We start from the raw sequence: 109473 nt of genomic DNA, 5'->3' as shown, positions 1-109473 counted from the left end.
TGTTGTAAAAAAAGATTTTTTTAAATAAATAAATAAGTTAATTAATTAATTAAAAGGTTAATTAACTTAATTAACTAGGGTTTAATTAGCTAATCACTAGTTTAATTGTAGCTGAGAATTAATTAACTAGACCTAGTCTATGACAGGGGGCCCCACCCCGTGTTAACCAGTCAAACGTTGACTGGTCAACTGGGTCCCCCTGGCCCACATGTCATCCTCTGCGTACACTTTTGTGTACACAGATCTGGGTACACATAGCAATTTGTTATTTATTTTCAAATTAAATTAAATTCCAGAATATTGCTAAAACTTTAGTAAATCATAGAAAATAACCAGTAGCTCGGATGAAAAAGTTTTCTACATGAAAGTTGCTCAAAACGTCGAGACGAATCCGAATACGCAGTCCGTTCGTCTGCCACATGTCCCTAGCACAGCAAACATGCAATCGTCCCCCTCTGTTTCATCTTTCCGAAAATGCCAAACTCCGGGAAAACTTTCCCGGATGTTATCCCACTTCACCGGTATCTTGTAGCACCGCGTTAAAACACCCCTAGCCCTGCGTGTTACCCCGTCATACCTCTGTGTTGCATCTGTTGCATTATATTTACTGTTTCTTCCCCCTCTTCTCTTCGGTAGACCCCGAGACCGATGTTGATGTCCCTGTGATCGACTACGTCACCGGCGACCCTCTTCCCTTTCAGCGGAGCTTCCACGCAAGCCCCCCTTTGATCATCCCGATATCGCCCATTCCATTCTCTCATGCTTGCATTAGATTTTGCTACTATTATTGTTTGCTCCTATTCTGATGCATAGCCTACTTTTGTAACCTGCTCATTGTACCTTACCTGCTTATCCTAAACTGCTTAGTATAGGTTGGTTAGTTATCCATCAGTGACCCCCACCTTGTCCTTGTTGCCCCTGCTTCATCTTCGACGACTCAATCAACGTGATCGAGGATCAGAGCCTGACACCTCACATCACATCACGCCCCTTTAGTTGCTCGACTCTGCAGAGCTACTATCAAGTGCCGAGGGTGATCCCTCATAGCGCACTCCTGATGATAATTCTATAGTGTAGCTCTTCGGTCGTGGTCATTGAGAGTGGTTCCTCTTTCACCATTCCCGATACGGCTCGGTCGTGCAACACCTCAAGTGTGAACTTCGAGGGTGGATCCTCTTACGTTCACCTTGATGGTTACATCGAGTGGAATCCTCTGTGGGTGATTCCTCGGGTTTTCCCCTTGATGTTTGGATACACGGTTACCTTGACTTTACTTGAGACCATTGTTGAAGTCGGGTCGTCCCTGAGGGGTACCCGCGAGTTGATGTGAAAGTCGAGCGGGCCCGTTGAGCACCCGCGAGTTTTCCACATGGCACGGCCGGGCGGTCTGGGCCCTTGCCGTAAGTCCATGAGACGGGGCGACGGGGTCACATTATCGTGAGTCTATGCTCGTCTCTGCGAGCCCCCAATGCACTAACAGGTTTGGGTATTTGTTTTGAGTTGGCCACCGGCCTTTCCGCACTAACCACCACGCGATAATAGTTATGGGCCTCGATGTCGCAGTATCAGTCGAAGCTTTGTCAGACGTCCAGTTCAGCATTGTGGCCGGGCCGGAACGTGCCATCCACTTCACGGGTGGTGCTGGTATCCCCTTGCCCACAACGACCCGAAGTGCAATGGGCGATGGGCCCAGACCCCGGAGTGCTTAGGATGTAGACCGGCGGGGACCTCTCTGCGGAGCCTAGGTAGGGCTGCGACGTGTTGATCTTCCGAGGCCAAGCATTGACCCCAGAAAGGTGTGTCCGGCCAGAGTGATCGAGCGTGTTGGGTAACGTGGTGCACCCCTGCAGGGAAGATATATATTCGAATACCGTGTCCACGGTAATGGACGTTCAGACTTGTATCCGGATCTTATATAACTAGAAATGGATACTTGAGATATGTGATGGATATGTGGCTCCGAGATTACTTTCCCGCAGGGAGTCGGGGAAGGATTTCTGGGCGTTGATGTTACAACATGCTTGTTAAATATTAAAATGCTACTCTTTACTCTTCTACATACTGCAAGATGCTTGGAGCTGCTTGAAGATGCTAGTCTTTGATAGGCTAGGCCTTCCCCTCTATTCTAGCATTCTACAGTTCAGTCCAGAGATACAACCCTTCCGTTTGATACCAATGCATACTTAGTATAGATCAGATGCTTGCGAGTACTTTGGATGAGTACTCACGGTTGCTTTGTTACCCCTTTTCCCCCTTCTTTCTTCTTTCTGGTTGGTGCAACCAGATGGTGGATCCCTGGAGCCAGATGCCACCGCCGATGGATGCTGCTACATGGAGACCGCCGATGATGAGGACATCAATACAATTGTTACACCCACAGCCCCTGCTGCTATACATACTGGACCAATTACTAGAGCTCGTGCACGCCAACTAAATTACCAGGTACTTTCGTTTCTTGGTAATGATTCTAATGTTCATGAGAATATGATGCTGCCTAAATTGGATACATTTGTTTTGCTTACAAATGAAGGGCCTAGTTTGGAGAAGGATGAACATTGGAGCAAGAACAAGCATGGAGACGATGGCATGCGCAAGGGGAACAAGAACGGAGTTACAAGTGATGATTTCAGGACTTTGAAGCCACCATAATGGGTGCATGAAGCCTTGGACGAAATATACAAGATGCCACTTCATAAATTTCGTCCCGAGGCTATTTTAGGTGCTGCGTCACCTTATTATTGGGCCAGGCCCATGTAATTTCGAAATACATAAGTATAGGCTATTTTTAGAGTCCGTATGTGTGGGGAAACAAGAGATAGGGTTGATTTCGGACCCCTCCACCAAGGGCCACGAAATTCCCCCCCTCTTCCTCCATATATACAACCCTTAGGGCATCGTTTAGACTTTGGGTTTTGTTTAGATTAAAAGTTCGCCATAGCTGCAACTTCGCGTACTTCGTTTGTGCTCAACGACCAGACAAAGGCGTCACAGAACCCCACCTTGATCAATAAAGCTTTCATCTTATATTCGCAATATCCAGATTGCAATCTCAGTTTCTTGCTTGTTCTTCGTTTGCTCGCAGGAAACAGACCCTCGTGGTCAGGTTGATCGTGCTCCGGCGTGGTCAATAACCTCTCGGAGTTGGTTTAGCGATTGCTAAGGCGCGACGTCCTCGCACGTTCGTAGTCGGATCGTCAAAGTCGACTTCCACCAAAGCGATATCCATCATCTCATCGAAAGACGGGACACCTTTGCCTCTATCAAGTGGTATCAGATTTCCAGGTTGCTCGGTGAGATTTTACAGTTTTTCGTAGTTTAGATCGAGTCTGTTCTTCATACCTACAGTCCACGAAAAAGCCACACACACAAAAATTAGGGTTAGTTCATCATATCCGAACCAATCCGAGCCTTTGCATAATCTTTTTAGGGTTTTGCTTTGTTGAATTTGCGGTTGCATCGTCGGTCTAGTTGCTGGTCTTAGAGTCTAGTCTTTTAGAGTTTCGAGTTCTGGTCATAAGTTGTCACGCCGCCGCCACACCATCATCATCGCCCCTGCCATCTACCACCACCGCTCCGAATTCGTATCCATATACCACCACCAATCCGTGCCCATATACCACCACCGATCCATATCCATATACTACCACCGCTACCACCACCGCTGCCATATACCACCACCATATATCCACCACCAATCCGAGTTCCTTGCTTATTAGGTTTGTTTTCGGGATCCATCTAGATTCCGATTCGTGTTTCCTTGCCGGAGTAGGTTTCGGAAAAAAAAAAGAGTCGGGTAGCCACGCTCCGTTTAGGCCCAAAATTTTTCGAAAACGTATTTTTCGAAAAAAATTTTGGCTATCCTATTTTTAGGTGTTTCTGAGTGTTTTGAGACAGGTGCCATTATAGGAAGTTTTTTTTGACCCGTTTCCAGTTTTTGGGTCCGGGCAGTCGAAAAAAAAAATTGGTCGAAAAATTTCGTGCCCATCCTGTCAGTTTGAGCTAGGAAGAGTTTTGAGATACTCGCCATTATAGTGATTTTTCGCAAAAAAAAAAGCAGCGCAAAAAAAAGAGCGAAAAAAAAATTCAGAGTGTGCTTTTCCCTTGTTTACGTGCCGCACCGTGATTTTGTTGGTGTTCTAGGCTCGCGTCTCTAGCACAGTCTAGCCTAGGACCAGCACAGTACCGTCGTTGAGCGTTTATTCAACTTTGCATCTCTGAATTGATTATTGCTGACCCTTGTTGCTACCATAGTATAAGCCTTCCCAGCTCCACATACATCTACGTCGTGCGTTTGACTCTCCCTGGTAATCGCTCTATCCAAGCTTTGAGAGTTGTGACTACAACGGTTGCCGATCACCGCCTGTTGCTGGGTAAGAACTGGTAAGAATTTGAGTTTTGCTTGACGGATTTGTGACACCCACCACCACCACTTGTTCGTAGTCTGTAGGATCATATTCTTGTGTGTTTCTATTGCTGCTAACCATGCCAGGATCACAAGCCGACGAGATTGACTGGGAGAATTTATCGAACAAGGAGCTTCATGATAAGTTTCAGCAAATGATGACTGAACAGGTGCAAGATGTGCTGAACAATTTTGAAGAGGCCATGGAGAAGATCACTGGCCTTGAGAAGACGTTCGAAACAAAGCTCGATAACAGATTTAATGAATTGCTCGCGCGTCTTCCACCACCACCACCCGCTGCACCTAACGCACCTCTCCAACAACAACAACAACGACTACCTCCACGTCGTGAAATAGACCTTCGCCGAGCGAGCCGTGTTCCTCTTGCGTTTGGCCAAACTGTTGGTGCTGCTGTTGATACTTCTGTGGCTCCTGCTACTGCTGTTGCTGGTACCCAGGAGGATGATGAGTATGCGGGCAATTATGAGGATGAGGTTGATCAAAATCAGATCTACGAGCAGCCACCAGCACCACCACCAGCAGGTCGACCTCAGGTATATATTCGTAATGGTAGGCCTGCACCACCACCTCAGGTACGAGATGATGTCCATATTCCTAAACTGAAATTGAATATTCCACCATTTGAGGGTAGATATGTTCCTGATATATATCTTACTTGGGAGTTAGAAACTGAACAACGATTTACATGTTTACAATATCCTGAGGAGAGACGAGTTGCTGCTGCTGTTTGTGCTTTCACTAGTTTTGCATGTGTATGGTGGTCTGAACATTGTAGATTATATCCTATTCCAACTACTTGGGCTGCTTTGAAAACTGCTATGCGTACACGTTGGGTTCCACCATATTATCAACGTGAATTGCTTCAAAAATTGCAGCGTTTAAGACAAGGAAAAAATTCTGTAGAAGAATATTATTAGGAATTACAAACTGGCATGATTAGATGTGGTATTGTTGAGGAGAATGAAGCTATGCTTGCACGTTTTCTGGGTGGATTAAATAGAGAGATTCAGACCATTCTAGACTATAAGGAGTATACTAATATCACTCGTTTATTCCATCTTGCTTGTAAAGCTGAACATGAAGTGCAGGATCGACAGGCATTGGGGCGAACTAACTTTTCTGCAGGCCGACCTTCATCATGGACACCACGTGCATCTTCTACTTCAACTGCACCAGCACCTCCATCAGGTGCCACCTCCAGCCGTGATACAAGAAAACAGGCACAACCACCATTATCTGCCAAGAGCGCACCTGCGGGGCCTACACAGTGTTCTTCTTCTTCCATAGCATCAACAGGGCACACAAGTGATATTATTTGTCGTCGTTGTAAGGGAGGAGGTCATTATGCGAGAGAATGCAAATCTCCGCGTGTGATGATTGCTACCGCGGATGGTGGATATGAGTCCGCTAGTGACTATGATGAGGAGACTTTGGCTCTTATTACACGTGAAGAACATGGTGGAGATGATTCTGATAATGAGACGCAATACATGGCTCCTGAAGACGCTGACAGGTATGAATGTTTAGTTGCTCAACGTGTTTTGAGTGTGCAGATCACACAAGCTGAGCAAAATCAGAGGCACAATTTGTTCCATACCAAGGGAGTTGTGAAGGAACGTTCTGTGCGCGTCATCATAGACGGAGGGAGCTGCAACAACTTGGCTAGCATGGAGATGGTCAAGAAGCTTTCTCTCACCACAAGACCACATCCACATCCTTACTACATCCAATGGTTCAACAACAGCGGCAAGGTTAAGGTAACACGTACTGTTCGTGTGCATTTTAGTATATCTACATATGCTGATTATGTTGATTGTGATGTGGTACCTATGCAAGCATGTTCCTTATTACTTGGTAGACCATGGCAATTTGATAAAAATTCTGTACACCATGGTAGAAACAATCACTATACTCTTGTTCATAAGGATAAAAATATTACTTTGCTTCCTATGACTCCTGATTCCATTTTGAAAGATGATATTAATAGAGCTAATAAAGCAAAACAGGAGACGAATAAGAGTGAAAATCAGATTGTGGCAAAAGAATTTGAGCAACAAATGAAGCCTAATAATAAACCATCTAGTGTTGCTTCTGAAATTAAATTGAAAAGTGCATGTTTATTTGCCACCAAATCTGATATTGATGAGCTAGATTTCAGCAAATCTGTTTGCTATGCTTTTATGTGCAAAGAGGCATTATTTTCATTCGAGGGCGTGCCTTCCTCTTTGCCTCCTGCTGTCACTAACATTTTGCAGGAGTTCGCTGACGTCTTTCCACAAGACGTGCCACCGGGATTACCGCCTATTCGAGGGATTGAGCATCAGATTGACTTAATTTCCGGTGCTTCACTGCCAAACCGTGCACCATACCGTACCAATCCAAAGGAGACGAAGGAGATTATGCGTCAAGTACAAGAGCTTCTCGACAAAGGTTATATACGTGAATCCCTTAGTCCTTGTGCTGTTCCTATTATTCTTGTGCCGAAAAAGGATGGTACATCATGTATGTGTGTTGATTGTAGAGGCATTAATAATATTACTATTCGTTATCGTCATCCTATTCCTAGGCTAGATGATATGCTTGATGAATTGAGTGGCTCTACAATATTCTCCAAAGTTGATTTGCGTAGTGGATACCATCAAATTCGTATGAAATTGGGAGATGAATTGAAAACAGCATTCAAAACTAAGTTTGGATTATATGAGTGGTTAGTCATGCCTTTTGGGTTAACTAATGCACCTAGTACTTTCATGAGATTAATGAACGAAGTTTTACGTGCTTTCATTGGATGATTTGTGGTAGTTTACTTTGATGACATATTGATTTATAGCAGATCTTTGGAAGAACATTTGGAACATTTACGTGCTGTTTTTATTGCTCTACGTGATGCACGTTTGTTTGGTAACCTTGGGAAGTGCACCTTTTGCACCGACCGAGTATCTTTTCTTGAAAGATAAGTTGACACATGCTCCTTTACTCCAACTTCCTGATTTTAATAAGACTTTTGAGCTTGAATGTGATGCTAGTGGAATTGGATTAGGAGGTGTGTTATTACAAGATGGCAAACCTGTTGCATACTTTTCTGAAAAATTGAGTGGGCCTAGTCTGAATTATTCTACTTATGATAAAGAATTATATGCTCTTGTTCGGACTTTAGAAACATGGCAACATTATTTATGGCCCAAAGAATTTGTTATACATTCCGATCATGAATCTTTGAAACATATTAAAAGTCAAGCTAAACTGAATCGTAGACATGCTAAATGGGTTGAATTCATTGAGACTTTCCCTTATGTCATTAAACACAAGAAGGGAAAAGAAAATGTTATTGCTGATGCATTGTCTCGTCGCTATACTATGCTTTCACAACTTGACTTCAAAATATTTGGTTTGGAGACCATCAAAGATCAATATGTGCATGATGCTGATTTTAAAGATGTAATGCAGAATTGTAAAGAAGGAAGAATGTGGAACAAGTTTGTCGTTAACAATGGATTTGTGTTTCGTGCTAACAAGCTATGCATTCCAGCTAGCTCCGTTCGTCTTTTGTTGTTGCAGGAGGCGCATGGAGGAGGATTAATGGGACACTTTGGCGTGAAGAAGACGGAGGACGTACTTGCTACACATTTCTTTTGGCCAAAGATGAGACGGGATGTTGAGCGTTTTATTGCTCGATCATGGTTTATATATGCCTTTGCCTGTACCTAGTGTTCCTTGGGAGGATATATCTATGGACTTTGTTTTAGGTTTACCTCGAACAAAGAAGGGGAGGGATAGCATATTTGTTGTCGTGGATAGATTCTCGAAAATGGCACACTTTATACCATGTCATAAAAGCGATGATGCTGTTAATGTTGCTGATTTGTTCTTTCGTGAAATTATTCGCTTGCATGGTGTGCCAAATACTATTGTTTCAGATCGTGATACTAAATTTCTTAGCCACTTTTGGAGATGTTTATGGGCTAAGTTGGGGACTAAACTGCTTTTTAGTACAACTTGTCACCCCCAAACTGATGGACAAACTGAAGTAGTCAATAGAACGTTGTCTACTATGCTTAAGGCTGTTTTGAAGAATAATAAGAAAATGTGGGAGGAATGCTTGCCTCATATTGAATTTGCTTATAATCGTTCATTGCATTCTACTACTAAGATGTGCCCTTTTGAAGTTGTGTATGGTTTCCTACCTCGTGCACCTATTGATTTGTTGCCTCTTCCATCTTCGGAGAAGGTTAATTTTGATGCTAAACAACGTGCTGAATTGATTTTAAAAATGCATGAGTTAACTAAGGAAAACATTGAGCGCATGAATGCTAAATATAAACTTGCTGGAGATAAGGGTAGAAAACATGTTGTGTTTGCACCTGGAGATCTTGTTTGGTTACATTTGCGTAAGGATAGATTTCCTGATTTGCGCAAATCAAAGTTAATGCCACGTGCTGATGGTCCCTTTAAGGTGTTAGAGAAAATAAATGATAATGCATATAAACTTGAGCTGCCTGCAGATTTTGGGGTTAGTCCCACTTTTAACATTGTAGATTTGAAGCCTTATTGGGGTGAGGAAGACGAACTTCCGTCGAGGACGACTTCATTTCAAGAAGGGGAGGATGATGAGGACATCAATACAATTGTTACACCCACAGCCCCTGCTGCTATACATACTGGACCAATTACTAGAGCTCGTGCACGCCAACTAAATTACCAGGTACTTTCGTTTCTTGGTAATGATTCTAATGTTCATGAGAATATGATGCTGCCTAAATTGGATACATTTGTTTTGCTTACAAATGAAGGGCCTAGCTTGGAGAAGGATGAACATTGGAGCAAGAACAAGCATGGAGATGATGGTATGCGCAAGGGAAACAAGAACGGAGTTACAAGTGATGATTTCAGGACTTTGAAGCCACCATAATGGGTGCATGAAGCCTTGGACGAAATATACAAGATGCCACTTCATAAATTTCGTCCCGAGGCTATTTTAGGTGCTGCGTCACCTTATTATTGGGCCAGGCCCATGTAATTTCGAAATACATAAGTATAGGCTATTTTTAGAGTCCGTATGTGTGGGGAAACAAGAGATAGGGTTGATTTCGGACCCCTCCACCAAGGGCCACGAAATTCCCCCCCTCTTCCTCCATATATACAGCCCTTAGGGCATCGTTTAGACTTTGGGTTTTGTTTAGATTAAAAGTTCGCCATAGCTGCAACTTCGCGTACTTCGTTTGTGTTCAACGACCAGACAAAGGTGTCACAGAACCCCACCTTGATCAATAAAGCTTTCATCTTATATTCGCAATATCCAGATTGCAATCTCAGTTTCTTGCTTGTTCTTCGTTTGCTCGCAGGAAACAGACCCTCGTGGTCAGGTTGATCGTGCTCCGGCGTGGTCAATAACCTCTCGGAGTTGGTTTAGCGATTGCTAAGGCGCGACGTCCTCGCACGTTCGTAGTCGGATCGTCAAAGTCGACTTCCACCAAAGCGATATCCATCATCTCATCGAAAGACGGGACACCTTTGCCTCTATCAGCCGAAGAACAGGAGTAGTTAGGAGGTCCCAGGCAGGAGGCCTTGCCACTTCGATCGTTGTTGCTTTTGTGTTAGCCTTCTTAAGGCATCCTTGTTTAACTTATGTCTGTACTCAGATATTGTTGCTTCCGCTGACTCTCTTGTGTATCAAGCTTGTATTCGAGCCCTCGAGGCCCCTGGCTTGTAATATGAAGCTTGTATTATTTCGTTTTGTGTCTAGAGTTGTGTTGTGATATCTTCCCGTGAGTCCCTGATCTTGATCGTACACATTTGCGTGTATTTTTAGTGTACGATTGAATCGGGGGTGTCACAAGTTGGTATCAAAGCCGACTACCTGTAGGAACCCCCTTTCCAACTCCTTGGTCGAAGTTGAGTCTAGTGTTTGACAAACTGATTTACTAACATGGATGTGTGGCTTACGGGGCCCACGTCGCCATTGGGTGGTATCATGATCTTTTATTCCTCGTCTATACTCCGGGACTCTGAACTCTCTTCTATTTGGGTTAAATGATTTTGCTAACTCTATCCTAGGTTCTCGTGATCACATCCATCCGGAGATTTGTATTACGCCTTTCTTGAATTGGGAGCCAGGATCTGCTTCACATGGTTCACGGGCCGCAGGATCCTTTTATTGAGGGCACCCTGCGTCGTCCCCTGCAGATTCCTCGCTCTAGTGGTTTTCTCCGACGATGATGTAGCCTTTGCTATGTCTCGTTGTTGTATCCTTCCATCGCATGCATGCTTGTCGCCTAGTATGTCTAGGATGATCCTCTTGTCCGAACTCGTACTAACAATGTGTAATTGGCTCTGTATATGTATCTGTATGTCTTTAATGACTACTGCTTTGTACATACTGCGCCTTTGCTCGTTGTTCAAGTTACATCATGAATGACTCCATACACCTGCTCCACCCCCCTGTTAAATTGCTTCCTGATGTTTTTAGCAGGATGGCTGACGATCCTCCTCCTCCAGCCTGACGCAACCATGAGGCGCAACCATGAGCATCGATAGGTCATCGTGGTGATGCATCATCCATTTGGCATCAAGTTTGGGTGAGGCACCTATGAAGTTCGACAAATCCTCACTGTGGTCTGTTTCTTATCAGTAATCAAGCTTGAGTAAGGAAGAACCACGTGGCAGAGGACAGTGAGGCGGAACAACAATGGCCATCCAATTTTGTGCAGTTCCACTAAAATTGAGGAAGACATGCCCGGGTATGGAGATACGCATCGCTATTTCCAAAAATATAAAAAAGGGATATAGTGTTGTTACTTTGTTTTACAAGATTAGCAACGACATCTCAATTGTCAACAAGAATTAATGAAAAGTACAGCAACAAACAGAAGCATCATAATTATCTTGATGGGAACTAAACCAGGATACCCGAGAAAAAAAGCATTTCTTCATTTAACCAGTGATAGTACTACCACCATATGGACAATGACCGCACAATCATCTTGTACTTTTTGTCGAAACAACATGTATACCTCCACCGAGGCATAAATCAGGACAACTTTTCGAGTGGCATTTCCTCTATAATAGTACTAGTAGGTGATGTTGGACCAGCCGACGAACCCTAGCTACTATACATGGAGAGCTGGGGAGTAGTCGCATAAAAGAAAACCCGCACGCAGCAACCTAGGAAGCTGGACCAGTACAAGAAGCTATACCTCAGGTGGGCGATATGTTGTTTAGGCGGGCGGGCGGGATCTTCCCACACGACGGCAGCGAACAAGGGCGTGGAGGATCTTCGTCCGCACCAGCGCCGGCTCCGAGAGGACAGTGCGCATCGGCTTCCTCCGTCGCCGATGGGGACAACGTCAACGCTGCACATCCACACCTCCCACAGCGGACGAGATTCGGTCAGATCTGTGACCACCGGTGAGGAGAGAGATAGAGTGGACACTCTCATCTTGTTTTGGTATGGAGAGGGTGAGAGAGCGAGACGCGAGAAACTCTATCAAACAAGAGGCTATAATGGAGAAAAAAATCTCTCCATAGCAGTGGTTTTAAATAGAATATGCGCATTCCCGGAAAAAAGAAACGAAAACTGGCCGACAATTTTTTAACGTACCAAGAAAGAAAACTTGATAAAAAACACGCCCCTGCTTCCAGGTCGCGAGAGTCGTCGCGCACACACACATAGACATAGACATGCATATCCGTGTTTACGTAAAATTCCATTTCCATCTACATCTCCAATCATATTTGTCCAACTGGCACATTATTTACGTTGTAAATTATATACTGATACGTCTCCAACGTATCTATAATTTATGAAGCATTCATGCTATATTATTATCTGTTTTGGATGTTTATGGGCCTTATTATACACTTTTATATTACTTTTGGGACTAACCTATTAACCGGAGGCCCAACCCATATTGCCGTTTTATTGCCTATTTCAGTGTTTCGAAGAAAAGGAATATCAAATGGAGTCCAAACGGAATGAAACCTTTAGGAGCATGATTTTTGGAACGCACATGATCCGGGAGACTTGGAGTACAAGCCAGGGAAGCTTCAAGGGGGCCTGGAGATAGGAGGGCGCGCCCTCCCCCATGGGCGCGCCCCCTGTCTCGTGGGCCCCTCGAGCCTCCCCCGACCGAATTATTTCACCTATATATTCCCATATACCCTAAAACCATCGAATACGAAGATAGATCGGGAGTTCTGCCGCCGCAAGCCTCTGTAGCCACCAAAAACCTCTTGGGAGCCTGTTCTGGCACCCTACCGGAGGGGGGATCCCTCACCGGTGGCCATCTTCATCATCCCGGCACTCTCCGTGGCGAGGAGGGAGTAGTTCACCCTCGGGGCTGAGGGTATGTACCAATAGCTATGTGTTTGATCTCTCTCTCTCTCGTGTTCTCTCTATGGCACGATCTTGATGTATTGTGAGCTTTGCTATTATAGTTGGATCTTATGATGTTTCTTCCCCTCTACTCTCTTGTGATGAATTGAGTTTTCCTCTTGAAGTTATCTTATCGGATTGAGTCTTTAATGATTTGAGAACACTTGATGTATGTCTTGTCGTGCTTATCTGTGGTGACAATGGGATATCACGTGATCCACTTGATGTATGTTTTGGTGATCAACTTGCGGGTTCCGCCCATGAACCTATGCGTAGGGGTTGGCACATGTTTTCGTCTTGACTCTCCGGTAGAAACTTTGGGGCACACTTTGAAGTACTTTGTGTTGGTTGAACAGATGAATCTGAGATTGTGTGATGCATATCGTATAATCATGCCCACGGATACTTGAGGTGACAATGGAGTATCTAGGTGACATTAGGGTTTTGGTTGATTTGTGTCTTAAGGTGTTATTCTAGTATGAACTCTATGATAGATTGAACAGAAAGAATAGCTTCATGTTATTTTACTACGGACTCTTGAATAGATAGAACAGAAAGGATAACTTTGAGGTGGTTTCATACCCTACCATAATCTCTTCGTTTGTTTTCCGCTATTAATGGCTTTGGAGTGACTCTTTGTTGCATGTCAAGGGATTATTATATGATCTATCTATGTTATTATTGTTGAGAGAACTTGCACTAGTGAAAGTATGAACCCTATGCCTTGTTTCCTAGCATTGCAATACCGTTTACGCTCACTTTTATCATTAGTTACCTTGCTGTTTTTATATTTTCAGATTGCAAATACCTATATCTACCATCCATATTGCACTTGTATCACCATCTCTTCTCCGAACTAGTGCACCTATACAATTTACCATTGTATTGGGTGTGTTGGGGACACAAGAGACTCTTTGTTATTTGGTTGCAGGGTTGTTTGAGAGAGACCATCTTCATCCTACGCCTCCTACGGATTGATAAACCTTAAGTCATCCACTTGAGGGGAATTTGCTACTGTCCTACAAACCTCTGCACTTGGAGGCCCAACAACGTCTACAAGAAGAAGGTTGTGTAGTAGACATCAAGCTCTTTTCTGGCGCCGTTGCCGGGGAGGCTAGGTAGGCGGCACTCACACCCCGTCAACCAAGCTCTTTTCTGGCGCCGTTGCTGGGGAGGTGAGTTCTTGAAGGTATATCTTTAGATCTTGCAATCGAATCTTTTTGTTTCTTTTTTTATCACTAGTTTAGTTTCTAAAGGAAAACTATAAAAAATGTAATTGAGTTTGCCTCCTACGCTTCATCTTTTTAATATCTTTCATGAGAATGATGGAAAGGAAAATTGTGCTCAAGTGCTAGAAGAAGAATGCATTAAAATGTTTGGTACTAGATCTTTGTATGATGAGCATGATTGCAATGTTGTTAGTATGAATTCCTTGAATATCCATGATGCTAATGATATGCAAAGCTACAAGCTTGGGGAAGCTATGTTTGATAAAGATGATATGTTTAGTCCCCCAAGTTTTGATGAGAATATTTATTATGATGAAAGCATGCCTCCTATTTATGATGATTATATTGATGAAAGTGGGTTTGGAAGAGTGTCAACTTTAGGAAGTAGTGATCTCATTATTTTGGAGGATGTTGAATCTTATTGTGATGAACATGAAAGTGGATTTGGAAGAGTGTCAACTTTATTTAGTGATGATTCCACTATTTCGGAAGAGGTTCCAATTGATTATGAGAACAAAGTTGCTATCTATGATGATTATTGTGATGACTTGTATGCTATTAGGAATAATGATAACCATGAAACTTGTCATCATGATTTTAGTTTTCAACTGGATTATGCCTCACATGATAATTATTTTTGTTGAGTTTGCTCCCACTACTATTCATGAGAACAAATTTGCTTATGTGGAGAGTAGTAAATTTTCTATGCAAGTAGATCACAAAAACAATGCTTTAGGTGCTGGTTATATTGTTGAATTCATTCATGATGCTATTGAAAATTATTATGAGGGAGTAACATATGCTTGTAGGAATTGCAATAATATCAAGTTTCCTCTCTATGTGCTTAAAATCTTGAAGTTATGCTTGTTTTACCTTCCTATGCTAGTTGATTATTGTTCCCATAAGTTGTTTGCTCACAAAATCCCTATGCATAGGAAGTGGGTTAGGCTTAAATGTGCTAGTCATATGCTTCATGATGCTCCCGTTATGTTTCAATTCTTATCTTTTATGTGGGCATCATTGTCATCATCGTGCCTAGCTAGAAAGGCATTAAAGAAAAGCGCTTGTTGGGAGACAACCCAGTATTTACCCTTACTGTTTTTGTGTGTTCACATGATTATGTTGCTGTAGCAATCATGTTTTATAGCTTTTGTTTCAATAAAGTGCCAAGTAAGACCTTTAGGATAGCTTACGGTGATAGTTGTGTTGATCCTGCTGAAAATCAGAAACTTTTGCACCCAGTAAATTAGTTTTGTTAATTCACAGAAACATGATTTTTATCTGATTCTTTTTGATATGGATTGGTAAACTAATTGCTTGGGACTTCCTAATTTTTTAGGAATTTTGGAGTTCTAGAAGTATACGTTTGATACAGATTACTACAGACTGTTCTATTTTTGACAGATTCTGTTTTCTATGTGTTATTTGCTTATTTTGATGAATCTATGAGTAGTATCAGAGGGTATGAACCATAGAGAAGTTGGAATACAGTAGATATTACACCAATATGAATTTAGAATGAGTCCATTACAGTACCTAAGTGGTGGTTTTATTTTTTTATACTAACGGAGCTTACAAGTTTTCTGTTGAGTTTTGTGTTGTGAAGTTTTCAAGTTTTGGGTAAAGATTAGATGGACTATGGAATAAGGAGTGACAAGAGCCTAAGCTTGGGAATGCCCAAGGCACCCCAAGGTAATATTCAAGTACAACCAAGAGCCTAAGCTTGGGGATGCCCCGGAAGGCATCCCCTCCTTCGTCTTTGTTCATCGGTAACTTTACTTGGAGCTATATTTTTATTCACCACATGATATGTGTTTTGCTTGGAGCATCATTTTCTTTTGTTAGTATTTGTTTGATGTTTTTTATAATAATGTTTTGCATCTTTATTTTCAATAAAAATGTCAAGGATAGCCTTTACCATGCTTATTTTGCTAGTATACACGTTGCTGTTTGAAAACAGAAAGTTTACCGTTGTTGCAAAAATTACCTAGAAAAGTCAGAGAATGATATAATGTTGAAACTTTTGGCATATTGAGATCTGATAAATCTTCTACAGTGAGGTATTTTTATAATAATTTTTGGAGTTAGGGAAGTATGATGAATCTTACATTCTTTACAGACTATACTGTTTTGGCAGATTGTTGTTATGTTTGCATTGTTTGCTTGTTTAGTGATTTTATTTGAGGATAGGAGTATTAAATATGCAGAGACATTTAGTATGCAATGTTGAATAATAATTTTAGTGATTTGTTATAGTAGAAAATGATAAGGTTTTGCATTGGTTTATACTAACCTATCTCACGAGTTCTTGTTGAGTTTGGTGTGGGTGAAGCTTTTGATAAAAAGAGAAACCATGATATGAGAGGAATTAAGGAGACACAAAAGTTCAAGCTCGGGGATGCCCAAGGCACCCCAAGATAATATTTCAAGAAGTCTCAAGCATCTAAGCTTGGGGATGCCCCGGTAGGCATCCCACCTTTCTTCTTCAACAATTATCAGTTAGTATCGGTTGAGCCTAAGTTTTTGCTTCTTCACATGAGTTGTGCTATTCTTGCAATGTCATTTTATTTTGTTTTGCTTGCCGTTTGAATACAATGCCAAGATCTGAAATTCTTAAATGAGAGAGATTCTTCACGTAGTTACATAATTATTTAGCTACTCATTGATCTTCACTTATATCTTGTTGGAGTAGTTTGTCATTTACTCGTGTGTTTCACTTATATCCTATGAGTAAATGGTTGAATGAGTTGAATGTCATAAATCTGAAATTATATATGTTTCATTTGCTTATCCCATGGGGAGTAATGACTTCACATCTAAGAAGTAGAGGTTGTAAATTTATTGAAGGTTAGCAAGCATTGTATTGGTCATTTGAACAATTCATGAAAGAATATTGAAGGAAGAGAGATTTCACATATAAATATACTATCCTAGACATCTTTTATAAAGAGTTGATGTTGGACAAGAAAGACAACGTAATGGGTTATGTTTTCTCACATCTCAGTTAAAGTATATTGTCATGGATCATTCAAACATGTTGAGCTTGCCTTTCCCCCTCGTGCTAGCCAAAATTCCTCGCACCAAGTAGAGATACTACTTGTGCTTCCAAATATCCTTAAACCCAGTTTTTGCCATGAGAGTCCACCATACCTACCTATGGATTGAGTAAGATCCTTCAAGTAAGTTGTCATCGATGCAAGCAATAAAAATTGCTCTCTAAATATGTATGATCTATTAGTGTGAAGAAAATAAGCTTTATACGATCTTGTTATGGAAGCAATAAAAGCGACGGACTACATAATAAAGGTCCATATACAAGTGGCAATATAAAGTGACGTTCTTTTGCATTAAGATTTTGTGCATCCAACCATAAAAGCGCATGACAACCTCTGCTTCCCTCTGCGAAGGGTCTATCTTTTACTTTATGCCTTTTACTTTATGCAAGAGTCAAGGTGATCTTCACCTTTCCCTTTTTCATTTTATCCTTTGGCAAGCACCTCATGTTGGAAAGATCCTGATATATATATCCAATTGGATGTAAGTTAGCATGAACTATTATTGTTGACATCACCCAAAGGTGAATACGTTGGGAGGCAACACTATAAGCCCCTATCTTTCTCAGTGTTCGATTAAAACTACATAACCATAAGTATTGCGTGAGTGTTAGCAATTGTAGAAGACTATATGATAGTTGAGTATGTGGAGTTTGCTAAATCAAATCTCTGACATAGACCCTTCCTGAAAATAAGATGAATTGAAATTGTTTGATGACTGAGAATGAAGTTTGCTAGTTTTCAAGAAAGTTTATGGTCTATGCTTTAACATGTGAATTGCTTGTTACTTGTTCGTGAGAAGTTTTATGAGATGAACTACTGTTATGACATATAATCATGCTAGAAAAGGTTATTAAAATTATCATTGATCAAACTTGTGCACCTTCTAGCATTCACACTTCATAAATTCTTTCTTTTATCATTTACCTACTCGAGGACGAGCAGGAATTAAGCTTGGGGATGCTGATACGTCTCCAACGTATCTATAATTTATGAAGCATTCATGCTATATTATTATCTATTTTGGATGTTTATGGGCCTTATTATACACTTCTATATTACTTTTGGGACTAGCCTATTAACCGGAGGCCCAGCCCATATTGCTGTTTTATAGCCTATTTCAGTGTTTCGAAGAAAAGGAATATCAAACGGAGTCCAAAGGGAATGAAACCTAGGGAGCGTGATTTTTGGAACGAACATGATCCGGGAGACTTGGAGTACAAGCCAGGGAAGCTTCGAGGAGGCGAGGAGATAGGAGGGCACGCCCTCCCCCTGGGTGCACCCCCCTATCTCGTGGGCCCCTCAAGCCTCCCCCGACCGACTTCTTTCGCCTATATATTCCCATATACCCTAAAACCATCGAATACGAAGATAGATCAGGAGTTCCGCCGCCGCAAGCCTCTATAGCCACCAAAAACCTCTCGGGAGCCCGTTCCGGCACCCTGCAGGAGGGGGGATCCCTCACCGGTGGTCATCTTCATCATCCTGGCGCTCTCCATGACGAAGAGGGAGTAGTTCACCCTCGGGGCTGAGGGTATGTACCAGTAGTTATGTGTTTGATCTCTCTCTCTCTCGTGTTCTCTCTATGGCACGATCTTGATGTATCGCGAGCTTTGCTATTATAGTTGGATCTTATGATGTTTCTCCCCCTCTACTCTCTTGTGATAAATTGAGTTTTCCTCTTGAAATTATCTTATCGGATTGAGTCTTTAATGATTTGAGAACACTTGATGTATGTCTTGCCGTGCTTATCTGTGGTGACAATGGGATATCACGTGATCCACTTGATGTATCTTTTAGTGATCAACTTGCGGGTTCCGCCCATGAACCTATGCATAGGGGTTGGCACATGTTTTCGTCTTGACTCTCCGGTAGAAACTTTGGGGCACTCTTTGAAGTACTTTGTGTTGGTTGAATAGATGAACCTGAGATTGTGTGATGCATATCGTATAATCATGCCCACGGATACTTGAGGTGACAATGGAGTATCTAGGTGACATTAGGGTTTTGGTTGACTTGTGTCTTAAGGTGTTATTCTAGTATGAAATCTATGATAGATTGAACGGAAAGAATAGCTTCATGTTATTTTACACGGACTCTTGAATAGATAGAACAGAAAGGATAACTTTGAGGTGGTTTCGTACCCTACCATAATCTCTTCATTTGTTCTCCGCTATTAGTGGCTTTGGAGTGACTCTTTGTTGCATGTTGAGGGATTATTATATGATCTATCTATGTTATTATTGTTGAGAGAACTTCACTAGTGAAAGTATGAACCCTATGCCTTGTTTCCTAGCATTGGAATACCGTTTATGCTCACTTTTATCATTAGTTACCTTGTTGTTTTTATATTTTCAGATTCAAATACCTATATCTACCATCCATATTGCACTTGTATCACCATCTCTTCGCCGAACTAGTGCACCTATACAATTTACCATTGTATTGGGTGTGTTGCGGACACAAGAGACTCTTTGTTATTTGGTTGCAGGGTTGTTTGAGAGAGACCATCTTCATCCTACCCCTCCTATAGATTGATAAACCTTAGGTCATCCACTTGAGGGAAATTTGCTATTGTCCTATAAACCTCTGCACTTGGAGGCCCAACAACATCTACAAGTAGAAGGTTGTGTAGTAGACATCATATACACAGCAATATTAACGTACAGCATCTCTTGTTTGCAGACGTCCGGACCGCTACCACGGCCGGTCCTAACCAACCCGAACCCTCTTCATCACCTGCGCATGCTTCCCGCCCGAAAAGGTCAGTGCCTCATTCATGCCCGGCCAGAGCGAACGCGACCTCTCACTGGCGTCGGCATTGAAGTGGCGCACCGGCCGAGAGAGCATCGCCCGCGCCTCTTCCGGGTGCACGTGACTACTCCACGTTCAAAGTTCGCAATAGCCGGCTACAACATGCATGTAAAAAGTTCTTGGGAGTCCGTGCTACAGCTAGCTGTCCTCCCCCAGCTCGTCAATTTCTTCCAGTAGTGCTAGTACTCCATGGCGCGATCCATCGACAAGCATGCGGGAAAGTTATCGTATACTCGGTTTGCGGTGAGTGGCATGCTGAGCAACCGTGTGGGGTCGAGCCGTGGAGGAGGGTGAGACACAAACACGACAGACGTGATTTAAACGTTGGTTTTGCTCGATGGCGCGATCCAACAAAATGAAATGTTGGTTTCTCTCCGTTTCCATTCTTTCTTCGGAAAAACGGAAACTTTCCACTCCATTTTCATTCCTATTCCAAGGTTGCCCCGTTACAACATTCCATCAAATACAAGGTTGCAAATATTTACTTCACAACTAAAGACAAAAGTTGTGAGAGCGTGTATGAAAGAAAAACTACTGATGGGGTCACTACGACTTAAACCCTAAACCCTAAACATGATTTAATTTCCTGGCCAGGTAGAAACTGTCAAAGGAAAGACGGCTGGCACCCTCGGATCATACGATGCTTTTGTGCAGTTCCACTAAAATCGACCTAAGCGTCCCTGATGGCAAAGATATTGAAGAAGTGTGATTAGAATAATAGTACTGGCACTAGTTCATGAGACATAAACTCATCACAAGTAGAAGCCGGTAGAATTAGAGAAAGATCGACATGAAGATGGAGCTACGGCAGTGGAGCAAGCCGGCTCCAAAAGGAAGATGGACTACCTGGGACGTCGGGCTATAGCTAGAAGGGCGGTTGGGACGCGGCATTGGCCCATACCACGGTGACCCCCGATTGGGACGCACCGACTGTGGGTTTTCTCCCTCGCCGATGTCGACCACGTCTACGCAGAACATTGTTCCCTTCCCTCAGCTGCGGGATCAGGCCCGTCGTTCTATGCTTGTGAAGAGAGCAACCTAAGTAAGCAGGCTTGTAGCTTAGGCTCCTGCTAGTGTATATATAGTGGTTTTCTTTTTCTCTCCATATCAACCATTTTATATTGCGTACGCGTCATTGAAGAGTGAAATGATGGTTGCTTCTTCCGACTAACTTACTGTGTGATTTGACTGCTCCTTAGGCCCTCCACTATGTAGTGGTGCCAAAACTCTGCAAAAATATACCACACCCATGTCGATGCCAGATGAAGAAGTTTTAGCACCGCCCACACTATGTGAAAGAATTTGGCATTCAATGAAGCTAGGGCCCATGTACATAAACTACTATATATTAGCGCATCTCACCCTACTAGCAGCGTCCTGGCTCCTAGCTCGTTGCCAGCTCTTTGCGTTAGAAGGACGGCCGGCGCTTAATTTACTCTGCAGATGGATTTGGCATCGGAGCAACTAGATGCTCCGGTTCCCTAAAATTTTGTTATGGCACCTGCTAGGCAATGGAAGGCACCGGTGCCAAATGAAGTAAAAGTGATTTTGGCACCGATTTTGGCCTACATAGTGGAAGGCCTTAGTGGCCCCTACACGTACTCCCCCTATGTGTATGCAACAGTCACACGTACACATGGACGCAAAAACGTGCGCAACGCCCTAATGCATGCATGTCCGAGCACACGACGAAACACACACGGTCACGCTCAAGTGCTCAACCTACACGTGCATGCACACACATACTCAGTCAGGGTGAGCTAGTGACCGTATAAACACCGGAAAATATATATATTGAGCGCGATGAGCGTATTATGAAGTCCACTGACCTTATTTTTACAAATATACAGTGACAGACAGTGTATTTATCTCGTTTGAAATTAAGCCATATTAACCGGAGAGGAGGCAGTATGGACTAGCATTACTTTGTTGTGTCCCGTCAACTTGCCGAACCAGGAGAAGGTTGGAGGACGGGAGAAGCTTGCGCGTGGTGGCTCACAGGACAAGGAGAAACTTTTGACTAATGCAAGCTCTCCCTCGCTCATGCGGTGGACGTGCAACAGTTAATTCGGCGTCAGATTGCCAGAAGCGTACACCATACTACTAGTGCTATTATTGTTTGACTTCCTGAATAGGCGAACAGCCAAGCACAAAGTTTACTAGTAGTACTAGTACTACTAGTATAGTCTATAGAGGTATGTACTATACTAGTACTAGGAACCGGATGGAGGTGCGCCTGCACTCTTATTATGATTTTAAAATGTGATAAAGCAATCTTCAACACATTTGGTTCTCTTCGAGGGTTCTCGCATGTGATAATGGAAGTTGATTGCATGGAACACTCGCCACAATTCTCGCTTAATTCTGGCTCACATCCTGTTACAAATAGGAGCGCTCGGTAATATTTCCTATTTTTTTGTTATTCAGCATGTAAACAGGTCAGCAAACCTTGCGGCGCATCTTCGTGTGAACCGTGCTTGCTGCACTTTGAATGTGGCCAAGAGCTGGCTTGATGAAACACCTCACTTCCTACTTCTTTTTTTGCGGGGTACCTCGCTTCCTAGTGACCAGTGTCTTGGCTGATCGTCCTAAGAATGCTTATATATGAATAAAGCTCTCTCATTTACCCGCAAAAAAGATTAAGCCATATTAACCGGAAAGGAGGGAGTATGGACTAGCACTACTTTTTGGTGTGTCCTGTCAACTCGTAGAACGAGGAGAAGCTCGCTTACGCCTTTTGACTAATGCAACCTACCCTTGGTGGACATGCATCAGTCCATTCGGTGTCAGATTGTCAGAGGCATACACTGTAGTACCCAACATGCGGAGTACCATCATTGTTCGACTTCACGAAGAGACGAAGAGCCAAGCGCAGTAGTACGAGTAGTACTACTACTAGAACCGCATGGTGGAGCGTCTGTACTCTTATTTTTTTATCTCTGATAAAGTACACATTTTTCCGGAGAAGGGCGGAAAACGGCAGCCCAACATGTAATGATGATATTGATCAACCAACCATGCTCGGATATATCTTGGCCTCTGTGTGAGCCCGTCTGTGTGTTGTCGCTCCTCGTCTCTCTCAAGGAACGGCGGATTGGCTCTTTGCCGTCAATTGAGATTGGTTTGCTCACTCTCCTGTCCCACATGTCAGTGATATGCCAAGAGGAGGTGCGTTGACCGACTGGCCATACGCGTACTTGGTTTTGCACCTTCATACTCCTCCTCCCTTCGTCATAGTTTACAGGGTGCGCTTCATTATGATGCATTTATCTCAATGCATTTCCACCACCAGAGAGACTTTAGACGCGTTTGGTTTAATACTCAATTAATTAGGGCGTGGTAACCGCAATCAAGTCCACAATTTTCTCTCGATGTACTCCCTCCTTTCCGGTTTATAGGGCTTATCTTAAAATTTTAGTTTTTCCATTTTATAAGGATCAATTTGGTTGTTTTCCATCACCTGTTCAGATTCCAAGGTACATTAAATCATTGCATGCAAGTATTAAGAGAAAATTGACCAATGCATGTACTTTATGCATGCATGCATTGCAATTAATGCATTGTTAAACATAATTTTTTGAGGAAAACAAGAGCATTAATTAGGTGCTTTTGCAAAACTACAAAAAATATTCCACCACTCGCCATCTACCTTGATTTGTGAGTTTTTTGAATTGAGCACTATAACCGGAAAGGAGGGAGTACTACTACGGAGTGGAGTAAGTGCATGCATGTGTGTACCCGGGGTGGAAGCACTGCATGCATGTGTGTACGCATTATTCCCTCTAGTAATAGACGTCGTGCTATAACTACCAATGCTATTTTCCAGGCCGATCGCTAGTCCCCTTGGTCCCACATGTTTTTTTCCTTTTTTCTGGAGCGCGCTCTATAAACAGTGATGGATGGAGTAGTATGAGCGGATTCAAAGAAGTGCGTATTGATGGTTGCTTCTTCTGAGCAACTTATAGTGGGAAAGGTGGGGCTTATGATTTGACTGCTCATTACTCACTATTAATGCGGCGCAACAACAGGCCTGAGTCTCCCGTGCGGTTGTGCACTACCCCCTCGGTTCTTAAATATACTCCGGAGTATTTGTCTTTCTAGAGATTTCAACGAGTGACTACTCAAATATTTGTCTTTTCAGATATTCAAATCGACTACTACATAGGGATGTATATAGACATATTTTAGAGTGTAGATTCACTCATTGTGCTCCGTATGTAGTCACTTGTTGAAATCTCTAGAAAGACGAATAGAGTATTTAGGAACGGAGGGAGTACACATACGAAGCAAAATGAGTGAATCTACACTCTAAAATATGCCCATTTGAAATTTGTAAAAAGACAAATATTTAGGAATGAAGGAGTATAATTTTGTGCATGGCACATGGACCCGGATGCTGAAGAGGCTTCTGGCAATGCTATCAAGCTTCCATCATTTGTTTACATAATTGACGTACTATACAAATAATTTTCCAACGACATGAAATTGTACAATGGTGTGAGCTTTCAGCTTTTGTTTCGTGTGTCTTGCCATCGATGCTATTTTGGAAACAATAAAAAACTAACTTCCTTGCTGATGCATGTCAATTATTAGCAGATTAGAGCTAATAATTACATCACAATTGAAGACAGAGTTGTGATAAGGTGTTAAATTAAAATTGATGCATGCTTTCATTCGCAGCAACGTCCCCCCAGCTCTGTCTAAATCAACAAGGCATGTTGGGAAAAAAGTAGCTGTCTGGAGCATGCAACATTCCGATCATTTTGTGCAGTTCCACTAAAATAGAGCTGAGCGTCCCTGTTCCAAAGATATTAAGTGTGATTACGATAATAGAGGACTGCTGATGAAACAATAAACACACAAATAGAAGTCGGTCACCTTTGCAGTATCTCTTAAGACTAACTAGTTAGAGAAGATTAGGCTCGGAGTTGGATGAGGAGGATAGAGCAAAACCAATCTCCCTTTGTGCAGTCGCACTAAAATGTAGAGACATTGCCCGTGTGACATTTTAGTACAACTGCACAAAACACTCTTAAGAAAAAAGTGATTTGTGCAGTTCACCAAAAGGTCGCAATAGTAACGAGGTGAATGGATAGCCCTGTTTGAAAAAAATAGGTAGAAAGGAAACAATTACTGGCCAATAACAGTTGATGACACATGCGACGACAAAAAAGAAGCATATTCCTTGTCCTAAGGGAAGATAACAACACGGTTGTGTTTGTCTAAAACGGTGTGAGGACGAGATTGCAATATGGAAAGTACGCTGACGAGCTACGTTTTGGCAAAGAACTATGGAAGATCCACATGCAGCGACGTGGGAAGACGGGCAGTGGAGCAAGGCCAGAGGGGATACCTGGAGGTCGTCGGGATGTAACTAGGTGAGCGACGGCGAGCGGAATCTACGAGCAGGTGGCGTAGGCCCTGCCGTGCCGGAGCTTGGTCAGAGAGAACGGCGTGTACCGAAGATCGGGACGTGCTGCCTCGGCGCCGTCGAACGGAGAAACAATGCACTTCCTCCCTTTCCCCCGGCGGACGGGATGCGGCCGGATCAGTGACCAACGGTGAGAGAGAGAGAGAGGCCACCGCACTCCCTTTCCCCCAGCGGACGGGATGCGGCCGGATCAGTGACCAACGGTGAGAGAGAGAGAGGCCACCGCAGCCTTGTGTGAGATACTCTGAAGAGCGACAAACCAGGCAGGCAGGCTCCATTGTATATAGTTGAGCGGACTACCTTTTTGTCCATAAAAATCGTTTTATATTCTGTGTACATGCCATTGAGCGTTATAACTTTATTTAAAAATAACGCGGCAACGTGTCAAGTCGAACTTTGTTTCGTGCACGCGTGGTACATGACCTCCCTAGGTAAACAACCGCTACAGGCGTTCAAATTAGCACGTGGACTGCCATTTCGTAAAGGAATAAGCTCCACCGTGTACCCGCGCGGGTGTGGCTAGGCACGAAGCGTGAGTACATGCACGGTGCACCTATTCTCTTCTTGTATACGTACACCACCTACGTGGGGTTGTGTGAGAGAGATATAAACGTAGAGAGATATAGTGTGTGGGTTCGTGAGAGTTTTTTTGGGGGGGGGGGTCAATAAAAAAATGTAACATATGCAATGTGTGTGAAATAGAGTCCTGGATATAACATATATATAGAGGGGGCGATCCACGAGAAGAGAGTGGAGGTATCATCGGCTTCAGGTGTCCATAGAATCGAAGAGAGGGATGATGTGTGTGTGTGCGTGTGCGCGATCGATAAAGAGTGCCATCGAATTTGTGTGTGCCCACGTCAAAGATATAGAGTGGCTGGCCTACTGGAACATGAGAGGGGACATGTGCAGTTTGTCTCTATGGCATGGATACCTACCTGCAGCGCTCGACTATCGGTGTGTGGTGGGGGAAGAGGGAGGCCCGATTAACTATAGAGGTACAATGGCTGGTATATGTGTGGAGGAGGAGAGAGGCCTACCTCATGTATTAAGGAGATAGATCTGCCTCATGTATTAAGGGAGATCGATCGACATCCATGCATATGTGCAGGAGAGGAATAAGGTTGGGAGAGAGACAGAGCTAGAGTGTTGGAGGGGGTGGTAGTGGAGTTGCTTCTAACAAATGGTGGGATAGGCTTGCTAGACAAACGGAGGGCACGCCCGCAATATCAATAAGAGAGGAGATGGCTGCTTGTTGTTTTCTGTGCACGCGCGTGTGAGAGACGGGTCAGGAGGCATGCACGAATGATGAGGGGGGACGATATGGCTATGGTAAGCACACGTAACTACATAGGAAGATCAATCGCCCTTTGTTAGAGAAAGGAGAGACATAACTTGTGAGGTATGTCGATCGATGGGGGGATAGTTAAAGTCGATCTAGGTATATGTTGGGAGACCGATCGGTATACATGCATGTGTGTGTTAGAAGCAAATGAGGCATGAGGAGAAGGATAGAGAGAGAGAGAGAGGGATGCATCTAGGAGGTGGTACAAGAGGCATACTATATCGAGGGGGAAGGAGTGTGCGAGTACGAGATCGATGAAAAGAGTGGTGGGAGTGAGGCATGGACGGTGACAAGAGAAGAGGGGAAACTTGTGTTTGTGCTAGGCACACCTGGCTAGAGAGGCATATCGATCGATGTGTGCCGTAAAGAAGGAGCTGGGGGCCTACACACACCATGGGTGAACGATCTAAAGTGAAAAGATAAATTTGCCCGATGGAGCTAGAGAATGTTGAGGGAGGGTGATAGGGATGCAGGCGTGTGCATGCACGAGAGAAAGTTAGCGCTAGCTACAAAGATAAGAGGATTGTGTGGGTGTAAAAGACGAATAGAGATCATACTTCATTATAAAAAGCGAATTCAGATATTTGAAGAATTTATCATAGTGTTTTAAACCGACGCATGTGTGAATATATATAATGGTGATACACATGGTGTGGTTATGAACATGTTATACTACATATAATATATTTTATCTCTACTCTTATAAAAAGCGGAGTTGTTGATGATGGTGTGCCTGTCATCCTGCAATATAGGTCGTCCGATTTATATCTGGCGGATAGGAAGGAAACTATGGCAAGTTTGAAAAAAGATACCCACACCCCTCTCCATATTTGCAAATTAGGCCCATTGATCATGTTGATGTTCCGTGGAACGCATGGGCATCTTGCTAGTACTACGTATAATACATAGAACATTGATTATAATTTGGGCTAATATGTGGCTTTTGCAGCTCAGGTCTAAATACTTGTCATAATGTAGGGGGCGGGGCACTATACTTTGTGTGATAAACACGGTGTACGTATGGAACATGGTTTAGATTATGAATATATAGTTAGTACATCAAATGTACTATTATTTGGAATCAACATCAAGTGTATTCAAAAACTAGAATTTGAGTTCATGTAGTACACATAGTTCATATCTATCTCTATAGTAATCATGTAGTGTGTTACTAAGGTAATACACGAATGATGGATGAAGTTGGCAATAATCATGATTGTAGATTCTTATTGAAATAGAGAAACGAATTCAAATTTAGTTCGAATTGCAGCGGTAGTATAGACATTTGGAATGCACTAAAATGTTGGTATGAGTAGGTTACATGCATTATACAGCAAGCGAACAAAATTAATCGGACATAACATGGATTCATACTCCCTCCGTCCATCTATATAGGGCGTAATGAGATTTTTAAGACCGCCTTTGACTATTGACAAGATTAATAGTACATGACACGCACAATGTGAAAATTATATCATTGAAAGAGCCTTTCACAGACGAATTTAACGGTGTGCTTTGCGTAAGTTGCATGTCATATATTATTGCTCTAATATTTGGTCAAAGTTAGCATCGAAAAACGCATTCGGCCCTATATAGATGGAAGGAGGGAGTAGCTTTGAATAATATTTGTATAGTAAAACGGGGCAAGACTCTCTCTTTGTGTGGTGTGAATAGTTTTATTTTTTTTCGTTTTATTTTTGGTTGAGGGAAGTGCGAATTGATTTGGTACGTACAAGTACAATATTACTACACATTAGGCTTGTCCCCAAAATTCAACCCGCGTCTTGTTATATCCCGAAAATTCAGATATCGTGCTCCCAAAACTGGCGCCTTCACAACCCGTGCCTTGCTATCCCGAAATTACAATGCGCGCGAAAACTCCCTCCAGCTGCCAAATCCCGACACGTGAAATCCCCCTTCTAACCCTGAGCCGAAAGGGCCGCTAGTTCAAATCGGTGGGGGTACTTTTGTAACACACCCTACATTTTGGACAAGCGCATCCCTAAGTCATGCTTCACCCCCTCCCATCGCCCCCTTTTTGCCATTCGAAATCCCAGGCTGCCATAACCTCTCTCCTACAGCCGCGAAACCCCACCATCCTCCGTCCACCACCTCACCGCTGCCCAGCCGGAGCCTCTTCCCCAACGACGTCGTCCACCACAACAGCTCGACGTCCCTCGTCCACCTCCCTGTATGAGGATCCGTCGTCCATCTCGTTGTCCCGCTGGTTCAGCCGCCCCGTCCTCCACCTCCAAGGAGCTGCTCCGACGATCGCCTCATCTATCGCGGCTGCTCCATCCCCACAGCGCCACCTTTACCTACTCCACCGGAACCGCAGCATCCTCACCGACTCCTCGGACGAAGTCGAGGCCTACTTGGCGCCACCAAAGAGGTTGTACACTCATCGCATCACACTCCTTAACTCGACCTCCCGGCGCCGACGGTGCTCCATCCCGCACCCCCATGGAGCGGCTACCTTGAAGCCGGCGCCGCGGGCGACATCTCCACGGCGGCTCTCCGCCGTGCGAGGCCCCTTCGGCGGTGGCGGCCATACCAGCCAGATCTGCTGCTGCTGCTCCGGCTCTCGCTCGCTCGCTCGCGCTGCTGCTGCTGCTCTGGCACTCGCTCGATCGCTCGCTCGCCCAGCTGCTGCTGCTGCTCTCCCTCTCGCTCGCGCTGCTGCTCTGCTCTGATTTAGCCACACTTCATTCGACTAAATCGACTTTTGGGTCAATCGATTTTCAGGGGTTGGGGGGGGGGCTCGCCGGAGTTAAGGAAGAACCACCCGCAACGGGGACAGGGGCTCGCCGGAGAGGTACCCCACTATCTATCTTAGGGTTCAGGGTGGGGGCGAGGGGCCTAGAGGGCTGGCCGGGGCGGCAGTGGGGAGTTGTTTCGGGGCGGCGAGGCAGCGCTAGGGCCGGCGGTTCGACCGGTGGTGACTGGTGGCTCAGGGGGGTGCAGGTTGAAGATGAACTGCAGGCCCTCCGTAAACTACATGTCAAGTGCCTCTCTGCTACCATTGCGTTCAGTTTCGATAGCAGCATTCAGATTTCACAGTAAATTTCAGTTTCGATAGTTAAGTTCAGAGTCAACAGTTTTTACCTCATCTGTTGTAGTCAGGTGGTTTTTGGTGATGTAAATTTTACATCTACTTTACATCATCTATTGGAGATGCTATTAGAATCCCACTTGAGATTGATGATGTTTGTCTGTGCTGCTTCATCCTTGACGTCTTACGGCTCACTGGAGCTGATCCAACGACAGAACGATCCATCACAACAGAGCAGTGCACTGGACGCCGTCTACAGATTCCTCAGATCTTCCTCCACACCTCCGACAGCCACCTCTGCCTCATCTGCTTCAGAGACCAACCCAATGATGCTGAGGTTGACACGGCTACGACAAAGAGGTTGTACACTTGTTGCATCGCTTGTTACTATACATTCATGTCGATCCATTAGGGCTATTTTGGTTCAATGGAAAAACATACCAATAGAGAATTTTCCAATGGCACACTACTATTCAATTATTCATGCATTTTGTTGAAAGGAATGAAGCAAAAATCCACCTGGACCTACTTTTCAAAATCCTATGCATGAAAATAAGACCAAGTGCATTAGTGCCAGAATAACATTCTAACTGTACACACTTTCATATGGTTTCACTTTATTTGGCCATGTTTCTTTGCATTCCTCTGCTCTTCCAATTCCTGTAAACCAAACACCCAAGTTGACAGAAATCTTGTGTTTACAAATGCTCTATTTACCATGTGCATTCCTATCCTATTATGGTGTTTTTCCTATCCCTGCGTTTTTAGAATCATGCAAGCCAGATGAGCCCTTACAAAATTACTTCAGTTACAGGTAGGTGTCGAAGGGAACTTTGTGTGGTTTGTCCTGCTCCTGCCGCGACGTCGTCGACCTCACCTGAGCTACTCCATCGACAGAAGCATCCACCAAACCAGACATCACGACTCCTGACCGTCTTTCGCCGCCTCAGATCTCCTTCCCTGCCGCCGGCACCCACCGCAACGGCATCACCATCATCGACTCAGCAGATGAACCTAAGGAGTACACGGGTCCACAAGAGAGGTCGCACTCTTTTGTTTCTGCTTATGTTATGCATTGCTTAAACTTACCTGCTACTTTATCGTCCTGTTCAGCTCTTGGACTCCCAAGTCAGGTCCAAATTAATGTTCAAACTTGAGTTCTAAATTAGTTGTGGGGCACATATCATGGCATCAATGAATAGTATGTCTGTCTAATATCTGGTTCACCTAGTGTATGCCTATGTTGTTCATCTTGGGTGGGAAACAAATAGTAAAGCAATCATCATCTGTCTTTTTATTAAATTAAAGTAATCATCAGCCTGCTATCATTATTTTTGGATCCATCCACTGGTTGTTACCATCACTCTACATTTCTGCATGCTCTCCTTACATAATCTCATCATATTTTTTTTGTATGCATGTCAGATATTGTACACAGTCATGTTGAACATGTAGAGAAAAAGAGAAGAGTTTTGCGCAGCAATACAATGTCATGCAGACATCGCTCCATGGTGGGTTCAATGGCAAACCCTCCCCACCCCTCTCCAAATTGTAATCCAGAGGAAGATATCTGTTCTGAGGCGGATTCAGACGCCGCTGACCACTCCTATTTACCCCCAAGGTGTTTGCTCTACCTTGGCATGATGATGTTAGTCATATCATGCATATGTTGCCTTACAGTGCCTACTTTTGACATCATATATGTCATCTGCTTAATTTAGACATGTTCTGTAATGCCACCTGTTTAGTTTCTATATCATATGTGGGAATTATGTAGTCTCATGTCTTTTAGTTAGCCATAATATATGTGAAATGTGCAATGCCATCCTGTTTAACAAGGCATCATATATCTGAATAATATCTTGCCCATCCTTTTCTTCATTACATTTCCATTTGTCGACAATGTTTGTACATTAAACTACTCTTCCTGTGAATCAGCCATTTGGGTGGGAGATGGAAAAATCTAGAGTGAAAACAAGGCCTTCAGAGCAGACAGTGCTACTTGTCGAAGCAGATCTCTTGTTGGGTCCCGATAGCTCCTCAGAGATGGATTCAAAGACAGATGACCAGTCCTATTCCCCCACCGAGGTGTATGCTCAAACTTGGCATGGTTATACTACTCATATCATGCATATGGTGTCTTGCATTGCATAGTTTAGACATCATATACACAATATTCAACACCATGTTCTTAGTCAGACATCATATCGAATACCCTCTGTTTAGCATATAAATCACATATGTGAATTAAATGATGCGATCCTGATTACTTAGATACCATGTAGGTGAATTATGTCATGCGATCCTGTTAAGTTATTCATCATATCTTTGAATTATATTATGCTATGCTATCCAGTTTAGATAGACATCATATATGTGAAATTGTGTCATGCTATCCGTTTTAGTTAAACAATATACATGTCAACTATTTCATGTCTTTTTTCCACACTATCTATTGCATTTGTCTCTCATACAATGTATGTACATTCAACTATGTTTCCTGTTTATCAGCCATTTGAATTGGAGCGGGTGATGCCAGTATCCAGCGGACTAAAAACATGGTCTTCAAATAAAACAGTGCTACCTCTTGGTGGAGATAGCACCCCGGTTGTACATGCACAAGAACCAGCCCTACCACACATAACCCAAACTCTCGTAGATTGTACCCCTACTGCGATGGACAGAGAACCAGCTTCACCCAATCTAACCCCAACCCCAGCAGATAGTAACCCAGTTCCTGTTGACACAACACCATCTCCACCACAGAGCTCCCAAACAAGAGCAGTTAGTAAGGCAACTCCAATGCCCAAAGGGCCAGTACTACCACGCCGAACCCCAACTCCACTAGTTAGTACGCCTATTCCTGTGGAGGAAGCACAACCAGCTAGTCGTAGTTTAGCAGCTATCGCATTTGATGTTGTTAAATCGTATGTGCGTATCTTCCCATCTTGGAAATATTATACTGAAGATGAAGGAAAATGCCAGTTGCAGGTGTTTGTCCAGGAGTTATGTGTAAGTAATGTTATTCATGGAAATTACTTTGCTTTGTCCCATACATGCTACCTCCATGATGGTTATAATACAACAAATTTTCCCATTTTTCTCTATAGAGAAGGACCGATTTGGAAACTCAGGATGAGGTAACATGTGCTAATACCTCTGCTATCTTCAAGAATGCTTGGTGGCAGTATCGGAATTACCTGAAGAAAACGTACTTCACCGGCAAAGAAACTCATCAAATTCCCTTACGTTCTCCTGAGACACATTTACTGGATGATGACTGGGAACGCCTTGTTCTATACTAGTCCCGAACCAAGAATGTGGTAAGGTCTATGAGCTCATTTTCTATTTTTAAGTATTATATTCTTGCGTCTTACTGTACTCTGTTCATGTAGAACAAGTGCCTAAACCTGAAGAACAATTGTTCTAATTTAAGATTCCATTAATATCATAGTTCAAAAAAGCGTTAGACGTTAATTGTGCGTTTTGCCACCGCCTTGCGCTTTACTAAACAAAGCGCATGCTTATGCGCAGTTATGCACAAATTAAGCGTAGTTATGTGCAATGCGTTTTGCCAACGCCTAGAGCCTAGGCGCGCCTTTTTTAACTATGATTGCTATCGTGCATACTGCTTTGCTCTTGTATCACTGTATTTACTCATACAAACTTATTTTTAAATTGAAGGATCCAATTGAAACTCCAATGGCACAACATGTATGTTCATGCATGTTTCTTTAACAGGTTTGTTCTTATCAATAGCTCTGTTGATTTCAATTTCAATTGTGTATACAGTTGACTTCTCATATCATGCATATTACTAGCATCATAATAGAGCCAATAGTGTTGTTGTACATGTAGACCCATGATACCCATCTAAAATCTTGTTGTGCCATGTAGTTTCCCATGCTTTGTATTCTTTCACTACTGCTTTGTCTTGAACTGATATGATTTGAACCGTGTCTCTATTTTGATTTGGCAAGATAATGCAGTGACCATAGGACATAGATATATGTTCGTTTGATGCTTCTATTATGTACTAGTACTTGGCAATAGAAGAATTGGTAGTTTAATCCTGTCCACCTTACTAATGAACTGGTTCACCGAAATGAGTTTCATATACTAGTACATGCTAAACCTGTTATGTGTCTGCTTGTTTCTTCTTTCAGAATGCTGACAGAATATTGGGGAAGAGTGCCTTATTAAGCAATGGTAAAGGAAGTAATGCAGATAAGGTTCAAGATAGTGACACATCCTTGTTGGTCTCCAACAAAGCTGATAAAACAGCTAAGGAAGACTATCTTGAAGACAGTGAGACAACCCCAAAGTCCTGTCTTGGTTTAGTGTTCGAGTTACTGGCCACTACCGCTTGCACAAGCTATTCAAACTCACTGTCTGAATCAATTCGGTTTCTTGAGTCTCAACTGCAAGCTGAAAGACATCGATCAGCTGTGCTGCGACAAGAAGTGGAAGGACTGCGGAAGTCCCTGGAGCATTCAGATGCATACTTTCTGGTGCAACAGCAAGCGTTGGAGGATTTTAGCGCCAAACAGGACAAAGCTAATAAGCTTGCTAAGCTTATTGCCAGCATGGTGGATACCCAGGATAACGTTTTTTGAGCTCTTCTGAAGTTGTTTCAGTTATGCTCTTGTTTTACTGCCGTGTTTATTTGCACTGGTGGCCAATTTTGACGACCAGTGTATGTAATATGCTACTTTGTTCCCTATATTTGCACTTGTGGCGAACTTTGATGCCAGTGGATGTAATATGTGTAATAGTGGTAATAGGCTAGCGTTAATTGCTTGCTTATTTATTTCCTCATTGTCTTGTTTAGTTGTTTTCTTGTAGTCACTGCAGTTCTTTTTCTGTGTTTTTCTAGTGGCCACAATAGCCTATTTTTGGTAACTAGGCCAAAATAATCATGGCAGCACACAAACTGTTGTAACCCTGGGCCTCCTGCGAGCCGTATGATCCATGGGCCTTCTACGGTCGTAGGATCCATTGGCCTTTGTACGGGCCGTAGGGTCCATGGGCCTTCTACAGGCCGTAGGGTCCATGGGCCTTCTACGGGCCGTAGGATCCATGGGCCTTCTACGGGGCATATCATCGTTTCGCCAATCATGGGTCGTACTATTCTTGGACCATAACGGGCCGTATTTGATAACTGTATGAAAACAACCCAACGTTTTTTTTACATTAAAACGGCCCAACATATTAATGATCCACAAAAGGGCCGACTGTGACAACGGGCTGAATTTGGCCCACAAGCAGAAAATGACAGTAACGGGCCGTAAGTAACCGAATGCTGCAAATGAGCCCAAGAATAAATGGGCCCTGAGAAGGCCGAAAGATAACTTGGGCTGGAAACGGCCCAGTGGAATAATGGGCTGTTAATGGGTATAAAGTGATACACTGTTCATTAGGGGCCAGTTTCACCACAGGCCGTTAATGGGCCAAGAGTTACAAAGGGCCTCATATGGGCTGAAAGAAGTCATGGGCCACACATGGGCCGGAAGTTAAAACGGGCTGGAATCATATTGGACGGCCCAGATGACGCTACTGGGCCTAATTCGGATAGGGCGTAATGGGCCGTGGGTTATCGGGTTGTAAATGGGCTATATGCGGACAGGCCGTTAACAGGCTTTCCGTGGGCCGGCCCGCCACCTTTTGACCAAGTCAAATGGACCGGCCTTTTCACAGGAATGGGCCTCTATTGGGTCGTGCCACGTGTCGACGTATCATAGGCGCCTTGGGTCCAATGAGTGGATGACATCTGTCCCAACGGTGAGCCGACACGTGTTTCCTCCAGCCAATGATGATTTTACACGTGGAAAATCCCCATTGGTCGGGGCTGTTAATGGGTTATCGGATCCAAAACCTGACCCGATAGCTTAACGGCGTTCCGTTAGGATGGATGCCACATGTCGGTCACCCTTGACGAAAGCACTTATGTGACGCGCGATTTATCATCATGGAAGTGGACACTTCCGTGATGATAATTTTGGTAATGTCATGGAACACTTCTACGACAGCACAGGTATGACTATCTTGACTTTGTCATAAAATCGTCATGGATGTACATGCATGACAAAAAACGCGACCTACTGTGACAAACACGTATCATCACAGAAGAGTATTTTTTTGTAGTGATTTTATGTATAGATCAAGAAACTGAGTTATTCCATGTATAAGCTTTCTCAACTCGGGAATTAATCATACAAAAAAATCTTAAGCTTTACTCCACTACTCTAACTTTATGTACCTGAACATCCCAAACGGAAATCAACCATTGTGCAAATACAAAAGGTAAGAGCCTAAACAGAACTTACCATGTTCCAAGTTGCGTCTTCTCACCCCCTCGCGTCGCCTCCCTTGGGAGACGCCAGGGGACTCCAACCCTAGTGCCGCCAGGTCCCTCCCATCTTCCCTCCTGCCGCCGCTGCTGCTGGCCTAGTCCACGGTGGCGGCGGACCCAGCGCCAAAACATTGTACATACTTATGAACATACATGGTAGTCCATAGCCATGTTGATATCACGTCCATCACCCAATTCTCTTCTGTTGAAGCAAGGTTACTTGAAAATTGCAATGCAATACGTAGTTCAGCGTGAACAGTTGGATGAACTGGCATGACCTCAGTCAAAGCAGAAAGCGGTAAAAAAGAATCAGAGGTTCATATGAAAGTACTAAGACAACAATAGCACCCCAAAGATGGAAAAGCAATCACCATGTTGTAGATATGAATATCTGATGCATACTTATACATAAACCATGTTGTCTTGTGTTCTTGCGCAATGCATGTCTTATCTTCTTGAATCAATACTCCTCTTGAATCAAATATCACACAAATTTGATGTACAAATCAAGAAACTGAGTTATTCCATGTTTAAGCTTTCTCATCTCAGGAATTAATCATACAAAAAAATCTTAAGCTTTACTCCACTACTCTAACTTTATGTACCTGAACATTCCAAATGGAAATCAACCATTGTGCAAATACAAAAGGTAAGTGCCTAAACAGAAATTACCATGTTCCAAGTTGTGTCTCCTCACCCTCTCGCGTCGCCTCCCTAGGGCAACGCCAGGGGACACCAACTGATAGAGGCAAAGGTGTCCCGTCTTTCGATGAGATGATGGATATTGCTTTGGTGGAAGTCGACTTTGACGATCCGACTACGAACGTGCGAGGATGTCGCGCCTTAGCAATCGCTAAACCAACTCCGAGAGGTTATTGACCACGCCGGAGCACGATCAAGCTTACCACGAGGGTCTGTTTCCTGTGAGCAAATGAAGAACAAGCAAGAAACTGAGATTGCAATCTGGATATTGTGAATATAAGATGAAAGCTTTATTGATCAAGGTGGGGTTATGTGACGTCTTTGTCTGGTCGTTGAACACAAACGAAGTACGCGAAGTTGCAGCTATGGCGAACTTTAATCTAAACAAAACCCAAAGTCTAAACGGTGCCCTAAGGGCTGTATATATGGAGGAAGAGGGGGTGAATTTCGTGGCCCTTGGTGGAGGGGTCCGAAACTAACCCTATCTCTTGTCTCCCCACACATACGGACTCTAAAATAGCATATACTGATGTATTTCGAAATTACATGGGCCTGGCCCAATAATAAGGTGACGCAGCACCTAGAATAGCCTCTGGACGAAATTTATGAAGTGGCATCTTGTATATTTCGTCCAAGGCTTCATGCACTCATTATGGTGGCTTCAAAGTCCTGAAATCATCACTTGTAACTCCGTTCTTGTTCCCCTTGTGCATGCCATCATCTCCATGCTTGTTCTTGCTCCAATGTTCATCCTTCTCCAAGCTAGGCCCTTCATTTGTAAGCAAAACAAATGTATCCAATTTAGGCAGCATCATATTCTCATGAACATTAGAATCATTACCAAGAAACGAAAGTACCTGATAATTTAATTGACGTGCGCGAGCTCTAGTAATTGGTCCAGTATATGTAGCAGTAGGGGCTGTGGGTGTAACAATGGTATTGATGTCCTCATCATCCTCCCCTTCTTGAAACGAAGTCGTCCTCGACGGAAGCTCATCTTCATCACCCAAATAAGGCTTGAAATCTGCAATGTTAAAAGTGGGACTATCCCCAAAATCTACAGGCAGCTCAAGTTTATATGCATTATCATTTATTTTATCCAACACCTTAAAAGGACCATCAACACGTGGCATTAACTTTGATTTGCGCAAATTAGGAAATCTATCCTTACGCAAATGTAACCAAACAAGATCTCCAGGTGCAAACACAAGATGTTTTCTACCCTTATCTCTAGCAAGCTTATATTTAGCATTCATACGCTCAATGTTTTCCTTAGTTAACTCATGCATTTTTAAAATCAATTCAGCACGTTGTTTAGCATCAAAATTAACCTTCTCCAAAGATGGAAGAGGCAACAAATCAATAGGTGCACGAGGTAGGAAACCATACACAACTTCAAAAGGGCACATCTTAGTAGTAGAATGCAATGAACGATTATAAGCAAATTCAATATGAGGCAAGCATTCCTCCCACATTTTCTTATTATTCTTCAAAACAGCCCTAAGCATAGTAGACAATGTTCTATTGACTACTTCAGTTTATCCATCAGTTTGAGGGTGACAAGTAGTACTAAAGAGCAGTTTAGTCCCCAACTTAGCCCATAAACATCTCCAAAAGTGGCTAAGAAATTTAGTATCACGATCTGAAACAATAGTATTTGGCACACCATGCAAGCGAATAATTTCACGAAAGAACAAATCAGCAACATTAACAGCATCATCGCTTTTATAACATGGTATAAAGTGTGCCATTTTCGAGAATCTATCCACGACAACAAATATGCTATCCCTCCCCTTCTTTGTTCTAGGTAAACCTAAAACAAAGTCCATAGATATGTCCTCCCAAGGAACACTAGGTACAGGCAAAGGCATATATAAACCATGAGGATTGAGTCGTGACTTAGCTTTTTGACATGTAGTGCAGCGAGCAATAAAACGCTCAACATCCCGTCTCATCTTTGGCCAAAAGAAATGTGTAGCAAGTACGTCCTCCGTCTTCTTCACGCCAAAGTGTCCCATTAGTCCTCCTCCATGCGCCTCCTACAACAACAAAAGACGAACGGAGCTAGCTGGAATGCATAGCTTGTTAGCACGGAACACAAATCCATCATTAACGACGAACTTGTTCCATGTTCTTCCTTCTTTACAATTCTGCAATACATCTTTAAAATCAGCATCATGCACATATTGATCTTTGATGGTCTCCAAACCAAATATTTTGAAGTCAAGTTGTGAAAACATAGTATAGCGACAAGACAATGCATCAGCAATAACATTTTCTTTACCATTCTTGTGTTTAATGACATAAGGGAAATTCTCAATGAATTCAACCCATTTAGCATGTCTACGATTCAGTTTAGCTTGACTTTTAATATGTTTCAAAGATTCATGATCAGAATGTATACCAAATTCTTTGGGCCATAAATAATGTTGCCATGTTTCTAAAGTCCGAGCAAGAGCATATAATTCTTTATCATAAGTAGAATAATTCAGACTAGGCCCACTCAATTTTTCAGAAAAGTATGCAACAGGTTTGCCATCTTGTAATAACACACCTCCTAATCCAATTCCACTAGCATCACATTCAAGCTCAAAAGTCTTACTAAAATCAGGAAGTTGGAGTAAAGGAGCATGTGTCAACTTATCTTTCAATACCGTGAAGGCTTCTTCCTGTGCGGTACCCCAAACAAAAGGCACATCCTTCTTTGTAAGCTCGTTGAGAGGTGCAGCAATGGTGCTGAAATCTCTCACAAAACGCCTATAGAATCCAGCGAGGCCAAGAAAACTCCTCACTTGTGTGACCGTTTTGGGCTGCGGCCAACTCTCAATAGCTTCAATCTTGGCTTTGTCAACTTCAATGCCCTGTGGAGTAACAACATAGCCAAGAAAAGATACTCGGTCGGTGCAAAAGGTGCACTTCCCAAGGTTACCAAACAAACGTGCATCACGTAGAGCAATAAAAACAGCACGCAAATGTTCCAAATGTTCTTCCAAAGATCTACTATAAATCAATATGTCATCAAAGTAAACTACCACAAATCGGCCAATGAAAGCACGTAAAACTTTGTTCATTAATCTCATGAAAGTACTAGGTGCATTAGTTAACCCAAAAGGCATGACTAACCACTCATATAATCCAAACTTAGTTTTAAATGTTGTTTTCCATTCATCTCCCAATTTCATACGAATTTGAAGGTATCCACTATGCAAATCAACTTTGGAGAATATTGTAGAGCCACTCAATTCATCAAGCATATCATCTAGCCTAGGAATAGGATGACGATAATGAATAGTAATATTATTAATGCCTCTACAATCAACACACATACGTGATGTACCATCCATTTTCGGCACTAGAATAATAGGGACATCACAAGGACTAAGGGATTCGCGTATATAACCTTTGTCGAGCAGCTCCTGTACTTGACGCATAATCTCCTTCGTCTCCTCTGGATTGGTAGGGTATGGTGCACGGTTGGGTAATGATGCACCGGGAATTAAGTCAATTTGATGCTCAATCCCTCGAATGGGAGGTAATCCCGGTGGCACGTCTTGTGGAAAGACGTCAACGAACTCCTGCAAAATGTTAGTGACAGCAGGAGGCAAAGAGGAAGGCCCGTCCTCGAATGAAAATAATGCCTCTTTGCACACAAAAGCATAGCAAACAGATTTGCTGAAATCTAGCTCATCAATACCAGATTTAGTGGCAAGTAAACATGCACTTTTCAATTTAATTTCAGAAGCAACACTAGATGGTTTATTATTAGGCTTCATTTGTTGCTCAAATTATTTTGCCACAATCTGATTTTCACTCTTATTTTTCTCTTGTTTTGCTTTATTAGCTCTATTAATATCATCTTTCAAAATGGAATCAGGAGTCATAGGAAGCAAAGTAATATTTTTATCCTTATGAACAAGAGTATACTGATTGTTTCTACCATGGTGTACAGAATTTTTATCAAATTGCCATGGTCGACCAAGTAATAAGGAACATGCTTGCATAGGTACCACATCACAATCAACATAATCAGCATATGTAGAGATACTAAAATGCACACGAACAATACATGTTACCTTAACCTTGCCGCTGTTGTTGAACCATTGGATGTAGTAAGGATGTGGATATGGTCTTGTGGTGAGAGATAGCTTCTCCACCATCTCCATGCTAGCCAATTTTTTGCAGCTCCATCCGTCTATGATGACGCACACAGAACGTTCCTTCACAACTCCCTTTATATGGAACAAATTGTGCCTCTGATTTTGCTCAGCTTGTGTGACCTGCACACTCAAAACACGTTGAGCAACTAAACATTCCTACCTGTCAGCGTCTTCAGGAGCCATATATTGCATCTCATGATCAGAATCATCTCCACCATGTTCTTCACGTGTAATAAGAGTCAAAGTCTCCTCATCATAGTCACTAGCGGACTCATACCCACCATCCTCAGTAGCAATCATCACACGCTGAGATTTGCATTCTCTCGCATAATGACCTCTTCCCTTACAACGACGACAAATAATATCACTTGTGTGTCCAGTTGATGCCATGGAAGAAGAAGAGCTCTGTGTAGACCCGGCAGGTGCGCTCTTGGCAGATAGTGGTGGTTGTGCCTGCTTTCTTGTATCACGGCTGGAGGTAGCAGCTGATGGAGGTGCTGGTGTAGTGGAAGTAGAGGATGCACGCGGTGTCCATGATGAAAGTCGACCTGCAAAAAAGTTAGTTCGCGCCAATGCTTGTCGATCCTGCACTTCACGTTCAGCTTTACAAGCAAGATGGAATAAACGAGTGATATTAGTATACTCCTTATACTCTAGAATGGTCTGAATCTCTCTATTTAATCCACCCATAAAACGTGCAAGCGTAGCTTCATTCTCCTCAACAATACCACATCTAATCATGCCAGTTTGTAATTCCTGATAATATTCTTCTACAGAATTTTTTCCTTGTCTTAAAAACTGTAATTTTTGAAGCAATTCACATTGATAATATGGTGGAACCCAACGAGTACGCATAGCAATTTTCAAAGCAGCCCAAGTAGTTGGAATAGGATATAATCTACAATGTTCAGACCACCATACACATGCAAAACTAGTGAAAGCACAAACAGCAGTAGCAACCCGTCTCTCCTCGGGATATTGTAAACATGTAAAATGTTGTTCAGTTTCTAACTCCCAAGTAAGATATATATCAGGAACATATCTACCCTCAAATGGTGGAATATTCAATTTCAGTTTTGGAATATGGTGATTATCTCGTACTTGAGGTGGTGGTGCAGGCCTACTGTTGCGAATATATACCTAAGGTCGACCTGCTGGTGGTGGTGCTGGTGGTTGCACATAGTTCTGATTTTGATCAACCTCATCCTTGTAATAGTCCTCCACCTCTGCAGTAACAGCAGGAGCTACAGAAACACCAACAGCAATAGCAGTAGCACCAGAATTTTGTCCTGGCTCAATAGGAACACGCTGTGCTCGTCCATACTGATTCGGAAGGGGGCGTTGTTGTTGTTGTTGTAGAGGTGCGATAGGTGCAGCCGGCGGTGGTTGTGGAAAATGCGCGAGCAATTCATTAAACTTGCTATCAAGCTTTGTTTTGAACGTCTTCTCAATGCCATCTATCTTCTCCATGGCCTCGTCAAATCTGTTTAGCACATCTTGCACCTGTCCACTCATCATTTGCTGAAATTTATCATGTAGCTGTTTGTTCGTCAGGTTCTCCCAATCAGTCTCATCGGCTTGTGATCCTACCATGGTTAGTAGCAAATAGAAACACACAAGAATATGATCCTACAGACTACTAAGAAGTGGTGGTGGTGTATCACAAACCCGTCAAGCAAATCTCAAATTATTACCAGTTCTTACCCTGCAGCAGGTGGTGATCGGCAACCGTTGTAGTCAAAACTCTCAAAGCTTGGATAGAGCGATTACCAGGGAGAGTCAAACGCACGACGTAGATGTATGTGGAGCTGGGAAGGCTTATAATATGGTAGCAAAAAAAGGTCAGCAATAATCAATTCAGAGATGCAAAGTTGAATAAACGCTCAACGACGGTACTGTGCTGGTCCTAGGCTAGACTGTGCTAGAGACGTGAGCCTAGAACACTAACAAAATCACGACGCTGCACGGAAACAAGGGAGAAGCACACTTTGATTTTTTTTTCACTCTTCTTTTTTTTGCGCTCCTTTTTTTTCGAAAATCACTATAATGGCGAGTGTCTCAAAACTCTTCCCAAGTCAAGATAACAGGATAGGCATGAAATTTTTTTGACCAATTTTTTTTTCGACTGCCCGGACTGCCCGGACCCAAAAACTGGAAACGTGTCAAAAACTTTCTATAACGGCGACTGTCTCAATACGCTTAGAAACACCTAAAAATAGGATAGCCAGAATTGTTTTGTCAAGTGCGTTTTTGGAAAATTTTGGGCCTAAACGGAGGGTGGTTTCCGAACTCTTTTTTTTCGAAACCTACTCAGGCAAGGAAACACGAATCGGAAATTAGATGGAACTCGAAAACAAACCTAATATGCAAGGAACTCGGGTTGGAGATGGATATATGGTGGTGGTATATGGCAGCGGTGGTGGTATATGGCAGCGGTGGTGGTAGCGGTGGTAGTATATGGATATGGATCGGTGGTGGTATATGGATACGGATTTGGAGCGGTGGTGGTAGGTGGCAGGGGCGATGACGATGCTGCGGTGGCGGCGTGACAACTTATGACCAGAACTCGAAACTCTAAAAGACTAGACGCTAAGACCAGCAACTAGACACGATGATGCAACCGCAAATTCAACAAAGCAAAACCCTAAAAAGATTATGCAAAGGCTCAGATTGGTTCGGATATGATGAACTAACCCTAATTTTTTTGTGGTTTTTTTGTGGACTGTAGGTATGAAGAACAGACTCGATCTAAACTACGAAAAACTGTAAAATCTCACCGAGCAACCTGGAAATCTGATACCACTTGATAGAGGCAAAGGTGTCCCGTCTTTCGATGAGATGATGGATATCGCTTTGGTGGCAGTCGACTTTGACGATCCGACTACGAACGTGCGAGGACGTCGTGCCTTAGCAATCGCTAAACCAACTCCGAGAGGTTATTGACCACGCCGGAGCACGATCAACCTGACCACGAGGGTCTGTTTCCTGCGAGCAAACGAAGAACAAGCAAGAAACTGAGATTGCAATCTGGATATTGCGAATATAAGATGAAAGCTTTATTGATCAAGGTGGGGTTCTGTGGCGTCTTTGTCTGGTCGTTGGACACAAACGAAATACGTGAAGTAGCAGCTATGGCGAACTTTAATCTAAACAAAACCCAAAGTCTAAACGGTGCCCTAAGGGCTGTATATATGGAGGAAGAGGGGGTGAATTTCGTGGCCCTTGGTGGAGGGGTCCGAAACTAACCCTATCTCTTGTTTACCCACACATACAGACTCTAAAAATAGCCTATACTGATGTATTTCGAAATTACATGGGCCTGGCCCAATAATAAGGTGACGCAGCACCTAGAATAGCCTCTGGACGAAATTTATGAAGTGACATCTTGTATATTTCGTTCAAGGCTTCATGCACTCATTATGGTGCTTCAAAGTCCTGAAATCATCACTTGTAACTCCGTTCTTGTTCCCCTTGCGCATGCCATCATCTCCATGCTTGTTCTTGCTCCAATGTTCATCCTTCTCCAAGCTAGGCCCTTCATTTGTAAGCAAAACAAATGTATCCAATTTAGGCAGCATCATATTCTCATGAACATTAGAATCATTACCAAGAAACTAAAGTACCTGATAATTTAATTGGCGTGTGCGAGCTCTAGAATTGGTCCAGTATATGTAGCAGTAGGGGTTGTGGGTGTAACAATGGTATTGATGTCCTCATCACCAACCCTAATGTCCCTCCCATCTCCCCTCCTGCCCCCGCTGCCGCCGGCCTAGTCCACGGTGGCGGTGGGCCCGACCCCAAAGGGTGTACATATTTATGAACATAGATGGTAGTCCATAACCATGTTGATATCATGTCCATCACCCAATTCTCTTCTGTTGAAGCAAGGTTACTTACAAATTTCAATGCAACACATAGTTGAACGTGAACAGTTGGATGAACTTGCATGACCTGACTCAAAGTAGAAAGTGGTAAAAAAGAATCAGAGGTTCATATGAAAGTCCTAAGACACACCCCAAAGATGGAAAAGCAATCAGCATATTGTACATATGAATATTTGATGCATACTTATATATACACCATGTTGTCTTGTCTTCTTGCGCAATGCATGTCTTATCTTCATGAATCAATACTCCTCTTGAATCAAATATCACACATATTTTATGTACAGATCAAGAAACCGAGTTATTCCATGTATAAGCTTTCACATCTCAGGAATTAATCATACAAAAAAATCTTAAGCTTTACTCCACTACTCTAACTTTATGTACCTGAACATTTCAAATGGAAATCAACCATTGTGCAAATACAAAAGGTAAGAGCCTAAACAAAAATTACCATGTTCCAAGTTGTGTCTCCTTACCCCCTCGCGTCGCCTCCCTTGGGCGACGCCAGGGGACACCAACCCTTGTGCCGACAGGTCCCTCCCATCTCCCCTCCTACCGCCGCTGTCGCCGGCCTAGTCCGCGATGGCGGCGGGCCCGACCCCAAAGGGTGTACATATTTATGAACATACATGGTAGTCCATAACCATGTTGATATCACGTCCATCACCCAATTCTCTTATGTTGAAGCAAGGTTACTTGCAAATTTCAATGCAACACTTAGTTGAGCTTGAACAGTTGAATGAACTGGCATGACCTGACTCAAAGCAGAAAGCGGTAAAAAAGAGTCAGAGGTTCATATAAAAGTCCTAAGACAACAATAGCACCCCAAAGATGGAAAAGCAATCAGCATACTGTAGATATTAACATTTGATGCATACTTATATATACACCATGTTGTCTTGTCTTCTTGTGCAATGCATGTCTCGAACTCTCGACTAATACAAAATAATAAATAAAAATGATTTACAAGCCTATTAACAGTACATTGGTTATGATCATGCCCTTGAATGGTAGACTAACAGCAGCACTACTCTCAATTTTTATTAATTTTGTCAGACCAACAACTATTTTGTTGCTTCCTGTCTACTGTTTTGAAGTTTTGCAAGTTGCCAATGCAAGTCAGGGCAGCAATCCGTTTCCACATTATCCAACATCATGTCTTTGTAAACAATTCCATAGAATGATGGCGCCAACCCAAATACAATATGTTTTCACATTAAATATTTCAAAATTGAGTGCAGTGCTGCACTCAGCATAGCCATGAAAAAATAATAAGTGAACTACGGAGAAAATACCCCCACCGGGCTTCGTGTTTAAAATGATGACAAAAATTTACAAAATAATATTTAGATGATGACTACTGCAAAAAATATTTAAAAGATGACAACAGGGAGGCATGTATCTTCACGACTTCACCACCCAGATTTTTTTACAAACTACTCCCTCCATTTCTAAATATAAGTCTTTTTAGAGATTTCAATAAGTACTACATACAGATGTATGTAGACATACTTTAGAGTGTAGATTCACTCATTTTGCTCCGTATATAGTCCATACTGGAATATCTAAAAAGACTTATATTTAGGACCGAAGGGAGTAATATTTAGATGACTACTACTGAAGAACCCTAGTCCTTGAGAATGAAACCAGTTCTTTGTTTCCAAATGTGCCAACAAGCAAGAATAACAACATCAACAAAGAAAGGTTTGGTGTAAGTTCTAATCACCTGCTTTAAGAGCTAAATGATATCTCCAAATCCCTAGATAATTTGTCAAATAATCTGGATATGATACTAAACTTGCACACTAAAATTGCAGGAGAAGATACAAAATTGTAGGCTAAATGATGATACCCATTGTGTTATTTGTCCAACTTGAACATTTCGTGTGGTAATCTGTCATGGATAAGACTAAATGTGAGCAACACTAAATTAGAAGATGGGCAAGTTCGAGCCTTCCTACTATTTTTACTTCAGATGCCTTCTGATAAAATTCCAAAGCATATAGTTCAAGAGGACGATCATGGCACACCGCTTCAAGGGTATGTGGGGTGGCCATGGTAGCATGTTCATGCACACTTAAATGGTCAGAAATCTTCAAGCTAACGCTTGCTAGTTTCTTAAGTGACTTTGTCTATGTAACAAAAAACTGTAAAGCTGGTCTAACTTTGGGAATCAGAGAAATGATAGTCAACATGGGATTGCAAATCACGATGACGAATTTGATCTGCCTCATCAAACACCAATATATGTTCCCTACGAAAGAAGTAATGATTTTAGATTGTCTACATCACATAACTTGGAATTTAAGATAACTTATAAATCAGGTTGTGTCCAATAATTTGGAGCTATGAGAATTTGAAGTTTGGAGTCCCGTCCAAGTGCCGGACTCACTGCCCACAAGTGCGAACTAAGATATTCAAACTGTTCCTGCATTATTTTTGTTGCTACATTCCGGTGCACTTAACAATAGCACCGCCACTAAAACTATGTTGCTTCCCCACCTTCTTGATCACATCCCAAGTTTGACTGGCAAAATCATTAGTGGGAAAGGTGTTGGAAATATGCCCTAGAGGCAATAATAATAGCATTATTATTATATTTCCTTGTTCATGATAATTGTCTTTATTCATGCTATAATTGTGTTATCCGGAAATCGTAATGCATGTGTGAATAACAGACACCAACATGTCCCTAGTGAGCCTCTAGTTGACTAGCTCGTTGATCAACAGATAGTCATGGTTTCCTGACTATGGACACTGGATGTCATTGATAACGAGATCACATCATTGGGAGAATGATGTGATGGACGAGACCCAATCCTAAACATAGCACAAGATCGTATAGTTCGTTTGCTAGAGTTTTGCAATGTCAAAGTATCTTTTCCTTAGACCATGAGATCGTGTAACTCCTGGATACCGTAGGAGTGCTTTGGGTATGCCAAACGTCACAACGTAACTGGGTGACTATAAAGGTAGACTACGGGTATCTCCGAAAGTGTCTGTTGGGTGACATGGATCAAGACTGGGATTTGTCACTCCGTATGACGGAGAGGTATCACTAGGCCCACTCGGTAATGCATCATCATAATGAGCTCAGAGTGACCAAGTGTCTGGTCACGGGATCATGCATTACGGTACGAGTAAAGTGACTTGTCGGTAACGAGATTGAACGAGGTATTGGGATACCGACGATCGAATCTCGGGCAAGTAACATATCGATAGACAAAGGGAATAGCGTACGGGGTTGATAGAATCCTCGACATCGTGGTTCATCCGATGAGATCATCGTGGAGCATGTGGGAGCCAACATGGGTATCCAGATCCCGCTGTTGGTTATTGACCGGAGAGTCGTCTCGGTCATGTCTGCTTGTCTCTCGAACCCGTAGGGTCTACACACTTAAGGTTCGGTTACGCTAGGGTTGTAGGTATGTATATGCAGTAACCCGAATGTTGTTCGGAGTCCCGGATGAGATCCCGGACGTCACGAGGAGTTCCGGAATGGTCCGGAGGTAAAGATTTATATATGGGAAGTCCTGTTTTGGGCATCGGGACAAGTTTCGGGGTTATCGGTATTGTACCGGGACCACCGGAAGGGTCCCGGGGGTCCACCGGGTGGGTCCACCTGTCCCGGGGGCCACATGGGTTGTAAGGGGGTGCGCCTTGGCCTAATGGGCCAAGGGCACCAGCCCCACATAGGCCCATGCGCCTAGGGTTCAAGGGGGCAAGAGTCCTAGGAGGGTAAGGCACCTCCTAGGTGCCTTGGGGGGGAGGGAAACCCCCCTAGGCCGCCGCACCCCCTAGGAGATTGGATCTCCTAGGGCCGGCCACCCCCCCTTGGCACCCCTATATATAGTGGGGGAGAGGAGGGACTTCATACCTAAACGCCTTGGCCTTTGGTTGCCTCCTTCTCCCTCCCCAACACCTCCTCAACCTCCATAGTGCTTAGCGAAGCTCTGCCGGAGTACTGCAGCTCCATCAACACCACGCCGTCGTGCTGCTGCTGGTGCCATCTCCCTCAACCTCTCCTCCCTCCCTTGCTGGATCAAGAAGAGGAGACGTGGCTGTTCCATACGTGTGTTGAACGCGGAGGTGCCGTCCGTTCGGCGCTGGTCATCGGTGATTTGGATCACGTCGAGTACGACTACATCATCACCGTTCTTTTGAACGCTTCCGCTCGCGATCTACAAAGGTATGTAGATGCATCTAATCACTCGTTGCTAGATGAACTCCTAGATGATCTTGGTGAAACGAGTAGGAAAAAATTTGTTTTCCGCAACGTTCCCCAACAGTGGCATCATGAGCTAGGTCTATGCGTAGTTCTTCTTGCGCGAGTAGAACACAATTTGTTGTGGGCGTAGATTTGTCAACTCTCTTGCCGTTACTAGTCCTTTCTTGCTTCAGCGGTATTGTGGGATGAAGCAGCCCGGACCAACCTTACACGTACGCTTACGTGAGACCGGTTCCACCGACTAACATGCACTAGTTGCATAAGGTGGCTGGCGGGTGTCTGTCTCTCCTACTTTAGTTGGAGCGGAATCGATGAACAGGGTCCTTATGAAGGGTAAATAGAAGTTGACAAATCACGTTGTGGCTTTAACGTAGGTAAGAAAACGTTCTTGCTAGAACCCTAATTCAGCCACGTAAAACTTGCAACAACAATTAGAGGACGTCTAACTTGTTTTTGCAGCAAGTGGTTTGTGATATGATATGGCCAAAGTTGTGATGAATGATGAATGATCTATATGTGATGTATGAGATGTTCATGCTATTGTAATAGGAATCACGACTTGCATGTCGATGAGTATGACAACCGGCAGGAGCCATAGGAGTTGTCTTTATTCTTTTATATGACCTGCGTGTCATCAAGAAACGCCATGTAAATTACTTTACTTTATTGCTAAACGCGTTAGCCATAGTAGTAGAAGTAATAGTTGGCGAGCAACTTCATGGATACACGATGATGGAGATCATGGTGTCAAGCCGGTGACAAGATGATCATGGAGCCCCAAGATGGAGATCAAAGGAGCTATGTGATATTGGCCATATCATGTCACGTTTATTATTTGATTGCATGTGATGTTTATCATGTTTTGCATCTTGTTTACTTAGAACGACGGTAGTAAATAAGATGATCCCTCACAATAAATTCAAGAAGTGTTCCCCCTAACTGTGCACCGTTGCGACAGTTCGCTGTTTCAAAACACCACGTGATGATCGGGTGTTTTATTCAGACGTTCACATACAACGGGTGTAAGACAGATTTACACATGCAAACACTTAGGTTGACTTGACGAGCCTAGCATGTACAGACATGGCCTCGGAACACGGAAGACCGAAAGGTCGAGCATGAGTCGTATAGAAGATACGATCAACATGAAGATGTTCACCGATGTTGACTAGTCCGTCTCACGTGATGATCGGACACGGTCTAGTTTAACTCGGGTCATGTAATACTTAGATGACTAGAGGGATGTCTAATCTAAGTGGGAGTTCACTAATAATTTGATTAGTTGAACTTAATTATCATGAACTTAGTCTAAAATCTTTGCAATATGTCTTGTAGATCAAATGGCCAACGTAGTCCTCAACTTCAACGCGTTCCTAGAGAAAACTAAGCTGAAAGACGATGGCAGCAACTATACGGACTGGGTCCGGAACCTGAGGATCATCCTCATAGCTGCCAAGAAAGATTATGTCCTACAAGCACCGCTTGGTGACGCACCCGTTCTCCCTGCAGAACAAGATGTTATGAACGCTTGGCAGGCACGTTTCGATGACTACTCCCTCGTTCAGTGCGGCATGCTTTACAGCCTAGAGCCGGGGCTCCAAAAGCGTTTTGAGAGACATGGAGCATATGAGATGTTCGAAGAGCTAAAAATGGTTTTCCAAGCTCATGCCCGGGTCGAGAGATATGAAGTCTCCGACAAATTCTTCAGCTGTAAGATGGAGGAAAACAGTTTTGTCAGTGAGCACATACTCACTATGTCTGGGTTGCATAACCGCTTGACTCAGCTGGGAGTTAATCTCCCGGATGATGCGGTCATTGACAGAATCCTCCAGTCGCTTCCACCAAGCTACAAGAGCTTTGTGATGAACTTCAATATGCAGGGGATGGAAAAGACCATTCCTGAAGTATTTGCTATGCTGAAATCAGCAGAGGTAGAAGTCAGGAAGGAACATCAAGTGTTGATGGTTAATAAAACCACTAAGTTCAAGAAAGGCAAGGGTAAAAAGAACTTCAAGAAGGACGACAAGGAGGTTGCCGCGCCCGGCAAGCAAGCTGCCGGGAAGAAGCCAAAGAATGGACCCAAGCCCGAGACCGAGTGCTTTTATTGCAAGGGTAGCGGTCACTGGAAGCGGAACTGCCCTAAGTACTTAGCGGATAAGAAGGCCGGCAAAACAAAAGGTATATGTGATATACATGTAATTGATGTGTACCTTACTAGTGCCCGTAGTGGCTCCTGGGTATTTGATACCGGTGCAGTTGCTCACATTTGTAACTCAAAGCAGGGGCTGCGGAATAAGCGGAAACTGGCAAAGGACGAGGTGACGATGCGCGTCGGGAATGGTTCCAAGGTCAATGTGATCGCCGTCGGCACGCTACCTCTGCATCTCCCTTCGGGATTAGTTTTAAACCTTAATAATTGTTATTTAGTGCCAGCTTTGAGCATGAACATTGTATCAGGATCTCGTTTAATTCGAGATGGCTACTCTTTTAAATCTGAGAATAATGGTTGTTCCATTTTTATGAGAGATATGTTTTATGGTCATGCTCCTATGGTGAATGGTTTGTTCTTTATGAATCTCGAACGTGATGCTACACATGTTCATAATGTGAGTACCAAAAGAAGTAAGGTTGATAATGATAGTCCCACATACATGTGGCACTGCCGCCTTGGTCACATAGGTGTCAAACGCATGAAGAAGCTCCATGCTGATGGACTTTTAGAGTCTCTTGATTATGAATCATTTGACACATGTGAACCATGCCTTATGGGTAAAATGACCAAGACTCCATTCTCAGGAACAATGGAGCGAGCAACCGACTTATTGGAAATCATACATACTGATGTGTGCGGTCCAATGAGTGTTGAGGCTCGCGGTGGCTATCATTATGTTCTCACCCTCACTGATGATTTAAGTAGGTATGGGTATATCTACTTAATGAAACACAAGTCTGAAACCTTTGAAAAGTTCAAGGAATTTCAGAGTGAGGTTGAAAATCAACGTGACAGGAAAATCAAGTTTCTACGATCAGATCGTGGAGGAGAATACTTGAGTCACGAGTTTGGCACACACTTAAGAAAATGTGGAATAGTTTCACAACTCACGCCGCCTGGAACACCTCAGCGTAATGGTGTGTCCGAACGTCGTAATCGCACTCTGTTAGATATGGTGCGATCTATGATGTCTCTTACCGATTTACCGCTTTCTTTTTGGGGCTATGCTTTAGAGACTGCCGCATTCACTTTAAATAGGGCTCCGTCGAAATCCGTTGAGACGACACCGTATGAATTATGGTTTGGGAAGAAACCTAAGCTGTCGTTTCTAAAAGTTTGGGGATGCGATGCTTATGTCAAGAAACTTCAACCAGAAAAGCTCGAACCCAAATCGGAAAAATGCGTCTTCATAGGGTACCCAAAAGAAACTATTGGGTACACCTTCTACCTCAGATCCGAAGGCAAGATCTTTGTTGCCAAGAATGGGTCCTTTCTGGAGAAAGAATTTCTCTCGAAAGAAGTAAGTGGGAGGAAAGTAGAGCTTGATGAAGTATTACCTCTTGAACCGGAAAATGGCGCAACTCAAGAAAATGTTCCTGAGGTGCCTGCACCGACTAGAGAGGAAGTTAATGAAAATGATCAAGATACTTCTGATCAAGCCCCTACTGAAATCCGAAGGTCCACAAGGACATGTTCCGCACCAGAGTGGTATGGCAACCCTGTCTTGGAAATCATGTTGTTAGACAACGGTGAACCTTCGAACTATGAAGAAGCGATGGCGGGCCCGGATTCCGACAAATGGCTAGAAGCCATGAAATCCGAGATAGGATCCATGTATGAAAACAAAGTATGGACTTTGACTAACTTGCCCGTTGAGCGGCGAGCCATAGAAAATAAATGGATCTTTAAGAAGAAGACAGACGCGGATGGTAATGTGACCATCTATAAAGCTCGGCTTGTCGCTAAGGGTTATCGACAAGTTCAAGGGGTTGACTACGATGAGACTTTCTCACCGGTAGCGAAGCTGAAGTCCGTCCGAATCATGTTAGCAATTGCCGCATTTTATGATTACGAAATATGGCAAATGGACGTTAAAACGGCATTCCTTAATGGTTTCCTTAAGGAAGAATTGTATATGATGCAGCCGGAAGGTTTTGTCGATCCTAAGAATGCTGACAAAGTGTGCAAGCTCCAATGCTCGATTTATGGGCTGGTGCAAGCATCTCGGAGTTGGAACATTCGCTTTGATGAGATGATCAAAGCGTTTGGGTTTACACAGACTTATGGAGAAGCCTGCGTTTACAAGAAAGTGAGTGGGAGCTCTGTAGCATTTCTCATATTATATGTAGATGACATACTTTTGATGGGAAATGATATAGAACTCTTGGACAACATCAAGGCCTACTTGAATAAAAGTTTTTTCAATGAAGGACCTTGGAGAAGCTGCTTATATATTAGGCATCAAAATCTATAGAGATAGATCAAGACGCCTCATAGGTCTTTCACAAAGCACTTACCTTGATAAGATATTGAAGAAGTTCAATATGGATCAATCCAAGAAGGGGTTCTTGCCTGTGTTGCAAGGTATGAAATTGAGCTCAGCTCAATGTCTGACCACGGCAGAAGATATAGAAGAGATGAGCGTCATCCCCTATGCCTCAGCCATAGGTTCTATTATATATGCCATGCTGTGTACCAGACCTGATGTAAACCTTGCCGTAAGTTTGGTAGGAAGGTACCAAAGTAATCCTGGCAAGGAACACTGGACAGCGGTCAAGAATATCCTGAAGTACCTGAAAAGGACTAAGGAAATGTTTCTCGTTTATGGAGGTGACGAAGAGCTCGTCGTAAAGGGTTACGTCGACGCTAGCTTCGACACAGATCTGGATGACTCTAAGTCACAAACCGGATACGTGTATATTTTGAATGGTGGGGCAGTGAGCTGGTGCAGTTGCAAGCAAAGCGTCGTGGCGGGATCTACATGTGAAGCGGAGTACATGGCAGCCTCGGAGGCAGCACATGAAGCAATATGGGTGAAGGAGTTCATCACCGACCTAGGAGTCATACCCAATGCGTCGGGGCCGATCAAGCTCTTCTGTGACAACACTGGAGCTATTGCACTTGCCAAGGAGCCCAGGTTTCACAAGAAGACAAGGCACATCAAGCGTCGCTTCAACTCCATTCGTGAAAATGTTCAAGATGGAGACATAGAGATTTGTAAAGTACATACGGACCTGAATGTAGCAGATCCGTTGACTAAACCTCTCCCTAGAGCAAAACATGATCAACACCAGAATTCCATGGGTGTTCGATTCATCACAATGTAACTAGATTATTGACTCTAGTGCAAGTGGGAGACTGTTGGAAATATGCCCTAGAGGCAATAATAATAGCATTATTATTATATTTCCTTGTTCATGATAATTGTCTTTATTCATGTTATAATTGTGTTATCCGGAAATCGTAATGCATGTGTGAATAACAGACACCAACATGTCCCTAGTGAGCCTCTAGTTGACTAGCTCGTTGATCAACAGATAGTCATGGTTTCCTGACTATGGACACTGGATGTCATTGATAACGAGATCACATCATTGGGAGAATGATGTGATGGACGAGACCCAATCCTAAACATAGCACAAGATCGTATAGTTCGTTTGCTAGAGTTTTGCAATGTCAAAGTATCTTTTCCTTAGACCATGAGATCGTGTAACTCCCGGATACCGTAGGAGTGCTTTGGGTATGCCAAACGTCACAACGTAACTGGGTGACTATAAAGGTAGACTACGGGTATCTCCGAAAGTGTCTGTTGGGTGACATGGATCAAGACTGGGATTTGTCACTCCGTATGACGGAGAGGTATCACTGGGCCCACTCGGTAATGCATCATCATAATGAGCTCGGAGTGACCAAGTGTCTGGTCACGGGATCATGCATTACGGTACGAGTAAAGTGACTTGCCGGTAACGAGATTGAACGAGGTATTGGGATACCGACGATCGAATCTCGGGCAAGTAACATATCGATAGACAAAGGGAATAGCGTACGGGGTTGATAGAATCCTCGACATCGTGGTTCATCCGATGAGATCATCGTGGAGCATGTGGGAGCCAACATGGGTATCCAGATCCCGCTGTTGGTTATTGACCGGAGAGTCGTCTCGGTCATGTCTGCTTGTCTCTCGAACCCGTAGGGTCTACACACTTAAGGTTCGGTTACGCTAGGGTTGTAGGGATATGTATATGCAGTAACCCGAATGTTGTTCGGAGTCCCGGATGAGATCCCGGACGTCACGAGGAGTTCCGGAATGGTCCGGAGGTAAAGATTTATATATGGGAAGTCCTGTTTCGGGCATCGGGACAAGTTTCGGGGTTATCGGTATTGTACCGGGACCACCGGAAGGGTCCCGGGGGTCCACCGGGTGGGTCCACCTATCCCGGGGGCCACATGGGCTGTAAGGGGGTGCGCCTTGGCCTAATGGGCCAAGGGCACCAGCCCCACATAGGCCCATGCGCCTAGGGTTCAAGGGGGCAAGAGTCCTAGGAGGGTAAGGCACCTCCTAGGTGCCTTGGGGGGGAGGGAAACCCCCCTAGGCCGCCGCACCCCCTAGGAGATTGGATCTCCTAGGGCCGGCCACCCCCCCTTGGCACCCCTATATATAGTGGGGGAGAGGAGGGACTTCATACCTGAACGCCTTGGCCTTTGGTTGCCTCCTTCTCCCTCCCCAACACCTCCTCAACCTCCATAGTGCTTAGCGAAGCTCTGCCGGAGTACTGCAGCTCCATCAACACCACGCCGTCGTGCTGCTGCTGGTGCCATCTCCCTCAACCTCTCCTCCCTCCCTTGCTGGATCAAGAAGAGGAGACGTGGCTGTTCCGTACGTGTGTTGAACGCGGAGGTGCCGTCCGTTCGGCGCTGGTCATCGGTGATTTGGATCACGTCGAGTACGACTACATCATCACCGTTCTTTTGAACGCTTCCGCTCGCGATCTACAAAGGTATGTAGATGCATCTAATCACTCGTTGCTAGATGAACTCCTAGATGATCTTGGTGAAACGAGTAGGAAAAATTTTGTTTTCCGCAACGTTCCCCAACAAAAGGGAGTAATGCACAACCCATACCATCCTCGGACTCCATTTCTCCCATTATAGCTACCAAAACTGAATGTGGTAAGATACACTATCAGGGAACTGGAACTTTAATCATTGTTACCGGCGACATTTCTTTGCAGCGACACTTTACATAACCATATGATGTGCTAAACAGTCAAGATGCACAGTTTGCAGAGCTAAAAAGCAAAATGAATGGAATCTGGCTTAACAGAGTCTGATGATTTTTTCAACAGAAACGACTGATCCATCAATGTTACTGGTTTTTTTCCTCGAATACGCACAAGTGTGCGTATCATTTTATATAGAAGAGGGGGAACATCAATGTTAGTGTTAATCACACCATTACTTCATTTATTTTAGGAATACTGGAAACACATTACCTTACTTATTCCTTTGGACTGGTTGCCTCTGTAGCTTTGAGTGTTCGCTTTCTATGGTTCAACCTGAATAGGATTTGAACAAAGGCCAATGTTAAAGCTAGCAAAAAACTGAAACAAAATAAGATCGCATATGGATGGACAAGGCACGGAGTATAGGATCAGGGAGAGGCTACGCCTTGTGTATCACCGTCGCGTAGAGGAACAACGGCAGCGGCTTCCGTGTCGTCGGCTTTGCGTCACTGACCACGAGGAGGAACGGTCGTAGGGGCATATGCGTCCCTGACGCGAGGTCGAGGAACAGAGGCGAGGATTCATCGGCACATCAGCATTTTAAAATGCCCCGCCGGAGAAATCCATCTTCGCGGCCGAGCCCGCTGTGTCCCACGCCACCACCGCTGCTCGAGGGAGGAGATGGACCCCGCCGCCGCTGACGCAGGCCAAGCCCGTTGCGTCGGAGTTGTCGCCGCTGCTCTACATGTATCAAAATGAAATTTGCATAAGAAATTGGAGTAAAATCTAACACGTATTGTTTACTTAAGAAATCACAAGTTTCATCTCGTTAATACATTTTTTTAGAATCACACTACATCTCGCTAGTAAATGAGGAGAAATTCAGAGAAAGAGGCAGACTCGGCTAGCTAGTGATCTGTACCACTCACCGTCTGAATTGGCTACAGCTAAATCAAAGTGTTGCTTGCTAGTGAATGCATAGAAATTCAGAGGAAGAAACAAACTCGCTAGCTAGGGATCCAAAGAAAGAAGAAGCAGAAGACGCCAGGAAATTGCGACCACGGGCAGACGATCCAAGCTCTTGTGGGAGAACGGTATTCTTGGAAGCGAAAGCAGCAGAGCGGTGCATGGAAGGGAGCGCGGCGCCTCTCATGCCCATGCCCTGTACTCAATCTGGATGGTACCCATGGCGCACCACGATGTGGGGCAAGCTGCAGGAGACACGTGAGGAGAGAACGGCGGGCGGCGACGGCGCGGGAGGACAGGGGGGCGGCGGGGCGGCGAACCACTTGGGCGGCGAATGGCGCGGGAGGATCGCTGAACGGCGTCCCGGCCCGTGCTGTTGCGTGGGGTGGGAGGATGAGGAGGGGGCGAGAGGTCGTGCGGGGGCGTGCGTGCGTGGGTGCGTTGCTGGCAGTTTTCTTTTCGAACGGCAGCGGGGTCAGATCGATGGATTATTAGTTGCTTATATTAACCCAATGGCATAATGGGTAATTAGTTAACGTAACGGCATGATGGGTAATTAAGACGTAAAACACGTTTAGTATGTTGAAGGGATGTAGACCATCGGATTGCATGTTTCGATGGATAGGATGACTTTTCTCCGCCCTCTCGTGCTTTTATAGGTGTAGTAGATAGATAAGTAAGAAAAATACAAAAGTGTAGAAGCCTGAAAAGTTGGGTATCCTGTAGCGGGCGCGGCTGCCTGAACCCTGGCTGGCTGGCAGGCCCCGTTCAAATTTCGAAACCGCGGATGCGTGAGAGGGAGAAATGAATGGGTACGAGGAAGGATGCGAGAAATGGTTAACGGAAGTTTACCCCCTACCTGTGGCTGCAGACCTCACGATGGGAGTTACCCAGTTTGCCCCTGTCGTCCGTCCTCGTCAGTGGCTGCCAAGTAAATAGGGGTGCGTGGTCGTGGGCTCTCGTGTAATCTGGCGGGGCCTATATAAGGGGAGACGGGGGCGGAGTGGTTATAAAACGCAGCCCCAAAAAACCAAAAGCAGACCAGAAAAATAAATACTCCCTACTCCAAAGAGAGAGAGAGAGACTGGTTTTGGAGAGAGAAAGCGAAGTGGGGAGAGAGAGAGATAAGAAAAGGCAAACCCGTCCGTCGGCTAGAGCCAAGGGGAGAAGAAGGAAGCAGCAGCAGGCGGCGGCGGCGGCGGCCAAACCCTAGTCTACGTGCTGCGCCGCTGAGGGAGGAGATACGCGTGCACCACCGGTCGGCGCCAGGAGCTGCAGATCCGCGGCCGGGCCGCCGGAATCGGGGGAGATCCCGCCGGGATGGGTCCGCTTGGACTGTGACCTCGCTCCCGCCGCCCGTTTCGTCTCCCGGGGTTTTCGTCCTGCTAGGGTTCTGAGCTACTCGTTGGGTGTTTGGTGCGGTTTTTTCGGGGAGCGGTTGGGGCCCTGCGCTGGTTTCTACGGAGATTTGGGAGGGGATCTGCCGCCAAGGCGGGAGTCCTCCCTCGTCGTGAGCGCTGGAGACGCAGGGCGGGATCGGGGGAGCCATGTCGTCGCTCAGCAGGGAGCTGGTCTTCCTCATCCTGCAGTTCCTCGACGAGGAAAAGTTCAAGGAGACGGTGCACAAGTAAGTGTCTCGTCTCGTCTGGTTGATCAAGACAAAGTTTTGGAGCTATCTGGAGTTGTTGAAGCTGGTTTTTTTTAACCCCCCGTCCATTTTGGTCGCGCAGGTTGGAGCAGGAATCGGGCTTCTACTTCAACATGAAGCACTTCGAGGACCTGGTCCAGGGTGGGGAGTGGGACGAGGTGGAGAGGTACCTCAGCGGCTTCACCAAGGTGGAAGACAACCGCTACTCCATGAAGATATTCTTTGAGATCCGCAAGCAGAAGTACCTTGAAGCCCTCGACAGGCAAGTCATATTGAAGCCTCTCCTCTCCTGCTCATTTGCTCAGGATCAACAGCGATTTGCAGGCGCTCAACTCAGTTTGCCTTTTGCAGGCATGATCGGGCCAAGGCAGTGGAGATACTCGTCAAGGATTTGAAGGTGTTTGCCTCCTTTAACGAGGAGCTGTTCAAGGAGATAACGCAGCTGCTGACTCTGGATAATTTTAGGTGTGGTGCTAATCGCTTGTTTGGAGCATTTTCGTATAGCAGAATGCTTGTGCATTGTGCTAATGTGGATGTAATTCTGTCTAAATCACAAACAGGCAAAATGAGCAGCTGTCCAAATACGGGGATACAAAGTCAGCCCGGAATATCATGCTCATGGAGCTTAAGAAGCTTATCGAGGCAAACCCTCTGTTCCGAGACAAGCTTAATTTCCCACCATTTAAAGCCTCAAGACTGCGCACGTTGATTAATCAAAGGTGATTGGTTAATTTTATTCATTGCATGCATTTAATTCCATGTTACTATTTTTTTCTACAGAGGGATGCGATCTGCTTGAACAATTTGTACTATTATTTCTTGAGCAAATAAGATTTGGCGTGCTTAAGATTCTGTTTAAATTTGTATATAACATAGCAGGCCAGCGCATGTTTTTCCTAATGGTACTTATAAGATTGGAAATGAGCTGTCACGAAGCTGCTATATTGGGAGGGTTTCCGTTTCTTTTTGTTTTCTTCTGGCCGTGCTTCCATCCTTCCTTAAAATGAGATGGATGAGTGAGAAAAAGAGGTGTGCAGTCTTTATACGGACACAAACTCGAAGTTTAGCACTTTCACGATGTATAAGGGGTATTTATGATTCTTGATTGTCAATGGTCATGCTCCAACCATTTAGTTTGGAAATTAAGAGGGGTGATTGTGTAAAAGGCAAACAGAATTAGCATTTTCTAGTGCTTTACCAAATCCTGGTTGTAGTTGTGAAGAGGGAGTTGTCCTGTCCATTTCATAAATGTTGCCCATACATACTTGGGACATTTGATTGCTTGAACTTTAGGAGTTGACTATTCGTAAGTTGCCTGAATATTTTCCTCATCTGAGTCACATTTCTAAGCCTTTGGATCAACATCCAACCACCCTTACCTCATGCCACTCCAGATATAACATATGGAATGCAAATTGCAGAGTACACTAAAACTGCACCCTTCCAGGTTGTAACTTTAGGCCAACTAATATGCAATTTCAGGGATTTGTGATAATTTCAAGCAACTGAGAATTAGCAAAATAACAAGTTTTAGGTACTCATTCATAGCTTCTTACCTTGGTAATGTTTGATATGATTTCTACTTACAACTTTTTTGGGGTGTCAGTTGGATACTCTGTATGGCAAGTTCTTGCAGAATATAACAAAGATGTGTAGGTTTGTGACGTGCCATATTTTTTTTTCTATTTTTTCTGCATACTGCCTATATTCAACACATGCAATGCTTGGGCTGTTTCCATAATGAAGACCTACAAGGCTTTCAGTATTGCCTTCTCTTGCTTTAGTTTCTTGTGGAGGGTGATGCTAACTGGACTGCTTTGATTTTGTATGTCATGTAGTCTTAACTGGCAACATCAGCTCTGCAAGAATCCTAGACCAAACCCTGACATAAAGACACTCTTCACGGATCACTCCTGTGCTGCTCCTACCAATGGAGCAAGAGCTCCTCCCCCTGCCAATGGTCCTCTTGTTGGACCAATCCCCAAAACAGCTGGATTCCCTCCAATGGGTGCTCATGCTGTACGTATCACGGCTATAGTTGAACATTTTGACTTTTTATATCATCCTATCATTTACTATTCTCAATCTTGCAGCCGTTTCAACCCGTGGTTTCACCATCTCCAAATGCAATTGCTGGTTGGATGACAAATCCCAATCCCTCCTTACCACATCCTGCTATTGCACAAGGGCCGCCCGGTCTTGTTCAGCCACCAAACACAGGTATCATAAAACTGCAATTCAGCAAAATGGTGTCTGTCACTGTTTCAATGTTGTTTCATTTCTTGTTTGGATGCTCTATTTGTTTGCAGCGGCATTTCTGAAGCATCCAAGGACTCCTACAAGTGCGCCTGGCATTGACTATCAGTCTGCAGATTCTGAACATCTGATGAAAAGAATGCGTGTAGGCCAGCCAGATGAGGTATTTGGGTGAACTTGGACTTGCCATAATTTCTGTTCTTTACTCATTTCTGTAACAGTGGATTGATGAAGCAGTTTTGACACCTTAAAAAAACTATATTAGGTGTCATTCTCTGGTGCAAGCCATCCTCCCAATGTTTACAGTCAAGAAGACCTCCCCAAACAAGTTGTTCGCACACTCAATCAGGGTTCTAATGTTATGAGCCTGGATTTCCATCCTGTTCAACAAACTATTCTTCTAGGTACATGCTTCAAACACTTTGCTTGGTTCTTGATGTTTTACTTTGTTAGTGCATATTATGTATTTAATGTCTGTTGTAAAACAGTTGGAACAAATGTTGGTGACATCGGGATATGGGAAGTTGGTTCACGCGAAAGGATAGCACACAAGACATTTAAAGTTTGGGACATTGGCTCCTGCACCTTGCCATTGCAGGTCATTATTTGAATGATAAATTCTTGGATCTATTTTATTCTGTGTTGTTAGCAACTTCTAATGTGCTGTAAGCCTGTAATTAGCAGCATTCTGACTTATATTGTCGTTCTAATGCATAAAATGTGTTGTTCTTTGTTCAGGCTGCACTAATGAAAGATGCTGCAATATGTGTCAATAGGTGTCTGTGGAGCCCTGATGGAAATATTTTAGGTATGGAAACAGGCAGTTTAACTGCATTATTCAAATACGTGCCATTTTTCAATAAGAAGATAGCATTTGGGCATTGTTTTATGCTTGGGAGTGCATATCATTTGGGCATGCTTCTCTGCTCAGGAGTGTTCTATTCCTTGTCACTTTTCTTGCTTGTCTGTAAGATTGATTCTTTAAGCTTGATTTGATTCTCAGGTGTGGCATTTTCAAAGCATATTGTTCAGACTTATACGTTTGTTCCTAATGGAGAGTTAAGACAGCAAGCAGAGGTACATGCATATTGATGAGACTATATATCAAATAGTTTTCTATGTACACCTCCATTCGGTCTGTTTGACAACGCGAGGTTTGGATTCAAGCCCTTAGGTGGACAGAGTCCTTAACTCCCCATAATGCCCAAACTAATCCTCATCGGAACCGCTTAATGGTTGCTAACTATTTGATTCTTTGTGAATTGCACAGATTGATGCTCACATTGGCGGGGTCAATGACATTGCATTCTCTCACCCCAACAAGTCCCTATCAATTATTACATGTGGCGATGACAAACTCATTAAGGTGAGGTTACTCATGATGTCACTGTTTTTAGAATGAAAAGAGAACATCCTTAGCATGCTTGCACATTTCATTTGCAGGTATGGGATGCTCAGTCTGGACAAAAGCAATACACATTTGAAGGCCATGAGGCTTCAGTGTACTCTGTTTGCCCTCACTACAAGGAGAACATTCAGGTACTTTCTGGATGATTTCACCTCTGCTATTCTTAAGCTATGCTCTGCCATTTTTGCACTGGTTCTGTACTTATTGTTTTGGCTGCTATCCATGTTGTGAGGTTCACTTAGTTTAATTTTGGTATCCCAGTCTTGTACTTCAAATTATTTCATCTTTATCGTCTGTCTGTGGGTTTCTACAACTTTAGCTTCTCTGCAGTTTATCTTTTCTACCGCCATCGATGGAAAAATCAAGGCATGGTTATACGACTGTTTGGGCTCACGGGTTGACTACGATGCTCCTGGACATTGGTGTACTACCATGTCTTATAGTGCTGATGGTACAAGGTGAGAAGCTTCAAGTGAAAAATTAAGCTAACATGCTGAAGGATGAAAGATCTACATTATACTCAATTTTTTTTAGAATTTGACACTCATATAATTTGTATGTTCTGAAATTTCCTTGCAGGCTCTTCTCTTGTGGAACTAGTAAAGACGGTGATTCCCACTTGGTCGAGTGGAATGAGACTGAAGGAGCTATTAAGAGGACATATAATGGCTTCAGGAAACGGTCACTGGGTGTTGTCCAGTTTGACACAACGAGAAACCATTTTTTGGCTGCTGGAGATGAATTCGTTGTTAAATTCTGGGATATGGATAACACCAACATACTGACAACAACAGATTGTGAGGGTGGACTGCCTGTAAGTCTATTTCTGTAGCTTTTTTTTTTATGAATGTACGTACCAAGTGTTTTTGCGTGACTTTTACTGATTTATGCAGGCAAGCCCGCGCCTGAGATTTAATAGAGAAGGGTCATTGCTTGCTGTTACAGCAAATGATAATGGAATAAAAATATTAGCGAACACCGATGGGCAGCGTTTGCTGAGGATGCTAGAGAGCAGGGCTTTTGAAGGCTCTCGTGGACCCCCTCAACAAATTAATACCAAGGTAATGATGCATATACTTTTCATCAACATTTGCTTGTGTCCTAGGTTCACTTAGGGTATATAAATGTTACATTAATTTGGTCCTTATTTAGGTTTCTTGTTTTCTGGTATTTGTTTTTGTTTGCTCTATGCTGAAATCTTTATTTGAGCCTGTGACTGTTGCTGTTATGGCGCTGCTAGAAGGACGGCGCGAGAAGGCTGGCCGAGGGCCTTTTTTACCCACGGCCGGGCAAGAGGGAAGGGATTTCCTTCTTAATTCTTGCTTGATTAGATTGATACATCTCCTCTCTTTATATAGAGAGGTTTACTTGACTCCCAAGCAAGGCTTACTTGACCCCTAAGCAAGCGACCCTTATCTCTAATTAACCCTAAGACTAACGGGCTATACCGCCAGCCCAGGCCCATTACGTACTCTAACACTACACCCCACCTGGACATGCAGCTTGTCCTCGAGCTGCAGCCTAACCAACTTATAACCATGACTCGACGCAACACAAAGCTTACACCTAAAAACAAGCCTTTTACATCTTGGCTTGTTTTATGACTCTCAACCTGAAATGGACTGGGACGCTTTATTTTGGACCCCTCAACAAAAAGTGGACACCATCAGCATGTCGGACGTGCACGTGTACAGCCACCTGGATCCCATGGACACCACCTGGACCAAAGGAGTGCATGTGTATGGCCACTTGGAAGTGGTCACAAGAGCGACCAGCAGAGCCGCCCTCGCGGCGGCCGGCGGCGGAAAGCAGTGGTGCTACGCGGTGCGCTCCTGTCAGTGACACCCTGCCTTCTCCCCGCCGGACTGCTGTTGGTCTGCACCGCACAAGGAAGAGTGGAGGGCTTGCGATGGAGAATGACGAGGAGGGGTGCGCCTCCCCAACCGCCGATGTCACAGACTTTGAGGTCGCTGCCCGCGGGGAAAACAGCATGCTCGCCGCCCGTGGGGGAAACCGCATGCGCAAGATCCCCGACGCAGTAGACGAGATCGAGGTCCTTTGCGCAGCGAAGGGAAACTTGGAGGAGCGGCAGCTGTAGACCACACATCTCCCGCACACGCTGACGCACTAGGAAGCCGCGTGCAGCAGCCTGCAGCCTCACCGCCGCCGACACGTGGCGGGTAGCAATCCAAGACGGAAGCGGTGACGGCGATGGCGGGGACTTGATCTGCTGGATGTGGACGCCCTGGGATGGCGGCGACACTGATGGGAACGAGGTCGTCGCACTCCCGTTGTAGGGCATCCCATACTGGGCGGCGGAGCTCACCGGCGGTGGCTGCTGCAGCTGCAGCGGCTGCTGCGGTGTCGTGCCGGGCAGCGGCAGCGGCTGCTGCGGCGGAGCGCCGGTCGCGGCGGAGGCCGCTAGGAGCGGCGGCTGCCACTGCAGCCAGGGTTGGGCGGTGGTGGCGATGGATGGCAGCTACAGCGGCGCGGCGGAGGCCGCTAGGAGCGGCGGCTGCCACTGCAGCCAGTGTTGGGCGGTGGTGGCGATGGATGGCAGCTGCAGCGGCGCGGCGAAGGCCGCCTGGTGCGGCGGCTGCCACGGCAGCCACGGCGACGTGGGGGCGGCGATGGGCGGCGCAGCCGGGTGCGGTCCGTGGGACCCGGCCAAGAACAGGCGGATCTCCTGGACCGCCTGGGTTAGGTCCCGCAGCACCCCGAACACCTCCTCCCAGGTGAGGACAGCGGGGGCGGGCGCGACGGAGGATCCCGGCGCGGGCAGGAGTGGGGCGACGGTCGTGGTGGTCGCCGGAGGCGACAAGGTGACCGGCAGCGGAAGAGACGGGCTTGGCGGCGGTGAAGACATGATCGAACCGAAGCTAGCTGATACCAAATTGGTATGGCGCTGCTAGAAGGACGACGCGAGAAGGCTGGCCGAGGGCCTTTTTTGCCCACGGCCGGGCAAGAGGGAAGGGATTTTCCTTCTTAATTCTTGCTTGATTAGATTGATACATCTCCTCTCTTTATATAGAGAGGTTTACTTGACTCCCAAGCAAGGCTTACTTGACCCCTAAGCAAGCGACCCTTATCTCTAATTAACCCTAAGACTAACGGGCTATACCGCCAGCCCAGGCCCATTACGTACTCTAACAGTTGCCTACAGTCTTAAAGGACATTTGCATCCAGCTGTATCTGTACGGTGCACATAAGATGAGTTCCAATGATGATTTTGAAACAACTAATTCATTCAACTACTATTCCACTTTAGCTGCATAATGTTGATTTCTATTTGGCCTGGCAATTACTGAAGATCGTATTAATAAGTGCCATGTACTCACTTCTAATTTTTTTAACGTAGCCTCCACTGCTCACCAACCTTGGTTCTGCTTCAAATGTATCTAGTCCTATAGCAGTGAACTCAGAGCGACCTGATAGGATGTTGCCTGCAGTATCAATGAGTGGACTGGTTAGTTCCCACAGCCTTTCTTGTTCTTCAATACATTGGCTTGCTAAATGTCGTGAACAAATTTGCAGGCATCTATGGATGTTAGCAGAACGCCGGATGTTAAACCAAGAATAACTGAGGAATCTGAAAAGCTGAAGACCTGGAAGTTGGCCGACATTGTTGATTCAGGACATCTTCGGGCACGGCGTTGTCCAGATACAGCAGCATCTCCAACAAAAGTATGTTGGCCAAGTTGCATAATTACCTTTAGTTATCTGTGTGTTTTATTGAGTTACAAATATTGAGCATGCAATTTCAACTTACACATACAATCTGTTTCTTTAAGATATAGAAGAGGGTAGTCATATTGTCTGTTTGATATTTGACTGTAGTTATTATTTCATAAAGGTTTATATTTGCCTTTAGTTTTTTGCTATATAATTGGCAGTTCACTATTTGCCAAGCAATTTTGTTAATGCTCTGGGCAATGTAAAACTTCTGATGAGTCACATTTTATTTGTTTCCTCAACAGGTTGTCCGTTTGTTGTATACAAATAGTGGGGTTGCACTTTTGTCTCTCGGTTCCAATGCTGTTCATAAGCTGTGGAAATGGCAACGCAGTGACAGGAATCCTAATGGCAAGGTACACTGAAGTTGTATTTATTTGGATTTCAGTTGCAATCTTTTTTTGCTTGCCTTCTGAATTATCTTTACCCTCTTCTGTTAGTCTACTGCATCTATTTCGCCTCACCTGTGGCAACCAGCAAATGGTATTCTAATGACAAATGACACAAGTGATGGCAACCCAGAAGAAGCAACTGCCTGCATTGCGTTGTCTAAAAATGACTCCTATGTTATGTCTGCATCTGGTGGCAAAGTCTCTTTGTTCAATATGATGACGTTCAAGGTAAATGGCTTCTCCAGCATATAGACAATCCTCCCTCCCCCTCTGAACCAACCTGCACACTTAGGGTAATATAGCGTCCTGATAAGCCATTACTCCAGATAACAAGAACCATAATTGCGTTACTGCCTTTATCCGACTTTCCTGATTAGATATGTGAAATCTGTCACAGGTCATGACTACTTTCATGGCACCTCCACCTGCTGCGACTTTCCTCGCATTCCACCCACAGGACAATAATATTATTGCTATAGGAATGGAGGACTCGACCATTCAAATCTACAATGTCCGTGTTGATGAGGTGTGTGCTGCTAACTTATGAAGCTCACTTGAATTGAAGTATCAATGTGTCATTGCTTTTAAATAATATGTTTTGTATCTCCTCTTGCTTTGCCCTATTTGATGTATCTGAGATTACACTTAGGGTGTATTTAGTTTTAGCCCAAGCTCACCCTACCAAAAAATTGGTTAGCCCAAATTTTGTTCATGGTATTGGTTGCCCATGATTCGTCCAATGTTGGCAAGAAAAATGAACTAGAGTGGATAAAATTTTGGTAAGATAGATTTTGGACACAAACCGAACATACCATTACAATTTCTGTCGATCAAAAACCTTCAACCGACACTTTTTGTCTGGTAACAATTGAACCCTTTCATGTTGGATTTGCACTTAATATTGATTTATTTTGCACTAAATCTTGATTCAAAAGCCATGTACTAATGTCAACTCCACAAAATTACTTAGGTTAAAAGCAAGCTCAAGGGTCATCAGAAAAAGATTACCGGACTGGCATTTTCTCAATCAATGAATGTTCTTGTATCTTCAGGTGCTGATGCTCAGGTATGATCTTTTACTTTGTTATAAATTATTGTACCGGCTAATTGTTCAAATCGCTATGCGGAAACGGTCCAATTCATGTTAGTCGCATGCCAGGCCATTCATTAGTCTGTTTATTATATTTTCTTTGCGATTGGGCCAAGGTTTACGAGTCGACGAGTCGTCCTGAGGTTGAGACTCGTAGACTAAGCGTGAGTAGTCGACACTAAAGTTGCGACTCATAGACTAGTCGACACAGAAGTGTAGTCGGCCCTGGAGGAGACTCATAGACTAGTCTATAGACTAGTCAAGACTAGTCCTTGGACTCATAATCCATGGATTGGGCAAACAACTATGATGTCATATATTTGTTCTCAAATCATTGATTGATGAAACCAAAATTTGCAGCTATGCGTCTGGAGCATTGATGGTTGGGAGAAGAAGAAATCAAAATATATCCAACCCCCGGCAAATCGCTCTGGTGCTTTAGTTGGCGATACAAGGGTCCAGTTTCACAATGACCAAACACATCTTCTTGTAGTTCATGAGAGCCAACTGGCAATCTATGATGGAAATCTTGAATGCTCGCGCTCGGTTAGTCATGACTAAAATTTATTACTTTTGTATCTGCTTGTTATTCCATATTCACATTGTTTCTTACCCTAGGTTTATTACTCACTACATGTCATTGCTAAATATTTTTGATTTATACATATTTGCTTCTTTCTCCTTTATGGATTATTATTGTTACTGGGCATCTTCATTGATTTCCCCTGTTACTTGATGCAAATGCAGTGGTACCCAAGAGATGCACTGCCAGCGCCAGTTTCGAGTGCAATATACTCGTGTGATGGTCTCCTGGTTTACGCTGGTTTCTGTGATGGTGCTATTGGAGTGTTTGAAGCCGAGTCCCTTAGGTTGCGTTGCAGGATTGCACTTTCCGCCTATGTGCCTCCTTCAATATCTAGGTATGCTGCTCAGTGTCACTGCTTGTTTTTGTTTTCATACGTGGCTGCGTTTTGCTTATTATTTCCCCTGTTTGTTAATCCAACAGCGGGGCAAGTGTGTACCCCATGGTTGTAGCGGCGCATCCCTTGGAGCCTAACCAAATTGCAGTTGGAATGAGTGATGGGGCAGTTCATGTGGTTGAGCCGCTGGACGCTGACCCAAAGTGGGGAGTCGCGCCCCCCCAGGATAACGGAGCCCATCCGTCCATGTCATCAGCTCCAGCAGCATCTAACAACCAGACGTCTGATCAGCCAACGAGATGACTCAGGCCACTAAACAATGGTAGGACTCTAGGAGATAGGGAGAAAGAAAACAGTTAGATTCATGAGACAAGGTGAGGTGATATGTATCAAGTCCACACCATCGCCTTGCCACAGATGGTGATTGATGATGGCATGTCTTAGATTAGTTTTTGGTTCCTGGTTGTTTTTTTGCCCCCAAAATCTTAACTTCCTCACCTGGTGCCGTCTTCCTTTGTAAAGCTTTTCCTGCTCCCAGCTAGTGGTGGTTACTTAGAAGCAGTTATTTGTTTTTATTTATTTATGCTCCTTTATTTGTGGGGGTAGTTACTTTGTAGTGTAAAATATGCTTGTTGTGTTGGATGATGATGATATTTGCTTCGCTCGTTGCCGCCGATTCGATTGGCCATTTGGCTTATTTGATTGATGGGAGGATTTGTAGTGTAAAGGTTTTGAAGACGATTTGATTTGCCTTGTTGAAATTGGTTGGCACAATGTGGTGGTTTGCTAAGTCCACGTCCAAAGCCGGCGGACGCTAAGGCCTACAACGCGATGCTATTGGCGGGAGTTAAGAAAATCCCAGCGATCTGGAATAGGATTCTTTCCTAGGTTCAGGACATCTCCGACGCTATTACTGCAGCAAATAAAAGTGGACATGTTTGGGCGTGTCTATGGACAGCTTCAGGGGAGCCAGCCACCCAACTTGGTCCACCAAATAAAAATGATGCACCAAATAAAAGTGGACATGGCATTCTCATTAATATAGGATTTTTTTTACATAGCAAAAATTAAGGATTTAATTGTTGTAGTCTAAATCTTTGCGGGCCATGGGCATGTCTGTCCCACGTCCTACTCTTCGCCGGATGTGGGCATGTCCGTCTCTTCGTCGGAGTTCATAGCCTGGTTGTGGATGTCGCTGTTGGAGGTGAGATAGATGTGGACGGTCTGACCTCGTGGAGATGTTGGCAATGTTTTTGTCCGCAATCGCATGTGCCGCCTCGGCTGTGATCTACTCGAACTGGCGGTCACACTCCATCTTGTACGCGGAGCCGCCACCACTCATGACGGATGGCGCAGACGCTACACACAGACGGATGGCGCAGACGCTACACACAGACTCGTATAACGCTCGTTGCTTATCCGCGACGACCTCCTTGTTCTCCTGCTCGTCGACGATCTGTTCCTTTGTGAGCCGGTGCCGCTCTAGGAGCTGCATGTTGTATCGTCCTCCTGGAAGATCCAAAACACGAGTACAACAACTTGATTGCACTCTCATTGTCACATAGAGGCATCTTGTTCGTAGTAATACCATAACCTTTCGATGTTTGCCTCATCCAGCCATCGAGTACAACAACTTGCGGCGGCGAAATGCTCGGCTTCGGTGGTGGAGAGGGAGACACAATTTTGCTTCTTCAAGGGCCAACTTACCGGGGAGCGTCCAAGGAATTGACATGAACCCGAGGTTGACTTTTGTTGTACTCTATTGAAATTAAGAGTTTGAGAAAATATCACCGGAAAAGTTTTCGAGATAATAGGAATTGTTTCGAGAGAAAGTCGGAAGTGTTTCGGGGAAACCACAAGCGTTTCAAAGAAAACCAGGAAGGTGGAAAAGTTTCGAGGGGCCTAATAATATAAGAGGGCGACAGTATTTATCGGGACCCCCCAGGATTATTCTAGGTGCGACAGGCTAGCATATAATAGGCTAAAGTCTATAAGGGGGCAACCACATGGACCTAGAGGCTCCATAAGGGTGGGGCCCACCTTTGGCTTGCCCTACAAGCTAAGCATGCGACTAGGAGTTGGAGAAGGGTGGCTCCCCCAAGGGAGGGATTCCCCTCCTCCAGTCGGCTACGCCCCCTCCCACACCTATATATATGCAAGGGGGTGCCCTCCCCAGAGACAAGTTCTCCTCTCTCTCTCTCTCTCTCTCTCTCTCCCTCTCTCTCTCTCTCTCTCTCTCGTTTCGCGCGCCCCTTCTCTCACAAGCTCTAGTTCTCTAGAAAAGTAGAGCGCCGCAGCAAGGCTCTTCCTGCCTCTTCAAGTTCCCCGACGATGCCTAGCTCTGAACGGTGAAGTGTTGCCGGATCATCGATCTCGTATGCGTGCAATCCGTAGAGATAATGCTTTCGATTTTCGTATGAGGGACCGCGTGGGACGGTTCAAGGGACTTCAAGAATGATCTACACCAACTCTTTTTCCGCTGCAACTCGATGTTGGCAACAACCAGATCTAACCTTGTATGCATCTTCATAGTGATCCCGGGATCTTGATCCGTAGGCTAATTTTTTTTTGTTTTCTACTATGTTTCCCAACAATAGGTCCTTGTATGTCATCATCATGGTTTGAAAGTGCTAAAAACTCCACTGGAAATTTCGTTCTTGTTCCCTATGCTCACACCTTCATATCCAACTTGATCATGCTCGTTTCGCGCGTCCCTTCTCTCACAAGCTCTAGTTCTCCAGAAAAGTAGAGCGCCACAACAAGGCTCTTCCTCCCTCTTCAAGTTCCCCGACGATGCCTAGCTCTGAACGGTGAAGTGTTGCCGGATCATTGATCTCGTATGCGTGCAATCCGTAGAGATAATGCTTTCGATCTTCGTATGAGGGACCACGTGGGACGGTTCAAGGGACTTCAAGAATGATCTACACCAACTCTTTTTCCGCTGCAACTCGATGTTGGCAACGACCAGATCTAATCTTGTATGCATCTTCATAGTGATCCCGGGATCTTGATGCGTAGGCTAATTTTTTTTGTTTTCTACTATGTTTCCCAACAACAGGTCCTTGTATGTCATCATCATGGTTTCAAAGTGCTAAAAACTCCACTGGAAATTTCGTTCTTGTTCCCTATGCGCACACCTTCATATCCAACTTGATCATGCTCCAATATCCATCCGTTTTGTCCATGCCAGGCCCATCATTTCTAAACAACACAAATGCATCCAATTTATGCAGCATCATATCCTTGTTGGAAATATGCCCTAGAGGCAATAATAAAGTTGTTATTATCATATTTCCTTGTTCTTGATAAGTGTTTATTCTCCATGCTATAATTGTTGACTGGAACTTAAATATATGTGTGGATACATAAACAAACACCATGCCCCTAGTGAGCCTCTACTAGACTAGCTTATTGATTAAAGATTGTTAATGTTTCCAAACCATAGACATGAGTCGTCATTTAATAATGAGATCACATCATTAGGAGAATAATGTGATGGACTGACCCAATCGTAAGCTTAGCATATTATCGTGTCACTAAGTTCAAATTGCTATTGCTTCCTTAATGTCAAGTATCTATTCCTTTGACCATGAGATCATGTCACTCCCTAATACTCGAAGAATGCTTTGTGGGTATCAACTAGCACTCCGTAACTGGGTGATCATAAAGGCGCTCTTCAGGTATTTCAAAAGGTACTATTTGGGTGGTATGGATCAAGACTGGGATTTGTCACTCCATGTGACATAGAGATATCTCTAGGCCCTCTTAGTAATACAACATCCTAAGTAGCTAGCAAGCATGTGACTAATGTGTTTAGTCATGGGGATATCGTATTACGGAATGAGTAAAGAGAAACTTTTCAGGTAACGAGATTGAACATGGTATGGTGATACCGATGATCGAATATCGGGCAAGTAAAATATTGCGAGACAAAGGGAATGGAATACAGGATTGTTTCAATCCTCGACATTGTGGTTCAAACAGATAAAGATCTTCATTGAATATGTGGGAGTCATTATGGGAATCCAGGTCCCTCTATTGATTATTGATCGGATAAGTTGTCTCGATCATGTCCGCATGTTGTCGAAACCGCAGGGTTACGCACTTAACATTCGGTAACGCTAGGGCAGTAATGGGATATTCATAATGGTGAGACCGATTATAGTTTGGAATGTCATATGGGATCCGGGATATGATGAGGAGCTTCAGAATTGTTTGGAGATAAAGTTTCATATAAGGAAAGTGGTTTTCAGGGTTCCCAAAAATGTTCGGGATTTTTTGGTATTGTACGGGGAAGGTTCTAGAAGGTTCCAGAGTGGGGACCACCTGCATGGAGGGACCCACATGGACGTGGGTAGTGAGGCAAGTCCCCACACCCCTGGTCCAGGCGCACCAAGATCCCCCCATAAAAGAAATAGGATCATATCCCAAAGGGATAAGATCAAGACCCATAAAAAAAGAGGGATCACGATTGGTGGGGAAGGAAATGAGGGGATTTCCTTCGCCCCTTGGACGCCGGACCTAGAGGCTTGGAGGGCAAGCATCTAGCCCCCCCCACATCTAAGGTGCCTGCCCTCCCTTCTAATCCTCCCTCCTCCTTCGCAGACGCTTGGTGAAGCCCTGCGAGAGCTCCACCATAAACTCCACCACCACATTGTCATGCTCACCTAGATCCCATCTACCTCTACCTCTCGCTTCTTGAATCAAGAAGAAGGAGATGTCACAGAGCCGTACGTGTGCATATCTCAGAGGTGCCGCTCGTGCGACGCTGGATCGGAGTGGATCGCAAAGAAAGTACAACTACGCCAACCACGCTCGTTAGAATGTTTCCGCTTTTGGTCTACAAGGGTATGTAGACTTTCCCCACTCATTGCTAGCATCTAGTAGATTAGAACTCGGGTGAATTCGTTGGAATCTTTTTGTTTTCCATGCAACGATTCCCTTCAATTCTCATTACCAAGAAATGAAAGTACCTGATAATTTAATTGGCATGCGCGAGCTCTAGTAATTGGCACAATAGTGTAGTAACAAGAGTCGTGAGTGTAACTATGGTAGGGATTGTTGGGGAACGTAGCATGCAATTTCAAAAATTTCCTATGCTCATGCAAGATCTATCTAGGAGATGCATAGCAACGAGGGGGGATAGTGTGTCTACGTACCCTCGTAGATCGTAAGCGGAAGCGTTTATCACGCGGTTGATGTAGTCGTACTCTTCGCGATCCGATCACGTTCCAACCGATCTAGTGCCGAACGGACGGCACCTCCGAGTTTAGCACACGTGCGGCTCGATGACGTCTCCTCCTTCCTGATCTAGCAAGCGGGAGAGAAGAAGTAGATGGGATCACAACCAACACGATGGCATGGTGGTGATGGTGGTGGTGGAGCATCGACAGCGCTTCGCTAAGCATCGCCTCGACGAGGCGGTGGAACTATGAAGTAACAGGAGAGAGAGGGGCGCCAAAGTCTTGGTGTATCCTCTTAGGGCGCCCCTCCCCTCTATATATAGGTGGAGGGGTGTGGCAAACAGCCCCTCCAAGCCCTAGGGCACAACTAAGGGGGAGAGGACTTGGACTCCAAGTCCAATCCTATTCCTACTAGGATTCCTTCCTTATTTGCCTTCCCTAGCCACATGGGCTTTTGAGGACTTGGTGCACCTATCCCAATAAGGCTAGGGCACCTCCCCGCAGCCCATGCTAGCCCTTGGGTCGTGGTGAACCCACTTGTGGACTTCCGTACCCCTCCGGAATCCTCCGAAACCTTCTGGAAGCTTCCCAGTACATTACCAAAAAAACTGCACCTTTTTCCAGAACCCAAAATGACTTCCTACATGTAAATCTTCACCTCTCAACCATTCCGAGACTACTCATGAAGTCCGGGATCTCATCCGGGACTCCGAACAACATTTTGTTACCACTCATCAAATATCCCAATACTACTCTAGCGTCAACGAACGTTAAGCGTGCGACCCTGCGGGTTCGAGAACTATGTAGACATGACCGAGACACCTCTCCGGTCAATTACCAATAGAGAAACCTGGATGTCCATATTGACTCCTACATATTCTACGAAGATCTTTATCGGTCGAACCATAATGACAACATACTTATTCCCTTTGTCATCGGTATGTTACTTGCCCAAGATTCGATCGTCAGTATCTTCATACCTATTTCAATCTCGTTACTGGCAAGTCTCTTTACTCGTTCCATAATGCATCATCCTGCAACTAACTCATTAGTCACATTGCTTGCAAGGCTTCATATGATGTGCATTACCGAGAGGGCCCTGAGATACCTCTCCGATACTCGGAGTGACAAATCCTAATCTTGATCTATGCCAACCCAATAAACACCTTCGGAGATACCTATAGAGCATATTTATAATCACCCAGTTACGTTGTGACATTTGATAGCACACAAGGTATTCCTTCGGTATCCGGGAGTTGCATAATCTCATAGAATATGTATTTGACATGAAGAAAACAGTAGCAATAAAACTGAACGATCATTATGCTAAGCTAACGGATGGGTCTTGTCCATCACATCATTCTCCTAATGATGTGGTCCCGTTCATCAAATGACAACACATGTCCATGGCTAGTAAACTTAACCATTTTTATTAACGAGCTAGTCCAGTAGAGGCATACTGGGGACACGATGTTTTGTCTATGTATCCACACATGTATCAAGTTTCCGGTTAATACAATTCTAGCATGAATAATAGACATTTATCATGATATAAGGAAATTTAAAATAACAACTTTATTATTGCCTCTAGGGCATATTTCCTTCAGTCTCCCACTTGCACTAGAGTCAATAATCTAGTTCACATCGCCATGTGATTTAACACCAATAGTTCACGTCTGTATGTGATTAACACCCATAGTTCACATCGCCATGTGACCAACACCCAAAGGGTTTACTAGAGTCAATAATCTAGTTCACACCGCTATGTGATTAACACCCAAAGAGTACTAAGGTGTGATCATGTTTTGCTTGTGAGAGAAGTTTAGTCAACGGGCCTGCCACATTCAGAGCCGTATGTATTTTGCAATTTTTCTATGTCTACAATGCTTTGCATGGAGATACTCTAGCTAATTGCTCCCACTTTCAATATGTAATCCAGATTGAGACTCAGAGTCATCCAGATCGGTGTAAAAGCTTGCATCGACGTAACTCTTTACGATGAACTCTTTATTACCTCCATAACCGAGAAATATTTCCTTAGTCCTCTTAGGCAACTAAGGATAACTTTGACTGGTGTCCAATGATCCACTCCTGGATCACTATCGTACCCCCTTGCCAAACTCATGATATGGTACACAATAGGTCTGGTACACAGCATAGCATACATGATAGAACCTATGGCTGAGGCATAAGGAATGACTTTCATTCTCTCTCTATCTTTTGCCGTGGTCGGGCTTTGAGTCTTACTCAACTTCACACTTTACAATACAGGCTAGAACTCTTTGTTGACTAATCCACTTTGAACTCCTTCAAAATCTTGTCAAGGTGTGTGCTTTGTGAAAGTCCTATTAAGCATCTCGGTCTATCTCTATAGATCTTGATGCCCAATACATAAGTAGCTTTACCGAGGTCTTTTATTGAAAAATACTTATTCAAATATCCTTTTATGCTATCCAGAAATTCTATATCATTTCCAATCAACAATATGTCATCCACATATAATATCAGAAATGCTACAGAGCTCCCACTCACTTTCTTGTAAATACAGGCTTCTCCAAAAGTCTATATAAAATCATATGCTTTGATCACCTCATCAACGCGTATATTCCAACTCTGAGATGCTTGCACCAATCCATAAATGGATCGCTGGAGCTTGCACACTTTGTTAGCACCTTTAGGATCGAAAAAACCTTCTGGTTGCATCATATACAGCTCTTCTTTAAGAAATCCATTAAGGAATGCACTTTTGACATCCATTTGCCAGATTTCATAATCATGAAATGCAGCAATTGCTAACATGATTCAGACAGACTTAAGCATCGCTACGGGTGAGAAAGTCTCATCGTAGTCAACTCCTTGAACTTGTCAAAAACCTTTTGTGACAAGTCGAGCTTTATAGACAGTAACATTACCATCAGTGTCAGTCTTATTCTTGAAGATCCATTTATTCTCTACGGGTCGCCGATAATCGCGCTAATCCACCAAAGTCCACACTTTGTTCTCATACATGGATCCTATCTCATATTTCATGGTCTCAAGCCATTTATCGGAATCTGGGCTCATCATAGCTTCTTCATAGTTCGTAGGTTCATCATGGTCAAGTAACATGACTTCCAGAACAAGATTACCGTACCACTCTGGTGCAGACCGTGCTCTGGTTGACCTACGAGGTTCTGTAGCAACTTGATCCGAAGTTTCATGTTCATTATCATTAACTTCCTCTCTAGTTGGTGTAGGCATCACGGGAATGGATTTCTCGCATGAGCTACTTTCCAAATTGAGAGAAGGTACAATTACCTCATCAAGTTCTACTTTCCTCCCACTCACTTCTTTTGAGAGAAACTCCTTCTCTAGAAAGGTTCCATTCTTGGTAATAAAGATCTTGCATTCAGATCTGTGGTAGAAGGTGTACCCAATTGTTTCCTTCGGGTATCCGATGAAGATGCACTTCTCCGATTTGGGTTCGAGCTTATTAGGCTGAAGCCTTTTGACATAAGCATTGCATCCCCAAACTTTAAGAAACGATAGCTTAGGTTTATTGCCAAACAACAATTCATATGGTGTCCTCTCAATGGATTTTGACGGTGCCCTATTTAACGTGAATGCAATTGTCTCTAATGCATAACCCCGAAACGATAGTGGTAAATCATTAAGAGACATCATAGATCGCACCATATCCAATAAAGTACAGTTACGACGTTCGGAGACACCATTATGCTGTGGTGTTCCAGGTGGCGTGACTTGTGAAACTATTCCACATTGTTTTAAATGAAGGCCAAACTCATAACTCAAATATTCTCCTCCACGATCAGATCGTAGAAACTTTACTTTCTTGTTACGATGATTCTCCACTTCACTCTGAAATTCTTTGAACTTTTCAAATGTTTCAGACTTGTGTTTCATTAAGTAGATATACCCATATCTGCTCAAATCATCTGTGAAGGTCAGAAAATAACGATACCCGCCACGAGCCTCAACACTCATCGGACCGCATACATCGGTATGTATTATTTCCATTAAGTCATTAGCTCGTTCCATTGTTCCAGAGAATGGAGTTTTAGTCATATTGCCCATGAGGCACGCTTCGAAAGTATCAAATGATTCATAATCAAGTGATGCCAAAAGCCCATCAGCATGGAGTTTCTTCATGCGCTTTACATCAATATGACCTAGACAGCAGTGCCACAAGTACGATGCACTATCATTATCAACTTTGCATCTTTTGGCATCAACATTATGAATATGTGTATCACTACGATCGAGATTCAATAAACCATCAACATTGGGTGTATGACCATAGAAGGTTTTATTCACGTAGATAGAACAACAATTATTCTCTGTCTTAAATGAATAACTGTATTGCAATAAACATGATCTAACCATATTCATTCTTTAACGCAAACACCAAATAACATTTATTTAGGTTCAATTCTAATCCCAAAAGTATAGGGGGTGTGGGATGATGATCATATCAATCTTGGAACCACTTCCAACGTACATCGTCACTTCACCCTCAACTAGTCTCTACTAATTCTGCAACTCCTGTTTCGAGTTACTAATCTTAGCAACTGGACAAGTATCAAATACCCAGGGGTTACTACGAGCACTAGTAAGGTACACATAAATAACATGTATATCAAATATACCTTTGTTAACTTTGCCATCCTTCTTATCTGCCAAATATTTGGGGTAGTTCCTCTTCCAGTGACCATTTCCTTTGCAGTATAAGCAATCAGTTTCAGGCTTAGGTCCAGCTTTTGACTTCTTCACAGGAGTGACAAATTGCTTGCCATTTTTCTTGAAGTTCCCTTTCTTTCCCTTTGCCCTTTTCTTGAAACTAGTGGTCTTGTTTAATCATCAACACTTGATGCTTTTTCTTGATTTCTACCTTCGTCGATTTCAGCATCACGAAGAGCTCGGGAATCGTTTTCGTTATCCCTTGCATATTATAGTTCGTCACGAAGTTCCAGTAACTTGGTGATAGTGACTAGAGAACTCTGTCAATCACTATCTTATCTGGAAGATTAACTCCCACTTGATTCAAGTGATTGTAGTACTTAGACATTCCGAGCACATGCTCACTGGTTGAGCTATTATCCTCCATCTTGTAGGCGAAGTACTTGTCAGAGGTATCATACCTCTCGACACGGGCATGAGCCTGAAATAACAATTTCAGCTCTTGGAACATCTCATATGCTCCGTGGCATTCAAAACGTTTTTGAATTCCCGGTTCTAAGCCATAAAGCATGGTGCACTAAAATATCAAGTAGTCATCATATCGAGCTAACCAAACATTCATAACGTCTGCATCTGCTCCTGCAATAGGTTTGTCACCTAGCGGTGCATCAAGAACATAATTCTTCTATGCAGCAATGAGGATAATCCTCAGATCACGGACCCAGTCCGCATCATTGCTACTATCATCTTTCAACTTAGTTTTCTCCAGAAACATATCAAAAAAACATAGGGAAGCTACAACGCGAGCTATTGATCTACAACATAATTTGCAAATACTACCAGGACTAAGTTCATGATAAATTAAAGTTTAATTAATCATATTACTAAAGAACTCCCACTTAGATAGACATCCCTCTAGTCCTCTAAATGATCACGTGATCCAAATCAACTAAACAATGTCCGATCATCACGTGAGATGGAGTACTCATCAATGGTGAACAACTCTATGTTGATCATATCTACTATATGATTCACGTTCGACCTTTGGGTCTCCAGTGTTCTGAGGCCATGTCTGTACATGCTAGGCTCATCAAGTTTAACCCGAGTATTCCTCATGTGGAAAACTAGCTTGCACCCGTTGTATTTGAACATAGAGCTTATCACACCCGATCATCACGTGGTGTCTTAGCACGAAGAACTTTCGCAACGGTGCATACTCGGGGAGAACACTTATACCTTGAAATTTAGTTAAGGGATCATCTTATAATGCTACCACCGTACTAAGCAAAATAAGATGCATAAAGATAAACATCACATGCAATCAAAATATGTGACATGATATGGCCATCATCATCTTGTGCTTTTGATCTCCATCTCCAAAGCAACGTCATGATCTCCATTTTCACCGGCTTGACACCTTGATCTCCATCGTAGCGTCGTGGTCGTCTCGCCAACTATTGCTTCTAAGACTATCGCTACCGCTTAGTGATAAAGTAAAGCAATTACACGGTGTTTGTATTTCATATAATAAAGCGACAACCATAAGGCTCCTGCCAGTTGCCGATAACTTTTAAAAAACGTGATCATCTCATACAACAACGTATATCACATCATGTCTATACCATATCACATCACAACATGCCCTGCAAAAACAAGTTAGACGTTCTCTACTTTGTTGTTGGAAGTTTTACGTGGCTACTACGGGCTTCTAGCAAGAACCGTTCTTACCTATGGCACAAAACCACAACGGCGATTTATCAAGTTTGCTGTTTTAACCTTCAACAAGGACCAGCCGCAGTCAAATTCGATTCAATTAAAGTTGGAGGAACAGACACCTGCCAGCCACCTTTATGTAAAACAAGTTGCATGTCTGTCGGTGGAACCGGTCTCATGAACGTGGTCATGTAAGGTTGGTCCGGGCCGCTTCATCCAACAATACCGCCGAATCAAAATAAGACATTGGTGGTAAGCAGTATGGTAATCACTTCCCACAACTCTTTGTGTTCAACTCGTGCATATCATCTACGCATAGACCTGGCTCGGATGCCACTGTTGGGGAACGTAGCATGCAATTTCAAAAATTTCCTACGCTCACGCAAGATCTATCTCGGAGATGCATATAAACGAGGGGGGATAGTGTGTCTACGTACCCTTGTAGACCATAAGCGGAAGCGTTTATCATGCGGTTGATGTAGTCGTACTCTTCGCGACCTGATCATGATCCAACCGATCTAGTACCGAACGGACGACACCTTTGAGTTTAGCACATGTGCAGCTCAATGACGTCCCCTCCTTCTTGATCGAGCAAGCGGGAGAGGAGAAGTAGATGGGATCACAGCCAACACAATGGCATGGTGGTGATGGTGGTGGTGGAGCATCGACAGTGCTTCACTAAGCGTCGCCGGGACGAAGCGGTGGAACTATGAAGTAACAGGAGAGAGAGGGCGCCAAGGGCTTGGTGTATCCTCTTAGGGCGTCCCTCCCCTCTATCTATAGGTGGAGGGGCGTGGCAAACAGCCCCTCCAAGCCCTAGGGCGCAGCTAAGGGGGAGAGGACTTGGACTCCAAGTCCAATCCTATTCCTACTAGGACTCCTTCCTTATTTGCCTTCCCTAGCCACACGGGCTTTTGAGGACTTGGTGCGCCTATCCCAATAAGGCTAGGGCACCTCCCCGTAGCCCATGCTAGCCCTTGGGTCGTGGTGAACACACTTGTGGACTTCCGGACCCCTTCGGAATCTACCGGAACCTTCTGGAAGCTTACCGGTACAATACAGAAAAAACTGCACCTTTTTCCGGAACCCAAATATGACTTCCTATATATAAATCTTTACCTCTCGACCATTCCGAGACTACTCATGACGTCCAGAATCTCATCCGGGACTCCGAACAACATTTGTTTACCACTCATCAAATATCCCGATACTACTCTAGCATCAATGAACGTTAAGCGTGCGACCCTGCGGGTTCAAGAACTATGTAGACATGACCGAGACACCTCTCCAGTCAATAACCAATAGCGGAACCTGGATGCTCATATTGGCTCCTACATATTCTACGAATATCTTTATCGGTCGAACCGTAATGACAACACACGATATTCCCTTTGTCATCGGTATGTTACGTCCCGAGATTCGATCGTCGGTATCTTCATACCTATTTCAATCTCGTTACAGGCAAGTCTCTTTACTCATTCCGTAATGCATCATCCCACAACTAACTCATTAGTCACATTGCTTGCAAGGCTTCATATGATGTGCATTACCGAGAGGGCCCAGAGATACCTCTCCGATACTCGGAATGACAAATCCTAGTCTCGATCTATGCCAACCCAATAAACACCTTCGGAGATACCTGTTGAGCATCTTTATAATCACCCAGTTACGTTGTGACGTTTGATAGCACACAAGGTATTCCTTCGGTATCCGGGAGTTGCATAATCTCATAGAATATGTATTTGACATGAAGAAAACAGTAGCAATAAAACTGAACGATCATTATGCTAAGCTAACAGATGGGTCTTGTCCATCACATCATTCTCCTAATGATGTGATCCCGTTCATCAAATGACAACACATGTCCATGGCTAGGAAACTTAACCATCTTTGATTAACGAGCTAGTCAAGTAGAGGCATACTAGGGACACGATGTTTTGTCTATGTATCCACACATGTATCAAGTTTCCGGTTAATACAATTCTAGCATGAATAATAGACATTTATCATGATATAAGGAAATTTGAAGTAATAACTTTATTATTGCCTCTAGGGCATATTTCCTTCAGGGATGTCCTCTCTAAGACATCACTTCATTTTCCTTGTTGGGGGTGGACTTTCCCCTAGTGGCCTTTCCACTCACAACCTTCTCACCACCTTTGTCCTTGCCTTTATCCTTTTGATCTTCATGCACAAACGCAACCTTTTGAGGACTTGCACCCTTTTGAGGATTGACATTCTTCGTCTTTTTTGAACATTGGGTCAAATACTAAGTCCCTCTTTTGCAAACACCTCCTTATGTTGACTCAACACTTCACTAAATCTTGGAGTAATCTTTGCACGGAGGCTACAATGCAATGCTGATAGTGGTCATTTTTATGGAGGAATTTATGCCTCGTGCGTAGCTGCAAGGCTAGGTGTGTCACCTTTGCCCAATGATCCTATTTCACCTGACGAATATCTAGACTTTGATGTGATGCAACACCAGGAGTTTATTAAGTGTAAAGCTCAAAACTATAATTATAACTTGATGTTTGATAAAAAACTATTGTACCTGTTATTTTGCCTGCACCTGCTCTCTTTGTTTTCAGAGTAAAGGAAGATATTATATTTAAGAAAGCGAAGAATGTGAGTACAACACGGCAGTAGAAGCCACTCACTTGGCAGAGGAGGAGGCACCGAGAGCCTCCACGAGCTACCACTTTGATTATTACCCAGACCAACGATGGTGATTATCAAGCTAGGCAAAAGCCTAAGCTTGGGGGAGTACGTTTTCCCACCGACATTACATTCATGTTCACACACTTCATTCCAGTTGTCGGTGCTCATCCTCTTTCATTGTATAATCCATGTTAGATTTATTTTCTCGCCTTCTTCTTTTTGTGTGTATGATTTTTTTTGGAGAAAATCCAAAAATATTTCTCGCTTCTTTTCGGTTTTTCTTTCTAGTTTAAATTAGTTGTAGTATTAAAAGAAAACCCAAAAGATTTCTCGTTTCTTCTTGTACTTGTTGGGAGCTTTCCCGTGTAAATAGTTTTTCTCGTTTTTTGTTTTTCTTTCTTTAATTTGCTTCCTTCAAGAAAAACTAAAAACTCCAAAAAAAGTTTAGTGTGTTTTTGTGAAATTCTTTTCTTTTTGAGTCATATGAGGAGAAGACCACGATGAAAATGTTGAGTGGCTCTCATATGCATTATTGTTGACTAACAAAGAGACCATTTTACCTTGTCTTCTACTTTGAATAAAATGTTTGCAGATTCCAGCTTAGTCCACGACACTGTTGCACTATTATTATTTTTATATCATTCGTCGTGCAAGTGAAAGGCAATAATGACGATATTTGATGACTGTGGCAAGGAAAAGTGGGTATGAACTCAACTTTTTTTTGTTTTTGTAAATATGTTTAACTTAGTATCCATCATTCAACATATTATGATTAAACATGTTTATGATGACAATTAGATATTATAGTTTCTCATGCCATGCTTAAGTAGCTAGGAGTGGATAATAATATATCTTGAGTGTTAACATGCATTAAAATGATTGTGATGTAGTTTGATGATGTGGTATCCTCCTCTGAATGTTTCAAGTGGCTTGACTTGGCACATGTTCACGCATGTAGTTGATTCAAAACCAACATAGCCTCCATGATATTTATGCTCATGGTGTTTATATCCTACTCATGCTAGTACTCAATGTTAATTATTCATAATGCATTATTATGACCGTTTTCGCTCTCTAGTTGGCGCTTCTCAACCTATTTGCTAGCCTTCGCCTATACTAAGCGAGAATACTGCTTTGCATCAAAATCTTAAACCAAAGTTATCCCAGCTGAGTCCACTATATCTACCTATACGCGGTATTACTCTGCTGTTCCAAGTAAATTTGCATGTGCCACCTCTAAATATTCAAATGAACATATGTTTTGTGTGCCCGTACCGCTCATGGAGCGACATGGGGCGGTTCGTATCTTCCATGCTTAGCAGGTTATTCTCATGATGAGTGTTTATTCACTCATCCTTGCACGAGAGGGGCCGGTAATCAGGATGCCCAGTCCCATGTTCAAAATTGCAACAATAATGAAACAAACTCCCCTGGGCTGTTGTTGGTATGGAGGGCACCCGAGGATTCGGCTACCCATGGCTTGTTTTTGTTGGTGGAGGGGGAGTAAACTTTACTTTTACCACTTGGGAACCGCCGCTAATGTGAAGGAAGATATTTCCAACTCTTGGTCGTAACATTGAAAGGAAAGGTATACCTACCAAAATTATATTTATCTCTGATTTAAGCTTTGAGCCATCACACCTTTGTAAATCCCTGCTTCCCTCTGTGAAGGGCCTATGTATTTACTTTTATGTTCTTTTACTTTTATTGTTGAGTCATCACCTTCTCAAATAAGCACCAGTCCTGAGAGCACTATTGTCATTCTCATGCATAGTTAATGTTGTGTACATCATGACTGGATCTCTTCTACCATGAATTGCAATGTTTACACGGGTACAATGAGGTGCTATAAAAACAATTTTTAACCCCTTTCCGCGATGATGTTCTGATCCGTTGCCTAGTGAGCGAGTGCGGGGTCCTTCCCACACGACCTTGAAACCATCGGGGATAGAGAGCCTTGATGCATACAGTTGTCCCTATAAAACCGTTTCTGATATCTTGAATATCCCAAACGCTTCATCCTTACTACTAGTTTTTGCTCGCATTGCCATCGTAGTCGGAGTTCTGTTGTTTTACCTAAAACCAGGCACATTCCAGACACGACCGTTTTCCAGGCATGTACCAAATTGGCTCTACGTTTACGATGCCTGGCACATCACAAACAGTTCATGATTGTAAACTGTGTATGATAGGTAGACAATCACACACATTTAGTTTACCCGCACTGTTTTTGATAGTGTCTGACATCACACACGCTTTGCAAATGGCAACCGTGTGCATTGTTACACACGTTTCCTCTCCGTGAACCATGTCGGATTATGATGTATATCACACATGCTGTGCTTTATAAACGGTGTGCGCCATAATGACCTGTAGACCGTAATTTCACCCTAATTTAATTGCTGCTATTTAAGATTGTACCTAATTTGAACTTGAAAGTAGGCTATAGCTTTATTCGTATCCATCATGTTCAAACAACCAATGCATTATTCGATTCACAGGTACATATGTTCAAGAATTACATAAGCATCAAATAAAGAATGATGAACCAGGGTTCTATACTTGTACTATTACAGATGGTGAAGAAAGAGGCGACCGACATTCTGGTTACTAAACAAGGTTAAGCAGAATGGCACTATTGTGCTCTCCTGGATGCAGAAGGCACGCATGACTCTAGTCTAACCCCTTGTGATGGCAAGCCGCCAGTCATGTAGTTTGAGAGGTAATCTTGAGTAAACTGCTTCAGGATCTACTACAAAGGAAAAAAAGATCCAGACATTGTCATCTAAGACAACTCATTACGGGCAGTAAAAAGAAGGCTACAGAGTTCTTACTTACCATCCTGCAGTTCACTGTTGTCTTGCATAAAGTGTAAACAAATAGTTTGATTGACATCTTTTGACCCATTTTAATAACAATCTTTATCAGTTTTCTCACTTGATACTGGTTCATGAATATCTCATTGCCCCATAAGCAGAAAGGGTCAAAGTGTGGATCTTTGGCAATGACATGTGTACCTAAAAGCACAAAGTTAATATTAGAAGCTAAACGACAATTGCAAAATGATGTAGTACACCACTCGATCCATCCCATTATATAAGATTTTATTACATGTATATCTAGACATCATCAGAACATTAAGGTAACACTCTTCCTTGTTGCTATGTAGCCTGGATTGCATATTTAGTCATTCAGTACAATGCATGTTGCTATGTAGTCTCAGATATATTAAATATGGCCCTAGCTAACCTACTAATAAATGGGTTACAGATATATTCAGTGAAATGTACGATTCGACGGTTAATCCCTTATCAGCCCCCAGGCTATATGGTACCAGCTACCGATATCCTGAACAATGAGTACATATAAGCAATGCGATGAAACTAACCTCGATGGAAAACAACACTGTTCTCAATATTGTCTTGTATGAGTACATATAAAGGCATGTTAAGCACAACATGCTAAACATCAACCAAATATATCCATGGTAGACAACATAATCTACAAATGATAGCTTTAGTGTGCAGGTTTAAGCATGCAAGTTAAGTAAAACAAGAAGTTGAAAGGTGTGTTAACTGCATCAGGCATAACATTTAAAAACAAGCAAATAGTCATTCAAACTGGTATTGTGCAGGTCTAAAGTACACTAGTTATTGTTAAAAAAAATGAAAAGTCATGTTAACTGCAACATCCTTAACAACAACCAAATATCGTAATTCATAGTGGTATTGTTGAAACCGTTATTGATGAAATTGAACTGCACGGCAAATAGTTGCACATATAGACCATCACATTGTGAAGAACTGAAATAAACAAGGCATAAGGCCATCTCTAGCCGATCCTTTAGAAGTTAACGGACTAAAACCCTTAGTGGATATATATATATATATATATATATATATATATATATATATATATATATACTCCAACAATTTTTGGCCGTTTCTAGTAGATCCCCTAAACTTAATATTATAAACTTCAATTTGATCAAGTTCAAAGCAGGTTCAATCGAAAGTAGAATGCACTCAAATATAAACATAGATAGTTTTGCATAACCGAACATAAAACATAAATTTAAACTAAGCTAAACTACTTTCGGTCGAAGTGGAGGTCGAGCCAATCCTTCCTCGTCAGGTACGGTGTGCCGTGAGCCGGGTTCGGGCTGGTGCCGTCGTTGGGGTCGTTGGGGAAGACACTCCTCCACTCGTCGAAGTCGATCTGCTCGTCCTCGCCGCCCACCTCGACGCCCTCCACGCGGCCGTCCTCGCCGCCTTCGACCTCGTCATCAGAGGAGAGCACGATAACCTCGCCGCCCTTCGCGCCGACAAACATCACCTGCTCCGCCTCCTCGAGCTCCAGGTGCTACCGACGGAGCTCTTGCATGTAGGCCTCGTCGGCGGCCTCGGGCTCAAGGCGCTCCCACGCCTCGTGGTCCTCCCATTCCATAGCCGAGCTCACCACCCCTGGCTCCGGCGGAACGAGGTCGACATGACATGTGCCAAGGGGAAATTGAGCCTAGCCGCCGCACAGTGGGAGCGAACTTGCCAGCGATCGTACTCCATGGCCGCGAGCTCGGCCGTGTGGAAGCTACCGAGCCACCGGCAGGTGTGGGTCTCCCGATCCATAATCTCGGCGACCCACATCCCCCACTGCCACTGCCGAACCCCGAGGTAGGACCTCATTGGCGGTCGGGGCTGAGGGAGGACGGGGAAGTCCTCGAACCAGCGTAGGGGCACGGCGGCGGGTGAATCGGGCGACTAGCGACGACGGATCGACAAAGAGCCCGTAGAGGACGATAGGGACATCTCGGCGGCCACCTCGCCGGCGTCGGGCGAAGCGGCCGCGATAAACCTCTTTTTGGCCATTGGCTCCTCGAGCTCCCCGTCACACAGGCAGAGGTTGAGGATGGAGGCGGCGGCGACCTACCAATGATTTCGAGTGAGGGAGGGGTGGTGTGTGTATATGTGAGCGGAGGTTTTGGAGAGTGTGTGGTGTGTGTGGAGGGGAAGGGGGCAAGGTGATGTTTGAGGAAATACCGCGTCAACTGAAAATTTTACTAGGCGGGAGTAAAATGCTGGGCTACTGAAAATTTGGATCAAGGGCGAGCAATATTTATGAGATCGCAAGGGATGTAGAGGCGGGAGTAAAATGCGAGGGCTACTGAAAATTTGAATCAAGGGATTGAAGCAGAGCGGGAGTAACAGACATTGCAAATGGTCCGCACATACTAATCGTGTGCTATCAAACATTAAAAACTTCCAGGCGGTAGATATTTTCGAGATTACGAGGCAGTAGATATTTTTGAGACCGGGAGGCAAGCCTCATGGAGCCCAATCTACTGTGCTGATGTGAGTGACTGCAGGGCACGGGCGTGGCACACAGGTAGTCTGACCGAACCGTGTCTATTGCATACCCAATCGCAAATGGTTTCTACATCCAAATCGTGTGCTGCCTATAAATTTGGCAAAAAGAATAACACGGGAGAGGGTCAGAACACGAACACACTTGCATGTGGACCAAATATATGTATAAAAAGGGTGGTTTGATGTTCGAATACCCAATGTACAACTTTGATGTGGCACCTATCACACAAAAGCATAGTATTGCTAGTTAGCTACCCCCTACGAACCCCACTTCGTGTCGGCGGTAAGGGAATCCTAGCTATGAAGGGATGCCCCCAAATAGCTAGGTCTGAAATCTTAACCTACCGTAACACAAAACCTATAGGAGTCCATCATATAAATACGGTCAAACTTCCCCTTTCGCTTCCCGACAAAGGTGGACCTTGTGCCGACGCACAAATGTGTGCTTGTGGCGCGGGATGGGTGAGACCACATATGAACCATATGCAGGTGGCCCTACTATATGTGTGAAAAGGGTGTGGTGTGATATTTAACTACCATTCACAACTTTGACGTGGCACTTGTGCCTCGCAAATTACCGGACTTCCCCGACCCCACGGAGGTTGCAGGTAGTGCGAATTAGCCCCCCCCCCCCCACACAGGTCGGGGGGAGGGCATCTCACCAAGATGTACTGTAACACGGACCAAGCAGAATCCAACTTGGTCGTACAACCTCTCCCGCTCATTGTTGGTCAAAGTGATGTACGTCCACATGGCCCCCAAATGGGCTAGCTTGTCGCCGATAACCTCGTGAGGGAGTACTGTATGAAGACAAACACACTCTGTGCATGTGGCCCAAATATGTATATGGAAGTGGTGTGTGTGGTGTTTGAATACCCAATGCGCAAATTTGATGTGGCACCATGCTTTGGAACCGTAAAATCCCCACACTGAGCGAGGGTTCATGACTCGTAGCATGCGCTCAAACTTAATTAGGCTTGGAATGGTCGACCTAGTATACGGTAACTCGAAGTAAAGAAGAAGAATCCACCCTAGTAACTGATACCTCTCCAACGTATCTACTTTTCCTACCACTGTTCCTCTTGTTTTGGACTATAATTTGCATGATTTGAATGAAACTAACCCGGACTGATGCCGTTTTCAGCAGAACTACCATGGTGTTGTTTTTGTGCAAAAATAAAAGTTCTCGGATTGGCACGAAACTCTGTGAGGATTTCTTATTCAATAAATAAGATTTCTGGAGCCAAGAACTAACGGAGTGGGGCACCTAGGTGGGAACAACCCACCAGGGCGTGCCCCCCTCCAGGCGCGCCCAGGTGGGTTGTCCCCACCTGGTGGCCCCGCATACTCCAACCCTGATACTATAAAATCACATATTTGGAGAAAAAAATCAGGGAGAAAGAATTATTGTGTTTCATGAGATGGAGCCACCGCCACCTCCTGTTCTTCATCGGGAGGCCAGATCTGGAGTCCGTTTGGGGCTCCAGAGAGGGGGATCTTCGATCTTCGTCATCACCAACCCTTGTCCATCGCCAATTCCATGATGGTCTCCACCGGGAGTGAGTAATTCCTTCGTAGGCTCGCTGGTCGGTGAGGAGTTGGATGAGATTCATCATGTAATCAATTTAGTTTTGTTAGGGCTTGATCCCTAGTATCGCTTATGTTCTGAGATTGATGTTGCTATGACTTTGCCATGCTTAATGCTTGTCACTTTCGGCCCGGGTGCCATGATTTCAGATATGAACCGTTTATGTTATCACCATTATATATATATGTTATAGATCCGATCTTGCAAGTTATAGTCACCTACTACGTGTTATGAGTCGGCAAACCCGGAGTGACAGCAGTCATGACACTTCCTGGTGATGACCGTAGTTTGAGGAGTTCATGTATTCACCATGTGTTAATGCTTTATTCCTGTTCTCTATTAAAAGGAGGCCTTAATATCCCTTAGTTTCCAATAGGACCCCGCTGCCACAGGAGGGTAGGACAAAAGATGTCATGCAAGTTCTCCATAAACACGTATTACTATTTACGGAATACATGCCTACATTATATTTATGAACTGGAGCTAGTGCCGTATCGCCCATAGGTTATGACTGTTATATGATGAATATCATCCAACAAATTCACCGATCCAATGCCTACGAATTTCTCTCATATTGTTCTTGCTAAGTTACCACTGCTACTGTTACTATTGCACTTGCTACAAATTCATTGCTATCACTGTTACCGTTACTATTGCTGTTGCTACTACTATCAAAACTACCATACTACTTTGCTACTGGTCACTTTGCTGCATATAATTAATCTCCAGGTGTGGTTGAATTGACAACTCAACTGCTAATACTTGCAAATATTCCTTGGCTCCCATTGTGTCGAATCAATAAGTTTGGGTTGAATACTCTACCGTCGAAAACTGTTGCGATCCCCTATACTTGTGGGTTATCAAGACCTTTTTCGGGCGCCGTTACCGGGGAGCATAGCTATTTTTGTAGAGTCACTTGGGATTATTATCAAATTATGAAGAATCTAAAGGATGCTAAGACTAAGATTTTTTCCTCTAAGACGAGGGGAGGTAAGGAACTGCCATCCAGCTCTGCTTTAGATTCACCTTCTGTTATAAGTTGACTTGCAGCACCACCACATGTTATCAATTCTGATATGTCGCAAGTTATTGATGATGCTACTTCTGATATGAATGCTACTCATGATGATGCTAGTACCTTGCTTGATGATAGTGTGCCACTAAGTGAATTTCTTGATGAACAAATTGCAAGAGTAAGACAAAATGAGATTGTTGAAACTGATGAAGAGCTTCAAACTAAAAGTATCGGATATGAATTGCCAAATGTACCGAAAGGTTATGTTCTGGATGAGGAGACAACTAGAGACATTCTTGCTTGTAAGGATAGAGATGATTTGGAAAAAATATTATGCAAGTATAAAGAAAAGGCTTTGAATGCTAAAATGAAATGTGATCCTCAATTTGCTACTTCACCTATCTTTGTTGATGGTAATGATTATGAATTCTCTGTCGACCCAGAGTTAATTACTTTGGTTGAATCTGATCCTTTCCATGGTTATGAAACTGAAACTGTTGTGGCACATCTTACTAAGTTGAATGATATAGCCACCCTTTTTGCTCATGATGAGAAGATTCACTATTATTATATTCTCAAATTGTTTCCATTCTCATTAAAGGGTGATGCTAAGGCTTGGTATAATACTCTTGCTCCAGGTTGTGTGCGTAGTCCCCAGGATATGATTTATTACTTCTCTAAAAAATATTTTCCTGCTCATAAGAAACAAGCCGCCTTACAGAAAATATTTAACTTTGCACAAAGTTAATGAAGAGAGCCTCCCACAAGCTTGGGGGAGGCTTCTCCAATTGCTTAATGCTTTGCCTGATCATCCTATTAATAAAAATGAAATACTTGATATCTTCTATAATGGACTAACCGATGCTTCTAGGGATTTCCTAGATAGTTGTGCTGGTTGTGTTTTCAGGGAACGAACTGTTGGACAAGCTGAAGAATTATTGAATAGCATATTGAAAAATTATGATGATTGGATCCTTTCTGAGCCACCACTTAAACCTACTCCAAATAAGAGGGATATCTTATATCTCATTCCTGAAGATATGCAAGAGGCAAAGAAATCTATGAAGGAAAAAGGTATTAAAGCAGAGGATGTTAGAAATTTACCACCTATCAAAGAAATACATGGGCTTGAAGCACCACCACCACCTAAGGTGGTATAGGTAAATTCTTTTTTAAAGTCCAATGAAGGTGATATTCCCTATAATAAACATCCTAGTCAATGCCTTTATGAGTTTGATAATTACATTAGAAAGCAAGATCACTTCAATGCAAATGTTATGAAACAATTGAAATACAATTCTGATATGATTGCTCACTTGAGTGACTTGTTATTTAGAATCTCAAATGATGTTAGAGGTGTAGGAAAGCATGCCTCTATGGTTCAAACTCAACTAGAACAAGTTTCTAAATCTCAAAGAGAGTTCTTAGATGAAATGAATAGTAATATCAACGATCATGCTGTTAGAGTAATGACTAGAGGAGGTGGAATGACTCAGGAACCACTTTATCCTGAGGGACACCCAAAAAGAATTGAACAAGACTCTCAAAGAGTTAACACTGATGCACCTAGTCATTCTAAAAAGAAAAAGAAGAAGAAAAATTATAGAACTTTGTGGCTCTAGTGAACCTGAAGTAGAAAAACCTCCTGATAATGATAATGAAGTCTCTATTTCTGATGCTGAAACTCAATCTGGTAATGAACACACGCCTTATGATAATGAAAAAGACAATGATGAGGTTCATGAAGATACTCAACCAAATAATAAAGAACCAGGCAATGATGTTGAAGTAGAACCATTTGTTGATCTTGATAACCCACAACCCAAGAATAAAAGACATGATAAAAGAGACTTTGTTGCTAGAAAACATGGTAAGGAAAGAAAACCGTGGGTTTAAAAACCTATGCCATTTTGACCTCAGTCAACCAAAAGGAAAGATGCTGAAGAATTTGAATGCATTGCTGAAATTCTGAGGCCAGTCTTTTTGCGTACTCGCTTGACTGATATCTTAAAAATGCCTCCTTATGCAAAGTACATGAAAGACATCATCACCAATAAGAGAAAAATACCGGAGCTGAAATCTCCACCATGCGTGCTAATTATATTTTTAAAGGTGGAGTACCTAAAAAACTTGGAGATCCGGGAATACCAACTATACCTTGCTCCATCAAAAGAAATTATGTGAAAACTTCTTTATGTGATTAAGGAGCTGGTGTTAGTGTTATGCCTTTCTCTTTATATAAACGACTTGATTTGAATAAACTCAGACCTACTGAAATATCTTTGCAAATGGATGATAAATCAACTGCAATACCTATCGGTATTTGTGAGGATGTGCCCGTTGTTGTTGCTAATGTTACTATCTTAACTGACTTTGTTATTCTTGAGATGCCCGAGGACGACAACCTGTCGATTATCCTTGGTAGACCCTTTTTGAATATTGTAGGGGCTGTTATTGATTGTAATAAAAGCAAGGTACTTTTCATACGGTGCACTTTCCGAAGAAACAATTCCAAGTGAATGGTATTAATGTTATTGAAAAATCTCCGACAATCAGTATTGGAAGTTTTCAACTACCTCTACCTACTGCCAAAAAGAAATATGAAATGCTTCTTGTTGGGGACATTCATATCCCCACTGAGGTAACTTAGTGTTTTACGAAAGTTCTTCCATTTCATGCTAATCGGAAGTGGATGTTAATAAGACTTGGTCAACCTTACTAATGAATAATTTTTGAGAGGTATGAAGTTGATGAATTCAATGAGCACTACCTTCTGTCCTACCCTTTGTTTTCTGTTTTTATTAGTTAAATAAAATAAAATGCCATGCTTTATCTGTTTTTTGAGTTTTCCGTACAATAAAAAAGTTCTCAGGATGCTCTAAAAATTTAATACGATTTTTTCCTGAATATTTAAGAATTTTTAGTGCAAACAACATCAGAGGGAGGTGCTCCAGGTGGGCAGAACCCACTTGGGCGCGCCAGCACCCACAGGCGCGCCCTGGTGGGTTGTGGTCCCGACGTGGGCCCCCTCACTTATCTCTTTGTCCCACATCATCACCTACCTCCAGAAAAAAATCACCATTGCCCTTTGTCTCGTGTTCTTGCTCTCAAACCCGCGGATTTCGATATCTTTGCTCGAAGCTCCGTTTCCGAAACTATTTCAGGGGATTGTTGCTTGGTGTGTGACTCCTCCATCGGTCCAATTAGGTTTTGCTCTAGTGGTTTATATTTAGAATAATTAGTTGCTCTTGGTGCTGCTATAGATGAGCTTGCATGTTGAATTATTAGAGTTCTAAGTATTTTGAATGCTTGATATGGCCTCTATGCATCCCTATGAGTAGTTGCTATCAATCTTGTGAAGTTTTGTTGACAAAAATTTGTGACCCTAAATTTTTTCAGAAAATTGTACGCGAATATTATGAACCTCTTTGGGAGGAATTTTCGAGGAGGAGGTCCTCGGAGGCATCTTCTGGTAGCAGCTCCATTCGTCGGTCCTATGTTGAACCAAGTGAAAATTCCATTCGAGATCCCATCACCAAATCATGTTTATGGCCATGCAACAATTATATGGAGCATGTGGGCATTGAAGAATTTGAGCAATATGTTCACAATGCCGAGCTCGGTCCCTACATTGCAAACAAGTGCAACCAACACCTCGGCCTCACTGAATCATTTACCAAAGAATTTAAATTCCATCCTCGTGAGTCCAGAGTATCATTTAAACTATATGACAATTCATTTACTATACCTCTGGAGACAATTTCTAATCACCGCAAAATTCCATTTTGGGGTTCATTGGACGAACCACCAAGGTCGGAGTTTGAGATATTCTTGACTAGCATTTGCTATGGTGAGACTAGAGGAGTGACTCAAGGTGGAATAAAGAGCATTCATTTTCCCTCAATCCAATACTTTGCCCTATTTAATTGAAAATACATTGTAGGCAAACAAGATTGTAGTACACTTTGTGCTCCAGACTTGAGCCTTATCTGCACCGCTCTAACCAGTGACAAATGTTATAACCTTGGAGCGATACTGGCACGTAGATTGCAACACAACGCTGAAGGAAATATGCCCTAGAGGCAATAATAAATTTGTTATATTTCCTTATTCATGATAAATGTTTATTATCCATGCTAGAATTGTATTAACCGGAAACTTGATACATGTGTGAATACATAGACAAAACACCGTGTCCCTAGTATGCCTCTACTTGACTAGCTCGTTGATCAAAGATGGTTAAGTTTCCTAGCCATGGACATGTTTGTCATTTGATGAACGCGATCACATCATTAGGAGAATGATGTGATGGACAAGACCCATCCGTTAGCTTAGCATAATGATCGTTCAGTTTTATTGCTACTGTTTTCTTCATGTCAAATACATATTCCTCTGACTATGAGATTATGCAACTCCCGGACACCAAAGGAATGCCTTATGTGTTATCAAACATCACAACATAACTGGGTGCTTATAAAGATGCTGTACAGGTATCTCGGAAGGTGTGTGTTGGGTTGGCATAGATCGAGATTAGGATTTGTCACTTCGAGTATCGGGGAGGTATCTCTGGGCCCTCTCGGTAATGCACATCATATGAAGCCTTGCAAGCAATGTGACTAATGAGTTAGTTGCGGATGCTGCATTACAGAACGAGTAAAGAGACTTGCCGGTAACGAGATTGAACTAGATATGAAGATACCGATGATCGAATATCGGGCAAGTAACATACCGATGATAAAGGGAATAACGTATGTTGACATAGCGGTTCGACCGATAAAGATCTTCGTAGAATACGTGGGAGCTAATATAAGCATCCAGGTTCCGCTATTGATTATTGACCAGAGAGGTGTCTCGGCCATGTCTACATAGTTCTTGAACACGTAGGGTCTGCACGCTTAAAGTTCGATGACGATATGTATTATATGAGTTACGTGTTTTGGTGACCGAAGGTTGTTCGGAGTCCTAGATGAGATCACGAACATGACGAGGAGTCTCGAAATGGTTGAGAGGTAAATATTGATATATTGGAAGGTAGTATTCGGACACCGGAAGGGTTCCAGAATGTATCGGGTACATATCGAAGTATCGGAGGGGTTACCGGAACCCCCCGGGGAAATGGGCCATATGGGCCATAGGAGGGAGTCACACCAGCCCACAATGGGGTCGCACGCCCCCACCAGGGAGGAGTCTGAATTGGACAAGGGGAGGGGTCGGCGCCCCCTTTCCTTCTCCTCCTCCCCCTCCTTTCCCCTTTCCCCTTGGTAGAAGGAAGGGGGGGGGGCGAATCCAACTAGGACCCCAAGTAGGACTCATCCTTCTTGGGGGCACGGCTAGGGGAGACATCCTCTTCCTCCCTCCTTTATATAGAGGGGGCACTCCTAGAACACACACCAATTGCTCCAAGCCCTGTGCGGCTCCCCCTCCATAGTTTACGCCTCCGGTCATATTCTCGCGGTGCTTAGGCGAAGCCCTGCACGGATCACATCACCATCACCATCACCATGCCGTCGTGCTGACGGAAGTCATCTACTTCCTCAACCCTCTACTAGATCAAGAGCTCGAGGGACATCATTGTGCTGAATGTGTGCAGAACTCGGAGGTGTCGTACGTTCTATACTCGATCGGTCGGAACGAGAAGACGTTTGACTACATCAACTGTGTTAAGCAAACGCTTCCGCTTTCGGTCTACGAGGGTATGTGGACACACTCTCCCCCTCTCGTTGCTATGCATCTCCTAGATAGATCTTGCGTGAGCGTAGGATTATTTTGAAATTGCATGCTACGTTTCCCAATAGTGGCATCCGAGCCAGGTCTATGCGTAGATGATATGCACAAAAAAAACACAAAGAGTTGTGGGCGGTGATCGTCATACTGCTTGCCACCAATTTCTTATTTTGATTCGGTGGTATTGTTGGATGAAGCGGACCGGACAAACCTTACATAACCACATTCATGAGACCGGTTCCACCGACAGACATGCAACTAGTTTTGCATAAAGGTGGCTGGCGGGTGTCTGTTTCTCCAACTTTAGTTGAATCGAATTTGACTGCAGCCGGTCCTTGTGAAGGTTAAAATGCAAACTTGATAAATCACCATTGTGCTTTTGTGCCGTAGGTAAGAACAGTTCTTGCTAGAAGCCCGTAGAAGCCACGTAAAACTTGCATCAACAAAGTAGAGGACGTCTAACTTGTTCTTGCAGGGCATGTTGTGATGTGATATGGTCAAGACATGATGTGATATACGTTATTGTATGAGATGACCATGTTTTGCAAAAGTTATCGCCAACTGGCAGGAGCCTTATGGTTGTCACTTTATTATATGAAATACAAACACCATGTAATTGCTTTACTTTATCACTAAGCGGTAGCGATATTCGTAGAAGCAATAGTTGGCGAGACGACCACGACACTACGATGGAGATCAAGGTGTTAAGCCGGTGACGATGGAGATCATGGCATTGCTTTGGTGATGGAGATCAAAAGCACAAGATGATGATGGCCATATCATGTCACATATTTTGATTGCATGTGATGTTTATCTTTTTGCGTCTTATTTTTCTTAATACGACGGTGCCATTAGATGATAATCCCTTAAACTAAATTTCATGGTATGAGTGTTCTCCCCGAGTATGCACTGTTGCGAAAGTTCTTCGTGTTGAGACACCACGTGATGATCAGGTGTGATAAGCTCTACGTTCAAATACAACGGGTGCAATCCAATTTTGCACATGCAGAATACTCGGGTTAAACTTGACGAGCCTAGTATGTACATACATGGCCTCGGAACACTAGAGACTAAGAGGTCGAACGTGAATCATATAGTGGATATGATCAACATAGAGATGTTCACCATTGATGACTACTCCATCTCACATGATGATCAGACATGGTTTAGTTGATTTTGATCACGTATCATTTAGATGACTTGAGGGATGTCTATCTAAGTGGGAGTTCTTAAGTAATATGATTAATTGAAATTAATTTATCATGAACTTACTCCTGATAGTTTTTGCATATCTATGTTGTAGATCAATGGCTCATGCTACCGTTCCCTTGAATTTTAATGCATTCCTAGAGAAAGCAAAGTTGAAAGATGATGATAGCAACTACACGGACTGGGTCTGTAACCTAAGGATTATCCTCATTGCTGCACAGAAGAATTATGTCCTTGATGCACCGCTAGGTGTACCACCCGCCCCAGCAACTGCAGACATTGTGAATGCCTGGTAGTCGTGTGTTGATGACTACTCATTAGTTTAGTGTGCCATGCTTTACGGCTTAGAATCAGGACTTCAAAGATGTTTTGAACGTCATGGACCATATGAGATGTTCCAGGAGTTGAAGTTAATATTTCAACCAAATGCCCAAGTTGAGAGATATGAAGTCTCCAACAAGTTCTATAGCTACAAGATGGAGGAGAAAATTTTTGTTAGTGAGCACATGCTCAGAATGTCTGGGCACCATAATCACTTGACTCAGCTGGGAGTTAATCTTCCAGATGATTGTGTCATTGACAGAGTTCTTCAATCACTACCACCAAGCTATAAAGGCTTCGTGATGAACTACAATATGCAAGGGATGGAAAAGACTATTCCCGAGCTCTTCGCAATGCTAAAGGCTGCGGAGGTAGAAATCAAGAAGGAGCATCAAGTGTTGATGGTTAACAAGACCACTAGTTTCAAGAAGAATGGCAAGGGTAAGAAGGGGAATTTCTAAAAGAATGGCAGGCAAGTTGTCACTCCCGGGAAGAAACCCAAAGCTGAACCCAAGCTTGAAACTGAGTGCTTCTACTGCAAAGGCACTGGTCACTGGAAGCGGAACTGCCCCAAGTATTTGGCGGATAAGAAGGATGGCAAAGGGATCAAAGGTATATTTGATATACATGTTATTGATGTACCTTACTAATTCTCGTAGTAGTGCTTGGGTATTTGATACCGGTTCGGTTGCTCATATTTGTAACTCGAAATAGGGACTACAGATTAAACAAAGATTGGCCAAGGACGAGGTGACGATGCGCGTCGGGAATGGTTCCAAGGTCGATGTGATCGCCGTCGGCATGCTACCTCTACATCTACCTTCGGGATTAGTTTTAGACCTGAATAATTGTTATTTTGTGCCAACGTTGAGCATGAACATTATATCTTGATCTTGTTTAGTGCGAGACAGTTATTCGCTTAAATAAGAGAATAATGGTTGTTCTATTTATATGAGTTATATCTTTTATGGTCATGCACCTTTGAAGAGTGGTCTATTTTTGTTGAATCTTGATCGTGGTGATACACATATTCATAATATTGATGCCAAAAGATGCAAAGGTGATAATGATAGTGCAACTTATCTGTGGCACTGCCGTCTGGGTCATATCAGTGTAAAGCGCATCAAGAAACTTCACACAGATGGACTTTTGGAATCACTTGATTATGAATCATTTGATACTTGCGAACCATGCCTTATGGGCAAGATGACTAAAACTTTGTTCTCCGGAACAATGGAAAGAGATAATGACTTATTGGAAATAATATATATCGATGTATGCGGTCCGATGAGTGTTGAAGCTCGTGGCGGGTATCGTTATTTTTTGACCTTCACAGATGATTTGAGCAGATATGGGTATATCTACTTAATGAAACATAAGTTTGAAAAATTTGGAAAGTTCAAAGAATTTCAGAGTGAAGTGGAGAATCATCGTAACAGAAACATAAAGTTTCTATGATCTGATCATGGACGTGAATATTTGAATTACGAGTTTGGCCTTCATTTAAAACAATGTGGAATAGTTTAACAGCTCACGCCACCTGGAACACCATAGCGTAATGGTGTGTCCGAACATCATAACCACACTTTATTAGATATGGTGCGATCTATGACGTCTCTTACCGATTTACCACTATCGTTTTGGAGTTATGCATTAGAGACAACTGCATTCACGTTAAACAGGGCTCCGTCAAAATCCGTTGAGACGACACCGTATGGACTGTGGTTTGGCAACAAACCTAAGCTGTCGTTTCTTCAAGTTTGGGGATGCGATGCTTATGTCAAAAGGCTTCAGCCTGATAAGCTCGAACCCAAATCATAGAAGTGTGTCTTCATAGGATACCCTAAGGAAACAATTGGGTACACCTTCTACCACAGATCCAAAGGCAAGATCTTTGTTGCCAATAATGGAACCTTTCTAGAGAAGGAGTTTCTCTCAAAAGAAGTGAGTGGGAGGAAAGTAGAACTTGATGAGGTAATTGTACCTTCTCTCAATTTGGAAAGTAGCTCATCCGATAAATTCGTTCCTGTGATGCCTACACCAACTGGAGAGGAAGCTAATGATAATGATCATGAAACTTCAGATCAAGTTACTACAGAACCTCGTAGGTCAACCAAAGCACGATCCGCACAAGAGTGGTACGGTAATCCTGTTTTGGAAGTCATGTTACTTGACCATGACAAACCTACAAACTATAAAGAAGCTATGATGAGCCCAGATTCAGATAAATGGTTTGAGGCCATGAAATCTGAGATAGGATCCATGTATGAAAACAAAGTGTGGACTTTGGCGGATCTGCCCGATGATCGGCGACCCATAGAGAATAAATGGATCTTCAAGAAGAAGACCGACGCTGATGGTAATGTTACTGTCTATAAAGCTCTCCTTGTCACAAAAGGTTTTCAACAAGTTCAAGGAGTTAACTATGATGAGACTTTGTCACCCGTAGCGATGCTTAAGTCTGTCCGAATCATGTTAGCAATTGCCGCATTTTATGATTATGAAATCTGGAAAATGTATGTCAGAACTACATTCCTTAATGGATTTCTTAAAGAAGAGTTGTATATGATGCAACCAGAAGGTTTTGTCGATCCTAAAGGTGCTAACAAAGTGTGCAAGCTCCAGCAATCCATTTATGGACTGGTGCAAGTATCTCGGAGTTGGAATATACACTTTGATGAGGTGATCAAAGCGTTTTATACATACTTTTGAAGAAGCCTATATTTACAAGAAAGTGAGTGGGATCTCTATAGCATTTCTAATATTATATGTGGATGACAGATTGTTGATTGGAAATGATGTATAATTTCTGGATAGCATAAAAGGATACTTGAATAAAAGTTTTTCAGTGAAAGACCTTGGTGAAGCTGCTTATATATTAGGCATCAAGATCTATAGAGATAGATCAAGACGCTTGAGAGGACTTTCACAAATCACATACCTTGATAAAGTTTTGAAGAAGTTCAAAATGGATCAGTCAAAGAAAGGGTTCTTGCCTGTGTTACAAGGTGTGAAGTTGAGTCAGACTCAACGCTCGACCACTGCAGAAGATAGAGAGAAAATGAAAGTCATTCCCTATGCCTCAGCCATAGGTTCTATCATGTATGCTATGCTGTGTACCAGACCTGGTGTGTGCCTTGCTATAAGTTTAGCGAGGAGGTACCAAGGATCACTCGACAACGGTCAAGAACATCCTGATCTGGTTGTCGATTATGGAGGTGACAAAGAGCTTGTCGTAAGTGGTTACGTCGACACTAGCTTTGACACTGATCTGGTTGACTCTAAGTCACAAACCGGATACGTATTTTTATTGAATGGTGGAGCTGTCAGTTGGTGCAGTTCCAAGCGGAGCATCGTGGCAGGATCTACATGTGAAGCGGAGTACATAGCTGCTTCTGAAGTAGCAAATGAAGGAGTGTGGATGAAGGAGTTCATATTCGATCTAGGTGTAATACCTGGTGCATCGGGTCCAATGAAAATCTTTTGTGACAATACTGGAGCAATTTCCTTGGCGAAGGAATCCAGATTTCACAAAAAGACCAAACACATCAAGAGACGCTTCAACTCCATTCGAGATTTGGTCAAGGAGGGAGACATAGAGATTTGCAAAATACATACGGATCAGAATGTGGTAGACCCATTGACTAAGCCTCTTCCACGAGCAAAACCTGATCAACACCAAGACTCCATGGGTGTTAGATTCATTACAATGTAATCTAGGTTATTGACTCTAGTGCAAGTGGGAGACTAAAGGAAATATGCCCTAGAGGCAATAATAAAGTTGTTATATTTCCTTATTCATGATAAATGTTTATTATTCATGTTAGAATTGTATTAACCGGAAACTTGATACATGTGTGAATACATAGACAAAACACCGTGTCCCTAGTATGCCTCTACTTGACTAGCTCGTTGATCAAAGATGGTTAAGTTTCCTAGCCATGGACATGTGTTGTCATTGGATGAACCAGATCACATCATTAGGAGAATGATGTGATGGACAAGACCCATCCATTAGCTTAGCATAATGATTGTTTAGTTTTATTGCTACTGCTTTCTTCATGTCAAATACATATTCCTCTGACTATGAGATTATGCAACTCCCGGACACCAGAGGAATGCCCTGTGTGCTATCAAACATCACAAGGTAACTGGGTGATTCTAAAGATGCTCTACATGTATCTTCGAAGGTGTTTGTTGGGTTGGCATAGATCGAGATTAGGATTGGTCACTCCGAGTATCAGAGAGGTATCTTTGGGCCCTCTCGGTAATGCACATCATATGAAGCCTTGCAAGCAATGTGACTAATGAGTTAGTTGCAGGATGATGCATTACAGGATGAGTAAAGAGACTTGCCAGTAACGAGATTGAACTAGGTATGAAGATACCGACGATCAAATCTCGGGCAAGTAACATACCGATGACAAAGGGAATAACGTATGTTGACATAGCGGTTCGACCGATAAAGATCTTCGTAGAATATGTGGGAACCAATATGAGCATCCAGGTTCTGCTATTGGTTATTGACTGGAGAGGTGTCTCGTTCATGTCTATATAAATCTCGAACCCGTCGGGTCCGCACGCTTAACGTTCGATGATGATATGTATTATATGAGTTATGTGTTTTGGTGACCGAAGGTTATTCGAAGTCCCAGATGAGATCACGAACATGACGAGGAGTCTCGAAATGGTCGAGAGGTAAGGATTTATATATTGGAAGGCAGTATTCGGACACCGGAAGGGTTCCGGAATGTATCGGGTACATATCGGAGTATCGGAGGGGTTACCGGAACCCCCCGGGGAAAGATATGGGCCATATGGGCCATAGGAGGGAGACACACCAGCCCACAAGGGGGTGGTGCGCCCCCACCAGGGAGGAGTCCAAATTGGATAAGGGGAGGCGGCGGGGCCCCCCCTTTCCTTCTCCTTCTCCGTCTCCTTTCCCCTTCCCCTTCCGATAAAAGAAAGGGGGGGGGGGCGAATCTAACTAGGACCCCAAGTAGGACTCATCCTAGTTGGGGGCATGCCTAGGGCCGACCTCCTCTCCCTCCCTCCTTTATATATGGGGGGGGGGGGCGCCCCTAGAACACACACCAATTGCTCCAAGCCATGTGTGGCGCCCCCCTCCATAGTTTACGCCTCTGGTCATATTCTCGCTGTGCTTAGGCGAAACCCTGTGCGCACATCACCATCATTGTCACCATGCCGTCGTGCTGATGAAACTCATCTACTTCCTCGACCCTCTACTGGATTAAGAGCTCGAGGGACATCATCGTGCTGAACATGTGCAGAACTCGGAGGTGCCGTACGTTTGGTACTCGATCGGTCGGAACGAGAATACGTTCGACTACATCAACCGTGTTAAGCAAACGCTTCTGCTTTCGGTCTATGAGGGTACATGGACACACTCTCCCCTCTCATTGCTATGCATCTCCTAGATAGATATTGCGTGAGCGTATGATTTTTTTTGGAATTGCATGCTATGTTTCCCAACAAACGCTGGTAGTGGATATTTTTATGGTGGAATTTATGCCGCACGCTTTGCAAGAGAGCTTGGTGTTTCACCTTGGCCTTATTACCCCATCCTACCCACACGGTACCTTGACTTTGATGCTATGAAACGTCATAAGATCCTTAGTGGTGAACCCATAATTTTACTTATAACTTGTTGTTAAATAAAAGGTCCGTTGTGGACACCTTTTTGCCTGCACATGCTCTCTTTGATTTTCACTACAAGGGAAGATATTATGCTCTTGAGAGCGAGGCCCAAGCGCATAACACAATGGTTGTGGCCGCACAATGAGCTGAGGTGTATGCACCCGGAGCCTCCGTGAGCTACCACTTCGACCATTAGCAAGCTACTATTACCAAGTTAGGCCAAAAGCCTAAGCTTGGGGGAGTACGTATTTCCACAGACATTACATTCATATTCACACATTTCATTCCAGTTGTCGGTGTCCACACTTTTTCATTGTTTTATCCATGCTAGATTTGTTTTATCGCCTTCTTTTTGTGTGTTTGAGAAACTTTGAGAAAATACAAAAATTCTCCTGCTTCTTTTTGTTTTTTCTTTCTAGTGTAGTTAGTTGTAGTATTTAAAAAGAAAACCCAAAAATATTTCCTTGTTCTTCTTTTGCTTGTTGGGATCTCTCCCGTGTAAATAGTTTCTCCCCCTTTTGTTTTTGTTTCTTTAATTTGTTTCCTTTCCAGATAAAAAGCAAAAACTCCAATAATATTTCAGTGTGTTTCTCTGAATTTCTTTTCTTTTTATTGAGTCGTACCAAGGATAAGACCACGATGACAATGCTGAGTGGCTCTCATATGCATTATTGTTGATCTAACAGAGAGCCCATATTACCTTGTTTTCTTCTTTTTGAATAAAATTGTTTGCAGATTCCAGCTTAGTCCATGACACTCTTGCACTATTATTATTTTCATATCATTCGATCGTGCAAGTGAAAGGCAATAATGACGATATTTGATGAACTGGCTGTGGCAGAGAGAAACGGGTATGAACTCAACTTGTTCTGTTTTTGTAAATATGTTTAACCCAGTATCCGTGATTCAACCTATTATGATCAAACATGTTTGCAATGACAATTAGAGATTATAGTTTACCATGCCATGCTTAAGTAGCTAGGAGTGGATAATTATTTATCTTGGATGTCAACATTGAGTTAAAATGATTGTGATGTAGTATGATGATATGATATCCTCCTCTGAATGTTCGAGTGGCTTGACTTAGCACATGTTCATGCATGTAGTTGAATCAAAACCAACATAGCCTCTATGATATTTATGTTCATGGTGTTCATATCCTACTCATGCTAGTATCCAATGTTACTTATGCATAATGCATGTTCATGACCGTTTTCGCTCTCTAGCTGGCCGCTTCTCAACCTAACTACTAGCCTTCGCCTGTACTAAGTGGGAATTCTGCTTGTGCATCAAAACCATGAAAACCAAGTTATTCCAGATGAGTCCAACATACCTACCTATATGCGGTATTACCCTGCCGTCCTAAGTAAATTTGCATGTGCCATCTCTAAAAACTTCAAATAAATATCCTTTTTTGTGTGCCTGGATTGTTCATAGAGCGACAAGAGGTAGTCAATATCTTCCATGCTAAGCGGGTTATTCTCATGATGAGTGTTTATTCACTTGTCCTTGCATGAGAGGGGTGGTAATAGGGATTCCCAGTCCCGAACTCAAATTGCAAATAATTAAACAAAACTCCCCCTGGACTATTGTTGGTATGGACGACACCCGTTGTTTTGGACAAGCTGTGGAGTGTGATTGTCGGTGGAGGGGGAGCAAACCTTTACTTTTATCGCTTGGGAACCACCACTAATGTGTTTAGCATGGAAGATACTGATAACTAATGGCCATGAAGTAAACAAGAAGGGTGCATTTCTCAAAATTTCATTTACCTCTGTTTTAAAAACTTGATCTCTGGCACCTCTGCAAATCACTGCTTCCCTCTGCGAAGGGACTATCTATTTACTTTTATGTTGTCTCATCATCTTCTCAAATAAGCGCCAGAACTTGAGAGCACTATTGTCATCCTCATGCATTGTGTATAGCTAATGTTGGGTGCATCATGACTGGATCATTTTTGCCATGAATTACAATGTTTATTCGCTGCTTGAACTTTGGAGGTGCTATGCATTTATGTTTTGCGGTATCATAAAGGGCTAGCGAGATACCACTATTGTCATATTATATCATGGTTGTTTTGACAAAGTGTTGTTATTTGAGATATCTTATTATTGCTCGCGAGTTGATTATGTCATTGATATGAGTTAATATAGTTTCTAAGAGTTATTGTTGACATGGTTAGTTATAATCTTGGCTGAAAACCTGGGAGCTGCTTAAGCTTATTTATGTAAATAAGAGCAAAAGAGTTCGTAAAAGTGTTTCTTTTTCACTTTCAGCTTATCAACTGAATTGCTTGAGGACAAGCAAAGGTTTAAGCTTGGGGGAGTTGATACATCTCCAACGTATCTACTTTTCCTAATGCTTTTCCTCTTGTTTTGGACTCTAATTTGCATGATTTGATTGAAACTAACCCGGACTGACGCTGTTTTCAGCAGAACTACCATGGTGTTGTTTTTGTGGAGAAATAAAAGTTCTCGGATTGACACGAAACTTTGCAAGGATTTTATATATATATCTATGTTCTAGACCTGGGTGCCATGATTTCAGATCTGAACCATTTATGTTATCACCATTATATCTATGTTCTAGATCCGATCTTGCAAGTTATAGTCACCTACTACGTGTTATGATCCGGCAAACCCGGAGTGACAGAAGTCGGAACACTTCTCGGTGATGATCGTAGTTTGAGGAGTTCATGTATTCACTGTGTGCTAATGCTTTGTTCCGGTTCTCTATTAAAAGGAGGCCTTAATATCCCTTAGTTTCCAATAGGACCCCGCTGCCACAGGAGGGTAGGACAAAAGATGTCATGCAAGTTCTTTCCATAAGCATGTATGACTATTTATACATGCCTACATTATATTTATGAACTAGAGCTAGTGCCGTATCGCCCTAGGTTATGTCTGTTATATGACTAATATCATCTAATGAATTCACCAATCCAATGCCTACGAATTTCTCTCATATTGTACTTGCTAAGTTACTACTGCTATTGTTACTATTGCACTTGCTACAAAATCATTGCTATCACTGTTACCCTTACTATTGCTATTGCTACTACTATCAAAACTACCATACTACTTTGCTACTGATCACTTTGCTGTAGATAATTAATCTCTAGGTGTGGTTGAATTGAAAACTCAGCTGCTAATACTTGCAAATATTCTTTGGCTCCCCTTGTGCCAAATCAATAAATTTGGGTTGAATACTCTACCCTTGAAAACTGTTGCGATCCCCTATACTTGTGGGTTATCAGTAAACTTTCTCATCGTTGGTCGAAATGATGGACGTCCACGTGGGCCCACGAATATAAATAGGCTTGCCGCCTATAACCAAGCGAGTGAGAGTGTGTCCAAAGACAACCATTGCATTTGTGTGTCCCGAACATATCTATGGAGGTGTGTGATGCATGCTATGTGTTGAATACCCGACCCAATGCACAACATTGATGTTGTGCATGCGTTGAAAATCGTAGAGGTCCCCACACAAAGCAAGAGGTCATTCATGAGATGTCGTGTGCTCGCCCCCTTTGATCCAGTGGGATTGATTTGTGTGTACACATGTGCTATTATATATATGTAATCTCACATCATGATCTATATCATGAGACAAACAAAAAATTAATCCCCTCCTAAGTCAAATTAGTCAACCTCTCTCGCTGTTAGTGAAAGTGATGGACCAAGCGGACCGATAGATGGAAGCATCGCCAATAACCACATGAGTGAGTGCCATATATAGGACAACAACCATCGCGCTTGCACATGTACCAGAACATATATATGGAGAGGTGTGTGGTTGTGATGTTTTGCATACCTAATGCACAACTTTGATGTGGCATTTGCCTCAAAAACCGCAAAGTCCCCACACAGAGTGAGGTTCATGTGACACCTAGTATATATATGCTGGTCACCCCCTTCGACACATACTATACATCTAGTAACACAACCCTAAAAGAATTAATCCTCCTTGTTCGTCAAACGTACCTCTCTCTCGCTGGGTCAAAGTGATGGACGACGAACTCGCGGGCCCAACACAGAAGCGAAGCATACATCGCACGCAAGTGATCATCCTATATAGGACTATCACCATCTGCATGTAGCCCAAAGAGGTGTTTGTGTGATGTTTGGATACACAATGCACAACTTTGATGTGGCACCACATATATAGGAAACCAAAATGTCCCCACAGAGAGCGCGAGGTTCATGATGCATGGTATGTGCTATATGTACACCCCCATTCGATGCGTGGTATATATGTACTTCTACTGTATAACACAAACCAAAAAAGAATCATTCCTTGATGGTCAAATTAACCTCTCTCTCGTTGGGTCAAAGGACAACCTTGCATGCCCACGGATGGAAGCGCCACACGCAAGTGAGTTCCTATAGGGCAACCACTGCCTGCATGGTATTGCGTGATGTTTGAATACCAATATAATGTACAACTTTGATGTGGCACCTGCCTCGGGAATCGGAAAGTCCCCACATGGAGCGAGGTTATGACACACACATATATAGAGTATTCATGTTGCCCCCTCTTTGACATGTCCATACTCCTACCATGCATAGACGTAACACAAACCAAAAAAAGAACCATCCTTATTGGTCAAATTAACCTCTCTCTCATTGTACGTTCAACTGGTCGACGACGACCTCATGGGCCCACAGGGAGAGTCACACGCGAGTGAGTGTCGTAGGACAAAACCACCGCGTGCATGTGCCCATGTGTTATGTGATGTTTGAGTGCCCAATGCACAACTTTGACGTGGCACATGCTTTGCAAACCGGAAAAGCGCTACACCATGATGCGTATCCCCCTCACTTCGAGCCGGTGGGAGGGTGTGTACGCATGTGCTCGATCTTTCATATGGAATCTCACCATGCATGATCCGCACTGAAAGTGCTAGTTATCGACTAGAGGAGGGTGAATAGGCAATTTTTATGAAAGTCTTAAAAACACGATGGCTTCAAAGACAAACAAGTAAACTGAATGTAACGCCCCAGATGTAACTTTCCCCATTTGTACTCCAACTCTTGCCGTTTCCGGTGTCAAGTTATATTTATTTCTCGGGTTCGGGTCCTTGTCTCCGTGTGTTGTTTTCGTTTTCATGCATCTCATACCATGTCATCACGGGCATTGCATTTGCATACATGTTCATCTCATGCATTCGATCATTTTCCCCGTTGTCCGTTTTGCACTCCGGCGCTTCGTTCTCCTCCGGTGGTCATTTCTAGCTTTCTTTCGTGTGTGGGGTTTAAACATTTCCGGATTGGACCGAGACTTGCCAAGCGGCCTTGGTTTACTACCGGTAGACCGCCTGTTAAGTTTCGGGTCATTTGGACTTCGTTTGATACTCCAACGGTTAACCGAGGGACCGGAAAGGCCTCGTGTGTGTTGCAGCCCAACACCCCCCAAATTTGGCCCAAAACCCACCAAACTCTGCTCCATGTCCTAGAGCGTTCGATCACGATCATGTGGGCGAAAACCGCACCTCATTTGGACTCTCCTAACTCCACTTATGTCTATTTATAGACCCCCTCCTCCAAATCCCGGATCCCCTCGTCTCAAACCCCTAAAAAAAAAGATCTCCCTCCTTCGCCGCCGACGGACGTGTCCGGCCCGCGCCGGACAGCGTCCGCTCCACCCAGCCGCCCGCCTCAGCCAACGCCGCGCCGCCACGTGGGCCGCGC

At 43.5% G+C, this 109473-nt stretch overlaps 1 protein-coding gene and 1 long non-coding RNA gene across 5 annotated transcripts; one reads left to right on the top strand and one right to left on the bottom strand.

Annotated features, from left to right (window-relative positions):
- Window positions 1-44568: 44568 nt before the first annotated feature.
- LOC119335915 lies at window positions 44569-57677 on the bottom strand. 4 transcript variants are annotated; one of them, XR_005162126.1, is made up of 5 exons: window positions 57189-57677; window positions 56530-57000; window positions 45268-45570; window positions 44998-45066; window positions 44569-44880 (listed from the first exon to the last, which is right to left on the bottom strand). It is a non-coding gene; the product is annotated as an uncharacterized LOC119335915 (long non-coding RNA). The 4 variants fall into 4 exon arrangements; XR_005162127.1 differs by lacking the exon at window positions 44998-45066; XR_005162128.1 differs by lacking the exon at window positions 44998-45066 and having other exon boundaries at window positions 44569-44804.
- Window positions 57678-58247: 570 nt separating this feature from the next.
- Window positions 58248-69368, top strand: LOC119336529 (protein TOPLESS-RELATED PROTEIN 2). The gene is made up of 25 exons (XM_037608568.1): window positions 58248-58852; window positions 58956-59135; window positions 59225-59338; window positions 59434-59592; window positions 60712-60892; window positions 60967-61093; window positions 61183-61292; window positions 61395-61533; window positions 61618-61727; window positions 61868-61937; window positions 62133-62206; window positions 62400-62495; window positions 62573-62668; window positions 62868-62995; window positions 63117-63351; window positions 63431-63598; window positions 65896-66003; window positions 66072-66221; window positions 66515-66625; window positions 66710-66889; window positions 67059-67187; window positions 67632-67727; window positions 68112-68297; window positions 68499-68671; window positions 68758-69368. Exons 1-25 carry the CDS (start codon window positions 58773-58775, stop codon window positions 68972-68974), a joined length of 3417 nt encoding a protein of 1138 aa, XP_037464465.1. The 5' UTR covers window positions 58248-58772; the 3' UTR covers window positions 68975-69368.
- The last annotated feature ends 40105 nt before the right edge of the window (window positions 69369-109473 follow it).

The sequence above is a fragment of the Triticum dicoccoides genome, chromosome 7B (assembly GCF_002162155.2).
Source record: "Triticum dicoccoides isolate Atlit2015 ecotype Zavitan chromosome 7B, WEW_v2.0, whole genome shotgun sequence".
Taxonomy (NCBI): domain Eukaryota; kingdom Viridiplantae; phylum Streptophyta; class Magnoliopsida; order Poales; family Poaceae; genus Triticum; species Triticum dicoccoides.
This window is presented reverse-complemented; position numbering and strand designations above follow the sequence as displayed.

What these genes read in the sequence shown, in the direction of transcription:
- LOC119336529 (XM_037608568.1), top strand. Translation starts at nt 58,773, where the DNA reads ATGTCGTCGCTCAGCAGGGAGCTGGTCTTCCTCATCCTGCAGTTCCTC. An exon ending in GTGTAGGCCAGCCAGATGAG is followed by an intron (nt 61,293 to 61,394) that starts GTATTTGGGTGA and finishes AAACTATATTAG; the next exon opens with GTGTCATTCTCTGGTGCAAG. An exon ending in ATTGTGAGGGTGGACTGCCT is followed by an intron (nt 63,352 to 63,430) that starts GTAAGTCTATTT and finishes TGATTTATGCAG; the next exon opens with GCAAGCCCGCGCCTGAGATT.